Source organism: Podospora pseudocomata, assembly GCF_035222375.1.
Source record: "Podospora pseudocomata strain CBS 415.72m chromosome 2 map unlocalized CBS415.72m_2, whole genome shotgun sequence".
Classification (NCBI taxonomy): Eukaryota; Fungi; Ascomycota; class Sordariomycetes; order Sordariales; family Podosporaceae; genus Podospora; species Podospora pseudocomata.
In genome coordinates, this window is record NW_026946365.1 from 1,537,691 (window position 1) to 1,650,236 (window position 112,546).

Sequence of the window (112,546 nt, forward strand, 5' to 3'; positions counted from 1 at the left end):
GCAGATTCCACTCGTTTTAGTTCATCGGTTTCAGCGCTTGGCTAACAGGACCATCGGAAAATTCTCCCCGTTTTGGATCTCCTTGCATCATACCTCGAGTGTCGTCTTCGCGTGCGGCTCAAGGAAGCTTGTCGATGCGTATCGGGTCGGAAGCGTCGATGCCTTCACCATATCAGCAAGCGTGCTCTTGGCAAGTTCTGGTCACGGGGAGTAGCAACTCTCCTGTCTAGAAACCTCAGACCGTGCTCCGATGCGCTGCGAGTTGATTCAACGTCCAAATCAAAGGGTCCAGTGCCATCCCGGCAACCATGGTGCCCCGGGTGCTCGTGGTGGTACGTCTTGAGATATGTTGAGGCGCACGTCATGCATCTCGGTCGCAAGCAGCTGACGCTTATCGACTTCCCGCCAGTATCCGGTCATCTTTACGGAGCTGCAAGACCATCGCCTGCAGCTACCCGTCTTCAGACAGGGGCTATCCCAGATCTCGGGACACGATCAAGAACAAGCTCACCCGCGGCCTGGGATCGTTAGCCGTTGACAGGCTCGCCCTGCCGTGCTGGTTCGCATTAGTGGCCCCCCCTTGAAGAGCTCTTCACCTCTCCCCAGGACCCCTAAACCCACGGTCCCACCCGAAGAAGAAGTACCCAGCTCTTTCTTAGCGACCGTTTCTGGAGTTGAGACAAGCAGTCCCGTGGACGTCATTCCGCTGTGGCTTCCCGGTGTGATTGGTTTCACTGGTACCTCGACATGCTGCAGCTGTTTCTTCCGAACACATGAGTGCCTTCTCTCTGGGTCGGCCATCCCTCCCTCTCCTCGCTTGAATGACGAGGCTCTGTTTCGTTTCGCAGGGCTCATCAGCCAAGACAGACCCCTGGTTGGGATCTTTCGTTTTTCAGGGTCCAAGGACAATTTCTTCACTTTCCCAAGGCTGTGTCACCGCACACTTGTTCGGTAATTTTTTCCCAGTTCTTGGTTTTGGACACCGAACCCCCGGCTTGCTCGCCCAGGGCCAAACGCAGCTGGGGACCCTTCAGCCCAATCATTTCAATCGATAGGCAGCACACGGGGGAGAAGCTAAAAAGCTAGGTTTGCGCGCATTCGATGCTGTCACCTCTTGATCCTGGCCTTCTAGTCGAAAAGTTCGATCACGATGAACCCCTATCTTCTCTCGATCGTGACCCCCGGGAGATTTATCCTCTGCTGTGGCCCCCAACATTCAGCCGTATGGCTTTGATGCCCGTTCCAAGTTGATGTCATCTCCGCCTGCTGCACGTTTCCCGAGTCCGCAGTCATCGGGGTCTCCAGTCTGGCATCGATCGATAAGCATGGGGAGGTTCAGATACTTTGCAGATCGATCATTCATAGGAAAGCTGTGTTGTTCAGATCAGATATGACCGAATGATTCTGGAGACCAGTTATCGTCATGAGATGGACATTGCAACAGCCGGTTACGTCACGACGCGGCGGGGGTTTGTGTCCGACTGTGCTGCTGTAACAAAAACAACAACAGAAACACCGAACAGTCATAATGGTCATATCTTGGATGCAATTCCAATTCGCTATCTTTCCAGCGTTTATTTCTTTCTTGCTGCAACAACATCTCCATGATCTTCCAACCTCCCTCAGCACATCGTCTACTCTCATGTTTTTGCTCAACCAAGTTGGGGGAGCCTTTAACTGCAATCCTGCTTGGTTCCGTAAGCTCCCTTTACGCTCTGGTCGCGGGCGGTGTACAGAGTCCAGTTGAAGCCCCCTTGGTCCAGATATCATACTTTTTAATTTTTTTTATTTATTAATTTATTTATATATATATCTTCTCATGGCCATGATTGATTGGAAATGCTAGACTAATTCCTATACAAGCGATCACTTACCTATGTGCCTGCTCAAACAAGGCATGCTGCGAAAAGAAGGGTCTGTTCGAGTCAAAGGGTGCTTGATTAATGTGCTTGTTGGAGACATCACTTTGGACGCCATGTTAGCGGATGAATCTACCTAGACTGAATCATATGTATTAATGAAAGACCTTCTCAGGGTGAACAATACAGCTCGTCTCTTTGGAATCAGTTAAGGGGTGGATGTCTGGGCAGGGTTAGGCCACTGCAACTCAGGGTTGAACATGGAGAAAGACTGCTTGAGGCCCTTTGATGTAAGCTCATGAGCTGAAAGTCAGTCTCTCTGGATGGATAGAGCACAACACAGATAAGATTTCCTCACACTTTGTAGCCAAGCTTACGCCAACAGATACAGAGCTGCCAGCAGCAAAGTGAATTCCGCCAAGTGAATTATCGTGGCTGGCCTCGATAGGTGCATCTTGGGAGCCACCCCCCTGTTGATAGCGCTCGGACCAGCATTTGGGAGCTGTGACGCTAGGGGGGGTGCCACTCCAAGGCCAGATTGCACACATCACTTTTTTACGTGATCGACTGTCACACTCTCTGCTCTGCTTGCTTCCAAGCTTCCTCTTGGTACTTGGATTTTCTTCTTCATTCTTCTCTTTCTCAACCTCGTCAACCCCCCGTCTGGAGCTCGGCACACAATGGTCAACTTCAAGTGGTCTTCTCTTGCTCTGCTCGCTCTGCGCGCCGCCACCGTCTTTGCTCAGGACGATGTAAGTCCCAATGGTTCCGTCATCGCGCCACCTCACCTCGACAGCTCGAGCTCCCCGTCTAGCTTCACCGTCGCGCAAAACTATCAATTGGCATCGCAGCTTCGATATTTGCAAAGGCTAACGTAGCATCAACCTCCAGGCCGACGCCGAGCCCAATGTTTCGACTGCCGCCGAGACCCCAGAGCTCAAGGCCGATATCGAAACCACCTTCCCCGACTCTGATATCTTTGGTGTGAAGCTCGTCAACAACCGCATCAACAAGGCCCTCATTCAGATCACCAACAATGAGGCGACTCCAATTGACGTTGTCTACATCGGCGGTGCTTTCAAGACCACCCAGCCCCTCCCCGAGGATGCTCCTGCCTGGGGCGCCATTATCCGCAACTTGACCGCTGTCAAGGTTGAGGCCTCGATTCCTCCTGGTGGCAAGCACCAGATCCCTTTCCAGTTCACTCAGGATATGAACCCCCAGGATGTCATTCTTGACCTCATGGCGGTCATTACCCACGCCGAGTCCGGTCACGTCTACCAGGTTCTCGCCCACTCCGGTCCCGCCACCATTGTTGAGCCCCCTACCAGCATCTTCGACCCTCAGATGTATGTGTTTCCGACATGAGCCTGACCGATGATGGTTACTAACTCTTCTCCAGCATCTTCCTCTACCTCTTCCTCACCGGTCTCTTCGGCGCCACCCTCTACTTCGTCTACAAGACCTGGATCGAGGCTCTCTTCCCCCAAACCCGCCGCGTTCCCGCCGTCAAGGGCAAGAAGGTTAAGAAGGTTGAGGTTGAGCCCCTCTCTGGCTCCGAGTCGGCCGGTGCCACCAGCACTGGTGCTGACAAGGACTACGATGAGGCCTGGATCCCCACCCACCACATCAACCGCCCCGTCGCCAAGCGTGTCAAGAGCAGTGCCAGCGGCAAGGCCAAATAAATTTGGACCAGTCACGATAAATAGATGGGAGGAACGAGCGTTGGGACAGGTTGACTCCTTGTCCTTTCGGGTGTAAGATGGGTTTTGCGGTTATAGCGGGGTTGGTTTGGCAAGGGTAGGTAGGGTGCATTTTACAAATCTGGCGGGCATTATTTATACAAATTTTACTTGCCTGGAAACTGGACTGGGATATTGGGCAGGTCTGTATGATGAAGTAAGAAAAAAGTTGGGTGCGTGCTTTTTTGTATGTACTATATGCTTCGTATGTTGGTCTGGAATCTATGAATTAATGTCTGATGTTGAGCGGTAGGGTATGACACGTGGACGCGTTTGGGATGGAGGGGACGTGTTTGAGGTTGGAGATCTCGTGTATCTTGCAATGGGTGAACGGGCATGCTTCTGAATGGGACTATATGGCATGGTATACGTTGGAGATGTTGAACTGGAGCGCGTTCTGCAACATGTGGTTCTGTAGGATACCAGTCAGACAGTTGAGCCCATCAATGGGTGGCATTCAACGCGTTAAAGATTGCGAAAAACATCATGCGACGTACAATTCAACAGCGATCAATTGATCCACATACAAAAATCGCAAAAAATCGCAACAAAAAAAAAGAAAAGAAAAAAAGACCAAAAGATAACGGACTTCCCAAACGCCCGCGGAATTGTTTTGATGTTTGGGTTAAAAACTGGACAGGTTGTACGCGGTAGTGGGAGTTTCCAGATGGGGCGGGCACTGATCTGATTTCTGGGTAGGGAAGGGAGGATGGGTAAGGAAGGGGGGGATGGGTGGGGGGGGGCGCCAGGGCAAGTGCTGTGTGATTTTACCGGCTGATTTAATTCCCCAATTTAATCCTCATTTTCTTTTTTTTTTTTTTTTTTTTTTTTTTTTCTTTATTTTTTTTTTTTTTTTTCTTCTGCATCTGTCCTTTCTTTCTCCCATTTACAAACAAAAACCAACCTGCAAAGAAAGAACATTTTTCTCTCTTGAGGAATTTTACTTGCTCAATTTATTGCGCAATTGTTTGAAAAACGCGCGCCGATTTGAACTAGACAGGACAGCAAAAAACAACCAAGCAGCAGCTACCACCCCACCAGAACAACAAAATGGCATCCACCGCCCCAGACAGCGGCGCCACCCCCGTCAAGCGCGGCCGCGGCCGCCCCCCCAAGCCGGAGCACGAGAAGAAGCCGAAGCCGGTGCCTAGCGGGCGTGGGAGGGGAAGGCCCAAGGGGAGTGGTGGTGGTGTGAAGAAGAGTGCTGCGGCGACGCCGAAGAAGACGGAGACGACGGCTAGGGCGAAGGCTATGAAGGCGAATGCTGATAAGGTGGAGGCTGAGGCTGAGGCGGCGAAGGTTAAGGCTGGTAATGCTGGGGTTACAGGGAAGAAGAGAGGGCGGCCATCGGGGGGAGCGGCTACGGTTAAGAAGACGGAGAGTGTTAAGAGGGGGGGACCGAAGGGTAGGGGGAAGAAGAAGGAGGTTAGTGAGGAGGCGGAGGAGGAGGAGGCGGGGGGGGATGAGGGAGGGGAGGGGGAGGGCGAGGAGAGTTCTTAGGAGGACTGGAAGGGACTGGAGAGTGGTGAGGATGGGGAGGGGGAAGAAAGTGATGAGGAGGAGGAGGACGAGAAGGAGGAGGAGATGGAGGATTAGGGAGGGGGGTTCGTCTCTTTTGTATGGTGTGGGTTATTGGGTGGGGTTAGGCGTGTGAAAGTGCGTTATGGAGTTTACTTATCTGCTAGGGAAGTGTCGTGTTTTTTTGTGGGAGATCAAAGGCTTTTTGTTAATTGATATTTATTTTACCCAGCGATTGTCACGTCGATGTCTACCGCAATCTGTGCTGGAGGGGATGCTTGATGGTGCTTCTCGATACGCAAAATATATATGCAGCTACCCCGAATGCTACTATCCGTCGTGATCCCGTGCAAAAGGCCCAAGCGCTTCTCTTGAACCTCTGCCAAGCAATACTCTGCTCAACCCTGTTAAGCCTCAGGGGAGGGGCATCCAATCACTCCCTCGCCGTCGAACCTTTTGCTTTGCTCATTTCTTCGATAATCCTTTGCGCCCTTTCAGGAGAATTTCCCTCTTACTTTCTAGGGAGCTCTCATACGACTATGGAGAGCTGCGCACGACGACTGGTTTCATTCCGGGGGTCTTTATTCGACACGACGTGAGAAAAAACAAAATTCACACCCTTTCTTTGCACTGATTCATTCAGCCTGTTTTTTTTTTCTTTCTTTTTTATAAACAAACAACCAACAACAACTCTCTCCATCAACAATCCACATCAACAATCCACATCACCATCAGTTTTTATTTATCAACAACAGCATCAAAATGGCCAAACACAAGAAAACACCCGCCCCAGCCCCACCACCACCGGCAGCATCATCCGCTGGGAAGAGCTCGTCATCGAGCGGGAAAAAAGACACCAAGAAGAAACCCCCAGCAGCCGAAGACGACAGTTTCATCGTCTTCACCAACTCAGACAAGGACCCCAAGCGCCGCACAGGCGGTGGTCCCAGCAAAGGCGGTCCTTCCTCCGCTGGTCAGCAACAAGAAAGTATTGACTCTGGCCCCCCAAAACCAACAGTCAAGCAAATCATCGGCGGCGCTTCCTGGACAGGAAAACTACCAGTCAATCTCCTCTCTGAGCACTGCCAACGCCAGAAATGGGATCGTCCAGAGTACAACACCATGAAGACCAAGGATGGGTTTTCGGTTATCGTCTCTTTATCTGCTCGCAACCCGAAAACGCAAGAAGTGACGAAATTGCCGCCTTTTAAACTGCCGCCTAGTCATGTCCATTTGGCGATTAAACCGACTGCGTTGGAGGCGAAGCATTTCGCGGCGACGTATGCGCTTTTTAGGGTTTGTAGTATGAAGAATATTCATATGACGCTGCCGCCGGATCATAGGGGGTATTGGAAGGAGTTGGAGCAGTTGAAGAGGGAGGATGTGAAGGAGGGGAGGGGGTGGATGTATGAGGCTGATCCGTTCCAGGCCTTGAGGGAGAGGGAGGAGGCGAAGAGGGAGGCGGAGAAGAAGAGGGCGCAGGTTCAGGCTGCGAGGGAGAAGCAGCTGCAGGAGCAGGCGAGCTTTGGGGGGGTACCGATGAGGGGACCGGGTGGGGGGTCGGGAGCGGGAGGAGGAGGTGGTGGGGGGGCGAGTAACTTGATGAGGGGTTGGGCTACGGTGCCCAAGATTGAGATGGGTGGGAAGACTAGGACGCAGCTGGAGGAGATTTTGAGGAGGGAGACGGTGTGGAATCCGCATGGGGTGGTGATGACGGAGAGGCAGAAGGGGGAGATTGTGAGGGAGTTGAAGGGGCTGGGGTTTAGGCAGAGCCATGTGGAGGAGGCGGTGGAGGAGTGTAAGGATCGGGAGGAGACGTTGGAGTGGTTGTTGGTGCATATTCCGGAGGATGATTTGCCTAGGTGGGCGCTGCCGGAGAAGTATAGCGCGGGAGTTACGGTTGCTGCGACGGATTTGAGGAGGGAGGGGGCGATCAAGCGGTTGGCGGAGTCGGGGTATTCGGTTGATTTGGTGAGGAAGATATATGATGCCAATGGGGGTGATGAGGGGAAAGCTGCTTGCGCTCTGCAGGAGTTGCTCTTGGCGAGCGGGAGTGGTGAGCAGGAAAAGGCGCAGGAGGAAGAGCTTGATACCTGGAGGGACTCGGATGAGTGCTGGGAGGAGGAGATGGCTACTCTCGAGGCGAGCTTTGGTGATCTCTACTCGAGCAGCTCGCCTGAGGTGTGCAAGATTCGGCTGGAGGGGGTTGTCAACGGGACTCACAAGGATGTGGAGACATACTTGCAGTTCCGAAAGTCGCCCGAGTATCCTGCGCAGGTCATCTTGGCCATCGAGGCCCAGCTTCCGGCGTACATCAAGTTGAGCATCATCAAGAAGGCGTTGGCGTATGCGAGGGAATCACTGCAGGGCGAGGAGACCAAGATTTATTTTATCGTGGATTGGATCCAGCAGAATATCAACGAGATTATCGAGAAGCCAGGCGCTTTGAGAGATGTTGCGGCAGTGGCATCGGCTGCCTCAGAAGTACCAAGACCGGTGGTCAAGTCATCACGGAAGCGGCAACGGTACCCGAAGCCCATCAATTGGACACCAAACCCGCAGAGCAAGCAGGAGTGGTTGGCCCGGACAGAGGCTCCCAACTACAAGAAGATGGCGGCGCAGAGAGAAAGACTGCCGGCTTGGCAAGTCAGGCAGAGAGTTGTCCAGACTGTTCAGCAGAACCAAGTCACCATCATTTCTGGAGAGACGGGTTCCGGAAAGTCTACGCAGTCTGTTCAGTTCGTTCTGGATGACCTGTACGATCGGGGTCTTGGCGGGAGTGCCAACATTATCGTCACCCAGCCCCGTCGTATCTCTGCTCTCGGTCTTGCCGACCGTGTGGCTGAGGAGAGATGTACTCAGGTTGGGCAGGAGGTCGGTTTCTCGATTCGTGGCGAGCACAAGACAAGCCCGAGCACCAAGATCACTTTTGTGACCACTGGTGTGTTGCTCAGAAGATTGCAAACTTCTGGCGGCAGGGTTGAAGATGTGGTGGCATCTCTAGCTGACGTCAGTCACATCGTTATCGATGAAGTCCACGAGCGTAGCTTGGACACGGACTTCCTGTTGAGCATTGTTCGCGATGTTCTTTACAAACGGAGAGATCTCAAGCTTATCCTCATGAGCGCCACTCTTGACGCGTCTTCGTTTAGGGATTACTTCATGGTAGACAAGCAGAACGTCACGGTCGGTCTGGTCGAGATCGCGGGCCGCACATATCCTGTCAATGACTTCTACCTAGACGACATCATCCGTATCACTGGCTTCAGTGGTGGAAATCTCGGTGGTAGGAACGACTACTACGACGACAGCGCAAACCAAGCGTCTGGCAGAGATGTCGACCCCGTCAACAAGATTATCCAGAGACTGGGACACCGGATCAACTATGACCTGCTTGCTGATGTCGTCAAGGCAATCGATGAGGAGCTGTCAAGCTTGCAGAAGGCCGGTGGTATCTTGATCTTCTTGCCCGGCGTGGCAGAGATCAACAGAGCGTGCAACGTCCTGCGATCAGTCAGCTCTCTTTACGTCTTGCCGCTTCATGCCTCGTTGGAGACCAAGGAGCAAAAGAAGGTGTTCTTGTCACCGCCACCTGGCAAGAGAAAGATTGTCGTCGCCACCAACGTTGCTGAGACGTCCATCACCATCGACGACATCGTTGCCGTTATCGACAGTGGTCGTGTCAAGGAGACGTCGTTCGACCCCCAGAACAACATGCGGAAGCTGGAAGAAACTTGGGCTTCTCGGGCAGCTTGCAAGCAGCGCCGTGGCCGTGCCGGTCGTGTGCAAGAGGGCAACTGCTACAAGCTCTACACACGAAACCTTGAGCAGCAGATGGCTGAGCGGCCTGAGCCTGAGATCAGGAGAGTTCCTCTTGAGCAACTGTGCCTGGCTGTGAGAGCGATGGGTATCCGTGATGTCAGCCATTTCTTGTCTCGGGCGCCGACGCCCCCTGAGGTGACAGCGGTCGAGGCGGCTATCAATATGCTTCGTCGGATGGGCGCTCTGGATGGCGATGAGCTGACGGCTCTTGGTCAACAACTGTCCTTGATCCCAGCTGATCTGAGGTGCGGTAAGCTCATGGTTTATGGTTCGATCTTCGGCTGCCTGGACGACTGTGTCAGCATTGCCGCCATCCTCAGCACCAAAAGTCCCTTCTTGTCGCCGCCAGACAAGCGTGAGGAGGCCAAACAGGCCAAAATGCGCTTCGCTAGAGGCGACGGTGACCTGCTCACTGACCTCCGCGCCTACCAAGAATTCGACGCCATGATGTCGGATCGCGTGCCTCAGCACCGCATCCGCCAATTCTGCTCCGAGAACTTCTTATCCTATCCCACCATGTCAGACATCTCTTCCACCCGCACCCAGTTTTACTCCAGCTTGACCGAGATGGGGATCATTCCCCGTTGGTATAACCCTCAAGCCTCACAGCAACAACAGCAGCAGTCGATGGTCCTCCTTCGTGCGTTGACAGCCTCTGCATTCTCCCCACAAATCTGCCGCATTCAGTTCCCCGACAAGAAGTTTGCTGCTTCCATGGCTGGTGCGGTGGAGTTGGATCCCGAAGCAAAGACGATCAGGTACTTTGCTCAGGAGAGCGGGAGGGTGTTTATCCACCCCAGCAGCACGCTGTTTGACTCGCAGGGGTTTTCGGGGCACGCGAGCTTTGTGTCGTATTTCAGCATGATTTCGACGAGCAAGATTTTTGTCAGGGATTTGACGCGTAAGTTTGTCCTGTTCTTTTTGAAGTGGTTGACATGGTGGGCTAACAAAAAAAAATAAAAAATTAGCATTCAACGCTTACACCCTCCTCCTCTTTTCTGGCGCCATTGAACTCGACACGCAGGGTCGTGGCCTGGTGGTGGACGGTTGGTTGAGACTGAGAGGCTGGGCGAGAATCGGTGTCTTGGTGTCGAGGCTGAGGGGCGTGATCGATAAGCTGATCGAGACAAAGGTCGAGAACCCGGGTGTGGACTTTGACAAGCAGAAGCAGGATGTGATCAGGTTGGTGGTGAAGATGATTGAATTGGACGGGATGGATGCTTAGATGGGATTAGATAAAATGGGGTAGAATAGAGAATGGATGGATGATTTACGAACACTGTTGGGCTGTCCCAGGTGGTCGTGGTGGTAGATGCAGCTTGGTTATTATCGACAGCAAGAGGGGTGACACTGGAAGGAGCAAAGAAACCATGGTTCGTATATTGGGTCAACCTCACAGCTTCCAGCACCAGCTTCAATATTCTTCTACCAGGGCGTCCTTGTGGTCAGCACAAATGGTTAAGGATGTGGGAGCTTGCTGTTACTGCCACCCCCCCCCCCCCCAAGCGCGAGCTTGCAACCGATAGCTCCCGAGTTCGATTCCGGAGTAAAACCCACCCTAATAGGTTTTCGTAGCCAGCCACCTCTTTCAGACACTAGTCTAGGCAGGTTAGCCAGTAAGCTTTTTGGGGTGTCTAACATGAGTTAACCTATATTATATTGTGAGTTATGCCTTTGGGAGTAAAGTACTAGGCCTACCAACTACATTTTAAGGCATAATGCATAATATAATATAGGTTAACCTCTTTGTGCCTATCAATCATTTTGTCGTGAGGGTAGCTGGTTAGGTGGTTGGTGATGTGATGTGGAAGGGTCGTTTTTGTTGTCGAGGTGGGGTGTCATGCCTTCCTCTGTAGGAGGATGGGGATGGGGATGATGACATGTTTGAGAGGTCTGGCTGGTGAGTTCCCTTCGACTCTGCGGCCTGTTTCCCGGAGTGGTTCTCTCGTCGTGGACAAGTTCTGGGAGACTTTTTCGCCTGACCACACACTTTTCTTCTTGGATGAATGCTCTAACTGTCTACATCGCGCAGATCACCTTTTGCCCCAGCATTCTTCGCTCAGGACGATCATCGGTGTGCTGATCAAGGTATGCCTCTTGCTTTTTTGTTCAGGTGAATTCAACGAGGGGACAAGGCTGACACACTGCCTAGGGCGTCCGCCGGTGTACGAGCAACATCACGACGGGCATCGTTTCATCCCAACACTCCACCGACAAAATGTGCCAGATCACGCTCATCCACACCACCCCTGCGGTCACCTCATGCCCCTGGTGGCCTGTTGCCGGGGTGCCACTCTTGTTCCGCTTGACAACCACACCTTCGCGTACAGTTACTGTCCCTACTTCACTTACGATGAAGATTTCGAGAACTTCAAGTGTCCTTCAAGTTGTTATTGCCGGGTTGAGGGATGGGATAGTGCGCGGTGGGGGGTTAATTTGGAGAGGTTCAAGGCAGCCTCGAGGCCGGACCGGAGGAGACTCGAGTCCCCATCCTTGAGCGGTTATGCGAGGGCTGGGAGAGGGCATGAGGATATGGTTTTGCAATTTTTGAGCGAGAAATGAGTATAGCGTAGCGGCATTGGTTTCTGTTTCCGTCCAACCTCTGAGATTCACCCCGAGCTTTTGCTCTTGACGACCAGACCAAATGGAAGTGAATCGTTGCGCCCTGCCTCAAGTGAAAGACCATGGTCCTCTTGAGGTGAATCGATGACGAGTGGTTCTTCTCGTCACAGAGGAAGTTATACAAGCAGCTTCCTTTCAGTCTTCAAACTCTTTCCTTTTCCTCTCTCGATATCCATCAGATACATCAACGGGATCCATCAGTCAGGTACATCTTCTCACTACATTTAGCTTCATCACTCAACCAGTTCCACGTCTCACCCACCACACACCAATCATCCACCTCGAGACAAGATGTGCGAGAACAGAATCTGCAACTACGTCTGCGGCCATACCGACATGGACGTGGTCTACTGCAGTGCTGCCAAGGCTATCGCGCCTGGTTCGGCCCTTCGCGTTTGCTGCGTGAACGTCACTTGATAGGTGCCTCAAAAGAGAATGTAAACCGTGCTGCTGTCAACCTCTGTGTTGCTTGCAATTCAGCTACTTATCGAACGTAAAGAAATAGTTAATAAGCATTAGAAGATAGTTAAGAGACATTAAAACATGGTTCAAAGGCTCTTGAAATAATTTGATGGCCTTGCAAAATAATTTAAAGGCTTATTAATTATCTTTCATGCCCTTTTACCACTTAGGTACTCAAGCCCTGGAGGTTATTTTGATCTGTTGGTGTACAACCTCTCAAGCATGTGCTCTGTTGACTTTGTCAAGACACACGAGCTGGCAACCCGTGGAGCATTTTGGGGATCTCACTCGGCCTCGGAGCAACGTCGTCGACCACTCCACCCCGGTGTCAACACCATGTGCCTATTCACCACGATCTCTCACACTCTCCCTCATCATCGCCAGACAATCAGCAGAGTCGGCACAAACGCTTCTTTCTTTCCGCATTTCCGACAGAGACTCTCATCAGCCCTTCCTCACCATCACATCTATCAATCTTCAGAAAAGACGTGTGAGACTCGAGATACCAACTACGGCTGCGGTCACACGCACGCTACCACCATCTACTGCGAGAAATTCCGAACCCATTCCCGGAAGCTCACTTCGCCACTTCTGCGATGAGGTCAACCACAGGGAGAGAGATTTCCACGGATCAGAAGTGTTTGTTGAAAGATTGCCAGTGGGAGGGTCTCGATGGTCTGGTGTCTTTCCCTGCTTTTGAGCGACCCCAGACGATACGCTCATAGCAAGGAAGAGCAGCATTTCTTCCAACAAATGAGCTGCCGACGACGGAGCTTCACACAAGAGATACGACATAAAATGGAAGCTAGTTTACGACCAAGGAGAGAGAACGCAAAAAATGCTGGATCATCAGCAGCAGAAGGACAGGAAGAAGGACTCAGAGACATCGTCCCCCTACCACACCACCTGGCACTACAACAGTACTTTTCCATCACATATTACCTTGGGCCCTAATCACGCCATTTCCCTCAAGCGATACCCCAATCCCCTTTCACTTAATAGCACCATTTCTCTCACCTATCCCCCAAAAGATCCGAGCAATGCTCCAATAAAGAACCAATTTTCTTCACACATTTTTGTCTCTTCTCTGTGAGTGAACGTTGCCTGCTGACTAAGCACATCATCCCACCTCTCAAAAAAGGGGGTCACAGCACCATTTCGTCTCTCATCTCCACTTCACCAAACAAAGGAGTTCACCACTCACCCGTTCACTTACCAGCAGCCGCCACCAAAAATGACAACCCCCCTCCCTCCCCTCCCAGGCAATTACGCCACAGCCCTTAACCTCATCGATGCAGCCCACGCCCAAGACCCCCGGCCCGGCCCCAACGACGTCCCCTACGAGCTGCACTACGCCCAAAAAATGACTCGCTGGCTGGCCAGGCGGAAAAAGGATGCGTCGCCCGCCCTGCAGCTGGCCTGTCGAGCGCAGCATTTTCGACGGTATATCCCCCCCCTTTCCCCCTCATAAACACTAAACTGATGATGTGAAATAAAGCTGGGAAATCCCCCGCTCAACCTACCCCATGACCCGGCCGGGCTACCTCACCTGGCGGGCAAAACAAAAGTCTGTCGCTGCCACCCAGCTCACCGAGCTCCTGTCCTCAGACGAGATCCAGCCTGGGCTGGACAAAGAAGAGATTGAGCGTGTAGCTGCGCTGGTGAGGAAAGAAGACCTCAAAAATAACGAGGAGACGCAGGTGCTGGAGGACGTGGCCTGCTTGGTGTTTTTGGACGACCAGTTTGATGATTTCGAGAGCAAGCCTGAGATTGACGAGGACAAGATAATCAGCATTCTGCAAAAGACGTGGGGGAAGATGAGCGAGGAGGGGAGGGGGTTGGCGTTGGGGATGGAGTTGAGTGAGAGGGCCAAGATGTTGGTCGGGAGGGCGCTTGCTTAGAACTGATAATGATAAAGCATGAGAGAATCGGCGTGTGTGATGTGTGTTTTGGTGGTGTCGGGTGTCGGACCCGCGGTGCTCGGGGGTCTTTGTCCCGAAGATCGGTAACTTCGGCCGAGAAAAGTGACGTCGCTTCGGTCGGCGGTGGATGATATCCCCGGTGTAAGCCCGGACTCTTCACCTCCTCGCTCAACAACCAACATCGGTCCCATCTTCATCACAAAGTAAACACCAAAAAAAAAAAAAAAAAAAAAAAAAATGTCCCGCAAGATATCCCCAGCAGAACTATCCCAACATGATTCCCCCAGTTCCCTCTGGCTAGCAATCAACGGCCTAGTCTACAACCTCACCGCCTTCGCCCCCTCCCACCCGGGCGGTCTCCAAATCCTCCTTCAACATGCCGGCCAAGACGCCTCAGTCCCCTACAACAAAGTGCACTCGCCCTCCCTAATCCGGACTTCCCTTTCTCCAACAGCACAAATCGGATCATCTGACTCGATCCAAACCCCCGTTCCCCAGATATTCTCATCTGTGCCCACCAAGCCCCCATTATCAACCTTGATCTCCCCCCACGACTTCCCCCTCGCCGCCATCCCCTCCCTCACCCCAAAGGCAACCGCATTCATCTCCTCCGCCGCAACCGACTGCCTCACCCACCGCGCCAACTCCTCCCTCTACTCTCACCTCACCCTCCGCCCCCGCATCCTGATCAACGTCTCCACCCCGACCACCCGCCTCGTCACCACCATCCTCAACTGCCCTGTCTCATCACCCATATTCATCTCCCCCACCTCCCTGGGGAAAATAATCCACCCGTCTGGTGAAAAGGCCATAGCACTGGCTTGTTCCAACCTCGACATGGCCCAAACAATCAGCACGTCTGCATCCTTCACCCTGTCGGAGATTTTATCTGGGCAAAATACCTCTCACCCGGCGTTTCTGCAGTTGTATGTTGATAAAAACAGGGTTAATTCTGAGAGGGTGATTGAAGAGGCGGTGAGGAATGGGGTCAGGGCGGTGATGGTCACGGTTGATGCGCCGGTGCCTGGGAAGCGGGAGGCTGATGAACGGATTCCCACTGCTGCTGGGGGGGAGACACTGGCTCCGATGGCGGGGACGGCAGCTGCTGTTGGGGACGGGAAAGGGGCGGCGCTGGGGAGGGTGATGGGGGGGTATATTGATGATTCGTTTTCGTGGGAGGATTTGGGGTGGGTGAAGGGCTTGTTGCCGGAGGGGGTTAAGCTTGTGTTGAAGGGGGTGCAGACTGCGGCTGATGCGGTTAGGGCGATGGAGACGGGGTTGGTGGATGGGATTGTCATTTCCAACCATGGAGGAAGGAGTCTTGACACTGCTACCGGGACGATTTTGGTGCTGTTGGAGCTGCAGAGGTGTTGTCCGGGGGTGTTTGACAGGATGGAGGTGTTGATTGATGGGGGGGTGAGGAGGGGGACGGATGTATTCAAGGCGTTGTGTTTGGGGGCGAGGGGGGTGGGCGTTGGGAGGGGGGTGCTGTGGGCGTTGGGGGGGTATGGGAGGGAGGGGGTGGAGAGGTATTTGGAGATTTTGAACGATGAGCTGGTGACGACGATGAAGATGTGTGGGGTGACGAGTTTGGAGGAGTTGCACCCGGGGTTGGTGAACACGAGGGCGGTCGATCATTTGGTGCCGGAGAGGGTGGGTGAGGAGCATCCTTATGCGAAGTGGAGGAGGAAGAGTAAGTTGTGAGGCGCGAGGTGGATTGTGTGAGTGGCGGTGGGCGGTGACGACGGGAGGTCGAGCTGATGCTATGGGCCGACTGAGCGAACATGAGGAGAAGAGGCGGGACACCAAGAGACAGAACCACGGTATATTTACCACCTTCCTCACCCACCTTCCAACAGCAGCCCTGTAATCTTGACCAGGGCGCCACATTTCGTGGTCAGGACAAATGGTCAAGGTGGAGGGGCTGCTGTTACCTTCCCCCGCCGGGAGCTTGCAACCGATAGCTCCCGAGTTCGATTCGAAGTAAAACCACCGGGGTTTTCGTAGCCGGCCACCTCTCCCAGACACGTGTCTGGGTGGGTTGGCCCGGTAAGCTTTTGCCCTTTTTTTTTTCATTCTTTTTTTTTCATTTTTTTTCATTCTTTTTTTTTCATTATCTTAATATCTGGTATTTTTGCTATTACCCAGTTGAAGACCTCTGTTGTTTTATTTTTGACTTTTTTGAGGTGCAGGAGTTGTGGGAGTCTCGAGTGTTTGGTTTACCATGACTTGCGACTCGACCTTGAGCTTCTCAACTCAACGCGTCTTGCTCGCACTGTTACATGTCCACCAAACAAACCTACAAAACCCACATCAAGTCAGGCAAACATCGTCTGAAAGCATTATTCTACATACCACTTGAAAGCACAAGCACAAACAAGCAATGAGAACAACTCACAGGAATCATATCCTAGGCATTACCCTAACCCTATTCCCATCCTCCGCCACCCCTGACAACAGCAAAACAAAAGTCAACAAAACAAACCCCCTATTCCCACAACCATCACAACTCCTCCTCCCCATCCTCAACAGTAGCCTGATAACAACCCTTATCACCCCCACCTCCTTCCACCTCAGCCTCATCAACATCCATCCCCCCATCCAACCCTCCAAAACCCCAAGTCTGCCCACCTTGCACCGTCTCAGTAAAATAATCCTGCCCCTTCTCCCTCCCCTTCCCTTTATCCCTCTTCCCCCTCGTCCCCTCCCCCACCTGTTCCCTCTCCCTCTCTTTCCCCTTACCCTTAACCTTCCTACTCCGTTCCCCAACCTCCTCCCCCGTCCTCTTCTTCCGTCTCGAAATCTGCTGCAACCGAGCATAATCCCCCTCATCCAACTCCATCTTCACCTCCTCCCCTTGATCCTCCACGTTATACCCTCCCTCCCCAAACTCCCCCTCCGGATCCCTCACCCTAACAGCATCACAATGCCGCCTCCACACCCGTTCGGCAAATCCAAAAGAGGCCTTTTCCTCCCGTCTCATCATCTCTTCTCTCTTCTTCCGATCTTTTTCCTTTTCCTTGTGGTGGTGGGAAGAGTTTGCTGTGAGGATAGCGTAGTCGGCTAGGTACCCTACTGCGGGTGTGTATGCTGGGGCGCTGGACATCATTTTGTCGTATTCGCCTATTGTCATGACGCAGGGTTTGGTGGATTGGGATTTTAGGCGGGAGGTGAGGTAGGTTTGGAGGGGGGAGGTGGTGGTGGTGGTTGTTTCGTGGGTTGGTGGTGGTGGTGGTGGTGGTGGCGGGTTAGGGTGAGGAAGAGGGGTAGATTGATTAGGTTGCGGGAATGGGCCTGACACGTTGTGGTCTGGATTTGTCCATGGATCACACGCCGGTTCAGGGGGCGGTCGAATCCCCTGTGTGAACCAATTATCCCAATACTCTTCGTCCCCTTCCGTGTCCCGCGCGCCGGCAGGTCGAAACTCAGACGACGGCATCGTCAATCCGATGGATCCGGTCTTCCAAAACCAGGAGCTCAGGGCTGGAGGCTGCTGATCTGACATCAGAGGCTGAAGAGTCGCGGTTTGACGAACCTCCTCCTGCTGTGGATAATATTGCCGGTAACCACCCTGATACTGCCCCTGTGCCTCCAACAACGACTGCGGTCCTGCCAACAGTTAACACCACCCCAGAACCCATATCAGCATTCCCGAAACTCACCTCTACCCCCCTCCCTACACCCCTCACACCTCCCATGCCCACAAGCAACCTCATAAACAATCTGCCCTCCCCCCACAATATGCCCCCCACAGTACCGCCCATCCCGATTCCCAAAGTCGCACTGACAGCACATCCACGCTATTACCATGATGGTCGGTAACACCACAGCAGCAAGCTGACAACAGCTTGCCAGCAGCCAAAAAAAAAAAAATCTAATCAGAAACAAAAAGGGGTAAAGAGTTAACCAAAAAAAAGAAATGATCAGGTCAAAAGAGAAGAAGAAAACGGCCGAGAGCCCTTTTATACACACACACACACACAACACTCGCACTGCACTGGCTACCAGCAGCATCATGCTGTGTCTTCCCGAGTCACCTGTGCGCCCCCATGGTCCCCTGTGTCACCCTTGACACAAACACCAACAACACGGGAGGCTGCACATAGGGGCGCCTGTCACGTACAACCAACCGGCCGCAGGACCATGGCACGTTTGAGGTTTAGAGCTATCCATTGAGAAAATGATTTGGTCTTGGAAATACTCGACAGGCTTAAGATAACTGCTTAATGACGCTGATCAACCGTGGTGAGGCCTTGAAAAGAAATACCCACGCTTCCAGAAATGTACCAAGCCCTCCAATCCAGTGTATGAAAACGGCCTCAAAAAACATAGGCAGTGCCTTGAAACATAAAGACGAGACGTCTAGAAAGCCATCGAGTAAGCCTTGGAAGAGAGTGAACGATGCTCCAATAGGCAGTTGATTGACCGCCAGTGTTGTTGGATTCGTCATTGCCGTCAGATCCTTGCTTGTCGTTGGATCCGCCATTGCCATCATTCTTGACAGCAGCTGGAGACGCAGCCGGGGCTGGAGACGAGCCGTAGGAGCACGCAGGAGACGGGCCCCGATTGCGATCGGTAGGTGCACCGCTACCGCCGTTGATACCGCTGTTGGTGCCGCCGGGAGGTGCAGTGGCATCCACAACCGCAGCCATGGGTGTCTCTTGGGCGGGAGGCTGCGGGGGCACCAAGATGGGTTGAACAAGAGGCACAGACACAGGGCCATGTTGTTCCAGACCAAGTGCAGGATCGGTTATCGAAAAATCGGCAATGCCATCAGGGAGGCCGTCGGGGTAGTGGAACGGAGGGCTTCTGGGGAAGAACCCCGGTTCCTCATAGGGAAATTCGACGTTGTGGTAACCTCCCATTGCTATTGTCTGTCAGCTCCCGAAAGGTGAGAGCAACGAAAGAGAAACATGCGCAGCTCAGGATCTTGCGTGCAATCCTTGCAGCATCTGTGGCGACCTCGGGTTCCTCTCCCACTGCAGGTATCATTCGTGCATCTACCGCCCTCTTCGATTTCTGTCCCGCATTTGCAACAAAGACCATGGCCTGCCCTGGCAGTAACAATCCCGGTATACGCATGGCTGGGAGGAATAGAGTGTTGGTGCAGAGCTGGCGGCGGTCCAGGGATCGGTCGCCTTTGCCTCGCTGCAGAGTTTGGTTCAGGACCGGCCCTGGGATGGACAGGCTGAGCAGAGGCTGCGTGCGGAGCTGAAGCAGTGGCAGGGGTGGACGATGGAGTGTCTGAAGCACATGTTGAGGGGGTCTACAAGAAGCTGGAACGTAAGTGGTTGTGGTAGATGGATGGCTTGGTGTTTAGAATGGGTGAAAAGTCCATCCTCGAACTGAGTCGTCCTCAAAAAGTGCATTTGGGATTCAATGTGTGCTAGAGAAAGGTACAGTTGAGTTGAGGAGGAAAGATCAAGGCAGCGTCCACTTGGACGACAGGCGGAGTGGACCTAGCCCTGGGAGGCTCTATCTTTGCTTGAGATCTCAAGGTTTCTTAAGACATTTAGTCAGTGTTGGAACGAGATCAGCGGCATTGGCCAGTCATCGCGGTCCATTCAGTGCATCTGCAGCACATCCACGGTCTTCCCTGATAACGGCAAAAATTGCCGCATATAATCTGAGTGGCATCTTCTGCTGGCTGGGCGTTGCCGAAGGACAAGCATTGGGTCTGACGTAGGGACATTCACAGGGGTGAATTTCTAAGTGACAACTGCGCATCTTCGCAGAGCTGCGGAAAGTATGAAGGTTCTTGATAGAGTGGCGAAAAACGGGCCAACTTGAAGAGTTGCGAGATAGGTAAGGTGGTTGGATGGGTGTTGTTGCTGATGGGAAGCTGGCAAGAGTTCATGCTAAGCTGGGGAAATCACTGGCAGTCCTTAACTATCTACACTGAAGAACATACTGGCAGCAATTGGTTCTGTCACATGGAGACTGATGTCAAAGTCTGGATCTCGCGGCTGTAGTTTCCTTGCGTATTCAGTTTCATGCTTCATATTCTTGCCCTTTTTCCTGTTTGCTTCCACGTCACAAAAGTATCAAGAGTTCTCTGCTGCAGCCAGAGAGTTTCTTCGTCATACCTCAATGTACCAGTATAAACTGCCTTGTCATGGCCATCATCAACTCCTCCACTTGCTCTCCATCACCATCACCGTCTTCATCTTCTTTCCATGGCACCAGCATCTGCAAGCGAGCAACACTCAAGCAGCCCATCCTCCACAGCCTTCACCAGTTCTCATCGACTCCAGAGTCTTATCGCAGATCACGATGTCCGGAGCTAAAGGAGGATGGTACTGCCCTACTTGCAACTTCCTTTGGGATTCGAGCATACAAAGATGCCACGACGAGGGATGTCGCGGCCAGCCACCGCTTCAACATTCTCCGCAGGCTGTGCATTATCCTGCGCCTGCACAAGCCCAGAACCCAGCTGGCTACAATGCTGTTGCTCAGCAGCAGCAGGCATACCAAGAGTCGCAGACGCAGGCGTATGCACCCCAGCAACAGCAGGGACAGCAGCTTCAACGCGCGCACCAGTGCTATGCCCCACAGCCCGGTCAACAATACTACGCCCCAGGATATTCACAAGCCCAGTCGAGCCAGCAGGCTTGGGTGCGGGCGGAGGTTTACTACTATCAGCAGCAGAATCCCGCTGCGCAGTCGGGAGCTCAAGCGTATGTCGCTGGACAAGGTTATCCTGGGCAGCAACAACCGCAACAGCCACAGCAGCAGCAGCAAAATCAAGTGCTTCCGCCCCCTCAAAGTGACTGGGTCTTGGATCCCGTTAGTCGACGCTGGCGTCCGCCGAATAGCTTTGGCGGACAGGGCGGCCAAGGGGGACAGAGCCAGTGGTGGGTTTTATTTCCATTGTTAGTTTGCTTGTGTCTGTGATCTTTATTGTTTAGAGTCTTTTAATATCTAGTATATGCTGCCTGGTTGTACTTTTGTTGGTTTGTTTTACATTCCCATAGCCCCTTTTTTTTTGTGGCTCCCTCTCTCTACTCAGGGGGTGATGTTGGGGAGTTGTTGCTGGGCAGTGCGAGCTGTACAATAGAAAGCTGTTCAAGGTACTTTCCAAACGGAGGTTGAATGAAGGGTAGTAAACAGTAGTGTAGAATAACTGATCGTGATCCTTCGGGTCTGTTTGCTTTTTGGCCGCTTGGACAGGTCAAAGCTTGCCAGCAGAGATATATTCGAAGAAAATACTACAGCGTGTCCCTTTTATTGATTTGATGACCCCGGCGTGTTCTTGTCCACATGGCGAGGTGAAAAATTCGAATCCTGATACCATGTTTGCCACTAGTGCTCATCTGAAGCCTTGCCGTGAGGCTTGTTTGCAGACATAAGAGAGGCGCTATCAGATGACATTCTCAAGCTTCCTCGGTCTCTTTCTCATCCGATTTTTCTGAGCTTTTACGGCTAAGTTGGAGGATTTAGTTGGGCTGGAGAGGGTGTTTTCTTTCGGCGGGGGGCGATAGATTTCTTTTGTCTGGCGGGATTGGGATGCACCTTTTTTTGGTAGGACTTGTTTTGACTGGCCGGCCGGTTTTGTTTACATCACCCCTTTTTCTGCTGAGCGGAATTTCAGGGGTGATTTCGGTGAGTTGTCGGCAGGGTGATGGTGATTTGTGCAGGCTGCTGGACAGATGAGAAGGCAATAAAGAGTATAGGGATAAGAGCATTGAGTGCACAGCGTCTTATGATTATAGACCTATCAGTACTTATTGCTTTGTGTTGTGTGACGACGGCGATGTCAGCTCTAATGACCTGGCTCCCAAATGCTTAATTTTGTCAGCCGCTTTCTCTTATCTCTAAATTTTAAGGGCTCATAAGGTTATAGTTATGCGTTAATGTACATCAAGGTTATGTCGTGGTTGTGAAAGCACCGAGTGTTATCTTCTTTAATTATGAGTTCTACACCTTCCCATGAGACAAAGACATCTTTCTGGCCAGTCGGTCCTCCCTCATAGAGATTAGATCTATTCAGGCTTACTTTCATCACAAGGTTATAGGCAAGCTTGAAGTTGACAGAGTTTCCCTTCCAACTTAACAACCCTACAAGACTCCACTTGTTGATCCCTTGTCTCTCGTGCTACCCTCGTGACTTGCGGTATTTCTGGTGGTTCAAGGTCATTCTGTCGCCGATGTTCAGATGCTAAGTCATTCCAAGCCATCTGACTGGATTGCTATGTCATGCTATTACACCAAATGGTCCGATTACCAATTTCACTCGTTTGCTTTGTTTCAGGAGGTGAAGGTGAGGTGGTTATTGTCTTCAGACGGTGTAGCCTCAGTGGCTCACTCTTCCAACATCCGATATTCTTCTTACATTTGTGGCTATAAGAGGCCCATTCGGTAGCCTCTCTGTAATCTACATCATTGGTCTTCAGAACCACCGAACTTTCCGGATCCCGTCATCTTCGCATGTTCGTCAAGGTCTTGGTCGTTGTTGGTTCGAGTACACCCCTAAAAGTCTTTCTACGACGGCTGTTAGCCATGCCCAACTGAACTTGTGTTTCTTTCTGGACTGATAGAGGTTTTGTTGATGAAGATGTCGTGGACTGGCTGTTGGGTAATCCCTTGGTCCAGTGAACTTCAAAAGCAAAGAACCGCCAACAACAATCAGAAGAACCACCAACAACAACAACCAGTGATCATTTCAGAAACAGGGAGGACTGGCACATGGGTTGATACATGGAGCAAACATCCTTGTCCCTTGACACCATTCTTCATGTGGGTGTTGTTGCTGTTAGTGGCTTGATGTTTGTGGTGGACGCCACTGATGCTTGGCTTCAGGTGGGTGGAAGAGGATAGGGTGACTATACCGAGTTGTCAGCGGGTGTGGTGTGTCGAATTCAAGTTCAGCAGGGTCGTTTAGGCCTTTGGTGGATGTTTCATGAGGTGTAGTGGTTACTGGGGAGTAATTCCAAAGCCTCCCATGACAAATCTCGATCACAAAATCAACACATCCAAAAACACAAACAAATCCACTCGAATCAACATCAATATGTCAAATCTACCATAAATACACCCTCCCCCTTCCCTCCTCCCATCCCCTCCTTCAACACCAACACACAAATTTCCCCCATAAATACCAAAAATCCCAAATTACAACCGACAAGACAACAAAACTCCAAACACACACACAAACACACACACACACACACCACCATCCGACAGACAGAATAGTATCAACACCAAAAGACAACCGTCGCCTGAGTTCGACGTATCGGGTATCATCGACCAACAGTAGAAAGACAAGAGGAGTATAAAAATAATGCCAGAAAAAAATACAATAAACATTAAAAGCAGAAAAAAGATTCCACTGCAAAACTCCTTTTTGACCCGTCCACCCTTCCTTCCCTCTTAACCCCCCACCCTTCCCGGAAAACGTATGTACAGTATATGCATACAAAGATGATTGTGAGAAACGAGAAGCATGTCCCAGTTTGATGCCGGAAATTTGCGCGGAAAATCACCGAGTATATAAGGGTTGTATTATTTTCGAACTGGGGGTGTAGTAGTCGAACAAGTAGAAAACCGTGATCGTCTTTCGAAGTCTCCGTTATATCATCCCTGGTGGCGCACTTGGCTCGCCCTGCTCTGTCCTCGCTGGCGGCTGCGAGCCCGTGCTTGATGCTGGGTTCTTGTTGTTCGAATTAAGCCCTCGTTTCATCATCTTCCCCAAAACGGTCACTAGTTCACAGGCATCGTTGAACATGTCGTTGTCGATTCCTTCCGTGGCGTCATAGACCTGGGCGACTGTCTCCTTGGCCAATTTTCGACTTCCTTCGAAATCGTGGACACATTCGTATAAAAAGGCAGCATACTCTGTCTTGACGGACAGGCGTAATGAATGTGAGCCCCACAAGATCTTGTCGGCAAGTTCGGCAGCCTCCTTGAAGTACTGATGGGCTATTGGTAAATAATCGCCGGGCTTGAGAAGGAACGCTGATGGTGACTCAGGACCAAAGCCTGGTGGTGGCCCAACCGGTCCTCCTTCAAAATTTCGGCTTGGTTTTGCGCTTGATGGAGCACCGCCGTCATCCGTCGCGACTCCCTTGCCCTTGTCCAGTCGTGATTGTGGTGTATTCTGGGGGTCCGGTGTGTTGACGCCCATCGAAGATACCGGGGGCGTGTTGTGGAATAGGACGAAAATGTGGTAGAAGGAAGCACGCAGCTTGTATGCGAGCACCTTGAGTTCGGTATAGGCTCCCACCATGGGCACCACATACTGCTCCAGCAACACCAATCCTTCTCGAGAGAGCCATATTATGTGAAATGACAGATCCAGTTGGGCTGATGTGGGGGTTCCATCCGGTCGTCGTTGTTTCTTGGCCTTGACAAGCTGATGTGAAAGGTTGATGGAGAGTCCCAGGATCTTGTACAGGACGGAAGCAAGCAGGGGGTTTTCGTGCTCGACGGCCTTGGCGGCCTTGCCGAGAAACTTTTGATCAACTTCGGAGGACGCCATGAAGCCAGACGGAGGAGAATGGGTCTGTGACCTCTTGCCCTGTTAGGAGAACGCAAAGCAGAGGAAGGGCCCAGCTACGGTGAAGCTATGCAATGGGTTGGTGCAACCGAGGTGTAAAGAACAAGTAATGCAGGGCCGGTCCTATAAGAAAACCGAGAGTGCGGGTGACTGGTGGTTGCTTGGGGCTGATCGTATTCTGCATCAAAAGTCGAAAAGCATCCGAAACGGGAGGGGCTACCTGGTCTGTGTTTAGTATAGTCAAAGAGGCTCTTGATCCGGCCTCGCCGTGGAGCCACAATCAAGCGTCACGAGCCGCAGTCCGAGGAATGGCTCCGTTTTAATTACAGAAAGGACTGTAAAGTTGCATGAGAATCTGGTGTCGGATGTTGAGCATGACGATTGGAGGAGTACTGACCAATATGATACAGCGAAAGCGGGCAGCCTCCCAAAGCGCAATTTGTACAAGTTGAACAGCGAATCGGCAGCCTCGTGAAACAGGCAAGACAATCCGTCGTTAGGAGCGAGAGGACAGGAGGAAGAGTCGAGGCTGGGAGTCAGAGGCGGTGGTGGTGAGTGTGCGGTTTGCGAGACTGGGCATGGCGACGACGTCCGGGTCTCGATGGCATGTGTCGTTTACCCGCAATGGCAGATGTCAAATCCTCCCCAGGTTCTGCAGCTGCGGCAGCAGGAGCGGGAGAGACCGCAGCAGTTCCAGCAGCAACGAGCGGCAGCAGCACAAACGCAGACGCCGTTGGACGTTGAGGGGATCCCCGTATCGGTGGACCAGGGGCAGAGCGGTCAAACCGGCGACCCAGAACTGGCGATGACGGCCCCGTAAAATCAAGGCGAAAGCACACTTGGGGCTGGGGAGGTCGAGGTGCCAGATGTGGAGTGTCTTTGAAACCCCTGGAGCCGTGACAAGTGGTAGCGTCGCTTCAGATGGCCAGCTCCGGGAGCCAAGTCGAGAACGGGAGCCGCGGTGGAGTCAAGGGCCGGGCGCGGCGGAAGTCGAAGTGAGGTCAAGAAGCTGAAGTTCACGATGGGATTTGAGGTCGCAGACGGGGTGAAAGGTGAAAATACCAGGTCGGCTGCGGGCTCATGCAGGGTGAGGTCGGGGAAAGTAAACAAGGGGGGTTTTGAGCCCCGCGTAAGCAGGATTTCGAATGTGAGTGTGGGCGGCGGCAATCTAGCCAAGAGTGGACGAGGGCAAAAGCGCAAGATGCATAACCGGGGGTTGGGATCTTGTCTTGTTTCTTGTGCCTTGTGTTTTGTCTCTTGTCTCCTCTTGTTCTCGAAGCGCTGGAGCAAAAGAGAGGAAGGTAGGAGCAGCAGCAGCAGCAGCAAGGAACAACGAGGGTCCAGTCTCCTGCATGAACGAGTGGACCTGCCTTGGACGCGATGCGATGCGATGGCGGCTTGCTTCGATGGGATGACGCAGATGCAGACGCACCGACAGCTGCAACGTCAGGGCAGGGAAGAAAAAAGAGCGACTTGGGACGAAGGGGGGCCCTTCAAATGAGCGACTGATGAACGAGAGAGAGGAAAAGGAGGGAAAGGGAGAGAAGGCAGAGAGAGCAGCAGGCCCAAATGAGTGACGGACAAGGCGTGGTTCGAGATGCAGGATGTTTCTGCAAGGTGAGTTGTCCACCGCCTCCTCTCTGATGATACGCTGATACGATGACCAAAAGACGCGCTGCTGCTGGGCCCTGGGTCCTTAGACGCGGTTCTGTGGGGGGGAGGAATACGGTCGGAGAGCCGCAGGCGCCGGCAATCAAGCGCCGGTCGTGTATCAGGAGCCTTCAATGGCAAAAAGAACGGACGACACACGGACGAGATCCGAAGTCGAAAAAAAGACGGCGGTGATTTGACTGGTACCGAACATATCAAACAGCAAGATCGAAGGCGGGGGCAGGGCGGCAGGGCTGGGGCAAGGGGTTATGAGGGTTGGTGTCCCTTGGGGTAGTTTCTGTTAGTATCACCTGCATATCTCCTGCCATTCACTAACATATCTGCATTGTTTCATAATTCCCACCACCCAAAAGCGGCTGAGTGAGACAGAGCGACGTCCCGATTTTCATTGTGTCTCGGGAACCACGTTCTCGTCGAATATTTTTATTCTCAAGTAACATGGGCCTCACACGATTGGTCTTCGGTTGCACATACACCTCGTGCTCGTCTTCGTTTTACACTACAACCAGGATTCAACATCTCGAATTGGACTGGTGATGTAATCACAGGATCCCTTCCCCGCAATCATGGCAGCATCGATGGCATACTCGTCTCTGCTCAATTGAGCACAAGACAGATATCAAATCAATCAATTGGACTCCCAGCCACCTCCATTTTCTCTGACGACAACAACAACAATAACACACAAAATCAACGCGGTCCAGCAACCAGCATCGAAAAAAGAAGAGCCAAGACCTGGCCTGGGCATCTGCGGCCACCCCTCACTGCTCACCACCTACCACTCAATGGCCAGCATCGCCATCTTTACACAACAGCATGGTACTCCTGACAGCTCAGCGCTGGCTCCCGCTGGCCTCGAAATCGCCCGTCTCCGCACCACTTTCGTTTGCCTCATCAGAAGAAACTGGCGGTGAAGATGGATCAGGCCCCTCGCTCAACCTCCATGGACCACGGCCCGACTGGAATTGGTATCCAAAACAGCATCTTTAATCAGCTCCAGCTCCAACAGTAGCTGATAACCGGTCGTCCATCAGGGACACCCTCGGTTTATCGACCGTCGTTCGGCCCCCAACCACACCCAACACGAGCCGCACCCGTTTTGGGACGCTCAGCAGTACGTATAACGCTCCGATCGACCTCGATTGCTTCACTGCTCCGTTACACTGCGTCGTACTGGTTGGGCCCTGCAGCCCTATAAAAGCCCGCCGTGGGAAAGAGCCGTCTCTTGTGTTTCGAGTCCCAATATTCCCGGCCGACGTTCGGGTAACAAAACCAGGTTGACGAGAAGAGCCTCCTTTTTGGCTACTAATCATCTATCACTGATTCCCCATACTTTGGGGTCTCGAAGGCGGGAGGCGGTCAGACGTGTGAGTGAGTGTTGCACAGCTGCAACCTCAGGTTCTAGGAGCATTCCTATCTCGGAAGCCGCACAAGATCAAGTGATCGAGTCCGAGACTAAGGAGCCTGCGACTCGGGGGCAGAGCCATCTACTGCTACCGGGGGCCGCTCGCCGTTCGGTCGGGTTCCGTGTTTCCATTGGACCGTACGGCACGGCCCAAAGACGGGGAATAACCACTTGCTTATGCCGGCCATGTTGCGGTGTGGAGTCGACGTTGGTGAGATAACCCTTCCCCCCGAGTTCCCCTTTCCGGCAGCTTCCATGGCCTCATCATGCCTTTCAGCCTCTGAGGCGCCGGTTAGAACTTTCAGACTGGCTGTGTTGGGAGGGAGGTAATGGGGTTGCCGTCGTCCTATGAAAGACTCGAGGTGCCCAGCCTGCAAGGCAGCTGAGGCTGCACCTATCCTCCCGGATGCATACCACCTCGTGCTGCATGGATGAAAAGGTTCCAGCGAGTCAGCGTCGGGGCCCGGTTAGATTGCGGCATAGAAAGAGAGGCATACGCAACACGATCTGCCATCTGCAGAACACACACCACATTTTTCCCACCGCCGAGCTGAGAGCCGAAGCTGCAAGCAAGCAAAACGTGGTAGTAGTAGTCAGCCCTCTCCGAAGCCAGGAACAAAAGCTGGATGGGGCCTGTCCTTTGAGGCGATCTGCACGACTTGTCTTGCTGCGCATATGAGGCGGGAACCATCTCGCCACTGGCTCTTCAGCTGGTTTATCCCCATTTTGTCTGTCCCATCCCACCGCAACACTGCCAGTCCCGATATTCCGGTTTGTGGTTGCCTGGGCTTTGGACTCGATGTGGGATGTTATACGAAGAAGGTGAGTTGGAAAGTTGCCAAAAGGTCAGGTCTCATTTATATCATCTCACTTTTATTCCTGCATACCCTACATTCCATTTTGTGATAGTTGTTTAAAATAGAAACAAGGCGTTCTTTCTTTCTTTCTCTCTCTTACTTTAAGTTTATGTGTCCCCTGTTCCTTCCTATCCCATCCAAAGACTTCACCTCTCTCATCACCAGACACGGAGTACGCACAGTATATTCTCTCTCTCTCTCTCTCCATCTCTCTCCACCTCGGGCCAACCTTAACTTGACTTTGCCTCAACCCTCATCCCGCGGACATCCCACGGCCACAACTACCATACATCATATCTGCATCATACCACATACAGAGACACAAGATGTGTAAATACTACGCCCACGCCTTCCTCTGCAAGCACATCACCTTCTCGTTTGCCACCTTTTGCGACCCGGCCAGCATGATCCAGACCCGCTGCGGGGAGAGGTCGATATGGCAGACGATCCGCATGGAGGAGTACTGTGACGACTGCAAGGCTTATTACCCAGCACCGTCGTCGTCGGCTCACTCGTCAAGGCGGCGGTAAATCACTACCACAAAAAGGAAACTAGGGGTCACTGCACCGCATGAATGATAATTTGAAACTACCTTATGAACAACACAAAAGCAACGCCAGTACGAGACGGCATGAGCATGGTATGAGGACAAGACAAAGATATATAACTATGACGGGTACGAATTAGACGACAACGATGACAACGACCGGCAGATATTCTTTTATTATGGGCGGTGGGCATTAGCGACAGGGTATTGCCTAGACTTTTTTTTTCTTTTTTTTTTCTTTTACCGACACCGGGAACATATACGAACTTTATGATTGGGGTGTTATGATGCGAGTTTCTTCATGAGATGGGTTATGACAGAACGGGAAATTTGCTGTATGATAAGACACTGGGACTCCTCTCCAACCCTGGTGGTTGAAGGGGGGGAGTATGATGATCACCATTATAAAGTTTACACAACAAATATTTTTTCATATATCCCTTTGCCTAAGGTTCTTTTTTTTTTTTTTTTTTTTTTTTTTTGGTTGGTATGTTTACAGTGGGCAGGGCCATTGTTGAGCGTATCTTGCGTGCCCGGGGTTTTCCTGTGGTTTTCTCTTCTTCTTCATTGACATCATATCCCTTTGTCATCACGTCTGATTCCCGTGGAGACCCAACACGAATATACCTCCCGCAGAAACCTCACACGCTCAGCATCAACAAAAACAATTGACGACTCATCCCTCCCCCCACAATCACTAATCCCACACGCCACTCACCTTACCCGACAGCCCGGATACCACCCCTTCCCGAAACTCGGCCATAACACGTCGTGCTTACTACGCAGATTGTACTGACCTCGCATTTCTTCTCCAACACGAGCAGGTGCTACAGTAATCACCATTCCCAGCAGCTCAAACCCTAACCCACAAAATATCACGTCAGAACTTAGACATCGCAGTGTGGTGTGATGTCCCCGATGTTCTTCTGCACGACATAACCGACCACATCACAAAGAAAAAGAAAAGAAATCGCTTAGTCTATCTACCAAACGACAAACCTCCTTTACCCTCCCATCTCTACCCCTCTCTCCCTCACCTCCTCCTGTCATCCCCTCATCCCACCCCAGACCAGTCCTTATGGCACACACACACAGACACATACACACACACACACACACACACACACACACACATATACACATACACATATACATCCATCCTCTCACAAATCCAAGGGGGTATATATAAAAAATAAAATTACATCTCCTTCTTTCCTCCCCCAAAACACACCCAAAAACAACACATAAAAAAAAACCAACGCCTATACAGAGGTAACCACCCAAACCAAACCCTCCAACCCCCCCCCCTCGAATAAAAAAAAACCAAAAAAAAACAAACCCTACCCTACCCTACCACCCTCACCCCCCCATTCCCCATCGACCCAACCCCCCTCCCACCCCCCACCTTCCTCCTCCTACTCGCCAAACCCATCTTCGACTCCATCATCATCATCATCCCACCCCCCAACCCCCCCCCAAACCCGTCCCCCAACCCCACATCAAAATGCTCATGCCCCACGCTGACAACCTTGACCACATTCCCCAGCGCAACAGCAACGCTCATGTTGCCAAACTTGACCATCGGCCCAACCTCCGAAATCATGAGCTGCTGCTGATCCTTCAGCAGCCCGTCTTCCTCATCCAACAGCCTCGTCTCAAATCCGCATGTACTTTCCGGATGATTCATCACCCACGCCTCCCACCTCGTCGTTTCTGGCGGATTATGATGGTGGCCGCCATTGGCAGCTTGCTGCTGCTGCTGCTGCTGCTGACTTCCCACCACCCCTCGTCTCTTCCGCATCATCATCCCACCCGTGTTATTGTTGGAGAGCGACCGTGGTCGGTTTGTCGTCGGCGGGCTTTGTTTCCTTCTAACCCCAAGAATATTCCCACCCGGAAGAGCCTCCCACACGCCCGGGTTGGGAATCCTTCTCTTCCTCTCCGTGAGCTCCCCCAGCCGTCTGTGGCCGCTGCTTCTCGGATCTGAAGGGCAGTATGATACAAGATTATCGTCTTCCTTTTCCGGGAGATAAGTTTGGATGACTAGATCCCCCGTTTTTGTGCTGACGTATGATAAAGTAAGTGACGTGAGATTTGGCTGATGAGCCCTCATCTGCGGTATGTGCTTCAACGTCCGCGGTTGCATGACCTCGGTCGAAAAGGTGCGAAGGATGGTGGACGACTCGAGATCCACGAGGTCGACTGATCGAGACCGCCCGATCAAATACGCAGACAAGGCCGGGATGGGAAGGACGCAGTGGACGTCCCTGGCTTCTCGCTCGCCAAAGTTGACTTCGGTCGAGACCCATTCGTTCCCCTGCTGCCTAACCAGGTGAACGCAGCTCTTGCGGGAGGCTGTGAGGATGGCTATTGGTGGGTGGTGGTTATTATTGAATGAGTGAGCTGTGTTGGTCAGCAAAAAAAAAAAAAAAAAAAGCCAAAAAAAAAAAGGGTTCACGAGAGAGGTGTTGGTAAAACTCACATTTATCTGGAAATTGTACCGCCCAGACGAGTGGTGTTTTGCAGATGGTGAAATCTCTCGACTCGTCGACTTCCAGTTCCATCTCCAGTCCCATTCCGTTCCTCCTCACCAGCACCAACGTCGGCGTTGTACCCGCCCCTTTGTGGCAGAAAAACAACGCTTCTGACTTATGTCCGCCCAAGTCAATGTCTCTCGTCCCGGCCCACTGCTGTTCCTCCAGATTCCACAAAAACACCCTTTGCCACGACACCAAAGCCAACCATTTGGACCCATAGTCGATAGCCATGCTCAGCACCGGGAAAGGATTCTCCAAAGGGCATTCGTGATCCGAGGCGACCCTGTGCCCGGACCCTATTGGCACGTCCCAAACCTGAATAGCGCGATCAAGACCAACCGACACCAACGAACCACCCGGTGACGCAGCCATCATGACAACATCCAGCTTGTGGCCCTTGGTCAAAGACTTGACAGAAATCAACGGCTCATCGTCCGGATGCTCCGACCCCAAATCTTCATACTCGTCCCGGAGAAGATACTTTGTACCCAACAGTATAGCCGCAAACACTAGCATTAATAACACGACGAAATTGGGCACTTCGTGATGCAAAAAGTCGTACACGGCAGGTAGAAACATGGGCTCTCGGGTGCGAGGGACGCGGTCGGAGCCCTTCAAGACGAAAATGATGGGATCGTACACGCGAGCCACGTAGCTGTGAGCCCATGGCTTGACGACGTTGATGACTTCCCGAGCCGTCTCGTGGTCTTGAAGGCGGAGCCATGAGGTCGGGCTTCTGGCCTGGTGAATATCAATCAGCAACGACGGCTTCGGAGCGTTTCTAACGGTCCTGTTCCATGGCAAGCTGAAGAGTTGGCTCAGCCACTGCCGGTTGCCTTCTGTCGCATAGTGAGACTGTGCCGTGAGCACAAAGCAGATGACGACAATGGTTCCGGCAATCCTCGTCGACACTGCAGTTTCGCCAACACGGAGTTGGCTGACCAGTTCCGTCCAGGCTGACTTGTTTTTGTCTTTTTCGGAAGACTTGGTGCGCGACAAGAAGGCCTTCTCCAATTCGAGCAGTTCCCTTTGCCTGACATCGACGCTGAGGACAGAGAGCAAAAATGTTGACAGGTAGATGAAGTCAAACACGGTCGCAATCGCAACAAAGGTGCAAAAGGCGGCGACACCCGGGTTCGAATACCGTGATAAACCCAACAATATCAGCAGGTTTTGCACTCGGTTGGCGATGGCGATGTGTGCTGTCTCTCCGAAGGCCTCCCCTATCCTGTCACTGTTGCTGATGGTGGAGGACGTCATAATGACAGCGTTGATCAGCCGCAACGAGTTCTCCAGACTGATGGCAAGAACCACCAGCGGGTAGGCGTACGAAGGCACCCGAGAAAGATCAATCTTGAATATGGCGCAAACCGTGAAGCTCGACACGATGGACGCGGTGATCTGAACGAGTATCGAGACCATGAGCCCTAGCTTGGATTTGAGGGCGCGAAGCTTCCTGAGATGAAGCAACAGGTAGAACAGCGAGATGGAATAGGCCACCGTCAAAAGTCCCACATCAGGCCACGACAAGGGTCGAAACTGAAACTCGTACAGCTGATCCGAAAGGCTCCTGCCGTCCGAAGGGATAATTTTCCACGTATCGCTGCGCTCATTTGCCAGCTCCTCAGCTTTTCTCACCCATCGTCGGCCAACCGGCGAGTCCCGGAGGTGAATCAGAGTGATGACCAGGGCGTCGGCAGCGACGAGACGGCGCTCTTCGAACCGCTTGCCGCTGAACACAATCGAGTGTCGCAGGGTGACATTGACAGACGTCGACTGAGTTTTCCTGGCATTGACCGTCTCGAGAATGTCCTGGTCGTTTTGGATATTACCTGCTGAGCCGGCCCAATACTGGAGTGGCGAGTGAAAGAACCACGACTGGTTGGTGAGGCCGTTGATGATATGATAGGCATCTCGCTGGCGGGGAGTCAGGTCACCATCGGCGACTTCGGGCTCGGATATCTCGGGCCTGTTTGCTGGTTGGCGGGGGTTGAAGTTGGTGGTCGGTCCCAAAAGCTCATCCTGAAGTTCGAGTGCGCCCAGTAAGACATCTTTCTCGAGAGCCTTCATATAGCTCCCGTGAACCCAAATTGAGCGCATTATCACATCAGGCTCAACGTCCAACTCAAGAGGCTGAGCGTCCGTCCACACATGGTGTGGGAGGTTGGACACGCCGCTGGTGATGTTGGTGACATCGGTGGTGTAGAGGAAGGGGAAAATATACAAAAACATGAAAATCAAGGCCGTCGAAGACGGCAGGACAATTTTGACATGGCTTGCAGCCCATTTTGCATAAAGTTGGAAGGCAACCCGCAGTGGATGTTCTGGTGCGAGCTTAGGGGCATCCGTCGTCCTACGGCTTGTCAACATACTGCCCGAACGTCTCAGCAATAACATGTAAAGAAACTAGCACATACCCTCGGAGGGGGTAGAGAAAATACCACAGCATAGTCGCAGATCGTTAGGGGGTGGGGGGTGGCGGCCAGTGATGAAGATGGAACCCGTCTGCGGTCCTCCCAGTCCCTGCCAGCAGGAGACCCTGGATCCTTGGGAGTGCGGGGAGTTGAAGTGAGCCGGCCCGTGAGAGTAGGGGAGTTGAAGGCTATGGGCGACCGGTCATTATTGACTGAAACTCTGGGAACAGGAAGTGACGTGTCGAGGGTGAGGTGAGCTGTGTTGTGTTGTTGGCCCCGTCCCCTTCCACTCACTACCAGGCACGAATGAGCGGGCCGAGGGCTCTTGATCGGTTACAGTACGCAATAGCAATGCACAACGGTGGATTGAACGCTGCGGGACAACGGACAGGTAGCTTTCTGACCGGGCCGAGAGGTTAATGATGAGGGTTTGCTAGTGAGAGGGGGAGCCGTAGATCTGCAAGCTTCTGTGACGAACTGGAGCTGGAGCTGGAGCTGGAGCTGGAGCTGGTGGTGTCGTGGTGTTTCTTTTAAGTAGGTGATCCGTGCTCCTCAGCGGATGCAGCTCCGGCAGGCAATCTTTGCCTCGAGCGCGGCGAGTTGTTGAGATCGGGGCACTTGAGGGCAGTTGTTGAATGAAATGAATGGACTCGGGATGGAATGAGGTGTCTGCTGTGCTCTGCTGTGCGTGTTGCTTCTGCTGAGGTGTGGGGGCGGCTCGTTGCTGGGATGAGTGAGTGGATGTTCTGTTCTGCGGTGATGGGCTCCCGACCCCGTGCAATGGGGAATTCCAAGAATTCGATTTTGAGGCACACCGGTCTCTCAGCTGCTTGGCGTCCTCCCTCGCTCCAATTAATAAAGATATCCCCATCAAGTACACACTGTGTTCGGCACTGGACGGGAAGCTACACTAAGTACCTTTCAGGGAACGTGATACCCTATCCTTAGATAGCCCTTAGATAGGACCCCTAATAATTATTGCCTTCAAAAAGATACCAAGCTTTCAATAGAGGGAGGGGGTGAGAGATGTCTGTCTTCTGAGAAAAAAGGCTTGGAAGACGTAATGCCGATGCCACATCGGGAAAGGGCCGAAGGGTCCCCACAGCGCCCGATACCCGTCCTTGATTTTCACCGTCGACCGACAGCTTCTGTGGGTCGAAATCGTCGATTCGGTCCCAAAAAAGCGAAAGCTGAAGACGCTTTTGGGAGGTTGGAGTTGACCATTATCCCGCTAACGATTGGCCTGTGGGTTTTACCTCTTTTGTGTCCCCATCGCCGCCGCCGGCAGGTTCTTGAAGACGTTTTTCGTTGAGAGGCGTGACAGGTAATTATTGATGCAAGGGCAATTGTATCAAGTAGAATAATTCCAAGAATAAAAAAAGGAAAATAAAAACAGAAAGAAAAAACTGAAAAACAATTTGAAAAAAAAAAAAAAAACCGAAAAAAAAAAATTGAAAAAAATAAAAAAAAATTAAAAAAAAAAATTAAAAAAAAATAATAAATTTAAAAAGGTAAAAAGACATCAAGGTGCTCGTGTGTCTGTCTGTGTCTGTAACTTTGTGTCCCCTCCCCTCCCTCGCTTGCAACCCCACCGCCGCACTGTGCTGCCCGCAAACCAACCATTTTTCAAGGTAACTTTATGCATGTGAGATCCAATTGGGCCTCACTGGCGTCATGTCACATATTCACTCACCACTCATAATTACCCTCGTTAGCTTAAACATCCCTAACTGCCACTTACAAGATGGATGGTGGCCTTATCGAGGATATATCTCACAACCCAGACCCCATAGCAGAACTCATCGAAAACTACAATGAGCTCAACAGCTCCGTCATCGAAGAGCTCACCGAGGAGCCAAGTCCCCTCGAGTTTATGAGATATGTCGCCACAAACACCCCCTTCGTCGTACGAGGCGCCGCCAAGGACTGGAAAGCCACCAAAGAGTGGAATGTCGACTTTTTGAAAGACTTTCTCAAACACGAGACGGTGAATGTAGCCGTGACGCCTCACGGGTATGCTCACCTTGTTGCTTCGCATAAATCTCATACTAACCTCCCTCAAGCAACGCAGACGCCCCAACACCACACCCTACCCCATCCTCCCCCCTCGTCTTCGCCCAACCCCACGAAGAAGACCAGCCCTTCCCCGTCTTCCTCGATTACCTCACCACCCAGTCCTCCCTCCCAGCCGGCGGTGAGCCCATCGGCGAAGTGAGATACGCCCAGACCCAAAACGACAACCTCCGGCATGAATACCTCCGCCTATTCTCCCACTGCCTCCCCTCCATCCCCTTCGCCCGGATAGCCCTCGACCGGGACGCCGACGCGATCAACCTCTGGATAGGAAACCAGCACTCCACCACCGCCCTCCACAAAGACAACTACGAAAACATCTACGTCCAGATCCGCGGCCGGAAACATTTCGTCCTCCTCCCGCCCATCTGCCACCCCTGCGTGAATGAGCGGTTGCTTCCCTCGGCAGTCTACTCACGCAAGACCACTTCCCCAACCGAAGCAGCCAATAAGGAGGAGCTGGCATCATCACCAGAAGCAGATGGGTCTACATCTTCACCCTCATACCTAGAGCTCAAAGTCTCGGAGCAAAAAGTCCCCTTCCCAACCTGGGATCCCGACCACCCTTTTCAAAACGAAACAGAATACTCCTGCCTCGCCTGCCCTGTGCGAGCCAGTTTAAATCCAGGGGACATGTTATATCTTCCCGCGTTATGGTACCACAAGGTAGCCCAGAGCGTCGACAACGAAGGGGTTTGTGTAGCAGTCAATTACTGGTACGACATGGACTTTACCGGGCCCCTCTACCCCCTAAGCACATTTGTTCGTTCAGTCTACAAAAAAGAGTTGAGGGGAGAAGAGGAGGAAAAGGAGGAGGAAAAGGAGGAGGAAGAGGGGGAGGAGAAAGAGGCAGTGAATGAGCAAGACCTGGTTGATAATGCTGAGCAGCACCAACGCTTGACATAAATCACAAAAAAATTGTAAAAGATCCCATGCAAATGACTTCAACATATGCCTGATATATCCCAGGTATAAACATTTTCCCAACCATTAAACCCCCTATTTCTTCTTCTTCGCCACCCTCTTCAGCGCCCTCATCTCCTTCTTCATCCTAGGATCAACCATCTTATACCTCCCCTTCACCCCCTTCGGCCTCCCCTGCAACCCTCTATTTGCCCCCGCAGCCTTCACCACCTTAACCGGCGCCTTCCTCTTCTTCTTGTTCGCCTGCGCAATCAGCTTCGAGATGCTGCTCGCCTTCTCCTTCTCATTCAACCCCTCATCGCCCATCAGCATATCCGCCTTCTTCTTCAGCTTCTCCAGCTTCTGCGCCTGCTTAAACTTCTTCCTCGCCCTAGCCTCAGCCACCTTCTTGATCGGTCTGGCATTGTACGCCCTCAGCTTCTCCTTGATCGCCTGCGCGGCTTCCTTGGTGATGGGCTTGTGCGGCTTGTCATGCTTCTTCTCGTCGTCGAGGAACCAGTCTGGGAGGCCGTCGCGGTCTTTGAGGGCGTATTTGTTGTAGCCGTCGTCGATGACGTCGTGGACCGTCTTTTCGCCGCGGGCGAGCTGGTGGGCGAGCGTCATGGCTTCTGCTGTGACGATGTCGATGTCTGTAATTCTCATCAGTATATTGTCATGACGGGAGCGAAAAGAAAACATACCAGGCTTGGCATCCTTCTTCTTCTTCTTCTCCACCGCCTCCCAGTCAGAATCCGAATCCTGCTCCTCCGCCTTTGGCCGCTTGACAATCTCAAACGTATTATCCTTCTCCTTCTTCGCAGCAGCAGCCGCCTCCTTGCGCATCTTCTTTTGCTGCTCGATGCTTGGAATATCGTCATCCGATGACTCAGCGGCCTCCTCATCTTGCAGCACTTGCACCTCCTCCTCTTCTCCCTCCTCTTCCTCCTCTATCTCACCCAAAATGTCCGCAAAAACCTCATTTTCGAAGAACCGGTTCGCACGTTTCGAAAGCCCTTCCTTCCCCTTGCCCTTCCCATCAAGATCGCTTATCAGCGGCTTCTCATCAACATCCATCTCATCCTCATCCTCCGAATCCGACCCGCTCTCCATCTCCAAATCGCTCTCATCATCACTGTTCCCCTTCTCGTCAGCCGAGACGCCCTCCCACTCCTCATCGTCGTGCTCTTTCCTCGCCTTCTTGGCCCGGTATTTCGCATCAGCCGCCGACTTGCGCTCTTGATACTGATCATAAAGACCGTCCAGTTCCCTCTCCAACCTATCACCATCCTCGTCGCTCTCATCGTCCGTATCCCCCGAGGAGCCGATTCCAGAGTCGAATCCTCTCCTCTTCTGCTCGGCCTCCTTGATAACCACCATCTTGCCCTTGGCAATCTTGCGCAGCGCACCGTTTTCGTCAACGGCCTTGAGCTTAAAGATTTCGCCCTCACCTCTTGGACCCTCCTGCTCCATGCCGATATCCATAGGCGCCGTCATGTGCATTTGCATGCGCATAATCTCCTTGGTCTTAGCCTCATTGGCGTTTCTCCTTTCCCTCTTCTTCTTGCCCTTCTCCTTGTCGGCGATTCTCTGGAGCTCCTCCTGGATTCTCATCTCCTCATCCATCGGTTCCACCTCGGCCACTTCGTCGGCCAAGCTGGCCTTTGCTGATTTCTTGGTGGGGAAACCAAAGATCTCCCGGACCTTCAAACGCCATTTCAAGAGGAGCTTGAATTCTTTTCTCCCGAGAACTTTCAAATCGGCGCAGCATGTGCGGATTTCTTCGGTGGTCTCGGGGAGTTTGTCCAAAGCCGCCAGGGCCACATCGCCGTTTGTCGCTTGCTTGAAGGTCAAGGCGTTGTATTGACCAAGAATGGCGATCGGATCGGTAGTCTGGATGAACTCGCTCGCGGCAATCTCCTTGTACTGGGTGTAATCACCCTCCTCGTAACCATCTCTCTTCCTCTTTTTGATTTCGGGGTTGTAGACCTTGGCCTCGTTGTTGGGAGCCGTATCGGCGACATCTTCGAAGACGGTGCGGGGGTCGAGCAAGCGGGGATCGAGCTTCTTGGGCGCCTTGTAACCCAAGCAAACAACGAAAATTTCGGCCGAGACGTTACGCGAGGAAGGGGGCTTGGTGGCTTCGACCTTGGTGAACAGCTGCTTGAGAACCCAGAGGAGAGAGTTGTAATCTTTCGATCGGAAAACTTTGGTGACAAAGGCGCCGCCCTCGATCAGGAATTCGGTGGCGAGCTTCAGAGAGTGAAGCGCAAGCTCGGCTTGGTTGAACGAATCCTGCACCCAGGCGGTACCGACGTTGGGCGCACCGTCGTGGAGGACACAGTCGGCTTTCCAGGTCTTCAAGTGGGTTCGGATCGTGGCGCGGCACTTTTCGGTGGTGATGTCGCTCTGGAAGGTGATGACCTTGGGGATGGGCTTGATGGGAGAAAGATCGACACCGATGATGATGCTGTCTTTGGGCATAGTCTCTGCAGCTACTTGACACCACGACTATCTCATCGTCAGCGCATACCAAAGAGGGCCTGACGTCAAAAAAAAAACATACACCGGGCGCGGCGCAAAGATCGAGCACGACCTTGCTCTTCTCGAGGAAGCCATATTTCTTGTTGAGCTGGATGAGCTTGAAAGCAGCACGAGCTCTGTAGCCCTTCTCCTTGGCGAGCTTGTACCACTTGTCCAAGCGGCCTTTGCCGTGCTTCTTCTGGATCGCCATGACTTCGTGATGATTCCCGGGTTGGCGACAGCGACGACGAGGGGACCCACGGGGATTTGGAGTCGTGGTTGTGTCGCTGCAAGGCTTGGGAAATTTTTTGGAGGAGACTGCGGTCCGATAAGCGATAAGCGAAAGCCACTTGTTTCCTTGACGTTGGGACCCCGCTCTGCTGCACAGCTGCAGGCACTTCAGTGGCTGGGTGGGGCTCTCTTTACGCGCAATTGGCACGCGTGATTGGCCTGTCGCGATGGCTGGAGGTCGCTGGAGCTCAGCACTGACGTCTGATAGGACTCTTTTATACGCACGACCGGCGCGTCCAGCCTCAGAGCACATGGAAGCGTGTACCGCGTCTTGCAGGCAAGTGCCCGCCAGAAAGAAGACGCCAAATGTTGGCAGCCCCCGCTCGCCTACTCTTCTGACATCAGCAAACCTCGGATGAACTCTCTTCGACACAATGGTTCCATTTTCTGCTTTATGAAAGATTGTCTCCTGTCTCCTGTCTCTTGTCTCTTGTCTCTTGTCTCTTGTCTCTTGTCTCTTGAGACTGTGCCATTACCGTCCCGGTCCTCCCTTCGAGCCACGTTCCCAGACATATCTCTCTGTATATCAGTTCAGTTCAGCCGCCTCCACCTATTACCGCCATTTTGTCGACGACAGGCCATCGACCAGCCCACAATGACAGACTCAACCCCTTCTACTCGAGCAGCAAAGGCTTCGGGGTCCACAGAGAACAATGACCCCTTGTTGTCTTCACCACCGAGATCCACCATTGGCAAGGAGCGAAGAGTGCCATCAATTACCCCGAGAAAGTTTCAAAGATTCTTCACCCCCCGATCACGGGTCTCTTCGAAACCCAGTGCCGTTCGAAAGGCCCTCCATGATCTCACTGCTCCCGCCCTTAACCGCGACCAGGCCCCTGCTTCAAGCCCGCTCAAACCCATCTCGGAGGAACAACTCGGGGCTCCCATTGAGGATGAATTGCCTGACTATAGGACCGCCAAGCGAAGGAAAACTCAACACACCCCGAGCAGGTCGCATCTTCCCTCACCCCTGCCAACATCTCCAGGTCTTCTTGCAACTCCTGATATCAGGCCAGGTCTGAGCAGCCCGATTCGCCATGTCAAGTTCCGACCGAATCGACGGATGGATGTTGATCAACATGATGGAGTATCAGAGGATGAGGACGATGAGCCCCCATTGCCATCGCCAAAGTTGAAGAGGATTGTACCATTACATACCCGGGGGTTGGGTGGTCAATTGGTCCAAAGAATGTCAGGCGATGCCTGTTTGGGTCGTCCGGTTCCTGGTAGGCATAACCTCATGATACCACCTGGTATATTCCTGCTAACATGTATCCTAGATTGGAGGACTGATACTGCCAAATTTTATAGCAAACCAGAGGACGTTCACCTTTCGTCAAGTCACGAAGGGGCACCTCGTGCCATTCCTTTTTGTACCACTAGCTCTCACAGTATGTTGATATCCTGGCACAACACATCAGTCCAATAGCTAACGCCTCGCAGAAAGTGATCTTGTAGCAGTCGGTGATGAAGAAGGCTATATACGCCTCCTTGATGCAAGCAAGGAGTTCTCCAAGATTCACCTATCTTTCCAAGCTCACGGAAATGCTGTGATCGATTTGGCTTTCTCCGGGGACGACAAACTGCTTGCTACTGCCTCGGGTGACCAGACTGGAAGAGTCATTGACGTGGAAACACAGACCCCTCTCAACGTTTTAGGCCATCACACTGCCTCGTTGAAGCAGGTCCGCTTTCAACCAGGCCGGGGACAGGACTGTGTCCTTGCCACCTCTGGCCGTGATGGAAGTATCCAAATCTGGGACTTGCGGTGCAAAGGTGGACCGGTTCAGGACATGTCGATCATTAACGAAGACCGCCTGCGTCATGGTGCTCCCAAGCCCGTCAACCCTGGCTGCGTGGTAAACAGCATCTATTACGCCCACGCCCGCACCCAGCGGCAAACCAAGTCGGCCAAGAACTCCTCCACCACCGACGTAGCCCGCACGGGTGAGGTGCCCGGCCGTATGGGCGAAGTCTCGGTAACCTCGTTACAATTCCTCCCCCCTGGCCGCGAGCACCTGCTGCTCTCTGCCTGCGAGGCCGATGCCTCGATCAAGCTGTGGGATATCCGCGCCGTCCACACCCATCGCCACCACAAGACTTCCACCCCGATCTCGTTCACCCCCCCCCCACCAAGCCACGCAGCCTGGAGACCATTCGGCATCGCCAGCATGACGATGAACACGTCCGGCTCGAGAATCTATGCCCTCTGCAAAGACAACACTGTTTACACCTACGCCACGTCCCACCTCATTCTCGGCATCGCAAACGAACTCAAGGCCACCCTCCCCGGGCAGGAACCCGAAAGACGGAGACACTACCCCCATGTAGCACACGAGGGCCTGGGTCCGCTGTATGGTTTCCGCCATCCCTTGTTCCACGCCACGTCGTTTTATGTCAAGGCTGCTCTCCGGCCTGCCGCGAACGGAAACAGTGAGATGCTTGCTGTGGGCAGTAGTGATGGTTGCGCGGTTTTGTTTCCTACTGATGAGAGGTACCTCTCCTTTTCCACCCCGGGCAGCGAGGAGGAATCCTACTTTGTCGGGGAAAGCACCGCTCTTTTACCGACTGCGACGCCTTCTAGGCCGGGGTTGAGGTCGGGCGGCCCGCCTGGTTTGGTGAGAACGAACAGCAGCTCTTTGTTTGGTCGTCAGCAGCACGACATGGGTGTTTCTGTCACCAAGAGGGGAACTCCGTTGGTGAGGGGTCATGATAAGGAGGTTGGGGCGCTGACTTGGACGGCTGATGGGAGGAAGCTGGTGACGGTGGGGGATGATTACCTTGTGAGGTGCTGGAGGGATGGCGACGAGGTGGCGAAGGATTTGAGGAGGGGGGGTGAGGGGGAAGGGAGGAGATGGGGGTGTGGGTGGGGGGATTTGGGGGATGGGTGGGAGGGGGATGGGGGCGAGGAGGAGGATTGGTGATTATTTGTCGAGGGTTTCAAAAAGAGTGGGGGAAGGGGAGGGTGAAAATTAATTTGGAGGAAATCGAGAAGGGCGACATGACAAAATAACGGAGGAGGTAAACAAAAGGATGGAGGGAATACTAAAGGGGGAGCGAGGTAAACAAAGAGGAGTCATCGGCATGGGGTAGAGCGTTTTGTTTACAATCAACCCCGGCATATTTTTTTTGTCGCAAGAGGAGGAAATACCACCGGGGAAAAAGAGAAGAGATTGTTTTGGGTCTTTGTAAAAAAAAGGGCATAGCACAGCACAGCACTGCATTCATTTCATCATAGGACAGCACAGCACAATACCGCCCCCCCCCCCCTATGGAGTTTAGTTGGGCGGCTGTTATTAGGTAGTTTAGGTAAGGTAGCATTTTGAAAGCATTAGGAATAGTATTTTGTTTTTCGGAGTAGGATTAGTTGCTGTTGTTGAAGTAGTCCAATGAGGTCATCAGGGACTTGGTCATTGCTAGATTCTGCTCAAGTTAATTGATCCGATGGAATAAATGGTGTTTACACTGTGCCAACAACACTCATCAGGGTTTCTTCCTACAGCTACTCAAGAAGACAATGCCTCCGAACCAAGAAAGGACTATCACCCTACCTAGGAAAAGTCATCTCGGCACTTCATTCCCAACTCCCGTCACATCTGGCACGACACATCTAGCATAACACATCCACACATGCGGCCCAAGAATATACACAACTCATGTGTATTTATCTCTCTCTCTCTCTCTCTCTCTCTCTCTCACTCCCACCGCCAGCTGTACTAGCGATAAACAAATCAGCAGCAGTTTCCTATACTTGTACAAACCAGAAAAAAAAACTAAAAATAAACAGTCATAAGGCATTGGGGGTATATACTCGTGGCCCCCTTTCCCCTCACACCTCCCTCCCCTCCTTGCTTTACCATCTATTTTCACGCTTTGCCCAACTTCCCATAAACTCCTTGCTTGTTCTGTGTGTGTGCTGAAAAAAAAAAAAAGCCAAACGATAAAGCCTTGAAAAGAAACAAAAAAGCCAAACAACAACAGTAAACAACTGAAAAGTCATGGCCGTTTCGTCACCACAGTCCACCCGGTCATCCAGCAGATCGAGTAACAACAACGACAATCAAGCCTTAACCAAATACCCCAACCCCGTCTCCCTCAACACCCCCTCCACCCGCTCCTTCACCTCCCGACTCGCCCTCCCCTCAGGCCAAACCTCCCCCCTCCCCACCCCAAACCTCTCCCGATCATCCTCCAACTTTCTCCTCAACCCCCTCACCCCCTCCAAAACCCCATACCCCATATCCAACAACCCCTCCAGCTCCTCAATCTCCCTCCTCTCCCTTTCCTGCTCCTCCTCATCAACCCACACCCCCTCATCCTCATCCTCCTCACTAGTAGCAGGCTGCTCAATGACCGTAACCTCCGGCCCACCACCAACACCCTTCCCCTCCCTCTCCTTATACCCCCTCACCTCCCCCTTCAACAGCTCCAAGTGCCTCTTCAGCGCCTCATTCTCCACCTCCACAGCCCTAACCCTCACCTCAGCAACCATCTGCTTCTCCTCCATCATCTGATTCAACCTCCTCACCTGAGCCTGATACTCCTCCAACCTCCCCTCCTGCTCCACCATCCTCTTTTTGTATTCCGCCTCCCCACCGCTCCTCTCCGCCACCGTCACACTCTTCTTCTCATCCAACCTCATCTGCAACAACCTCACCTCCTCCTCCAACCCCGCAATTCTCTCGTCCCTCTCCTTCATGCTCATCATGTCCTGATTCACCACCGCCCTCGTCCTGATCCTCTTCGCTTGGTCCGCATACCGCAGCGTCGAGAGCGTCTCCTCGTAATCACCAGGACTCACACACGCAATCATGGCCGTCTTGCTGTTTCCCCCCAGACTATCCTTGAGCAACCACGTCAGGATCGAGTCCCGGTACGGCACCACGCTCGTCCCCCCCCGGTTGTTCTTCTTCGGATCCGCCAACGCAGCGATAACCCTCCCCAACGTGGTCAACGACTTGTTGATATTGTTCCCCTCCCTCAACCTCACCCCCGTAGCCTCCGTGCTCTTTGCCCTCTCCGACCCAGCCAAATCCACCAATCTGATCCGGGAAGACCTCTCCGTCGTCTGGTCCGTCTCAAAGTCGTGATACACCTGCTTGAGCATGATCGTGAAAACGGCGTGGCTTCTGGAGGAAGTATCATTCATCCTCGTCGACGCCACCGTCCTGTTCCCATCCCCTGCTCTCATCAACCTGAGTATCTCGTCCAGACCGCCCACCCCGACCTCTGTCAAATCTTTCACGTACGGCCCCTCGGTCGGGGACTCCCTGATCTTCAGATAATACGGCCCCGTCGCCGCCGCGTCAACTTTGGGAGCCACGAGCAAGTCCCGGACGTGCTCGTTGTACACCTCAAAGTACGAAACCTTGACCTTGTAGGAAATGTTGGGCATCTCCCGTTGCGCCTCGTGGATGCGCTCAAACAAATCCTCGCACGTCCGTGGGATCAGGCCCGGCTGGGAGGGGGTGCCCATCATGGTGTAGGATTTTCCCGAGCCGGTCTGGCCGTAGGCAAAGATGCAGGTGTGGTAGCCTTCAAAGTTGTGGTCGAGGAATTCTTCGCCGAGGGTGTCGTAGATGTGGGCTTGGGTCGCGTAGTGGGGGGAGGAGGGGTTGTGGGAGTAGTAGCTGTGGTCAAAAGTAAAAGATTTGGATTCGAGGATCTTGCGGGATTTGCGCTCGGAGGAGGAGGAGGAGGAAGAAGGGGGGTGGAGGGTGGTGGTTTGGGATTCGGGGTCCATTTCGATGAGGCATTCGGCGTTGCGTTTGATTTCTGTTTCTCATCTGTCAGTTTTGATCGAATTCAAGATGGAGAGAGGAAAAAACGAACCTCGAGGCAGAAACGCCCGAACTCTCACGACGACCTTGACATTGGCCCCGGCGTTCTTCTTTGCGAGCAGAGGCAGCACGTTTGGGTCTCTACTCCGAAGTGAAGGTGTGCTCGCGAAGGAGCGGGAGCCACCACCACCACCCTGTTGATGTTGATTCATCCTGGACGACAATGACGACGACGACGACGACGACGACGACGGACAGTAATAGCCGGCAGAGTCGGGCATCAGTTCGGGGTGGATTGCGATGCCGATTAGGGTGTCTTTGATGTCAGCGATGGCGTCGCGGGAACGGCGGTCTAGGCTGTTGTACATTTAGAGATTGGGTCGATTCATTCAGTTAAACGTGACGGGGATCCGCTTGCCAGACGCCAGGGCCCTGCAAGTTGAGTGGGTTGGACCTGTTCGTTGGACTGTTTACTTTTTGGTGGGGTTGTTGCTCAGTTGCCTGGGGTGAAGAGTTGGTGCCAAGGCGGGTTGGTGTGGCGCCTGCAAGGGGGGGGGGGGGATTTTGACGTGTTTTGGTTGGGTGCAACGGTGGAAGAGACGTTGGGAGCGTTTTTTGGCGGTTGGTAGCGGGGTTGTTGTTGGTGTACTGGCACCGTTGTAAAGTCTTGTCGATAACTTCAATATCGCTGACATGTGCTCATGTAAATGTATCAAATGAATTACTACGTCCAAGTTACCAACCGGCTGATAAAGGTCTGTATCTCCTCCCGAGAACTCCAAGCTCCCAATATAATAATACAACAGCACAAAACCCCATCTCTTAACCCTCAGGCCTTCCTCAACCCCTTCCCAAGCAGCTCCCCAACCTCACCAACCAACCTCTTCAACCCCCCAAACCCTTCCACCATCCCCTTCCCCTTCACCACATCCCCCGCCTCCATAATCACCAACAACTGCTCCATCTCCCCCATCTCCTCCCCCTCCTGCGGCAACAAATAAACCAACAGCCCCAGCGCATTCAACATCCCCTCCAACGCCTCCGCACTCTCCCTCTCCCTCCCAATCGCCTCCAACACCGACCCGGCCAAAGCAGCCTGCTCCTCTCCCGGGAGGGCATCCCCCGGTCCAGCCCTCCGTTTCTTACTATTCGCCAGCGCGAGATTATACAACAATCCCGCCGAGGAAACCCTCAACGTGGCCGTCTCGCTCTCCCGGAAGCAAGCTGTCGTCAGTTCCGTTATCGCATGCCGAAGTGCTTGATGAGAGAGGATAGCATCCTCGTGGAGATGTGACGAAAATAAGTTGCAGCTCATCTGAACAGTAACCAGACGCAGCGGGTAAGGGCAGCTACAGCTTTCAACAGCATTGTTGACCAGCCGGAGGATAGACAGCACAGTTTTGCAATCTTGTTCCTCCGCCAGCACCGAGCTCACCCTCGGATCAACAAGTGCGCACCGCAAGAGATCGATAAGGGGAAAGAGCTTATCAGCTTCGATCTTGGCGAGGGAGTCATTGACAAAGGAAAGAAACCCCGGGATGTTGGGTAGGGTGGCCTCCGCCGGGCCTTCCGCAGCACGAGTCTCGAGGAAGCGCTTCATATCTGGAACTGATGGGTTGGACGAGGTTTCTGCTGGCAGTTTGGCGAGGAGTTTGGCCAGAGGTGGGAGACGGGTGTACAGCACCGGCTTGGCGTTCCGGTTGGAGATTGTTGGTAGGTCAAGAGACTCGTGACGGTGCCGTGGCCAGGCCATCTGGACGAGGAGCTGAACGTTGCCTCGGAGGGTCGCGGGATCGGCGCCGGTCCATTGGTTTTCTTGCTTGCCTTTGAGGAAGGTGATGAAGGTGGGTGTTGCCCTGACGGAGTACCTGCTTCCGATATCAAACGCTTGCGAGATGTCTGCTTTGATGAGAACGCCCTTGTCCCCCACCTCGGCGGCGAGTTCGTCGTACAGGGGGTAGACGAGCTTGCATGGCGGGCAGGTTGCTGATGTAAAGAAGACAGCGGCGCAAGAGTGTTGGTGCCTTGCCAGTAGCTGGTCCAGCTCTGCCAGGGTGGCAACATTGTGAACCTTGCCTGTGTGCTGATGAAGCTGGGATTTTGGCTTGACTGAACTGCCGGGGGTGCTTTGCTGGATACCAAGAATGCCTCCTTGTCGCCTGTTGGAGTTGATTTGCTGGTTGAGCATGGGCATCAACATCTGGCCGAATGGAGAGTCCCTGCGTGTTTGTTAGCTACATCGGAGCAGAGCAGATAGCAGCTCGGAACGGCCCGCTTTGACCGGGGGCCGTCTGGGATGGGATTGCTTACAGGACGGTCTGTGGGAGATTCACAATGTGCTCAGGGATCCCCTTGCCGAGGAGGAACATGGCAAAGTCGTTTGAGAAGTTGTTGCAGTTATGTTTCCAAAGGTCATAGGCCTGGGATGTCTTAGCGATGGGTTGTTTACCTCCTTTCATTGGCAAGTCATGTTCGCACCTGCACGGTATAGATTTCTCGTAATGAGTCCAGATACTCCTCGATCACCTCCATGGGTACTACGGATTGTTAGTAGGGTTCTGGACTCTTGGACGTTAGAGATTTCTTACAGTCAGTTGTCCCCAGATGTAGCTGTTGCTCCGGCTGGCCAAGATGTGAAGAACCAGGCCTGATTGCCACGACATTCCCGTCGTAGACATATTCCAGCCCGTTGAGTTTGATCGAGGTGTGGTAGATGGCATCTATCTGAAAACCAAGCAGACCAGCTGACATCTGTCTGGCCAGCCCCCGAGAGAGGTCGTAGACAAAAAGGGTCACGTCCATGTCGTTGCGAGAGGCTCTAGGGTATGAACTCTATAGGGAGAAGAGCGGGTTGAGGGGTAATGATTAGATTTTTAAATAGATGTCTTTTTACAATGCGATATATTCGCCTCCTCCCCTAGGCAGACGAGATGATGTAGGTAGTGAAGGTGCTGGTTCTGGAAAGCTTAGGAATCACTTTTGGTGCCTGGTACCGGTACCTTGCGCCGCTGCGAGCCCGGCCTGGTTTCTCCCCGATACCAACCCTCCAAACACACATTCTGGGACACGTAGAAGGTGAAAACACAGTCAAATCAAGCTCATTCCAATGTTGCAGTACTTGCATTATCCATTACCTAAGGCCCCTGTCGTGCCCTATCAACGCCTGCAACAGCGGGACCCAGGGAGTCCTTGGCACGCTGCGGCGTCATCCCGCCCAGGGGGTTTGTTCAAATCCAGGCCCCCCAAAAAAAGGGAAACACATTTCAAGCAGCGTCGCCCCTTTTTTTTTCTTTTTTTTTTTATCCATCGCCCATCGCCATCCAGCGGCCGTTGAAGTTGCAGTTGCAGTTGCAGTCGCACACAATTCTCAATCCATGTCCTTCGTTTAACACCGATGTGCCACACGGTCTACACAGTCTAGACCTCTCTCTCTCACCTCTCACCCCTCCCTCCCTATGAGACGCACGTCGGTATCGCTGCCCACCAAGCACGTTGCTCGCGATCCCCACGAGAAGCCCGACCGCTACGGATTCGACCACCGAGAACCCGGCCTCGTCGCGAAGATGCAGTCCGCCTGGGCCCAGCAGTCCCAGCGGGCACGCTACATCAAGACCGGTGCCATCGTCTTCACCGTCCTCTTGCTCTTTTACTTCTTCACCTCCTCCGGCGACAGCTACGTCGGCGGCCAGGGACAAGTTCCATCAGACTCCTCCTACGGAACCGACAGATGCTCCCGATCCTACTCCAAAGACAAGCCCATCGTCCAATACGTCTCCATGATCGACGCCGGCAGCACAGGCTCCCGCATCCACGTCTACAAGTTCAACAACTGCGGCGCCGCCCCCGAGCTCGAGGATGAAGTCCTCTTCAAAATGACGGCCAAGATCGAAGGCCAATCCTCCGGTCTCTCCGCGTACAAGGACGACCCCCTCAAGGCGGCCGAAAGCCTCGACACCCTCCTCGACGCCGCCCTCGAGAAAATTCCCGACAAGCTCAAGTCCTGCTCCCCCATCGCCGTCAAGGCCACCGCCGGTCTTCGTCTGATCGGAAAGGAAAAGTCGGACAAGATCCTCGAGGCGGTCCGCCACAGAATCGAAACAAAGTACCCCTTCCCCCTCGTCTCCCGCGAGGAAAACGGCGTCGCGATCATGGACGGCTCCGACGAGGGGGTGTATGCCTGGATCACGACCAACTACCTCCTCGGCAAGATTGGCGGACCAGACCACTCCCCCACCGCGGCTGTTTTTGACCTCGGGGGTGGATCCACTCAGATTGTCTTTGAGCCCTCGTTTGAGGGCCTTACAGACGGCGGCATGCCCGCCAAGCTCGCCGAGGGGGACCACAAGTACGCTCTTGACTTTGGGGGCCGCAAGTTCAACTTGTACCAGCACTCCCATCTCGGGTACGGCCTCATGTCTGCTCGTGAAGCCATCCTCGCCGAGCTCGTGACTGATCTGTACGAGGAGCACAAGGGTGACAAGTCCTGGATGGAGAAACCGATTGTCAACCCTTGCTACTCGGCGGGCATGTCCAAGATGGCAAAGATCGTCTTGCCGGGTGACCACCCCCTCGGCTCCAAGCTGGAGCTGAACATGACTGGCCCTCACTGGGCCGCGCCGGCGCAGTGCCGGGCGTTGGCGGAGAGGATTTTGAAGAAGGAGTCTGCGTGCAACCTGGCGCCGTGCTCGTTCAACGGTGTGCATCAGCCGTCTATGGCCAAGACGTTTGCGAGGGAGGATATTTACTTCTTGTCTTACTTTTACGATCGGACGCAGCCGTTGGGGATGCCGGAGAGTTTTACTCTTAGGGAGATGTCGGATCTGGCGAACAGGGTTTGTGGCGGGGAGAGGGAGTGGGATGTTTTTGAGAGTGTGCCGGGCGCGATGGAGGAGCTGAAGGATAGGCCGGAGCATTGTTTGGATTTGAACTTTATGTTGGCGCTGACGCATACGGGGTATGAGATGCCTATTGATCGGGAGGTGAGGATTGCGAAGCAGATCAAGGGGAATGAGTTGGGGTGGTGTTTGGGTGCTAGGTATGTCTTCTTTGGTCCCCCGATCATGACGAGAAATGATTTGATGCTAATGATTTGTGATGATGAACAGCTTGCCGTTGTTGAGCAAGAGTTCGGGGTGGCAGTGCAAGATTAAGGAGGTTCATAAATAGACGAACCTTTTTGGAGCACAGCATGATACCGAGGAGAAATGGAAGGAAAAGGAAGGGGTCATGGAAAAAAACAAAAAAAACCACGCAACTTTTTTGATGTCTTCGCGTACATACATACATATACAACCTTTTAGTTATCATCATTTCTGCTTCTTTTTCGGTTGGTTGGTCGGTTGGTCTAGGGTATGGGAGATACTGTTGTACTCTGGTAGAAAAGAGACGGCGTTAATAGGGAGGGTTGAGCGGGTAGGGGGGCGGTGGTTGTTTTTCGCCTGGTAGGATAGAACAACATCATGAATCAGGGGGCCGGAAATGCAAAAAAGTGTATGAACGTTGACTGTTCTCATCACATCACGCTGTCGATACCTGTCTGGCTCTTATGATGTTTCAATGTTTTGAATGTTGAATTAATTGTTATCATTACCCCCCTTTTTTGGCCTTGGGGTACATACAACAACCATAAAAACTCCAAAAAAAAACTCCAAAAAAAAAAGGCCTTTGCCTTCCCATCTTCCCTTGAAAACTCATTCACTCCCCTTGAATATCACAACAAACTCCCCCCTTCTAAGCAGGAACCCCAACCATCCCCAAAACATCCTCCACCACCTCCTCAACCCCCCACCCCCCCATCACCACACCCACCGCCTCCCCCTCACTCCCCCACTGCACACTCCTCTCCCTTTCCATCGTTCCCCCCTCCCCAACCATCACAATCCGATGCCCATAAACCTTCCTAACCGCCAACCCGACCAAACTCGCCGTCACAAACCCCAACCCATGCAGCGCCGCCAAACTCTTGCACAAATACCCCAAACACCTCGTCGCCTGAGGCGTCACCCCCCCCACCACCGCCCTGTGAATCCTCAAATGGCTCACCACATTCATCTGATACCTCAGCACATCCACATCCACAGACGCCAGCGTCGTCAGCTGAGACAGCAGCGAGATGTCGTCTTCCGTCATGTGCGGTTGCGGAGCAGGTTCGTGGTCAGGCAAAGGCCCGAGACCGGATGACGACCGTTTGATGATGCTATCGCTCGACGCGACGGAAATGTTGTCGTCAGGACGAGAAAGCTCCGCGTTGAGGTGGTCAAGCCCGTCTTTTTCCGCGTCGTGCCAATGACTCAAGTAGAAAAAGTCGTTTAGATGGGGTGTCACCCTTGCTTGGGTCGGGGAGGGGGCGCCGATTATGGCGATGAACAAGAATTGCTTCGGGGCGGTCTGGACAGAGGTTCGTGTAAAGATTCTTCGGGTTCGTAGTAGTTCGAGGGCTTGGATCTGGACGGCGCGGGGGGCCAGGTGGAGGTTTTTGGCGAGGATGAAGTTGGCTATTTGGGGTTGTTGGGCTGGTTGATGGGTTGTTGTTGATGGGGAGGAGGGGACGATGGCTGCTGGGCCGATTCGGGGGGAGAATGCGCCTGGTCGAGAGGGAGGGGCGGGGCTGGGGAAGTAGGATCCCCCTGCTGAGGAGGGACCGCCGGTGGTAGAGGAGGGTTCATGGCGGAGATGGTAGGGGGAGGCAGAGCGGGTGTGGGTTGGTGATGGGGGACCACCGCGGGCTGGCTGGGGGACCAGGAGTCCAGTTGCGAACTCGTCGAGGGTGGCGTGGGAATGGCAGTTAATGATGGCGGGCGTGAGGTTGAAGGTTTTGGATGCGACGAGGCAGAGCTCTTCGGCTAGTTCGTCGACATAGTCTGGGAGGGTGCCTATTAGGCAGTGTTCGCGGGCGACAAGACACAAGAGAGTGGCTAGTTCGAGGTCGCTGAGAGACCGGATCTTGTAGAGGAGTTGTTCATCGGCCATTGGCTTGGTGGGTGGTGGTGGTGATGTTTGCTAGAGCACGGATGTGTACCTTGATAGGTAGCATGTCGAGCGCCAGGATGCGACGTCGTGACGGGGGCAGGCAGATGCACCACCAAGCCAGGCCAGGGATCCAGCTTGGCCGAGTGGTTGTCGGTGCTTCGTTTGCTGCCGGTGGCTCGTGCTCTTTGTGTGTTTCGACAGGTTATGATGGTCTTCATCGTGGGCGCATGCAAGAAGAGTAAACCGACGCGTGGCTGGCCTGGCGCCCTGCCATTTCTTTCTCTTTCCCAAATGTCGCGGGCGCACAGTGATCAACTGGTGGAACAGGCGTTGGAACTTGGAAGGCAGATGCTGTCACAAGGTTTCAAGAGTGGGGTGGGGAACGCCCAAAAGGCACTGGTCTCATAGGTGGGCCAACTGAGGCTGCAGGGCTGTGATTGGCCCAGCCCTCAGCATCTGGTGCCTGCCCGCCCGCTCTTGATAGCTCTCTATCGCTGCTGGCTCCAGCCTTCGTCACTCCTCCAACAGCCGATTCCCTACCAACCCATCAGCCCCGTTCATTTTATCGGAGCCGCAAACCTGGAAACCTCGAACCACTGCCCGTGTGCTACTGAGCGTAGACCTCAACCTACTTTTTGGGACCTCGCCCACCGCAAAACTTCCCAGAGCAGAAACCAACGTCGGTCACCTGCGCATCAACTCTTCCACCCGCCTTCCCCGCGTCACTGAGCCTCCAAACAGAACGATTTCCCGCCATGGCTTCCAGAAAGAAGGTCCTCCTCAAGGTCATCATCCTGGGCGACAGCGGTGTTGGCAAGACGAGTTTGATGAACCAATATGTATGACACTTGCCCACACTCACGTGCGCCGCCCCATGCTGACTCCTCACGCAATCGACAGGTCAACAAGAAGTTCAGCGCAAGCTACAAGGCCACTATCGGAGCCGATTTCCTGACACGAGAGGTGTTGGTGGACGACCGCCAAGTGACCATGCAGCTGTGGGACACGGCCGGGCAAGAACGGTTCCAGTCGCTGGGTGTGGCCTTTTACAGAGGAGCCGACTGCTGTGTGCTGGTGTACGATGTCAACAACTCCAAGAGCTTTGATGCGCTCGACAGCTGGAGGGACGAGTTTTTGATCCAAGCCTCGCCACGAGACCCGGATAACTTCCCGTTTGTGGTGTTGGGCAACAAGATCGATGTGGAGGAGAGCAAGAGAGTGGTATGTTGACTTGTGAAGGGGGGTTTCAGGATAGGTGCTGACAGATGAAAGATCTCGACGAAGCGAGCCATGACCTTTTGCCAGTCCAAGGGTGGTATCCCATACTTTGAGACCTCTGCCAAGGAGGCCATCAACGTTGAGCAGGCTTTTGAGGGTGAGTTGAGCCTATCTCTTGTCAAATCTGACCACATGCTGACCTGACCTGCCCAGTTATCGCGAGGAATGCGCTCCTCCAGGAAGAGTCGGAAGAGTTCAGCGGCGATTTCCAGGACCCCATCAACATCCATATTGAGAACGACCGGGACGGGTGCGCGTGCTAGGCAGGATACATGACGGCATGAGATGTAGTGAGGATGATCCAGTTTGCTCTTTCAGGTTTTGGGTTTTTGGCTTTGTATGATATCATGCTGGGAGTATCTGGCGAGTTGTTTCTAATTCATAACCTGGGCTTGGCGCTTTTTTATCTGCTTTTGAGAAGGCCTCGATAGACCTGCATTGGTATCAAGGTGGAAAGGCATATATATATATATATATATGCATATATATATATATATCTATGGCGAAGCTCAACAAGATACCTCTGTGCTGGGTTACAAGAGCTTACTGTGATTTATACATGTTTCACCACATATCGCGGCATAACCCCAACCCTGCTGGCTGAGCCACCGTTATGGCGCCCGGTGGGCTTGGCGCCAACCTGGAACGAACGAACAAACGGTGAGCTCCAGTGATCAGCGAAATCGACAAGATCCAAACTCCACACAACCCGGTTACTTTTTCAGGGGCCGACCTTTCCGCAGTCCGCACCAACTCCGCCGAACAACAAGTGTCGAGTGTCCCACAACCGAACGACCTCGAGATCCACGATAATTCGGCCCAACGAACGAGTCCACCAGGCTTTCCCATGGTTTTGATCGAGCACTTGTCGCGAAGACGGGGACAGGGTCTTTTTGCGACTACTACCTCGGACTCCAACAACAGCAACAACAATAACAACAACAACAACAACAAGGCTCTTTTGAAGCTAAGGCGATAAGTTTGGAACCAGTCCATCTTGCACAAAGCGAAGAACGCGAATACAGAAAACAATGGCACCCCCAGAACCACTCCTCCCAGCAGCGCTGGCGCCGCAAGATCACCACCACCACACCCACCACCGACCATCCGGTGATTTCGGCAGATCCAACAAACACGATACTACAGACGACGAAGAAGATGATATCTCCCCCCGATCCTCCTCCTCGGACAGGCGCAGGTCGCAACACTACGGAGCGAGGGTAATGCTAGGTGGAATGTCGGCCGACCACTCCCCTGCCTCGGCAGGCCGATTATCACCACACACTGAACAACCACAAAAATCAAGACTCCTTGGCGGGGTGGCGAGGAAAACACTAGGGATATGTCTCCTGCTGGTGGTCGTCTTTTTCTGGACAGTCTCCAACTTTCTCGCGTCGTACATCTTCTCGGACGGGACATATTCGAAGCCTTTTTTTTTGGTTTACGTCAATACTTCGATGTTTGCGATCAGTCTTGTTCCCATGACGGGGAAGTACATCATACAAAACGGGTGGCGCACGACGCTTAGTCAAGCAAGAGAGTTATGGAAGGGGCGGTCAGCGCCGCTGTTGAGAAACGACCGAGATGAAGAAGACGAGGAACGGCTGCTGGTGGTGGAAGACGAGGGGAGCTTGGAAGCAAACGACCTCCCCCCAAGAGAGGAAAAGCTCTCCCTCGCGGAGACGGCCTGGTTGAGCCTGGAGTTCTGCATGCTTTGGTTTTTTGCGAATTATTTCGCCTCGGCGTGTCTGGAGTACACGTCTGTCGGGAGCGTCACTATTCTCACGTCGACGAGCAGTATATGGACTTTGATCTTGGGAGCTCTTAAGGGGGTGGAGGGTTTCACGGTCCGGAAGCTGGTTGGGGTGTTGGCGAGCTTGGTGGGGGTGATCTTGATCAGTTCGGTGGATTTGTCGGGGGCGAATGATGATGGCAGGGGGAGTTTTCCGCACAAGTCAACGTGGGAGATTGCGGTGGGGGATTCGATGGCGCTGTTCAGTGCGGTGGTGTATGGAATTTATGTCACGGTTATGAAGCTGAGGGTGGGGAATGAGGAGAGGGTGAATATGGGCTTGTTTTTTGGCTTGGTGGGCTTGTTTAATGTTGTTTTGTTGTGGCCGGGGTTTTTGATACTGCATTTCACCGGGTTGGAGCCGGTGAGTACTTCTTCTATTCTGTTTGGTGAAGTTGTGGTTGGTGAGGGAGGGGATGCTGACCATGTGAAACAAACAGTTTGAATGGCCGCCTACGGGGACGGTGTGGGCGATTATTATGCTGAATTCGGTGGCGAGCTTTTTTAGTGATATTATCTGGGCGTATGCCATGTTGTTGACGACGCCGTTGATTGTGACGGTGGGGTTGTCGTTGAACATCCCCGTGTCACTTGTCGGGGAGATGATTCAGTACTCGCAGTACTCGAGTTGGTTGTATTGGGTCGGGGCGGGGATTGTGGTGCTGTCGTTTGTGTTTGTTACGCACGAGAGCCAGGAGGGAAGGGAGGGGAATAAGGAACAGGAGCGGATGGGAGTATAGGGTGTTTGATGTAGGGATATGTGTTACATATTTTGGGGGTTATCATTAGTCGTGTATTTTCTTCGAGCATCACCAGGGCGTTTTGCATCACATAGGGCGAGCGAAGAAGTGGTGGACAATGATGTGTATAATTCACAATCACCAACAGTAAACAGTTCCGGGATGGTGCAAGTAGATGAGGCTTCAGTTCGTTCCCCAACGGCGCGCCCAACGGTCTGGAACCGACCGATCAGCGGGTATTTGCATGGTGCACGGATCGCTTACCGGCAGTGGAATGTCTCAAGTCCGTGATCCGATTGGGGCCACTCAGCGGGACTTGTGCATTTTCTCCTCAGCAAATTGAAGACTTGCATTTGATGTCGAGGGTTCCTATTGCGGAAGGGGGAAAAAAAAAAGAAAACAATAACTCGATGGCGGTGTCCCCGAGGGAAAATCAACAATCACCTGCCAGGTTCACGCCGGTCAATATTGGATGCGGGGTTGCGGTTAGAGGCTTGGGACGAGGCAAGGCGTCATGGTTGCCACCTGCTTCCATGCATGGCATAATCAGGGAGACCCTGGTGGGTTATTGTCTCGATGATCGAGTGGTGAGTGTTGGAGAGTGACATTGCAGCAGCTTATGTGGTGTTTTCATCCTTGTCTGTCTGTCTGTCTGTCTGTCTGTCTGTCTGTTGATAGAGTTTTCATTTCCACCTTCCACATCCTTCTTTTTCTCCCCACATCTTCCTCCGTGCAAGGCAGCCTCGAGTTGTTGCTTGTGTGTGTGTGTGTGTGTGTGTGTGTGTGTGTGTGTGTGTGTGTGTGTGTGTGTGTCTGTTGTTGGTGAGGCGGTCATCCGGGCGTTGCTTCTGTGTGTGAGTGTGTGATCAGGCTTGCTTGCTTCTTTCCTCATTTTGTCAACAACCACCACGTCTGGGCGGAGGGAGGTCACCGGCTTGCAGGGGTCAGACGGACAGCCTTCTTTCTTATCTGTAAGACTACCTGCCTTCTCTTGTTTCTTGCGGCCGTTAACATTCTACAGTTTTGCAAAGTACGGATATTGCTCTCTCTTTTTTGTTTCGGCCGGTATTTGGCGGTATTATCATTCCTCGACGCAACCGGCGGATCCAACAGTTTGGTCAAGGGCTTCAAACGGTCAAAGACTCTTACCCACCTTACCTACGACAGCGACGCCGCCACTTGGAGCATACCTACGTGGTATATTAACCTTCAATCGTTGGCATCATCTTTCCCTAAGACCTACCTAGCCCCTGTCTTGCCTTCAACATCAGAGACATCTTTTCCAACGGCCTCGGGCGTTCGCATCACCGCTTCAACATCTCTCAACTTACACCTCTGAATAATCGTCAACATGGCACCAGACACATCCCCCACCACCAGCACCTCTCCCCTCCCCCACCTAGGCAACAGCATCAACGCCGCCACCCGAACCCAGCACACCAAACTCAACAAGTCCATCCTCCTCCGCCTGCCCCTTTCTGTCCCGCCCGTAGCATACAACCCAACAGCTTACCTCACCGGCCTCCTCCACATGGCCCCAATCTACATCGCCTTCGAGTCAGCATGGGACAAGATCCTCGCTTCCCACGGCGCCGCCCTTGACCACCCTTCTAGCTCCCTCCTCGTCCTCCCGGAAAACCAAACCCTTCCCCCTTTTCCGTTTGGCACCACGGCAGACCCGATCGGAGATAAAAAGTGCGAGAGGGTTCATGCAGTATTGCATCACTTGAAGATTTCGGGGATGGCACGGAGCGGGAGTCTAAAGAGGGATATCAGAGCCATGTCGGGGTGGGATGAGACAGAAGTGGAGGAGATGCTGGAACAAGTCAAAAACACGGGGAGACTGGGAGAATTTGTCCGCCACATCCACGCCAACATAGCCAGACAGCCCGAGGTGGTGATCGCCTATGCTTGGGTGCTCTACATGGCGCTTTTTAGCGGAGGGAGGTTTTTGGGTTCTTGTCTTGAGGCTGCGGGGGAGGGTTTCTGGATGAGGAAGTCTGATGCGGTGTTGGGCAAGATATGCAAGGATCCGATTAGCATACGGGAGCTGCTCGCTTCTGAGGAGGAAGAGGGTGATGGTGGTGGTGGTGGTGATGATGATGATGATGATGGGTTGGCGAGGATCAAGGACGATGGGTTGCCGCTCAACTTTTTTAGGTTTGCCACTCCGCTTGATGGGGAGGAGATCAAGACTAAGTTTAAGAGCCGACTTGTCGAGCTGGAGGGGTTGCTGACTGCGGGGGAGAGGGAGCATGTGGTTAGGGAGGGGGTTTGTATTTTTGATGTGATGAATGGGATTGTGGGGCAGCTGGATGGGCTGTTTGATAGGCACCCTGGGGATGATGATAAAATGGAAGAAGAGAATGGGGCGGTGGATACTTGGGCTAGTATGCTTGTGCCTAGGGCTGCGATGGTGGCGGGGGGGAGGTTGAGGGATAGTGTTGCTGTAGCGAAGGAAAGGGGGATGAGGGCGCTGAGGAAGGCGACGTTTTCGGGCGGGGAGAGGAGCACGCTGGTTGAGGAGGGGAGGTCGCGTTCGCACACACATAGGAGGAAGAGTGAGGGGAACTTGGAGGGGTTGAACACGAGTTCTTCGCCTGCTACGGCTGAGACGAGTACCAGTGGGCTGCATGCTCATGGGACTATTACGTCCGTGACGGAATTGGTGGAGAAGACGAGTGTGGGCAAGGGGAAGGCGACGGCGGTGGAAGGGGGTGAGGCGGTCAAGGTGGTGAGATTTGGGGAGGAGATTGCGCTTTTACAGCAGCGGAGAAACGGGGCGAAGAGTGTGACGGCGAAGGCGGAGGCGGTACAACAGGATATGTGGACGTCACCTAAGGGACAGTGTCCGCTTGCTAGGATTAGACGACAGGACCGCGGGTCAGTCACAAAGGTTAGGGATGCGAGAGTAGAGGGGATCAAGAATCCGTTTACGTTTTGGAGCTTGGTCTTGCTGGTTGCCCTGGTCGGCTTTGGCTGGGGTTATGCGTACGGATATATCACTGGGCGGTAGGCTTCGTCTTATCAGTTTGGGGGTTCTTTGTGGTGGGGGGTTTAATGGTGTTCATGCTGCAATGATATCACGGGTATGGTTTTGTTCGGGAGGGTGTTCTGGGAGGGAGGGGTAACCTGGTGTTTTCTTTTCGTTTCGTTCGATACCTAGGACCTGTAGCGTTTACGACTTTCTTCTTCCTTTCCAGAGGTTGTTAGATGGGGGCATGAGGTCAGATCCTCTGATAGAGTGGAGTAGTGCATGAATACACTTATCAAACCTCAACGAAGTCGACATTGCTGGTATTAATGTCACTTTGAGACTCGGAGCAAGAATCTTATGCTCGCGTAGGGTTGTTGCTCTTTAGTCGAACGGCCTGGCACCCTCGCCACAAAACAACTGGTACACAGACGTAAGTTAAGCTACATCATGTGCGGTTGCTCCGGGGCCGCTTGGTCCCACCTTGTGTCAGGCCCATGCTTTGGCTGCTCTGGATTAGGGCTTTGTTGATTATATTTCACACGCTTGATAGCACTTCAGTTCATTGAAAACGAGGTCTGCGCAATCAGGGTCGGATAGGCGTGGTCTCGATATGCCTCAACGGCCTGTTGGACTTTAGAAGCGTCTACTGACGACGGGAGAGTGCTGCTCCTCTGGGCTGTGGTGAAAATCCGATTGATCGACACCGATAGCTGGGAATGAGAGGTTGGCGGAGTTGTGCGAAATTAATAAGGGCTCGATCTTGCGTAAATTATGGTGTGAAGCGTTAGCTGGCTGATCAGTGTCATGGAGCGATCTCCAGGAAGGAGGTCAAGGTGCTCCGTAACGCTCGCTCGGCGTCATCGAGTGGTAAGGAAGAGGGGATAAAAATGATATAAAAGACGGGATAGGGTTTCTGCAACAGCGTTGAACGTCTGGGGGAATTGCCACAAGTCTGGGGTTTTTCTGCGACTTCTGAGCTCGCTCTTGGTGCCACTGGCTTGTCGCGAACCATGAGTTGGATCATTGGAAATAGATGAACAAACCAAAGCTTCTTGACTGACTAGACAAAATCAAGAACCGGATCGGTTTTCCCTATATATCGCCATCGAACTCATAGGCATCAAATCGGGACCTGTCTGCCACATACGACCATACCCAGCTGGAATTACGGCATCCCGTCCGATCTGCCCGAGTCAAACAGCTGAGGGGCTGAGCCAGTACTCAGGTGGGTGACCGCTGGGGAATCCTCGGTGTTGTATGTTTTTGCGCTTTTTATCTGGATCGCGTGTGGCCTCTTCATATGTCGGCATAAGCTGGGTATTTCCAGTTATGTCACTGGTTTCCTTCCATCTCGCTTCAGACATCCCTGGGGCAAGTATATTCGGCCGCCCGGGGTTTGGTGTTTGCTGTTTTGTCCTGGACTTCGACCGAGCGTGAATCTTGGTGGTGGTTCCTTCCTTGTTTTGGCTCTTTGCGGTTCTCTTGTTCTGAAGATTCCTCCTCGATTGGGAGGACTTTGTGAAGTATGGTTCACGGCTGGTGGAAAGAGGGCGCCCGTTCCTAGGCTGTTGGATTTGTGGAGGTGGTGAGGTGGCCGGGGTGCTTCCTTCTGGTTGCTGGATCTCATGCCACTTTCCACAATGTTGGGTCATCTTCGTGCGTAGGTTTCCCCGGTCCATCTATGGTCAGTGGATGAGGAGGAGCCAGCCTCCGGACAGCATACATATGGGGGAGGGGGGGGGGGGCGGAAGGCCAACGGACTGAAAGCTCGAGGCTTGGTGGACGTTAAAGGTGAGAATGTTGTCTTTAATCTTATGGTATTGTCTATCTCAAGATTGTCTACGAGCAGCCCGAAAACGAAGAGTAGTAGTGCCTCGGGGGCAAGAAAATCTACCCATAACTATACTACAAAAGAAAGATATAAAACACAAAACCTCTTCCCAAAAAGAAAAACCGAATTTATTTCTCAATCCCGTCATTAATTCCCAACTCGTCAGCAACGAGTCAATAGTGCAAAAGCTATCGCATGGGGTGTCACCCCAAAGCCAGTTCATCCTCCCACATCCATCGCAATGTTGCGCGCCGAATAACATATCTCCCATATCTAGACACCATTCCCAACCAATAACGCCTTCCATAAATGCACCTTTATATCGCTGTCTCCTCGCGTGTCTATCTTTCTATTCCCGACCTGTGTATCAAGGGAAAACGAAAGACTCTTCCAGTGTCTAATCAGAAAGAAACGCTCAGTCCAACGCCAAACGAAAGGGGTATCTCTGAATCGTGAAATGTCATCCCATAACGCCCTATATGTGATGCTGTTGCTGTATTCGGGTATCGTTCATGCTGGGTCGTTGTTGTGCTGTGTTTTTTTTTCTTTTTATTTTTTTTTTTTAAAAAAAGAAAAACCAAGAAGAGAATGCCGGGGAGATAGTGTTGATCTCAATGGTTGGAGTAGTCCGCTTGATGACGACGTTTCTTGTTGAACGGATCGGTGATGTCCTATAGTGAAGAAAAGAGATCCATCTGTGTATATGATGCCGGCTGTACGTTTCAACTGACAAATGTAGACGCTTGTATGCCTGATGTAATGTATGGGTTTTATACAGCGTGGTGCTCTATTGTACACACCGGCGAGGTCGTGTTTAAAGATGGACTTTAGAGGTCATGAAGGGCCATGTCGAGCTCATCAACCAGAAACACCCTACTTGACCGCAGCTTGCTCGCTCGCACATCAGCCTCCCCAACGCTCTTGACGCGGGGCCGCTTGGCGATCTTGAAGGTCATAGGCCTAGCAGACCTCTCCGAGCTTGACGAAGCCGGCAGGTCGGGAGCACTCTGGTAGGGAGCAGGGGAACTCCTCTTGTTGGCCCACTTGATCCGCGTGGTCTTCTTCGAAGTGGCAGACCAGGTCGAGTCGAGCGAAGTATTGGAGCAAGACGAGGACGAGCGAGCAATCTCGAGGTTGCTGCTGGAAGTGCTTCCCGAGGGCGAAGGCACCCCGCTGCTCTCGGGACTGACCGACCTCTCCTGCGCTACCTCGAAGGCCTTCTCTAGGGCTTCGGGGGAGAGCTTCCGGTTGATGACCTTGATACGCGGCACCCGGTTTGGTGTCGTTGAGCGACTGGCAGAGTCGACAGGGGTGGTCGGGCGAACATTGGTCACCTTAATTGTGGTGATCTTGGTGGGTGAGGCTGAACGTTTGACAGAGCCAGTTGGAGGGTTGCCACGTGAGTTGACAACCTTGATCTTGGTGATTCGGGAAGGCGTCGCAGAAACGACAGCCGGAGGAGATGGTGAACGCGAGCGAGGGTTCACGAGAACAATGACCTTTGGCGGCGAAGGTTCAGTGGGAGTCCCTGACCGGGAGCTCCCCGGGGTCGACCAACCCTCGGGAATCTTGATCTTGATGACCCGGATGCTTGTCAAACTCGCCACACTCGGCGACCGCTCCGGAGTTGGCATCTTAAACTCAAGGTCCGCTAGGGCGTCGCTAGAAGAGCCATCGGGATTCTGGCGAGCATGCTCCGCCAACATATCCTTGTACTGGCGAGCGAGGTTGGTGGGCGGCGCGGTGTATTGAATGCGGATCTTGTTGGGCTGGAAATCCTCGTCCGAAACGGTGTCCATTCTGCGCTTACGCTTAACACGGAGGCTCGCCGTGGTGGAGGTCGAGGCATCCGTCTCGTCACCGCTGCCGTAGGGGTCCTGGGAGTCGGAAACAACAGTGCAGCTCTCAGCACCGCCAGCCTTGCCGGCACTGCGGCCGTCTTCGATCTCTTCTCCGGGAAGCTTGAACGGGCGACCACCGGGCAAAATAACACGCCGACCATGACGGCGGGCTTGTGTCTCTGTGAGCTCAGTGGGGACTTCCAGCTCCGAAGTCGGCTTCTCAGTGATCTCTACATTGTCACCAACTGGATCAGACTCTGGGTTGCTGGCAAGTCTAGTCTCGAGATCAAGATCGACGCGAGCAAGCTGGCCCAGGAACTCAGGAAGCTTCTCCAAAAGGCCGGATTGGCAAAGCATGGCGGCGTCGACTCGCTTGCTGGCTTCAGCATCACCACCAGACGATCGACAAGAGCGCATCTCCAGAGCTTCGTTGATCAGCTCGTCGGAAGCCAGTAGGGGCTCGGTGAATTCTGGGAACGGCTCAGAGGGGATGGCCTGCCTCTCCCAACGGCGAAACTCGCGAGGATCTCCCGACTCTGGCTCGGGCGTGGCGGTCTGGGCTGGTGTTTGTTGTTCCAGCCGGGCGTGTGCTAAGGTTGCGAGTTAGTCAATAGGTTTCGGCCACAAGCTGGGGGGAGAGGGTGGTAACGAACCTTGGGTGTTCATGTTGAACAGGTTGGGGTACTGCTTGAGAAGAGCAGTTGGTCTCTTGAAGGCGTAGTTGTAGCCTTTGTAGTATCTATCCGCCCAGTTCTTTGCCTTGGAAGTCAACAACTTGATCTCGGCACGATCGGTTGTGTTGAAGTATTTGAGGGCGACATTGACGCCCTCACGCAGGTGAACCTGCTCGCCTCGACGCGAACGGGGAAGTTGTCCAGCAGCGCCAGCAGGCCCACGAGGTAACTCGCCCGCACGCGAAGATACTGCGGTCGCCATTTCAAGCAAGCCGCGTGGAAACGAAAAGAAAATCGTGAGCGAAGGAAGAGATGGTGGGTGGGTGGTCGTGAGTGAACCAAGGAAGACTGATGAATCCGAAAAGTTGCTCGATATGGTCTTGCTTGGTTCCAAAACGAAAGATGGTTGGGAAGAAAAGAAACTCGACAAAGCAGAGAAAAGGCTTCTGATTCATACCTGGTCGGGACTTGTATGTTCTGAAGCCTGCTGTTGTTCTGACCCTTGAGTGGTGTTCCAAAGCAGATGGGGCTGATTGCAATGAAAACAGCCAATTGGTACCCGATGCCAGCTGTCAGGGTGGGAGTGAGATGGGATTGGAGCTTCTCTCATGAATGGCTGTGTGGAAGCAAGTGGGAAGTATTGTGGAGGAGTGGGAGCAAGTCGTCCAAGTGGGAACTGTGGGAGCAAAATGTCGTGCAGGTGATGGCTGTCGTGGCTGTCTGGGATGGATCTCATCGACCCAGCTATCAGCACAAGGCGGGCGAGATCAGCCAATGGCCTTGGACGTCCGAGGGAACAATTGGACAATGACCAGTCTGAATAAAGCAACAAACTAAGAGTGGCCTTCAGATGACAGAACTAGCACGAGAAGGGCCCGTTGAGTACAGCGGTTCGGCCCAGGAGTTTCCACTGTTTGAAAGAAAAGAGGCTTGGAGAAAAAAGGACACCGGCTGAACCCTAAAACGCCAACCACTTTGACACTGCTTCTGATATCGGAAAAGGAATTGAATGGGCAGATGATCTCTTCCATTGCATGAAGTGAGTGAGCGTGTAAGTGTGTAGTTCCCGTCGTGATGCCCCACACGTCAAATGACAGTGACAATGACACACCCTGCCCTGCCCTGCCCTGACCTGCCATGGGACGGATCCGGTGTGTGAGTTTGCTCAGAATGGCAATGTCTTTCTGTTCGATGTCGAATCGAGGCCCAACCGATGCCCCGTGTTGGTGGGAACTGACACGGAATACCAGGCCGTTGGGTAGCTCGAAAACTCGGAAAATGCAGGTTGCGGGCTGCCTGACCCGGACCAGATCAGCCCAAGATCTTTTTGCTTTGTCTCTCGGTATATACAGAGACAAGCAGTACGTTATGAGATGGCCAACCACGTAGCAGGCCTCGCTGCTGACCATGAATGGCCGTCGAATTCGACCCGACCCAGCGAGACGCAGAGGACCTGCCAAGACCACCATGCCGCTGCCCCGCTACGATGCGAGCAGCCTCATCTCTGCCCCGCCATTCGCACATGTCTCTGCTCACTTTTTTTTATATGCGTCTGTTGTCCACAGGCTGCAGACCATTGTTCTTACGTGGACGCGCAGATGGCTTCTTATTCTTCTTCTTGTTTAGTCCGCCCGTTGCGGCAGTCACTGGCCTACTCACTACTCACTTACAGCAAGATCAGCAACGGCTCAGCCTCCGAAGCGCCCAAGACAGCGGAACAGCAGACAGCGGGTGGAGCGGGCACCAAAACCGCCCAGAACCAGCCCCACTGTCAGATGTTCCCGCCCCTGTTGAAACAAACAGCGTGTTGTTTCAGCTTGTGGGAACCGCTGACATATTTCGTCATTGCGCTTCTCTCGACTATAATCATCACCAGTGACTCAGTTGATGACTTTGTCTCCTGGATTGTCTGCAGAAGTTTAGTCTGATGATGACTGGAGATACCCACAGGTCCGGTAGGCACTCATCGATGAGATGAACGGCGCTCAGAGCTACTTAGCGTGATACTTGCCTTAAAACGCTGAGATCCGCTCACACAAAGGCCTGGGCATCTCGACGACCACCTAACCACACCATCATGGCCGTCTTTCGGTGAGGTTCGGGAGATCCTCCCTTCTTACCGCCCAGCCAAGAAGCCATCAATAATTCCCCGACTCTTGCATGGAAACAGTTGACCAGACCTTCAGCCATCGACAATGCCATATCACACGTTCGAAGACGTCCGGTCCCATACAGGATATATCCCGTATATCCCGTATCAAGCTGGCCTGGCTCTCGTGATTGGTCTGCCCATTGATCTCCAGATCCACTTGGATGTTTCGAGCCGCTCAACAAGGGACCCTCGTGCTTCGGGACCGTCTTCCACATGGCTCCTTTGAAGGTCGATTCCGAACATCGCTCATTGTTTTCTGTCTCCAGAACTCTCTTCTCTTGATGCCTCAGTGATATCCGTTCTTTGCCTACAACTCGTCTCTTTGTTAACGGCTATCGCCACTGGAAACTGGCAGCAGCGGGTAAGCACCTCTAGCTGCATCCCCACATCTGCCACAACCACTTCAGCTGAGTGGGTGGTGGTCTATTGTCGCACACACCTCTTTGATTCTCCTTGGCCGGCCCCAACCCCTCGTTTCGACCCTTCACCCCGACCGACAAGGACTCAACGTTCCATCGGGGTCGTCAACCGTTACCCCTGACCAGCGACCCGGCTCCCGAATCTGATCTTGGTGATCTTTCTTGGACGGGGAAAGCAAAACTGCCATCCCATCTTACCGCCTCTTGAATCCCCAAGCTTTTACCAGGCGGGGTGGTGATCTTTCTTGAAACGACAGACCCGGTCCCCTTGACCTCTGCCCCTTTCGCCGCAGCCTCGCAGGAAGATCCGGCCAGCTGTCGAAGCTTTCTTTATTTACATACCCTTCTCCTGCTTCTTTCTTCGTTTCTGCTTTCCCTTCTCGCTACCACCCGCAGCAGCAAGCAATCCCCAACGCTACCCGCCAAAGGAGACAGCTTCGCCTCTTGCGAGTCCACTTGCTGAGCCGCACAGTATCGGTCTACAGCTCGACCAGCACTGAGCCTCACGGTGCCAGTCCCAACTCGACCTCCAACCTCACCTTACCATACCTACCAACTCCCCCATCTCAACCATCACAATGTCCCAACCCCCCAACCCCCGCCCAGGCCTAGGCCTCTTCACCCGAGGCCTCTCCTCCCTCTCCCAATCAACCACAGACCCCAACTCGCCCTCCGTCACCACCCCCGCCGAGCAACGCGACGACGCGAAACGAAACTTCCTCAAAGCAATGCGTCCCCTCCCCACCCAACACTACTGGAACGTCTGGTTCGACCGCCCCCCCACCTCCACCAACCCAGGGGAGGAGTACCACTCCAACCTGGAACAACTCGGCACAACCATCGAGTCGGTCCAGGACTTTTGGCGCTACGCAAACAACACCCCCGTCGACCAGATCCGGATGAAAGAGTCCATTTACCTGTTCAAGGTGGGGTTCAAGCCGATCTGGGAAGACAGGAGAAACATCCTGGGAGGGTCGTGGACGTTCAGAGTGCCAAAGGGGAACGGGCCGGATGTTTGGACGAGGGTGCAGTTGTTGGCTGTAGGGGAGAAGTTGCAGAGTGTGCTTGAGGAGGGTAAGCTCCCCTTTCCTTCCCAACAATTCCATACAAAATGTGCTGACGTGGATGAAACAAAATATAGGTGACCAAATCTGCGGTGTCGGCCTCTCGGTCAGATTCAACTCCCATCTCATCTCCATCTGGCACAGAGACTCCTCCAAGAAAAAGTCCATCGACGCCATGCTGGAGTGTGTGCTCGAGGAGCTCCCTCCTGAGCTCACCCCCAAGCCGGACAACTACTTTTACAAGAAGCACTCTGATCATGCCGGGTTCAAAGTGCCGCCCGAGTTGCAGGCCGTGATTGATTCCCAGAAGGCGAGGGAGAAGGCCGCTGCTGAGAAGGCTGCTCAGGGGGTCCAGGCTGTGGCTGGGGAGGCGCCCGAGATTAGGGAGGTGCCGCCTTCTTCTTGAGGAATGGAATGGGTGACAAAGATGTTTAGTTTGGTCTAGTTTCGTGCATCTAGTGCGGCGTTTGGCATGATTTCGATTACGTGAAGAAATAAAAAAACCCCGTGAAGGGTCGGTATTTTCCTCGCTTGAGAGGTGAATATGTACAGTTAAAGCATTTGAAGTTATCTTCCGGTTCATCTCGCCAAATTGGCTCTCCCCGGTATCAGCTTGTAGCTATGTGTAAGCTAGGTGTGTGACCCTCCCCAATCCCAATCCTCGGCACGGCTTTCATCAGCAACGTTCTTCAAGCTGTTGAGGTTTCTCGTTTTGCTCAGAGCCAACAGATGTCCCCAAGGTGCTGCCCCCTCCCCTCCTCGTATCTTCTTGGCTCGACCTTCCTTGCTTGCTTCCTGAAGAGCAGTTGCGTCTTCGTGGTCGGTCTCGCTTTTCATCAACATGCCCTCCAAAGCCTCTCTACTCCCAAGCCTCTCTCTCGGCCATCTCTGTCTTGAGCCTTTTTTCGCCTAATCTCCCATAACCAACCCTCCCCCAATCATCACCTCCAAACCCCCGCCCTCCTCATAACCCCCTCAAACTCCTCCTTCCTAACCCCCCTCCCCACCCCCGCACCCCCATTCGCCTCAAGTATCATATCCCTCAACACCTCCTCGCTCACCTCCTCCTCCATCTTCAACAACTTGGCCACCTTCTTCAAACTCGCCAACGTAATCGCATTCGACCCTTTGCTTGCAAAAAGCCCAAACGCCTCGTCCACCTCGGCCATGTGTTCCTCTGAAGAGTGCGACTTGTTGTGTATCTTGAGCGCGCAGACGGCGAAGAAGTTGGGGAAAGTGGCGTAGCCGAGTTCTTCGTCTGGGTCGAGGATAGAGAGAAGGTCCGCTAGTTCCGAGGGGGAGGTCGGGGGGAGGCCGAGGGCACTATGCACGTCAGCGAGAAGGGATGGGATATGGAAAAAGGAAACATACATCAACGCCCTCCTAACATCATGAGTAGGAATAACCCCCTCCCTCCCCTCCCCCTCCATCGGCTCCGCAAACAGGCTGAACGCCTCTCTTATCTCTGCCTCTTCCTGAGGCGTGACGTTGTGCTCTTTTGCGAGGCGGGATTGTTTGGGTGGCTGTTCACACACCATCATCAGCACCGTTTCCAACAAAGAACAGGAGATATCCATACCATTTTGACTTTTACTCCCCCCTTTCCCACTGTTGTAACGATATTAAAGGCAGTAACAATCTCGGAAATCGCTTGCGACAAACTCGCGCCTTGTCGCGATCACTCGAGCTCGCTGGCAGCGATAGCTTAGAGCGGAGAGCCACAATCGACAGTGGAGCGAACAAAGTGGGGCCAAAAATCGCGGCTTCCTCGCCTGATCACGTGAAGCATCCACTAAACCAAAAAAAAACCAAAAAAAAGAAAAGCGAACCATAAAAATCCGAGTTTCTTTGCAGGCAGAATTCTCTCCTCGACATCGACAGACTTCCCCGGCCAGCAGAATTCCAAACTCAATGCTGGCTTCTCTCGAATCCTCTCATGTCGTTTACTTCATACCGATATTCAATCACAGGATCGTCGAGAAAACGGTAGGTCTCTCATTTTCTTTTTTTTATTACTACTCAACAAAACGCTTCAAAATTTGCTAGAGCTTGTCGTCTCCAACATATCCCAGGACGAATCAAGTGTGGACAGTGAAGCAATATTAAAACACAAAACATGCCATTCCCGTTGGAATCGTATGTCCTGGGGCTCCTGCGTCTCGTCTCTTGAAAGGCGGGGTGATTGGGGTCAAAGGAGACATTTATTTGCCTAGAAATCAATAATTTTGATTGCAACTAGAGTTTATGTGCTTGAGGCTCCCTACAAGCTATCAACTCCTGCTTGCCTGCTCGTGACTCGACTCTTGCCCACTCACTTGAAGTTATTCTTCATCTCCCTGAGCTTCGTCATGATAGCAATCGGGTCCGTCTCCCCAGTTGCCTTTTGGATGGCGGGGTCTTGTGGTCTCATGAAGACGTTGTGTTGCTGGGCATGTTAGCATCCTGATTCATGTCTGGGAAGAGAAAACACACCTTCTCATCCCCAATCGTAAACTTCCCCTGCGTCTCCTTGCAATCATCCGCAAACGCCTCCAGCGCCCTCACAGCCTCGCTCTGGAGAACCGACACCCCGAATTTAACATTCGACTTGGTATACTCATGTCCGGGCTGTCCCATCATTAGCACCCACCCCCAACACCACCCAGGAAGAGGCACTCACATAAACCCTAACATCATCCCCCACCCCCGCCAAAACCACATTCAACGCCTTATGCATCTCCTCCCCCGTCCCCTCAAAAAACCTCCCGCAACCCCCGATGAAGAGCGTGTCCCCCGTGAAAATCACCTTGTCCCCCGTCTCCTTGTCCTCCATCAAGTAACAGATGCTATCCTGGGTGTGGCACGGCGTGTGCAAGGCCTTGACTTTGATGTTCTCCCCAATGGTAAAAGTCTCGTTATGGGCCGGGGTCTTGGTGACGTGGGCGCAGTCCCGGCCGCCGATAATAGGGAGTTTGGAGGGGAGCTTCGAGAGGAGGGCTTCGTTGCCTCCGGCGTGGTCACGGTGGCTATATGCTGGGGGTTAGTAGATGCCGGTGGAGTGTAAACAGGGAGATATGTACTGACTGGTGGGTATTGACGATAGAGGTGAGGTTGATCTCTTTGTTCGCGATAGCTTCTTCGAGGACGGGGAGGACTCTGCCTCTGTTGGTGGCTGTTCATGATAAAAAAGGGAGGGAAGGGTAAAAACGTACTCGGGGGGATTGGCCGGGTCGATAATGACTGCGTCTTTGGACTTATCGTCTACCACCAAATAGGCGTAGTTGTCACTCCCTTTATAACCACACTCATCATCAGTAATTGCCCCTCCCCTTCCACCGTCCTCGCACCCCCCCACCCCCAAAAAAAAAAAAAAAACTAAAAAAAACTCAACAAAGTTGAGGAGACATACACATAGGAATAGACCGGATATGCATCTTGCGGTATGTTGGCTATTCTCAACTCATCAGTAACCTCCTTCCCATCCCATCTCTCACCCGCTCGAGAAACTCACAGTGTTCACCACCGGGAAAAAGCTCTTCTTATGGCTCTGAAAAATAACACGCCTTGCTGCGTTGAAAGCGTTCATGAGTGTGATACACAAACCAAAAACACCGCTGAATTTGCAGTGAACATATAGCAGTGAAAGTTGAGAGACTCAGAGTAAGAGGGGTACTTGACACTTCATGACGTTATCACCAATTCCCGCCCCTCTAATTGGACCGATTACCAATCCATTGAGAAACACTGTCTATTTAGCAGCTTGCACGTGACCACCCTCTTCGTACTCATTTTTCCGGGGGGTATCAGTATCTATTTACACAACCCCGATGGGCTTGGGAACCCATTCCTTTTCGTCATACAACACCCAGCTTGGCGAAGACTGTTGCCGTTGTTGTTCTCTGGGCGGCTGCTGGATAGTTGTTGGCTCCGGTACAGCTTCCACCTCTGCCTCTGCCATCTTGACGTCCTCGTTGGTCCCGGGTACTGTTTCCCGCATCTGAGGTATGCTGTCTGATCCCTTAACCACCAACCCCTCCCCTTGTTCCTCCAACAACCTCGAAAGCGCCATCCCCCGCCTAACAACCTTCCCATCCGACGTCCCCCCAGCAACCTTTTCCACCACCATCTTCACCACCCCCCTCTCACACCCCCTGATCTGCTCCCAAAGTATATCCCGTCTAATCTTCTCCCCCACCGTGTCCCCCAGCTCCAAATACCTCTTCACCAGCCCCTCGACCTTTTCTTTCCCCCCTATACCCCCCTCCCCTTCCACCCCCTCCATCTTCATCTCCATCTCCATCTCCATCTCCATCTCCATCTCCATCTCCATCTCCATCTCCTCCCCATCCCCCCCTTCCAACCTCCCCCAATAGTACTGATAAATCCACCCCAACCCCTCCTCCACCCCCCTCCTCAACCTCCCCAACCCAGGCATACCCTCATGAACACCCGCATGCCTCAGCTCCACAAACTTCGCCGGCAACCCCACCACCCTCGCAAGATCAAACATACTCTGCTTCCTAACCTTATCCTGACACCCATCCAGCAACCCAGTCACAAACCTCCCAAAAGCAGCCACATACGCCGCCCTCAACGTGCTAGTGTTCGTGTCCCCCGCCTGATCAGACAATATCACCGCCGTCAGAAGCGCAGTCGACTCGACCAAATGCGGGCACGAGCCGCGGTGCGTATAAAGCGCCACTCTGTCAACCGCTTCCTGCTTTTGCTGGGTGGCGATCTCGAGGGGGAGGGAAGGGGGGGGGTAGAATTGGGAGCGGAGGGAGAGGAGGGAGGAGTGGGAGGGGTAGGGGGTGTGGATGTATTGCACCATTTTTTTTTTCCCCTTCCCCTTTTGGTTGCTGGAAATTCGGTGTGTGAAATTATACGAGCGATGTAAGCAAAGAAGGATGTAAATGTTGGTTGAGAGATGGGTGATGATGAAGAGTGGTAGAGGTGGTGGTGGTGAGACGTGAGATGTAAAGTCAAAATTTGCTGGCATGGCGGAAAATTGTGAATAAAAGCGACGACCCCAATGGGAAAATGAGGTCTAAATCGCTGCACGACACCAATACTCTCGACGCATGAAATTCAACTGAGTGAAAACAAAAAGTTTCACTTCTTGTTGAACAGGTCATGTACTTCTCATTGCAGCAAATGCTCTCACTTACACCACTCATCTCATCTCATTACTCACCTACTTAGCTCAGCTCAGCTTAGCTCATGCATCATCGAATGAAATCATCATTCATCGTCCGTCTATAAACATTGCTACCACTTTTTTTCTGTTCCCTTTCTACCTGTATCTCATTTTCGGTTTTCACTTCTTTTTTCAACCTCATGTCTAAGAAATAGTCTTCTCAACCATAGTAATCCCATACTTCACCTCCAACTCCCTCATCAACGGCTCGCAAATCTCCCAGCTCATCGGCGCCAACACCCCCTTCTGGCTAATCTTCCCCTCCAACACCTGCTTCACCGCCACCGCGCAGGGCACACCCACCGTCTTCGCCATCGCGGAGTACCCCCCAACAACACCATACTCGCACAGCGTGCTCGTCCTCGTCTCCCTGCTCCCATCCGCATGCTCAATCTCAAACTTGTGCTGCAGCATCACCAGATCCCTCTCCTTCTCCTCATACTGCATCTTCTTCTCCAACGTCGCGCAAAGCGTATCCAACGGGTTGCCCTTGGGAGTGATAGCCTCATCAGAAAACAGCCCGATCCACTTCAACCCGCTCACAATCCTCTTCTTGTCCTCCTCACTCTCAAAGCTCGCCTTGGCAAGAATGGTCTTCTCCAAATCCTCAGCAGACGTAGACGGCGCCCCAATGACAGCCTGCGTGGCCTCCTTCCAAGAAACAGGCCTGCTCAGGATATCAAGCGGGGTCTCCTCCAAAAACCCAATGTCCACCAACACCTTGATGAACTGAGGGAAACCCTGGTACCTCAACGTCCCTCTCACCACCGTCTGCGCCTCGGGAATGTTGTACCTCTCCTTATAAATAGTGCTGTCCCTGTTGGGATAAGCCACAAACGCGAAACCCGGATAGATAAAATACGGCTTGGCCGTCTTCATCAAATCCTTCCCCTGCACCTCCACCACCTCCCCGTCCTGCCACCACTTGCCCGTGTTCCTCAGCGCCAGCAGCACACCCCTCGACGACCAAGAGAACTTGTACCCCAACGGGTTATCACTGTCCTCCGGCGCAGGGAGACCACCGCAGTAGCTCAAGAAGCTCAAAATCTTGCCGCCGGCCTTGTGAACTTCATCAATAGTCTTGATGGCGTACAAATGATCAATGCCGGGATCGAGACCAATCTCGTTCATGACAGTGATACCCGCCGCCTTGGCCTCGGCGTCGAGCTCCATCATGGCGGGGGAGACATACGAGGTGGTGACGACATTCTTCTTGTTGCGGATGGCCGACTTGATGACGGTGGCGTGGAAGGTGTAAGGAATCAGGGAGATGACGAGGTCGTGCTTGGCGACTTCGGCGTCGAGGGCCGTGGGGTCCGAGACGTCGAGGGAGATGGGGGTGGCGTTGGGGACGCCCGAGGAGAGGGATTGAGCTGTGGCCAGAGTGCGGCAGGCTAAGGGGAGACGGAAAAGTTAGAGGTTTGGTTTGGTGGGGAAGTTGGATACGAGAGGAGACAGAAATAACATACCGACGGTCACGGGGATGCCGGCCTGGCTGAGGACGTCAAGAGTCGGGCGGGTGACGAACCCGGCGCCGAGCATGAGAACCTTGCTACATTGAGATTTAGTATTATGGCTTCAAATGATTGGGTTTATCACATCGTGATGTTTTGGTCGGTTGGAAGGCTGGGTAGGGATCACGAGGTGGTTCACGGTGGGGCAAACACAAGATATCAATGGTGTTGAACTTACTGTTGAGAAGCCATCTTGATCTTTTCCGTGGTAACTCTTGTGAAGTGTTCAGAGTTCTCCCCCAGTTGCTAAAACAAGACAAAAAGTTGAAGCTTGAGAAAACAAATCAGTTGACTCACTTGCCGTGTGTTACAACCTGCAGCTCTACCTTATCCACGGCGACTTGTTCCGATAACGGCCGCCCAAGGTTTTGTCAATTCAACTGAGGGGTTGAGGGGCAAACTTTCTGGGGACAGCTTCTGGGGTTGTGGGGTAGCAAAAATGGGGTGGCTTGCCATTGGTTGCCGACTTGTGTTTTTTCGCTGTTCGTGTTTCCCCTTACCCCCTGAATTTTAGCCCCGCAATAGCCAAAAGTTTGTAAGCAGCCATCATCATCACTTCTGGGGATCACATACGCATTATTTGGGACAATGGCTATTGCCGAATCAAACCTCTTAGTCCTGTCTTGAATTTGTCGGCAAAAAAAAGCCAAAAAAAAAAAAAAGCCTAATGATACAAAGTCGTGTACACTAGGTACCTTTTACACATCTTGTGTATGCCCCTTCCTGTTCTTGTCTTGCCTTCCTCCCAGGAGTCGTGAGACTCAATCCCGATATCTCCTCTTCATTGAGTGTGGATGTTCCTCCCATTGCCTTCCCTTGCTATGCAGTTATACATTCCCGTTAAAGCCAAAACGCCGTGTAAATGCTACTCATATATGCTGTCCCAAAACCTTGCTTCGCTATGCAGTGATGAAATGTGAAAGGGAAGAAAGAAAAAAAGTACAACAATATCACTCGTCATCACCCTCGCCATCCTCCTCTTCCTCTTCGTCGTCGCTGGCAGGAGGCTCCCAGCTCTCCTCAAGCTTGAGACCTAGGCCCTTGTTCTCATCGGCAGTGGGAGCAGGCCCACCAAGCAGAGAGAAGATGGTAGACCGGTGCACGTCCGGCTGAGCGTGGCTGGGAGGGTCATAAAGACCCATGCCGTAAAGAATCTCGCCTTCCTCTTCATCCTCGTCCTCCTGAACCTGCACCGCCTGGGCAGAAACAAAGCTCTCCACCTTGGATGGTGTCGTCTCGAGACTCCCATAGTTGTTGAGGTTGAGCGGTGGAGGGCAGGCAAAGTCCTCTGGTGTGGGAGGAGCAGTGTGCCGTTGTACAGGCATCATCATGGTGTTGTTGTGAGTGGGACCGGCAGTAGGGTAAGCGTTCCAGCCCATGGCTCCGGTCGTGACTGGTGGTGCGGGCTGGTACATGGGGGCCGGTTGCTGGGCCTGAATTTGAGGCGAGTAGACGGGCTGCTGGGAGCTGAAACTCGAGTACGGAAGAGACAACGGCGAGAATCCTTCCGCGGGAGATGCGTAGCCCGAGTAGACCGCCGGTGTTGGTGGCAACTGGTGCATGGTCGCCAGCATCTCGGCCTCGCTGTAGGCCGGGTAGGGCGAGCAGAGCACCGAACTGGTTTGTGGTGGGTAAAACTGAGTCTGAGCCGAGTACTGGGGAGAAGGATGCCAGCTGACCGGCCTGGCCCGTCTGACCTCTTGTCCGTAGAAAGACTCGTTTGAAGCTTCGGGAACTGGGGTGGGAAGATAGGTCGGGTCGACGGCCTGTGGTTGTTGCTGAGGTGGGAATCGTCCGTGGAAACCTTCACCAATCAATGTCCTCCTCCTGGACTGCATCGATGATCGGGGGCTGTTGTTGGCACTCCCAGGCTTCGATACCCTCATCGCGTTGTTTGGCCGTTGAGCATATTGTGGTACGTGCTGAGAGTACCGTTTCGTGCTGCCGAGTTGCCTCGAGAGCTCGTTGAGCAGGGCCGAGTCAACTGGATAGTCGAGAGGTTGGGGCGCCTGAGGCACCTGGTGTTGAGAGAGCTGGTGAGGGAGAACACCTCCCATGTGGGCGTTGAGCATAGCGGGCACCATGTTGACTGGCTACCGGTAAGACATCAAGTGGTTGTGTTGTTTGTGTGTGGGTGTTGAGAGAGAAAACAAATTATATCAGGCTGGTATGGTCTCGATATAAAAAGAGATCTGGTCTGGAAAAGGGAGGAAGAAGAGAGATTGTGATGGGTGTCAAGTTCCTTTTGCAGAGTCAAAGTCTGACAAGGGAATCAACAAGAACAGGGAAGGGCACAAATAGCCCAGGTGTAAATCAAACCTAGTTTGGGAAAGACGAAGCTCCATGTTGGCGTGGAGAGGGAGATGAGAATAAGAATGAGAAGCCAAACCGGTGCCGCTTTGGCACGCTGTGTGTGCGAGACTGCGTGTCAACCGAGCTTGTCCATGACTTTGGCTCCGGTTGTCCCTCTCGCAGGCCTGCGTCATATGTACGCGCAGGGATTGTTTAGCCTACCCGACCCTTGGAGAGGGTCTGATGAAAGGGTTTCGGCCTCTTGTCTAGCTGCAAGCCGGAGGTGGTATGGAGACTCATGGGGGAGATGGGCAGATGGCCAGATGCAGATGTGGGCAGGAGCAGCCTTGGTTTGACTGAAAGTGAAGAGAGGTCCCGAGACAGGGTTGCAGGGGCAAAAGCCAAAACCTCATTCCTCGCCGTGGGCCGTGGGACGTGGGACATGGGGCCGTGGGTCGGGCTGGTGGTAATGGTAATGATGGTGGTGGTGGTGGTGGTGGTGGTGGTGGTGGCATCCTTCGCGATCACCCTCATCCATAGCACATGGTGGTATTGCGTGTCTGTATTACGGTATCAAACTCCGTACCAAGTATCATTTGGGTTAGGATGGGCGGTCAAGCGGAGTAGCAAATAGCGTAACCTCTGGGCGGGAGGTACTTGGTAACAGGGCACAAGGGGTGACCCAGGAGTTGACGAGTGAAATGACGGCCCAGCGTCCCCGACAAGAGGAGAAGCGTGTGCGCCGCAGGTGGTCCAACAGGACGCCAGTGGACGCCTGTCCCTTCCCAGCGGCACCCACACCAGGGAGAAGGGGAGAAGTGAGCCAAGCAAAACACCCCGGCACCTGTGGGAAGGTAAACCGAACCCCGGCCTCCCCCCGTTCCTTTCAACAAAAGGCGGCTGAGCGAAAACAGGAACTGCAGAAACTGGCACACAACCGCCATCAAAGGCACGGCCTTGGCTTGGTGCTAGACCAGGGTGTATCCTCAAGTAAGAAAGTACACACCTTGACAAATTCGTGGTGGCCCCTTCAAAGAGAGAAGGAAAAAGGTTTGGCTCGTCCGTGACCGAGCAAGCTTTGACGCGAGCAGCGGCCAAGATACGACAGTAGCGTCATTATCTGCTCTCTTCTCTTTTTTTTTTTCTCTTTTTTTCCCACTCCGTAGAGAGGGGTTCCATTCTCATGCCTGCAGTGGTGGACAGCAGGATCGAAAAAAATAAAAAGGGGATGGAAGGCCAGGCCATTCGGTACCTTTTACCACATAAGTCTTGATATCATGCCCACCATACCTTTTTCGGCTTAAAAGCAACGAGTTCCTCAGACGCTGTGGAGTGTGGAGACACACACGGCGGCTTGACCCATGCACATGCCCGCCATCTGGCAACCAGGGGGCCATCCCTGCACCGCAAGAGAAGCGTGAGAAGAAGGCGGCTTGGAGGGAGCGCCAGGGCGGATTGCAGTGAGTGTTCCGAGACTCGGGCGGGCGCGGCGCTCTATAGAGGAGGGGTGAGAGACCTCATCACAGATCAGCCAGGATCAGTTTGAGGTGTACGGTAGCGGGAGCGGTAGGGGGAGGGTGTACGCTGTGGTGAACTGTTTGGATGTAGGGGCGTGAGACTCTATGGCGGCGCGGCTCACTCGTCGAAACACTTTGCAGGCGCACGAGAAGGTGACCTTCTCTGATCAGCCTGGCCAGTGACCATCAGAGAGACACAACACGGCGAAAAGAAACCTGTCTTCCGGTAGAGACTGTGATGATACAGATCAAGTCAGCTATTGGGTGCCACAGACGCCCACTTCGAACAATGTACCCTGTACCCCGAATTGTGAGTCTTTTTACGGCTTGCTGCTGGGCTGTTTCTCGAATCGAAATCGGGTCGTTCGTGATGTTTCTTTGCTGACCAGTTTGCCCCACCGACGATGATAGCCTGGCATGGCTTCTGGACCACCGGAACGCCAGGGCTCGGGCTCGGGCTCTCGGCCAAAATGGAACATTCCCAAGGTTGGCCTGGCGCTGAGGCGCGTGGGCGCTGACCGGAAAGCTGTGGCTGGGGGGTTATCGTGCTGCTCCTGGTGGTGCTGGTTCGCGCTCTGTACTTGTCCGGCTGGCTGCTGACCTATGGATGCGGCGTTTTCAGCAGCACTCTCCTCGAGCACTAGGGGGCCTTGGTACAGAGCGAGCATGACCATCGATCGTCGTGGTCATTTTCTCACCATGTCCCAGTGACGCGAGTATCAGTGATGAGTACGGATACACCACACACTCGGCAGTGTGCATTCCGTTTCGTCGGCTGCGCAGGAGAAGAAAGTCAGCAAGCCAAAAGCAACGAGCAGAAAAAAGAAAGACCTTGACAAGAATGGCCGGTCCGACCGCCGCGCTCCACAGAACCTCCACAGAACCATGCGACTGGGCGCCAGATTGCAGGCAAAATGCCTGTTGAAACGGGGCCATGGAGAACAGTTCCATGTGACGTTTGACGGACAGATGAGTGAAATTCATTGAAATTACCGTTTCAGTGAGGACAACATCATCCCACACCCTTCCGCGGATGCTGGCGAGTCCTTCCCACCTCAGGGTATTGGAAGCATTGGAGGGCAACGGAATTGGAACGCAAACTGCCGACCACCGGTTGGCCAGGGAGACTTTCGCAAAGAGGCGGGGGGGGGGTGCAAAAATGAATCTTGGCGTTGCGTGGGTGGGCGTTAGGATGCAAATTTTGCTAAACGAGAGAGGTCAAGACCCCGATTTTCCACTTAATCCCATGCTCGGCCCAGCCTGGGAGGGGCTTGGCGTCTCGATATTGGCTTGATGGAGACACTCCTTTTCACACACCCTGTTGCCCAGTGCACACGACGTTGAAGTTTCCTCGACCAATCAGAGAACACAGTGTCAAGGCCCATCCGTGCCATCTCAGATCCATCTTTTTGTGAGATCGCTTCCCCACAAGGTTCAACCTGAGAAAGTGAACTTTGCCCAGAGCCAGCACCACCGAGCAGATAGTGCAATGTCACGACACAACCCCGAAAAGCTGAGGTGGTCAGCAGATGGAGATGCAATTTTCTGCCTACTTCCGGCTTCCACACTCGTGTCTGGCTGACAGTCACAGTCACAGTCACAGTCTCAGTCTCAGTCCCAGTCCCAGTCCCAATCCCAATCCCAATCCCAATCCCAGTCCCTCAATCTCTCCTCTTGGTTTCTTTTTCTCTCAAACAAAAAGTGTCATGCCGTCCACGTCTTCTCGAATCTCCAAGTACCTACCACCCCTTGATCCCCCGGTACGTACTTTGGTTACCCAAAACTTGATTCGCCGAATCGACAGCCGAGCGACGGAGCTAGGAGCGGCCCCAAGATCGAACGGGCAAGACACTATTTCCGTCTTCCTGGTCGTCTTATTGGCCGCCCGACTATTCGACATGGAACAACGCTGTAAGCGCAGAACTATACGGAGGTACCTCCTGCACACGTCTCTGCCTCCTCCTCTCTGCAGTTGGAAGAGGCCATTCCATCATTTCTGAAGTCTCCGCATCGACACGCAACAACATTTCGAGTCAGCATCAACCATACTCCGTACCATCCACTCACTAGGACAGTGGCCGAAAGAGAAAGGGAAAATAAGTCCCTCGGTCAGCCGATGGATCCTACCTACAGAGTACTACCTGCGGGAATCGCGGAGCCCTTCCTCAGCACTATTGTCTCTCCTGCGTAAGAGCAATATCCACCCTGCTGTTGCATTCACGATACCGAAATACACTACACTTGTATAGTGTGCCGATCTGCTGAACACCCTGACGAAGTTTGCACTCGCTCACTCGCTTGCTGACATGGAAAGTTACTCCGTACCACTGCCACCACCCAAAACAGGGAGCCCCAGCCTCGTACCCGGTACGCAAGATTTGCACACTAGCACGCCCTAGCCACCAGTTCTCGGTACTTTCTGTCACCATTCACCGCTCAGGCCCGGATATTACGATAAATCTGGAAAGCAGCACCACATTTGCAGTCAAACACCGCACCGGCCCTGGCCCCGGCCGGCAGAAACCTCGATACAACAAGTTACACACTTCCACTTTGCAGCAGGCTGATGCAAGGCAGCAAGCCCAACTGGCAACCTGGTTTTGGATTTCTCCTTCCTATCAACACCAATATGACTATCGGCCCCAAATCAGGAACGCTACCTACATGATCCGACCAGCCCCTTGTTGTGCCCCTCGTCTCGCCAGTCTTTTCTCAGAACGGAGTTTCCATTCCCATGGCTACAACGTACATAGGGCGGTCGACCAGGGCCTTGTGGTGAAGCACGGGCCGCGCTGCAAGTCTCGCGCTGTCACCATCCGCATCCTCTCCAAAAAGCAAGGACCATCAGACGTTGGGGTGGCGTCTGCGAGAGCCCATCTTGATCCCTGCACCGGAGACAACATGGTTTGACGTCCTGCGATTGGGCCGTGGCCGATGGTCAAGAGCCATTTTGTGTGTGCATGCCGCCATCACAATGAAATCCCACAAGCCAGCCCCACGCTCCCTCACCGTCAACAGGAGCCTGTTTCGAGCCGCGAGTTTCCGTACAGGGTCGTTCAAATATTAATCAGACAAGCATCATCAGACCTGATCAGAGCACCGAACACAACGCCGAACAAACTCTCATATCGATGCAGCCCATATCACCCTCACCCGGGAGGTGCCCTACATGACTCGCCCAAGCAGCAGTGTTGTTTATCCCCTCTATGCTAAATTATTAGTGACCGAAAGCCACTCATCAGGCTGGCTGGCTTGTTTCAAGCCAGGTCAGCTTCTTCTTGCGGTATAGACATGCTCAGCAGCAGACTCGTGGCCCTCATATAAACGACGATCCCCTGAGTGGGACATGCTCGCCCTTGGGGTCCCTCGGGTGCGAATGCGGCAAAACCAATCAAGGCCGATGGCCGTGGAGCCGTGGAAGCCATCGTTGCCAGACCATGGATGGCTCACCGTGGCTCGGGGAGCTTACGCAGTACCAGATAGGAAACCAAACCCAGGCTTCGGCATGCCCATCGGGGGATCGATGGAACACAGTCGAAAAAGGGCCAAACGAGAACATGCATTGACAAAGAGTACAGCTCTAGACATTTCTGTTTGAACCTCGCACCCTCGATACATGAGCCAACCCGCTTGTGGCCACCGATACAACTCCGGCTAAGACGAGACAGGAGAAGCTCTGCCAGGTATTAATTGCTACGGAAGGCCTTCTGGTGCCACCGACTGTGCATGCAATGCCGCTCGCAAATCTGTTTTTGCCGCCGCGCAACATCGTCTTGGGCTCGCATAATGCATCCCCGGCCCCATGTTATGACTGATGAGCAACTGTTCGGAGCAGTCTCCAGCTCCAACGGTGGAGGGTGGTGTCAGAGAGCACGGAGTACTGCGTCGTCGTCGTACACCCGTTATTAACTTCTTCCACGCCCTACATAGTTTGCGGTATCACTGATACATGCATACATGGCCCTGGCTCTTCCCGCATGACGCATCTCTAGGTATGCGTGTACCGTTCCAACCCAGGCCTTCCTAACAATGGATCCAACAAGTACGAATTGTTGGCCGACAGGGATGGTACAGGCTGGACTATCCAACTAAACCGAGCCTTGGGGGGAGGGGGGCTCCATGGCTGTGTTTTTGTCACTTCCACCTCCCACGGCTGCAACAAGCCCTAGGTTGCAAGAGGACTTTCCCCCCCGTCCAGCATCTCATCGGCTTCGAAACAAGGGACAGCTCATTCAAACCTGCCGCCGCCTGTTGATCCTGCACGCTTGTCTCCCAAGACATCCAGACGAGTGGACGTCAGCCATCAGTCACAAGAATGCGCACGCACAAAGCGTACCACGGCAAAACGCCCAGGACGGCGGCGGAGGCGCGTGTTGGGCTTGACTTGACCAAAAGCCTGCGAGCTTGTCCATGCGTCGTGTTGGTCTAGTCGGGGATGCAGCAAACGTCTCTCCATTCACCGAGGTTCGAAAATCGAAAAAGGGCGATCCGATAAAAGCGTCCCTCACAAGCCTGCAGCCGATATTTCTCCATTTGATCGCCTTGTCATCCACTCATCCACCCTCTCTCTTCGCCGCCGCAGACGGAAACGCTTTGCCGGTTTGGATGGCTTTTGATGAACCGCTCACTTCTTGCTTTCGTTCGCTGGCAAGATCCTCCAGGGGGTGACTTTTCCCACTTTGCTCGCACACTGCACTGTGCTGGCTGGCTGGTTCATTACTCCTGTCCTGCTCTGCTGGGGTGCGTGCATACAAGCTCCTACGGCACACGGAATTCGAGGGCAACGAGGGGCTGTTCTTGTATCGTTTCGAAATGTGCTCCCGCTGTGAAATGGTGTATCTCATTAATCTGGCCGTGGCTGATCTGGGCAACAGTTGATTCACGTTGTTTTGACCTCCACAGGCTAAAGCTCGCGCCCGCTTGGGGCAACACGAAGAGGCAAGTGGTTGGCGGTCGGCGGATTGGAGGGCCAGCGGGAGTCTCTTGTCGCATTCATTTGCCCTCTTTGGTGTGAGTGTGTGCGTGCGCGTGTTGTGTGTGTGGTACCTATCCTGCTCACAATTCTGGAGACGGGAAAGGGAGGTGTGGGGGTGTGGATGGCCATGTCATTGGCATGCAGCTGTTACTGTCTCCGAGACCGCGCTGGCTGTGTGATTGCAGCAGGGCTTGTTGGAATGTGAATGTGAGCCATCAGCCCATCCGGACCGCCTATGAAGTGGTGAGGTGCACGACTATCGCCCCCGTCCGCTAGCACTCGTTAGTAGGCAACGCAGGCCAGCAGCCCCCCTTCTTTGGCTTTCCGCCAGGTACTGAGGTACGTATTCACCGCTCCTTTTTTGGACCCGAACCGCACCACCACCGCAACGCCATGGTAGGAAGGACGGACGGCTCATCTGGACGGGTTACTTCCGGCCATTATCTCATCACCTCGGCGCTTGTGGCCGAGCCTTTTCAACATGCATTACTTATACGGATGCTCTTTTCGTCGTTTCAACAACCCCGCCGCGGGGAGTGCTTCCCGTCCAATAGGTGGTGGTGGTCACGAGGGGGTTGCCATGTCCTTTCTTGTTCCATCATGGCTAACCACCTACCTATCTAACCGCTCACACCTTACAGCTCACATCAGGCCGCGAACCAGGCAGTAGGGATTTTGTCTCTCTCTTTTTTTTTTTTTTTTTAGACTCGTCAACCTTGGGGGAAAAGAAGGAAAAGCAACACGACGTTTGTTTGATATTCCCCAGCTGCCGCATATGACTGGGCGTATGCATCCACGTCATCCACACACACCACACCCATCCACTTCTCATCCTCCTCCTCCGCCTCCTCCTCCACTCATCCATCATCCACTCACTCCATACGCAGTGGTCAGCCACCCCAGATTGGGAGACGAGGAGACGCCGCAGGCGGGGGGGGGAAACCAGCATGTGCGCTAAAGCTGTTGTTGCTGAGCTGCTAGATGAGCAAAGCCCTCGTCTTGAACCTTTTTGGTGGCCAGTTCCACAGCAAATGCGAGCTTTGCCTTTTGGGACGACGAGGAGGAGGCATCCACCATGTGTAACGACGACGACGACAAGGAGGCGTACAGCACCCCAGCGATGAATGTATCACCCGCCCCGATGGTGCTGAATATCGACGGGGGGCACAGCAAAAAGCACCCCAGCTGTTAGCCAAAAGAACCACAGCCTTTTTTTTTGTTATTGTGTTGTGTTGTGTTGATCCCATATCCGGACCGAATTAAGAGTTTATGTACTCTTTTTCTCGGCAGGAACGCAACGCGATAAAGTGCAATAATATGCACGCCGCAGTGCTTCCCTCTCTTTTTTTTCTGTCTGTCTGTACCCACGATGATTGCCTCTCTTACGCGTACCAATCTTTTACATACACAACCGGGGGGAGTGGTGGGTTGGCTCTCTCTTGTTCTCGGCGGCAATTATCACACTCGTGTTTCTTTTCCCCGGAGATGCAAGAGGTGTTTGAATCGCGGCAAGGGAATTCGAAGGGAGAGTGAGAGAGAGGAGACTTACTCAACTACTTTTATAGGTTTCCCGTCTTTTGGAGTTGCAGGAGAGTGGTGGATGTATTCATCCTCCTCCTGCAGTTCTTTGGCACCGCTGCCGCCGCCGAGCTTCCTCCGTGTGAGCATACCTGCACCGCTTGCCCCCCAAGTGCATAGCATGAGGGAACTTATAGGTGGTTGGGAGCAGGGTTAGTGTGTTAGGCTTACCACCGCGTTCTCATAGAGAGGGGGGACATACGCTCTTGTTGAGGGTGCTTCTCCTCTTAGACAGGCTTCCGGGTTGTGATATCCCCGGCTCTAATATTTGTTATACAGTGTCAGTTTAGGGGGTTGGGAGAAGGCAGGCAGGCAGACGTACTTCGGCCCAACTTGCCGAGTAAAAGACCACGTCTGCCTCGGCTGCGAGGGAGGTTAGGCCTTCCCGGTTGGGCTTTTCGCATTCGACGCTGATTGTGGTGGTGTTGGGTGGGAGGTGGGTGCGGATGTAGTAGATGCATTGGAGGGTTGTGGATGGGATTCGGCCCTGACAGAGAGAAACAGTCAACGACCTTCCATGGCTGGTGTCCCTTTTTTTCTTTTTGGAGGTATGTATCTACCTCGAAGTGAAACCACCAGCTGTCCTCCTCCTCCTTGGAGTTGGACAGTAGTAGCGTATCCAGGATACGCTCGAACTCGTCGGGTGTCATCTCGGGCAGGTCGTTGTAGTTGACGACGGTTCTGCTGCCGGTCTCGAGGCTGCGGATGATGTAGCTGCTTACGGACTCGGTGTGCCCCTCGCGGTGGATGCATGGTGAGAAGTCGATCTTGGTGGAGCCGGGGCCGAAGGAGGAGTGTATCTTCGTGATAGCGGGCGAGTTTTGGGCTGGGAGGGTGGATATCAGGTGAGTTTTGATGTTGGCTTGGTCTGATGGGGAGAATAGATGGTGGAGGACCTCGAGGGTGTTGGGGCAGTTGCCTCCTCGGCGGACTTGGAGGGAGGAGGCTCGTTGTTTGGCGTCTTCGGGTGGGTAGGCTGGGACGCTGGGGGGGAGGGTGTTAGCGGGTGTTATTCAGAGACATCATCATGGAGTGTTGAAGATGAGAACCAAGTCTTTGCATCTCATCCCAGGACTCCTCAGAGAAGATATCTTCTTCTTGAAAGATGTAGAGAGCTCACAACCGCCCCCGTTCATCATTCATTCACCACTTGTAATCCCACACAAAGCAAGTTCATGAGTAAGGTAAGTAAACATGCACTCACGTAAGAATCGTATCCAAGGCGCAAGCCCCAGTGAGCACGAGATGTTTCATTTTTTTGTGTCAAAATAACACGCTGCTTTTCCTTCAGAAATCAATTGCATTATTAGACGGATGCAAAAAACAAAACTCGATATAAATATATACTTTCATCTGTTCCATGGTTTCAGTTCTGTCCTCAATTATACCCAAACCATCATCTTTACTCCACAAGTGAGGGGGTTGCTTCCTCACCGAACCACACTATCACCATGTAGGCGTAAATGTTTGCTTTTAGCTTTGGCTTTTTTTCTTGTTCTCGAGTGAATTTGGAGTCTTGGTGCCAATGAGATAATGGCAGAGTGGTCCAGACCGGTCGGTGGCTTGGACAAAGGTGGTCAAGTATGGGGTAGGTAGGTATCTACCCCACCATGACGCAAGGCGGGGAGCAACCCGCAAGGTACATTGCTGTTTGGGGACGGGTGTCTTGTCGTCACCATCAGATTTCAGATCGGGGATGTAGTAGCTGATGCGCTGACTGACTGACTGCCCGATAAAACATAATAACGAGTTTCTTATTTTTTGCGCCAAAAGGGTTGAGGATATCGTCAACATTACACACGATTGACTGGCTGAGAGAAGATGGCGGAACGGGACCTGATACTACCCAAACGGGTTTCGTTTGATGATACGCGGCAACATGAGAGCTCGAGTGATGATGGGGATGCTGTTGAGGTTTGTTTCTTTTTTTTTTCCCTCCCCCCCCCGGTTCTCAAGTTGACAACAACAACAACAACAACAACAACAACAAGAAGCTGATTGTTATATTTGTGAGAAAAAGGTCTCCTTCGACCCATCAAACCCCTACCGTCGAAAATCCTCCCTCGTCACCTCCTCCCGCTCTCACATCTCCCCGGGTGTTATCCAGCGCATCCACCAACAGCAACAGTCTAATCCTAACCATAGATGCCCCCGCCGACAACAATCAAAGCCGGAATGCCTAGTTCATCAATTTCTCGAATCCCACAAACTCAACCTTGATGACACGGCACCACAGCCAGCAGCGGACGAGGATGTAGAGGTGGAGGATGTCTCCTCTTCGTCTGGGCTGAATGAAGTGGTCGACTCCAAAACCGCAATCCCAGTTAATAAACCCCCCAAGCGACGCCCACAACCACAACCCTCCCCCGAGGCAAAGTGCCAACTCCTATCCGCCACCGAAGACGACGAGCCCGCCACTGACGAAGGGCAGCCAGACCAGACGATATGGCAGAGGGAGATGTTGGCTATGCCGAGGACTACTTCCTCTTTATCACTTTCCCTCTCCTCCCCTAATCCTGAGGACAATCACGAGTTCCTCAACTCGAGGCTGCTGACGAAAAAGCAATTGTCGGATATGGCCTGGGGGGTGAGGCAGCTGTCTAGGAGACTGGGGTCTGTCCGCCTGAAGTTCAAAGTCAAGAATGTTTTTCTCTTGACAAAGATTTATGACAAGGATCTGGTGGATAAGACGAGGGAGTTGGTGAAGTGGCTGCTTGATGAGGAGCACAGGGGGGAGAGGTATGTCGTGTTTGTGGATTCTGCGTTGGAACAGAATAAGAGGTTTGACAAGGAGGGTTTGCTGAGGGAGATTGCTGGGGACAGAAAAGAGGATGGGGACGTGAGGGGGCGGTTGAGGTTTTGGAATGAGGACATGTGCAGACGGAGGGCGAATATGTTTGATTTTGTGGTTACGCTGGGGGGGGATGGGACGGTGTTGTATGCTAGTTGGTTGTTTCAGAGGATTGTTCCGCCGGTGCTGTCTTTTGCGTTGGGGAGTCTGGGGTTCCTGACAAAGTTTGACTTTGAGGATCATGAGGAGATATTGGGGGGCGCGTTTGAGGAGGGGGTGACGGTTAGTTTGAGGTTGAGGTTCGAGGGGACGGTGATGAGGAGTATTCCGCGGAGGCAGATAACCGAGGGGGAGGATGGGGAGGAGGACGGGGAGAGGGATTTGGTGGAGGAGCTGGTTGGGGAGGAGAAGGATGATGAGAGGACGCATAGGCCAGATGGGACGTGGGAGGTGCTGAACGAGCTGGTGGTGGATCGGGGGCCGAATCCTAGTATGTATCTTCTCTTTGGGGCTCAGGACATGTTGTGTATGCTAACGGGAGAAAAGCAATGTCCAACATTGAAATATTTGGCGACGACGAGCACTTCACCTCTGTCTCTGCGGACGGGGTGTGTGTTTCCACACCTACGGGTTCGACAGCGTATAACCTCGCGGCAGGGGGGTCGCTTTGCCACCCTGAGAATCCCGTCATGTTGGTCACGCCCATTTGTGCTCATACACTGTCTTTTAGGCCGATTATCCTGCCTGATACGATTGTGCTCAGGATAGGGGTGCCGTTTAATGCCCGGACGAGCTCCTGGGCGAGCTTTGATGGGCGGGAGAGGGTGGAACTGAGGCCGGGGGATTACGTGACGATTAGTGCGAGCAGGTTCCCCTTTGCGTGCGTGCAGCCTCATAGACCGCATGGGAGGCGGTCGGGGGATTGGATCAACAGCATCAGTGCCAAGTTGGGGTGGAATACGAGGCAGGCGAGGCAGAAGCCGATGAAGGGGTGGGAGGGTTCTTAGATGCTCTTGGAGAAACCTAGAGAGGGCTTTTTAGAGAGATATTGGACTGGCGTTTGCGTGGTAGGTGCTCTTTGACATATCTCAAGACACTGATTCCAAGACGGTGTAAGGAGATGGGAAATGTGGATTCTAGCGAGGCGTTAGGGTGATCAGCGAGCCTAGCGGGGATATATCAATGATGTAACAAGTAATGAGAATGTCTTAAAGAACAAACGCAGTTGATGATAGAGATGGAAGGTGTAATGTTGGAGATGATGTCAATGTGTGAGAGCGCACGGGCCATGTGGTGTTTATCACTCGTTGCCTACACTGGTAACCTTCTTTCTTCAGCAACACAATCTACAATTTAGCTTTGATACGGACCTCTTCGAAATCTGTCCCTCTCAGGAAACCCATATCTCCATTTCTCAGTCGAAAACGGGTTTGCCTGAATAGAACTGGTGACAGTGACAATGGAGTCAGCAGCAACCAGCAAAACAGCCTCCTTCTCCCTGCCCCTCCCACACTCCCTCGACAACAGAATCTATGTCAGACTGTCACTCAAGTCCAAAGCCCTGGTGGTGTTTTTGACGACGGCTACGTCTGAGGAGGCGGGCCAGGCTACACCGTTGGGGTCGTTTGTTTATGCTTTGCCTGATGTATTTTTTTCTTTTTTTCTTTTCCGTTACTCTACAACATACACTTACTAACTTGGAGACAGCGATACAACCCCTCACAACCCCTCTCAACAGCACTCTGCACGGTGGAACCGACGCTAGAGTTCACGACGAGGATGGCGAGGCTGCTGGTGAGGAAGATGGGGAATGAGAGGCCGGTGTATGTGGGGAATTCGATCAGCTTTGCGAGCACGGGGTTGGGAGGGGTGATGGAGGAGGAGATGGAGGGGTTTAAGGCTGTTGTGGTGGGGATTATGGGGGTGTTGAAGAGGTGGGAGGAGGAGGAGGGTGGGCAGAATGGGGTTCGGGAGGGGGTGGAGGGGTTGAGTGTTTCTTCTTGATGGGATGGTCTTTGGGGGTGAGAGGATATTAGGAGTGAGAGGCTATCAGGGGTGAGAGGCTATCAGAGGTGAGAGGCTATCGGGAGTAAGAGGCTAGTGGGAATGGGCTTGGAACAGTGGCAGCTGATCTTATCATTTCATACAACTCTCTCATAAACCATTCGGACATGTGTCCCACGAACACAGATGGAAGGTCATTTGGTCTGGTCTTGACGCTGGCTGATACTACGACGGCACGGAAGGGTGGTAGCTACCAGAGATGTGATAGCTCCGGGAGCGGCAGTGAAATCTGGGGTATGAGCACCTCTTGAAACAAGGGCATTATAATTTTTGAGGGGAAAAACAAAACAAGTGAAATCATAACAGCTCTCATAGCTTGAAATATTTCCAGTGTCTCTGTCTATGAGTAGATGTCTAGGTTTGAGAGCTTGATATGTGAACGTTGGTGAGATAAACCCTCTGATTTCGAGATTAACACAGTACTATATTCCAAGATCAGTAAACAATTCCCTTATCCGTCGAAAATAAATATCCATCTTCAACAAGAACGGTCGCAGAGCTCTTGTGAAGAACAGGATAATAAAGAAAGTCGAGAAAAGCAGGCACGCTGCAGCACGGAAGGTGGCTTGGCGTGGAAGGGTTGCCCTCTCTGGTGGGGCACGGGCACTCAAAAAGTGGCAGAGGAGGAGCAAAAGGCCAGAGGGGCAGGAGCAGCAGGGCACCGGCGGCGCAAACCTACCGCCCGTATGCAAACGGGCGAGCCACCAACTCGAAGCAGCAGCATCGCATTTTGAAACAAGGAAACTTGGGAAAAGAACACTCACCCGACACCCAGGCAGCATACAGTGTGCTGCTGACCAACAATAATAGCCCACACCTCAACCCGAGGTATGTCAGTCAAAACTCCATATCAGATCGAGCTTGAAGATCCCACAGGCCTGGTAGAGGCCGGGAGGCGGCATACGCCTCGTTTCGATTCTTTCTTTAGATAGCTCTAGTGCCACTCCCTCAGTGTCTTATCCGCACATGGAAACTTTGCGAAGAGCAATGCGGAGGCTAACAATAACGAGCTTCACACCCCACTAGCCCGGCATCAAAAAGAATAACCACAATAATAACACACACTACTTACTCTACACCTCTGCTCTCTCTTCTTCTCTCTACTACTATTCCTCCACCGTACTTTCAACCCCCCCAATTCAACCCCCGCCCTCGCGATACACACGGTCGTCGCTTTTTTCAACCAGCGCATCGTCACCACTGACCACAGCAACCCATACCCCGCAGCCCAGGCGCAACACCAGCGATCTTACCTCCATCCTCATCATAAACACCACCACCACCATTGCCCCCCAGAAAAACACTCAGCAGGACAGAGTCGCCGCCCGCCATGAGCTGGCAACCAAACCAGGAGTCCCTCGGGACACTCGCGACATGTCTCCGGGACTCGCTGAGCGGCTTCAACAAGACCGCCCAGAAGCAGGCCGAAATTGTGAGTTGCGATGGTCGCTGTGGGAAAAAAAAAAAAAAAAATATTGCTGGCGCGCCCAACTGACTGGAGATTGCCGGCGCAGATGCTCACGCAAGCGAAAGCGAGTCCCGATATCAACAATTACCTGGCATTCATCTTTTCGAGTGCCACTCCAGCGCCGGGCACACCGGTGCAGCAGCCCACCGAATGGCATGTGGTCCGATCTGCTGCCGCCATCATGCTCAAGAACAACATCAAGAGCAACCTCAAGGGAATCCCCGAAAGCAGTCTCCAGTTGATCAAACTGGCCATTCCTCTCGGTATCCAGGACACCAACTCTCAGATCCGCAGCTTTGCTGGCAACCTTGCGACCGAAATCGTCCGTTGTGGAGGACTTTACAGCTGGCCTGAGCTCCTCGAGGTTCTGCTCAAGATGATTGGCAACGAAGGAAACCAGTACTCGAACGAGGCCCAAGAAGGTGCCATGGCCGCCATGTCCAAGATCTGCGAAGACAACACCAAGGTTTTGGAACGGGAGCAAAATGGCCAGCGGCCGCTCAACATCCTTCTCCCCAAATTCATCGAGGCTACCAAGAGCCCCCTGCCAAAAGTCCGCGCTCTGGCCCTCAAGGCCATCAACGAGTTCACCCCAAGGAAAAGCCAGGCCATGCTCAACGTTATCGATACCCTTCTCCAGCATTTGTTTTATCTCTCCGAAGACAAGTACCCCGATGTGAGGCGAGAGGTGTGCCGCGCCTTTGTCCGGCTAGTTGAGACCCGGCCCGACAAGCTGCTGCCTCATATCGGAGGTTTGGTCGACTACATCCTTACCCAGCAAAAGAGCGACGACGAGGAGCTCGCCACAGAGGCGGCTGAGTTCTGGTTGGCTGTGGGCGAGCACGACAATCTCTGGCAGGCCCTTGATCCCTACCTCGGCAAGATCATCCCCGTGCTTCTGGAATGCATGGTGTACAGTCCCGAGGATATTGCTCTCTTGGGAGGCGCGTCCGACGACGAAGACGAGGAGGATCGAGAAGAGGATATCAAGCCAAAGTTTGCCAAGAAGAACTTGAAGCGCGGCGCTGCTGGTGCTGAGGAGGGTGAAAGCCAGGAGGACAACGGCTACGAGAAGATGGCCGAGGAGGGTCTGGAGGAGGGCGAGATCGACGACGAAGATGAGGACGACGACGGCGATGAGAACCCTGATGAGAAGTGGACCCTCCGCAAGTGCTCTGCGGCAGCGCTCGACGTTTTTGCTGGCGATTTCGGCGGCAAAGTCTTCCACTCTATTCTCCCCTATCTGCAAACAAACCTGAAGCACGAGGACTGGCCACGCCGCGAAGCTGCCGTGCTTGCCCTCGGCGCCGTTGCCGATGGCTGCATGGGTGTTGTTGTGCCCCATCTGCCGGAGCTTGTCCCCTACCTCATCAGCCTCCTTGAGGACCCGGAGCCGGTGGTCCGTATCATCACATGCTGGACCCTGAGCCGGTATTCATCATGGGCTGCGAGCCTCACAGACGGGGCCCAGAAACAAAGTTACTTTGAGCCCCTCATGGAGGGCATCCTTCGCAGGATGTTGGACAAGAACAAGAAGGTGCAAGAAGCGGGTGCCTCAGCCATGGCCACCCTTGAGGAAAAGGCCGGCAAACAGTTGGAACCGTACTGCGGGCCGATCATCCAGCAGTTTGTTCTATGCTTCAGCAAATACAAGGACAAGAACAGATGGGTTCTCTATGACTGCGTCCAGACGCTGGCCGAGCATATTGGACCGGTTCTGGCTCGCCCCGAGCTTGCTGGCCAGCTCATGCCCACCATCATCGACAGATGGCAAAGAGTACCAGATCAGTCGCGGGAAATGTTCCCCTTGCTAGAGTGCCTATCCTACATCGCCATGGCGCTCGGGGATGCCTTTACTCCTTATGCCGAGCCGATCTTCAACAGATGTGTCAACATCATTCACCAAAACCTCGAGCAGTCCATGCACGCCAAAACAAATGCCAACTTTGATCAGCCTGACAAGGACTTTTTGGTCACCAGTCTTGATCTTTTGAGCGCTATCATCCAGGCCCTGGACAACGCCAAGGCGGCAGAGCTTGTTACAAGAAGCCAACCGGCCTTCTTTGAGCTCTTGAGCTTCTGCATGGAGGATCCTTCCGACGAGGTGCAGCAGTCGGCCTACGCCCTGGTTGGTGACTGCTCAAAGTATGTCCCCGAGCAGCTGAGGCCGTTCATCCACAAGATCTTCACCATTCTGGTCAAGAAGCTCGACCTGGACGACATCTTGGACGAGGAGATTGACAGCAGCTTTAGCGTTGTTAACAACGCCTGCTGGAGCGCCGGCGAGGTGGCGATGCAGTTCAAGGAGGAGATGGCGCCGTTCGTACCAGAGTTGCTGCGGAGGTTCGTCGAGATCATCTCCAATCCTGGTGTGCCTGGCGGCGTGGTCGAGAACGCCGCGATCGCGTTGGGCAGACTGGGTCTCTTCCATGCCGCCATCATCGCGCCTCACCTTCCCAAGTTTGCGCACGAGTTCCTCACCGTCATGGACGAGGTCGACACATCGGAGGAGAAGGCGACTGCTTTTAGGGGATTCTGCAACGTCGTCGCTCAGAACCCACAGTCGATTGAGAATGTGCTGCTGGCTTTCTTTTCGTCGATTGCGAGGTACCAGGACTTGAAGCTGCGCAACCCCATCAAGCAGGAGTTGCATGAGGCTTTCTTGAGTGTAAGCTTTCTTCCTTGCATTGGTTGTTGTGTTAGATGCTAATAAACACGACAGGTCCTCAAGATCTACCAGCAATTGATTCCGGGGTTCGTCGATTTCCTCAACAAGCTCCCGCCACAAGACCAGCAAGCACTCAAGACGACATATGGTCTCTAGGATCAAGGTTATTGCCGTGGCAGAGTCTAAGCGCTAGCTGCATTGTGGGCTTGGATTCACCAACGGACGGTGAATGTCATCGGGGTTCGCGAAGGGTAGATTCTCACCATCATTGCTACTGCTGTTGCTACTGCTCTGATCGTGTATTCTTTCATGACGAGAGAGAGATGAGTGGGGATTTAATAGAAACACAATGTGTCCCTGGCAGCAGCTCATAGGTACCCCCATTCTTGTTTCCCGAATCATCAACCCAACAACACATGGCACGTTTCACGAATGAAAATCATGTCCCCCATCCTCTTAGCGGAAGAAACATCATTACATAAGTAGATAGTCCGGTTTTTACTCTTTTCTTTCTTTCTTTTTATTTTTTTCCAGCTTTGCGGACTTTTCAAAAGGAAAGAAGACAGAGAAAGTGTATACCATACCCTTGCGCTCTTTTTTTGATGGTGGTTAATTTGGAGTGATTGATGGTTTTGGTAGTAGGTAGGTTTCTTTGAGATTGTTGATATCTTGATGGATTTGTTGCGTGTCTTTCTTAGGTAAATGGTGTGTGACTTTTGTGATTTTTTTTTTTTTGCTTGTGAGCTGGAGTGGGGAGATGATGATGAGTTGGTTACACAGTGAGGGTGTTGAGTTGTGTTCAGCGGAGGCAGAGTCGGGGTTTGTTTATTTCTACCAAGTGGAGAGCAGGTGAGGGAACGATAAAGAAGAGGAAGCATTTGTGAAAGTAGCGAAGAGGGTTGGCAGTGTCATTAACGAGAGGGTGTGGACTTTTGAAGGTGGAATAGGAGAGGAGGGAGGACACTACAAAGGGAGTTGGGCTTGTGTGGAAATAGGCCTCATGAAAGGATGGGCAGAGGAGGTGGATAAAACATTGAAGGAAATGTAATCAAAAGAGGAGGAACATTGACAAGGCAAAAGCATTTGTCATGGGTGGTGGACCTGATTGGAAGGGTCAAAAAATGGTAGATGGTATTTTTCTTTCCTCGAGTCTTTAGATAGGAAACAACTTTAGCATAGCACGACAACAGTAGATAGGTATATAGCGTTAGGTAGATAAAAACTTTACTCGGTGTTTTGTAAATAGTACATGTAGTTCATCTACTCCAGATAATGTCCCTTTTCCCCTTGCGCTACTTTCCTTTTAGGAATCCAACCCCTTTCTTGTTGCACATACCTGAGTAAATAACCACCTACCCATTCTTCTTGCCCTGGAGCTAGGACACCTTCTCCACAGATGCCCCCGAGTGATGTTGGTACCAGAACACACCTTGGAAAGGTATTCGGTGTCCTACCGACCTCTGTCAGATAATGACTTTGGAGGTGTCTCTACAAGTTCCACAAACCATCTACCAACCTTGTTCTGAGGATGGTCAGCCGACATGCCGTCCAACGATCTGCTTAATACCAAGGGAAGCACGACAATCGCATATCAAGTGGTGCAACAATATACAATAGAGAACTACAATTTCCTATATTCCTTTCCCCTTAGTATTCCCCTTACCTGAAACCAAAACCAAGTATTATACAAAGGTCAACAGTACCCTATCAAACAAATTCTATCATCCGGCATCCGGCATCCCTCGAGTCCATCACCTCAAACCCTGCCGTTGCTTATCCCGCTTCCCAGAACCTCATCATTCGCCTCATCCCCCACCTTCCACGTATGCAACAACATCTTCTCGACAATCTTCACACAAGTCCAGGCGCAGCCAACGGCGAGAGTCCAGGCCGAATCCTCATGGACATAGTTGTGAACGACTCAGATACCTGTGCAAGTGTCGGGACAAACTTTGTGGCTCTCCTCCTCCACTTCTACCTCAGGGGAGTCAAGTATGAGGCTGAAACACCAGTTTTCACGCCGAAAGATGGATTCTATGATGGCGGTTCCGCTGTCTTGAGGAAGCACAGATCCCCGAGCAGGAAATAACTACTTGTCGCCGGCGGGTGTTCGTGCTCCGAGACCACCAGCATTGACGATGATGTCAGCTCGGAACTCACGCATGAGTTTTTCCCCCTGTAGATGAAGAATCTCCCTTGATCTCACGGGTCGCGGAGATTGCTTCCTTGAACCTGACGGTCTTCATCAAGAATTCCATAGCGGTATGAGTGTCTATAGCCGGCGCCTCGTGTCTGTAGCCTCATTTCAGCCTAACTGGGCCAAGATAGTTTGTTGCACTCGGGGCGTCCTCCCATTTTCGAAACTCGAATGTATTCCAGTCTTCAAATGGAAGGCTTCGATAACCAGCCTTAAACTTGCCGCGGAAGTCTCCATACCCGGTGTCCAGGCGCGCAATAGCTTGCAACTTTCTGTGGTGTTCGCGCGCATTCTCCTGAGTTTGGCTGTCAGCCCCCTGCCTGCTATCCTTATGACTGTGATGGGAAGACTGATACAGTGCGATCATTCTGGCTCCGAACTCTTCCAGCTGACTTTTCTTGGCTAAGTGCTCATAGAACAGAAAGCTGTGCATCGCCCACAACCGAGCCTGCGCGGGCTCGGGGAACGCGACCGCAGGAGCCCGGTTCTCTGACAAGCGACGACCACTTGGGGGGTACTCCCACAGAGCTCCAGCAGTCTGAGAACACATAGAACCATCCTTGTTTGCATCCTCCCCGTACCATTCTTTGGCAGCAACCGAGACACGATAACCCCTATCCAGAAGAATCCAGGCTGTCATCAATCCACTGACACCACCTCCGATGATGAGGACCATCTTGTTGTTGTTTTTGTTGTTTTCGGTGAACTCTTGAGCGAGTCGATTGGTAGCACCAATGATAGAATCTGCATCAATCTATGAGTTTCATCCCTCTGGTACAAACATCCTCGGCATTCTCGAGGATACTTTGCTTCCGTCGGTTTGAAGCCTCAAGCAAGCATCACAAGCCCCTTGGGTGGCACGCGTAATCCTGTGGGAGGAACTAGCGGCGGTGCCCAGCAGCTCCGCGTACTCCCGAAACTTGCAGAAACCGTAGGAGCATAGTCATTGTAGTCTTGTAGTCACCAAATATAACATCATTGGCCCTGGCGACGATCGACTTGGAAATGTTGATGGCGGAGTGGTGATAGTAGGTGGCGGGCTTGATCAGACGGTCAGTGCTGGCTCCCTGGAAATCATCCGGCTTGGACAGGAGTGTTTCTTGTTCAAACTCTTTAATGAATGTGTTGAGATAATCCATAGCCATACAAGCCTTACTGTAGACGATCTGGGTGTCCTGCCACAATCCATGGGAATCACGGTCTTCTCTGGCGAGCTCGGCATACGAAGTCGAGCGTCTGGAGAGCGAGAGGGCACCTGTCCCGTCCTTAGATGGGAGTGGGACTTGGATGATCGGCATGGTTGCTAGGTTGGACTAAGTGGATGAAAGCCGTAGAGTGCAAATGTGGGGAGGCATGAGTTGTGATGTTGAACGGTGGGTGGTTGTCGAGTATGCTTTTTCTGACCAATCCAGATGATCATCAGATACGACCAAAATAGAAAAAAGAGGTTGGTTCGAAGTTTGGGAGGAAGTCGTGAAAGTTTGTTTGAGGGAGAATTAATGAGGGTGCGTGGTGAGGTTGCAGGAGTGACTCGGCTCGACTCTTGCAAACCGTTAGTGGTTTTGACAATGTGAGAGCCAGTTTTCGAGAGAAGAAAAATAAAAAGGTTCTCCAGGAATAATCAGGCATCAGTGCGAAATTGTTCCTCAAGCCAACAGTATTGCGCAATTGCTCTAGGGCTTGTGGGCATGTTTGTTCCTTCCCGGGTTGGAAACCAGTCAGTCGCTCTTTCCCTGTGGGAGCAAAGGGCATGAAAACATGATCCGTCAAGTGGAACTGTGACCACACGGCTACCTGGACCGCTGCAGTGATACAGTTGATCTCACAGTGAGAGGTTACAGGTATTTTAAGATGGCCTTTCAGCTAAGGCCAGTGATGCGTATGGTGAAGGACATGAAAGCAGACATGCGTTAACAACACCGTAGTAAGACTTCGAACCCAGGGATTCACGCCATGGGTTCTTTCATATATCAACACGAGCCCAAATTCAAGGTTATTCTTATTCACCGCAAGATTTGCGTACTCAGGGGCGGGCAAGCAAGTCAGTAAACAAAGGAAGACGTACATAGCCCAGTACTTGCCGATTCTGTTCAAGGTGCCATTAAGCGACTCGATAACCCAGTTCTTACCAATAAAAACGCATCTACGGCAAGAAATATTTCCGGATGTATGATAAGAATAGGAGATCAATAAAGGAAGAGATTTCAATGTTCAAGACCTCATCAAGCTTCTCTACAACCCAACTCTTGACAACAGAACACACCTCCAGGGCAAGAACATCTACATAGCGAGCATTGGAGGTCAAGATTTCTGAGGAAGAGGTTCTCAACTGTACAGCTTAGAGCACTATCAAGCACCTCAATATCCCAGCACTTACATATACACGGCAGGGCATAATCTCCAATGTATGCCGCATTGGATGTTCAATGAGGAATATTTATATCTCAAGGGTTTATCCATCTTACGCTCCCAACTATCGAAAAAGAGGGGGTGGATGCTTTCGCTGAGCAAACCCCACATATACCTAACTTCCAACCCCTGTTTACAACAGTCATCCAGTGAAGAAGCTGCGTGGCGCAGCGGAAGCGCGCCGGGCTCATAACCCGGAGGTCACTCGATCGAAACGAGTCGCAGCTAAATCTTTTGGTAATATTTTTTTCCATCCCTTATTTTTTTCACCCTGATCTCCTACATACAATCCGTCTCTCTCATTTGTGCTCATTTTTTTAGCATCACGAAATTGCAAAGGAACTCATGTTTTGTCCAGAGTTTATTTCTTTATATTATTAATAATTAGAGATCCTCAGGCATCCGCCCCTTTCCGCTGTCAATGTCTACGCTATATCAACCATGCTAGTCGTCATTCCGTGAAAGGGCAGAACAACAAAACATGATCAGCAACATGATAGCAGGGCAAGATGGCCTCTCTCCACACCCAAGCTAACTACAACATTAATCAATACAGCTCATCGACCACACGCTATAATAGTGATCGCTGTACCCCACCCTTCCCAAGTCCACCACCCAATCCCTCAAGAGTATACGCCCGGTACTTTTCTTCCCTTTTGCTCCCCGCTGAAAAAACCAAGCAGAGAAGCCAAATCAAAACAAAAAATCCAACAAGACGCCATTCCAATGCAGATCCTGAACACCGCAAAACCAAAAAGGCCGTGTACAGAAATGTTCCCTTATGGTTCCCTCCCAAAAGGAAATACAAGATTAATAGCCAGAGACCACACATACACACACAGAGAGAGAGAGAGAGATTAAAACCCTTCCCAAAACGATAAACAGAGTCCAAAAAAAAAAAAGCCAAAACAACAGATGCTATGCAGTTGGGTATCAGGATCCAAAACCAAAAATGCCGAAAAAGGAGTGTGTGCCTATGCCGATTATATGCAGGGTTCGTAAAAGGAGTGTCTAAAAGTTGGGTATCAAATCCGTTCGATCCGGTAAAAGTAAAGGAATGTCTATAGTTCGTTGTTGCTGGACCAGCCGGGACAAAGGAGCGTCGGTAGATATGTGTATCGTAAGGAGCGTCGTGCATGAAAAATGCAAGTATTAGGTAAGTGTCGTTGCAGTCGTAAAGGAGCGTCGTGTGCATTGAGAAAAATGCCGTGGGATAAGCTGCGTTGTGAAGATCAAGGTTGTGATCGCCAAAGGAGTGTCGTGTACATTTGCGTCTGTGTTGAAGCGTGGAAAAACAAGCGAGAGTGCGCTCCGGAAAAAAGAAAACGAGAAACGGAAAAGCGAAAGTGGGGATAAGGATGGGAGGTTGGGGGCAGATCATGGGCTACATCATCTTTCCCTTTCCCTTGATGTCATCCTGAGGAGCCGTGAGGGCGGGAATCACGGTGTTGTCGAGACTTGGAAACCTAGAATGTGCTGACATCACTGGCGTGGCAAGCAGCGGCGTGAGGGGTGATTCTGGAAGCGGAGGGTATTGAGCGGGTCCGGGACTCAGATAGGGCGAGTGAGCAAAAGACGAAGACGGAGCTGACATCCATGGCTGCTGGTCCTCCTGTGGCGTGTGGTCTAATGTTGTGCTCGAGTAGGAAGGCCTGGTCGTCATCTTGTCAATCACCTTTGACTTGTGGATTTCCAGAGGCTCCTAGGCCCACGTGGACTGGATTGGAGAAGAAACGAACCCGACACTGTAGCGGTGGCTGGCAGGACCCATGACGGGAGAGGCGGCTGAGTAGGGGACCGTCCAGTTTCCAGAATCTTCGAAGTCGCTGTGGCCGGCGTCGCCAAAGTCGCCATAGACGCTCGAGACGGGACTGTAGGCGCCGTAGGGGCTAGGGATGTTAAGATACTGCTGGTTGCCAGAGTGAGGGAACGGGGATGACAGCTGCAGAGGGCTGACGGCGCTGTTGGGAACAGACAGGTCCTCGGTGCTGTAGCTGAATGACACGCTGTCTCCATAGAAGTACTCTGGAGAAGCAGCGGGAACCATGGCCGGTGAACCGTCGTTCATGTAGAAGGGCGGCGCCGTGTACTGATGGAATGCGGGCGTGTCGACAGGATGGGCCCAACCCATGCGGGAGCGGAACTCGTAGACTGTGCCGAGGGGGTGATCCATGAAACTGAGAGAGGTCTGGCCCCTCTCCGAGCTGCTGAGACGTTGATGGATTTCCTCGATAGGCTTGACGGTAAGGCTTCCAAAATAGGCAGCACCAATGTCGGGGAAAAGACGCTCCATCAGCAAAGCGGCCGTGTAGTAGTGAGCAATCACGACCAACGAGTTGGGGGAGCAACTGCTCTGCTGCAGCATATCGACAGGAAGCCAGAACAGCCAGGTGCGCAACGCCCTAAGGCGCTCAAACTGCTGGTGCAAAGGCTGGGTCAAGACGATCTTGCGAGAGCCCTTCATGAAGGCAATGAGCTGCGTGATGGGCTTGGGGCTCTCATGGCTCTGCTTCAGATGGTGTTCGAGCTTCTGCAGCTGCTTCAGAGTCCGCTGGTAACTGTCCATGTCGGCAGCGCATGGCTGGCTGGGCTGGTGGTCCGGGGTGGGCGACGGAGGGCCGGTAGGGAACGTGCTGCTCTCGGCGATGAAGTCGCCAAACAGGGACTCGTGTTTCCAGGATTCCATGGCATCGATAATCTATTTCGTCCGAATTAGTCGGGCGGTCGCGGGGGCTTGGCACAACCTTTTTACTCACCGTCGAGGTTCCTTGCATGAGTTCGGTCCAGCTCTTCCTGTATCGATGTCAGCCCTGGTCGGTGTAGCCCGGATAGCTGCAGCATATTGCTTACCAATCCGTGGCTTGCCACGACAGCACGAGCGAAGCCGCCAGGATGGCGTCGGAGTTCTCCCTCGAGAAGCAGCCGATGGCTTCCTGAAGGCGGTTCAGCGCAATGCCCCGGTGCTCGTAGGCCATGTTGCCCACCAATGGGCAGTCGGTCAGGTGCGCAAGGTGCGTGGCGGAAAACGCCAGCAGCGCATGCAAGACATAGTCGTAGGTAGCACCGATCTGGATGATTCTAGAAAAAAAAGAGAAAAGGGGCACTTGGTCAGCAAGGACGACATGGGATGGCATGTGTCAGGGGTCCAGCCTTACGTGGGAATCCGCCGCGTCCAAAGCGTGAAGCCATTGGCATTGAGGCTCTCCATCTGCTCGCTGATGGACGCAACATGGTGGATCAGCCTGAGCTGGTCCAGAGTCAAGTCACAGGGTGTCGGTGCAGGATAGATGTGCGGGAATGGGAACACCCCGGTAATCTTCCACTGGTTGATCTCCTCCTCAATCTGAGGGGTCCACATGAGGTCGGGCTTGTCAGGCGAGCAAGACCTCTCATCAGGCTGAGTGATGTCGTTGTACGGGCAGCGGACCTTGTGCTTGGTGCAGTTGCGGCTGAAGCTAGAGTTAGTCATTTGTCTCTGAATTTTGAGGGATAAGCTAAGCGTACCATTGAGGGAAGCTTTCATCACATCTGATGTGGCGGCGCTTGCTGTGAAGGTTGTTAGTGAAAACATGCCTGACTGCCAGGCTCTCGACTCAGCTTACCAAGATTCACATCCCTTCCGGGACTTGGTGTGGCTCCGACGAGGAGGACCACCACCGGGACCGGCCATTATGCGAGATACTTTGGAAGATTATGAAAATGAAAGAACTGAACTGGCTGTTAGCCTCCAAGCCAAGATGGAAAAACGAGAGACACCTGAAGCCAGGTGGAGGAGGTCAAGAAATGGGTTGGGGGTTACTGACATAAATCAGAACACACAGTCAGTGCAGTGCGTCCTGGATGGGATAGCGAACGTCGTGAGATGCGGTTGGGGAGAGGCGCACAAAGTAGTGTAAGGCTGACACTATATTGATGTTGAAGGACAGCACAAGGCTATGTCCCCGCTTGGCGCAGACCTGGAGGCGGAGCTTGGAGATGGGTAGCCGAATGAGTCAAAATGCCGTGCGAGAGAGAGAGAGCCTGGTTCCTGAGTGGAGATGCGTCGAGGAGGCAAAGGCTACTGCTGCTGCTGCTACTTGCTGCTACGTGTGATGATGGTACGGTAACTACTGGTGGCGGTGATAGAGTTTGGTTTGGTTTGGTTTTCGAATCTTGTGGAGATTCTCTTCCTTTCCGGGCCGTTTTCCTTCTTCCTCTTCTCTTGGTGTCCTTTTCTTCCTTCCTTTTCCTCAACAGCAGTCAGTAGCGATCGTGTGGTTGGCTGGTTGGTTGGTTGTATGCTTTCTAGAGTGTGTTTTTGAGAGAGATATGCTGGCTGGATGATGATGTTTCGGGATATTGCCTCAATCCTCCTCTTCTCTTCAACACAACAAAATAAAAACAAAAAAAGAAACAAGCGAATGACAGGAGTCGACGAGGACTTCCTTGGGGTGAGTGCAAAAAGCGAATGTGAGTGGTGGAGATGGGCAGCGACGAGGGCTGATTCAGCGATGGTGATTGTATCTGGAAGATCAAAGAGAGGCGGAGGATGGGGCCGTCGGGGGGACTGCAAAGTTAAATAGCACCCCAATGCACGTCCTGGCTGGGGACAGGACAGGCCGCCCTGTCTGCGGGCTGCGGGCCAGCACCTGCCCACCTCCTCACCCAAGAACACCCACAGCAAAGCGCACGCATTGCCCCATCGGGAAAGGAAGCCTGCCAAGCCAAGACATCAGGGCTACACCATGTGCTGGCACCCCACCATCTAGCTTCCCTTTCCAGCTAGACCGTCCATCCATTTAATCGCTTTATTCGTTAATGTCCCCCCCTCCGTCCCATCTCCATCACTGCTCTACCTTAGCTCCCCCAGAGCCCTCTCCCGAACGGCGTCCTTGTTGAAACCGACGACAGCACGCCCCGTTACCCGTCAACTGGACCTCCGACGGGAGCCAAGCCCCGTTGCTATCAACCACACCTCACCCACTGGACTAGACGCCGAGGCAGCGGACACTTGTGGCGGTTGTCTTTTGTTGAGCACCTTAATTCGTGCCAGCCAAAAGTAACTTTACTCTGTAAATCCTAACCATTTGCCATGCCTCGGATGGTGCTTAGAATTTTAGAATGGTGCTGAGAAACCCATTCGACCTGGGCCCGTGCAGCATCTCCTTGTGCCATCGAAGCGCTGTGGAAGCTGCCAGCGTCCAGCAGCAATGCCGGGCCCATGCGAGCGCCGTTAACCGGGTATGCTCTTGTGTATTGTTTCTCTCCCCTCTGTGCTATAAAATCCCCAAGAGGCAAAAGTGTGTGCAGTAGGTAGGGGCCATGCTCATGCCATGGCTCCCCCCGCCCAATCCATGCTACGTTAACTCAGAGGTCCAGTTGTGCGGGAGGATGGCCCAGCATGACGACAGGCCAGACGGCAGCCGGCCCCAATGTCAGAGCAGTGAGTGACAATGAGGGGAGCATTTTTTGTGGGATTATATTAGCGGCGGGCACTAAACAGACAGCTTACAAGACGGTTCCGCCGGGACAGGCCGGAGAGTCTGTTTGAAAGGAGGCGATGAGATGATGGAGAGATTGAGTTTGGTCACCTGCCAGGGCAAAGCTGCTGTGACAGATGGGATGCTCCTTTTGGGTCGAACTCCGCTTGGTGCTTGTTCACAAAACCACAAAATCGTCCCAGCACAAGTCCCAGTGAAGGAGATGGCGAGCCTGCGAATGGGAGATAGGCCGGGGAAATGGCCGTGCTGACTGCTGCTGTCGTCGGTTGACACTCCAAAGAGCGCTCTGACTAGCCGCCATGGGGTTAGCGCCCCTTTGCAACAGAACACGAATTGAGGCGGAGCAGCGGCAGGTCGGCTTGCCCTTCAATATTACTTTTGTACCCTTTCTTTCCACCATTGGTGATGCTCCTTTTTCAGGCCACTCCTATGTTCTCTTGACTGCTTGTTTGGGTGTGGTCTGCGCAGCAAATGGTGAAGCTTTTCGTCAGGTGTGGCCCACGTGGATGTCTGTGAATGTCCCTGGCCGACGCCTAGCTTAGGTATAGCCGCGGTATTCGCTCCAAAGAGCAACTTTGACGCCTCCTCCTCCAGCCAGTCGACCTGCAGCATTACGTACTTTTCACACCCCATCTCCGATATTTTGATCAGAGACAGCAGCGGCATCTTACCGTTCTCGTGGCCTCAGTCCTGTGGCGGGGTTTGATTGCTCTAAACACAATCAATCTTTTCCTTGCTTCTGTTTTCTATGAGATTATCAGATTGCAAGGAGGGGGCGGGAAGGGCGTTGTTGCAGCAGCCATCGTTAGCCATCACCATGGATGACCGACTGTCTTCCTCTGTCCTCGTCCGCGCTCCCCCCCCCGCACCCACTTACTCGATTTTGGTCTGTGGGATTCCTCCTGCATAGTTCCTAGCAGCAAGAGGTTGGGACTTGCAGTTACAGCCAGTCTCGTGCAGCGCGCATATTATGTAGCGCAGGGCCCTTTTTGCTTTCATCAGAAGAGAAGTCGTCTGGTGTGGTGGCATGCGTACTGCAGGACGTCGGCTTTTTCAATATTTCACCCGTTCTTTCAGTAGGAAAGAAGCATGTAGAGTCTTTGGGGAATAGGGAAAACACCACCATGACCACAATACCCGTACGAGGACTTTTGTAGACGAGCACCTGTCCACCACCCAACGTTCAACCCAACCTATCCTGGCGCCCAGCATCCGGCGAGGATCATATCATAGGCTAAGAGGCTCTTCCTTTTGGCATGCCCACCAGGGCAGCAACCATTCCCCATTTGACGCTGGACCGGATCGCGGTTGACATTGGTTCTGGCGGGGGCACTTGGGGAGGCTTGGGGTGCACGCCGTCACTGTCACTAGCATTCCTCGGCGCACTCCTCGCTCTGTCTGATGATACCTGATACAGTAGCATGCTGTTCCGATGTTGGGTGACCCCCATTGCCAATTGAGTTTCAGGTGCTTCGTAACTGGGCCTTTGGGACTCGTGCCCAGCCCATACTGGCTGCAACGTCAACTATCGGTTGATGCGCTGATCTGATTTTTGTGATGGAGAAAGAAGAAGGTGAGGAGAACACAGATGACGGCGGAGAGAACTGCCGGTTTCCCCTGAATCCCACGAAAGGCCGTGTTGCCGGACGACGACGGTGGGCGGACGACTGGGATGTGAAGAGGCAGGTGTGCTTCCGAACCCCCGTTTCCGTGCCTCGCCTCGGCGGTGTTCCCCTCATGAGCCATCAGTTTGCATTATGTCATTGCCCGATGCTGTGGAAAGCAAAACTCTCTCGCTAGTAACGGTGTCGAGCTTTCGAGCTTCCATGAACCTGGGAACAGCAAGAAGCCAAAGGAACTTTGATAGCTCCAGTTTCCACTTCGGTTTTCCCGGAGCGTCCGCCAGTCGGTGGAACTCCGGTTCAAAGGCACGTCTTGCGTCGGGTTAGCCAAAGAAGGAAGAAAAAATAAAAGGCAAACGCCTCGCTCCGAAAGCTTGCAGCCATCATGAGCAGATCAGAAGCCAGCGTTAGCAGCGATACCGCAGTAATACTAACGTCGATGACCCTCGTCTAAACACGTGGACCCAAGAACCTAGACGTTACCCAGGATGACGCAGCACATCGCTTGGAAAGGTGAGCGCAACGACGGTGAGGGTGGAGATGGGCACTCGGTGTCGTGCAGGACCCTGGTTCGATCGGGGGTTATCTTGTTGAATTGCTGCCCTCTGGTTGGATGAAACAACCGTTTTCTCGTGTCCATTTTTGGCTGCCCGTTCCTGCCGCTTCTTTTGGTCCCTGTCCATTTGAATGTTTTCCCCTCATCACACACCCCTTCCCTTCCTCTTGCTGATGACCCTTTCTCCATTCTCCAACTTTCTCAATCGTCAAAGTGGCTGTACACCTCGACGCTTACCGGTCACTTTCTTTGTTGTTCATGCTACTGCACTGCACTACTAAATGATCTAAGCAGCAATTGTCCCGGACATTGGCTCGGTAATGAATGGGGGGGCTAGGCAGCAAAGACTCCATTCTCTGGTTCTCTGGATGAACAGGCCAGGATCCGAACTTTGGGCTGCCTTTAGGTTGTTCCCCGCGCCAAGAAAACAAGGGACTTTTCTCGCCGGGTGCACCCATTCACCGCCTCATTTTTGGTGGTAGCAAAACAGCAACAATCACCAAAGTCATTCATTCATAAAACGCCTCGGTTTTCCCTTTTGCGCTTTCTCTCGGGCCCCTTGTCCGCTTCCACCGCGCCGTATGGGTAACATCACAGAACTGCGACCGCGTGGCCCCATGGGTTCTTGATTCGGTAGGTATCTGCTCTTTGCTTGCTTTGAAAGCTCATTTCATTGTCCGAGGGCAACAACAGCCTCGAAAACATGTTTGCTTCCTTCCCGATGCTCGAATCTCAATTCCCAACCTTTTTTGTGGTGGATGGCTTTTCTTGTTTGGGGATAGCGCTGTTTCTAAATAAAAAGTTAACCTTTTTTTCCTTCTTTCCCTCTTCCGGCAGACGTCTCCACACTGACGTTCTTTGCTTGCCACATTCGGCCGAGCTGTGGTCCGCTCGTCCAATGACATTGACGGCACGTAGATCCTCGCTACTAGCAGACGAAACGACACTGTAGAAGTAATAATTTTCTGGATAATACTTTATCAATCTGTACAACGTTCCATGCTTCTACAGTTATTCTTTTCTCTCTTGTTCTTTTATTTCCCAACGGAAAAGCCGAACATTTCGGTCTCCTTTTGCCTTGATGTAGCACACACGCACACCTAACTCAGCCAACAACTCACAACAGCTTCCACAATCGACGCCTTACCGCCGGCCTCCTCTAATTTTTTTCGGCTCCCGGCAGCACCGTGTGCCCAAACCCCCGGGGCACGCGTGGGGGGCTTGGCTAGGTACCTATTAGCTCACTCCGTCATCACGGGTAGTGTGTTGTCTTTTCTTATCAATCTATTTGTTTTTAGTTGACCAGATCAGAACCAAAACAAAATCAAGGAAAAGCTACTTCCCCAAACCCCCAACGGAGTGGGCGATTGGCATCGCGGAATTATGGCCGCCTCCTCCGATCCAGATTGCAACGGTTGGGGTGATCAGCCTGCATACATACTATAAGGACATTCCATGCGCGCTAATGACACTGGAGAGGTTGGAGAAAACCTCTGCTTTCACCAAGTGATGAGGAAGTACCTAGATGACCCCGCGTTGATAGCCGATTGTCCTCAGGCGGGACCGGCAATAACGTTTACGCGATGATCACCTACCTACCCTACCCTACCATGATATGATCTGATAATTTATGGAGACCCTTTTACCCTCAGCTGTATGTGATCGTATGGATCTAGATGCTGAGTGGCTGTCTTTTTGCTCTTAACGCATGGGCGGAGGAGGATGGATCCAGCGGTGAGTCGGGTCATAACTTGCAAGGCTTTGGCAGAGTAGGTAGGTAATTAATTCCCTTTTGTGTACCTTTCCTAACACAACTTGCAGCACCAATGAGAACAAGAGGCAGGATGTATGATCCCTGCTCCCTGTCGTCGGATCAAGGTTTCTGGTGAACGTTGAAGAAAAGGGTAGTAGAGGAGGGAGATAAGCGAGGATGGGGGTAGTTTACACTGGGTAAGTACCTAACCCACTACTCGATCCTCGGTTTCTTTTTTGCTGTTGGTTTTTTTCCCGCGGGTTGTTTAGCATTTTTTTCTTCCTTTTTTTCTTTTTACTTCCGTGGATTGTGATTTGACGGGTTTGTGGTTGGGGTGGTGGTGGGTTTGGTTCGCTGACTGGCTGGCTGCATGCTGTCACAGCCCATTTTTCCACACTCAGCTCCAGAAAAGCAGCAGATATGGTTTGCCCCGCGGAAAGGTCAGGTAGGTAGGCTGTCCACATTGCAGTGAGCGTGACTTCTGCAGAAGGGTCTGCTGCTTTTTCTTTTGCTAATTATAGCTCGGTGTGCGTGCCCGATCTTTGTGGGGGTGGTGGTGTACGGACCTTGAAGCAGCCACAGTGGATGGGGAGAGTGCCATGTGATGATTTATGGTTCTGGTTATGACCGGGTGGGTGGGTTTTGGTTCTCAACAAGTACACCACCCGGAGTCGTTTCCGAAACCAGTAACGGGCGGTACCAATGTTGAGGGAGAAGAGGGTGGGTGGGTGAGAAGCCTAACGACAACATGATGGAAGTGTGACTGGAGGGTATTGTCATTTCTCCGTGGTGGCCAACGGGTTTGTGTCACGTTGGGAGCCTAAGCTGTTGAGGGCATCACGTTATCTGCTGTCTGGCACTTTTGCTTTCAACGGTCGGGACATTTGCTTGATGTTGGGTTCTCCACAACCATACACTCAAAACACACGATCGATGACCAGTCCAAACTTGGTCAAAGGTTGGTAAAGGGTATCACCAGGCTGGATTTGCAAAGCATGGCATTGCGTAAGGTACCCTTCCGACATGCCCCAGAGTCCTCGGCACGGCCTTCATTCGCTCTCTCTCTGCCTTTGTCTATTGAACCTGATTAAGGTTTGGTCGATCTCATGCTGTCAGACTCCAAAATGCGGTGAGGATGGAGGCCACTGATTAAGAGGCTTGAGACGAGCCAGTTATCTTTCCAGAAGGAGGATCTTGTTCGGTGTCTTATGCTGTATCACCGGTGAAGCTCACCACCAGCACATTATTCGGGGGATCGGGGAGGGTAAAGAGGGATACAGAGTCAGGGGTAAGGTGGGATGCGGAAGGGGAGAGCCGATCTGTGTCGGGTGGGTGCTTTGATGGAAAGGGGGAGGCTTACTGCCAGCGTTGGGGGGCATATCGACCAAGTGCAAAAGACCGTCCGGTTTTGACGTTGTTATTGGTGGCTTCCGGTATGGCATCGGGCGTGATGCTCGACCACGATGGGGTCAAAGAGGGGCCTTGGCATGGCCACCACCGTGTTGGCGTTGAGGGTCAATCACATCATGGCGAGAATGATATCTGACGCAGGGTCAGAATATCCTCTTTCACTCCTTCCATATACACAGCAGATCGTGTCCGGCACGTGCCTTGCTTCTCATGCGCTCACCCAGCTGGCAAAGAAACACGACTATCGCCCCGTCTGGGGTGTCTCACATCTCAGGATATCATCTGAACATGGATCAACCACGTATCTCGAATTCCATAAACTTAAGCTTCACCGAAACATGCATTTGACACTCCCGAGCGGTGGACGTCTGGGCTTGCTTTTCTGGGGTTGGCTGACAACACCGTTGTGTTCAGGAGAATCATCGAGAAGCCAACATGGATGAGCCCTGGGGGTGAGACTCCAATGACTATTTTGGTTCTCTTCTAGAAATTAATTGGCTTCCATACCAGCTGGGACTCGGGCCTCAAACGGTTGACGATGTTGAAGATGTCTGAGATGAACGCCCTGGATTGGCCCGAGCAAAGACCTGGGGAAGACTCCCCAGGAACGCTTCGCTGGCACAACAAGCCTTTCAGGTTTTGTTCGTGGCAGGCAGGTTCAAGCTTCTTCCCCGGTGTTCTCGGCGGAATATTTTGATCTTCCTTGGTGATATCAGCTCGTGTTGCAGAGCTGAAGCCGAAATAGAGGATTGGGCTACCTCTCTTCTTCGTCATGTGCAACGTTGGCATGAAGCTCGAGAGCTGGAGAGCCAACGGATGGTTGTTACTATCCCCGGGGTTGTCAGCGGTGGAGTTCAGGATCGGACCCGGAAGCCACAGCCACGGCCTCGGTACGCTTTTTCTTCTTCGTATGTGCTACACGATGCTAGTCTGTGATCTCAAAAAAGAAAACAAAAAAGCACAGGGCACATCTCGTGAGATCTGCTCGGCAAGGGGATCAAGATGCTGATTGGGTGTTTGTTGATATTGGCATTGGCCCTTCATCAAGTTTCGTGAGGCTTTCTGCGTCTCGACTAGGTTGGTGATGCTCACAGGAACGCTTACGGCGGTCCAGGAAGGCGAAAGCGTCACTTACACCGCTCTCACGCATCAACTGTGGCAGTCTTGTGTTTACTTCTGCTCCAGCGGGCCGACTTCCCCTTTCGCCCTGCTTTGTGTCGTCCAACGGTGATGTTTGATCCAAGGGGGCAACGGGCAAGGGGGCATCACTCAGCTGCGGTCCACCGGATAGGGATCAGAATGTCAGGGGGCAACTTGCCAATCAGAGCCCAAAAAGCCCAAAGGTTCAATGCGTGAAAGGCTGACCAATGGCTGACGATGCCACAAGATCAAAAGATCCGCGAAATCGGCCGAATATGGAGGGATGTTACTCATCTTCACCTTGTTTGTCGATTTTTTCTTTGCCTCGGGATGCGCTGGCTCTGTAACATCGCCATCAATATCGAAGCCAACAACAGCTGATGGGAGAAAGGCAAGGAAGGAACATGACAGTGAAGATGACCGCATGCATTTGCCTTTGCATTTGCATAACTCAATCCAGTTCACAATAGGCAGGCGAGTTGCTCTTTCCTGGCCTTGCCCCCCCAACTTCAGATTTTTGTCAGTGGTGCTTTCCCAAAGTGTCATCCCGCTCGAGCACATGCCCCTTCCGTTTGTCTCCCTACCTGACCCCAACCTCGAAGCGAGGCGCAGTCGTCAAACAACCTACCACCAAATATGCACACAACATCGCATTTTATTGTAAATTCCGTAAGAACCACGGAGCAACAACTCTCAGTCCATTCGCTTCCCAATCCCGATTCAGGCACAGCGCATAATGTGCCCGCCGCCGCACGTCATCTCTGGTCGGTACCTGCCGAGCTTAACAGAGTCCTGGTAAATAATAATAAATCATCAAACACAGCCTCACTCACCCTCACCAACAGCCAAAACCGTTATCCCTCCACTCCTTTACCGAGTGACGCGTCTTAACTGTCGATGCCCCCGCAGGCGACAGGTCCCTACATGCTGACGTGCATCTGTCACGTTGCTTGTTGCTCCCCATCTCATCTCCCTCATCAGAGCTTTGTTGGTCTGTTGGTTGGCGGCTGTGAGATTAGCATGGGTAATATCTAAGTTACACAAGAATATGGCCGATGTAAACCCATCTTAGCACAGTCGTCTACATGATCAGATACTACAATCCTCAAACCTCATGTATAGAACTTGTGTTTCTTCCTCTCTACCATCTTGTTGTAACTCAGCCCTCTTTCTCGACCCCCCCCCTTATCATCCGATTTGACACTTTGCGAGCTTTGATACCTACCTCCATCTTATCTACCGGTCCACGACGAAACGGGGGTACTGGACGGGGGCTATCCCGGAGTCGGAAAAGGGAACCGAGGCATGACAAAGAGATATGTATCAAAGCTTGGTTTTTTTTTTTTTTGGGGGGGGGTGTACCGGAGACCCGCGAGACCCGGCGGATGCCGAATTGTTTGTTTTTTTGGGAAACCTCCTCCCACTTCCCGGACTACCTGGATGCTTGTCCACCCGCCCGCCCTACTGCCGGATCTCGGCATGGGACGGAGGGATGGTCCTTGAGGGTAAGGGGGTCCGGGGTGATGGTAGAGAAAGTGGGGATGGGTGAGGTAATATGAAATCATCGCCGGTAGGGAGAGATCCCCGGCATCAAAACAGCACATCGGGAGGGAGGCTGGCTGGCTGGCTGGCTGGCTTCGTTTCTCGGAAAGGGAACGTTAACTTGGGCCTTGAAAGCATGGTCAGCCTCCCTCGGTTTCTTTCCGGTTATTTCGATTACTGGTGTACCTAGGCTGGGTTCATGTAAAGGGAACCAACAGACTTTTGGGTTTGAATAGTGATCCGGGATTGATAGGCAGTTGGGGATGTTCTCAAGTGTGGGTCGGGGGCGGAAATACTAGGGATGAGAGGCCGGTTATCTGGTTCGACACTTTTGTGAACGTGGATATGGATGGGGTTGGGGGAGGTCGGCTATCTGGCTTGAAGAACAGGGAGAATAAAGTTATTGGCGAAGAATGGAACTCGGGGCGGGGATCTGTGCTAGGTGTTGTTGGTGGTCATGGACCATGGGCATGGATTTCATCTCGGCTCTACGGTTGTTCTACCTGCCATGTTCGCAGTCAAGGAAGAGGCTGAGCTGGCCGGGAGCGAGATCACGGCTATTACGGATCCTTTTTGGAACTTGGCGGTTCCAGTGTTGGGATAACCTCGTTCCTTGGATGTGTAATGAAGAGCACTTTCGCATTACATCTGATGATCTACGAAGATGAGATCCCTGGCAGCCTCCTCAACAGTCCGCATCGGTCTCCGTCTGGACTTTCTTGGTGGAGTATCAGAGTCTTTCGGGGGAGAGGGAGTGAGGTGGCCGATGTTGAGTACTCACTGGTGCTGAGAGATGGCCGGGGTTGAATTGAACAGAAGATTACATGGAAACCCAAATGGAAGAGCGTCATCCTGAGTAAGAGTGGTTTTGAAGGCCGCCTCAAGTTCTCGCAACCGAAATAATAGTGAATCCAAGGCCATGATATGCTAGACTGAGAACACTCTTAGGTATGCTAGAGTCAATTCTGGAAAATTAGTCTACGAGGAGATCTGTCGGAGATGGTTGTTTCTGAAAAAGATCCACAAAGGGGGGACATGAGCAGAAATGAGGATTGAACCACAAAGAGATCTATCTTGAGAAAGGTTCACATATGATTCCAGCTCTCCAAACAAGGCCGATCTGAAGATGAGGCCCATGTGGCATTGCCTCTTGAGCTGATACACATCGCAGGTGTTGACGATGTATTTCGCCCAAGCCCTCGTGTACTTATCATAAT

General features: G+C 52.8%; 34 protein-coding genes and 1 non-coding gene across 35 annotated transcripts; 17 read left to right on the forward strand and 18 right to left on the reverse strand.

Moving 5' to 3' along the window:
• The first annotated feature begins 2,377 nt into the window (after positions 1–2,377).
• On the forward strand, positions 2,378–3,976 carry IRC22 (Increased recombination centers protein 22). Its single transcript, XM_062887227.1, has 3 exons — positions 2,378–2,611; positions 2,751–3,208; positions 3,262–3,976. The coding sequence occupies exons 1-3, from the start codon at positions 2,540–2,542 to the stop codon at positions 3,542–3,544; spliced, it is 813 nt and encodes a 270-aa protein (XP_062747023.1). The 5' UTR covers positions 2,378–2,539; the 3' UTR covers positions 3,545–3,976.
• A 675-nt stretch (positions 3,977–4,651) lies between these two features.
• QC762_203355 (uncharacterized protein) lies at positions 4,652–5,101 on the forward strand (the record flags this gene model as incomplete). Its single annotated transcript, XM_062887228.1, has 1 exon — positions 4,652–5,101. The coding sequence occupies one exon, from the start codon at positions 4,652–4,654 to the stop codon at positions 5,099–5,101; it is 450 nt and encodes a 149-aa protein (XP_062747024.1).
• A 780-nt stretch (positions 5,102–5,881) lies between these two features.
• Positions 5,882–10,311, forward strand: ucp12 (putative ATP-dependent RNA helicase ucp12; the record flags this gene model as incomplete). Its single annotated transcript, XM_062887229.1, has 2 exons — positions 5,882–9,842; positions 9,910–10,311. The coding sequence occupies 2 exons, from the start codon at positions 5,882–5,884 to the stop codon at positions 10,164–10,166; spliced, it is 4,218 nt and encodes a 1,405-aa protein (XP_062747025.1). The 3' UTR covers positions 10,167–10,311.
• A 2,787-nt stretch (positions 10,312–13,098) lies between these two features.
• QC762_203380 (uncharacterized protein) lies at positions 13,099–13,926 on the forward strand (the record flags this gene model as incomplete). Its single annotated transcript, XM_062887230.1, has 2 exons — positions 13,099–13,468; positions 13,524–13,926. Exons 1-2 carry the CDS (start codon positions 13,260–13,262, stop codon positions 13,924–13,926), a joined length of 612 nt encoding a protein of 203 aa, XP_062747026.1. The 5' UTR covers positions 13,099–13,259.
• Positions 13,927–14,184: 258 nt separating this feature from the next.
• On the forward strand, positions 14,185–15,651 carry QC762_203390 (uncharacterized protein; the record flags this gene model as incomplete). The annotated part of the gene is made up of 1 exon (XM_062887231.1): positions 14,185–15,651. One exon carries the CDS (start codon positions 14,185–14,187, stop codon positions 15,649–15,651), a length of 1,467 nt encoding a protein of 488 aa, XP_062747027.1.
• Positions 15,652–16,002: 351 nt separating this feature from the next.
• Positions 16,003–17,850, reverse strand: QC762_0034400 (uncharacterized protein). The gene is made up of 3 exons (XM_062883268.1): positions 17,610–17,850; positions 16,889–17,556; positions 16,003–16,795 (listed from the first exon to the last, which is right to left on the reverse strand). The coding sequence occupies exons 1-3, from the start codon at positions 17,755–17,757 to the stop codon at positions 16,451–16,453; spliced, it is 1,161 nt and encodes a 386-aa protein (XP_062747028.1). The 5' UTR covers positions 17,758–17,850; the 3' UTR covers positions 16,003–16,450.
• Positions 17,851–18,266: 416 nt separating this feature from the next.
• On the reverse strand, positions 18,267–18,812 carry QC762_203395 (uncharacterized protein; the record flags this gene model as incomplete). The annotated part of the gene is made up of 1 exon (XM_062887232.1): positions 18,267–18,812. One exon carries the CDS (start codon positions 18,810–18,812, stop codon positions 18,267–18,269), a length of 546 nt encoding a protein of 181 aa, XP_062747029.1.
• Positions 18,813–23,515: 4,703 nt separating this feature from the next.
• QC762_203400 (uncharacterized protein) lies at positions 23,516–24,424 on the reverse strand (the record flags this gene model as incomplete). Its single annotated transcript, XM_062887233.1, has 1 exon — positions 23,516–24,424. One exon carries the CDS (start codon positions 24,422–24,424, stop codon positions 23,516–23,518), a length of 909 nt encoding a protein of 302 aa, XP_062747030.1.
• A 4,277-nt stretch (positions 24,425–28,701) lies between these two features.
• Positions 28,702–28,905, forward strand: QC762_203405 (uncharacterized protein; the record flags this gene model as incomplete). Its single annotated transcript, XM_062887234.1, has 1 exon — positions 28,702–28,905. One exon carries the CDS (start codon positions 28,702–28,704, stop codon positions 28,903–28,905), a length of 204 nt encoding a protein of 67 aa, XP_062747031.1.
• A 1,362-nt stretch (positions 28,906–30,267) lies between these two features.
• Positions 30,268–34,715, reverse strand: QC762_203410 (uncharacterized protein; the record flags this gene model as incomplete). Its single annotated transcript, XM_062887235.1, has 3 exons — positions 33,877–34,715; positions 31,405–33,812; positions 30,268–31,325 (listed from the first exon to the last, which is right to left on the reverse strand). The coding sequence occupies exons 1-3, from the start codon at positions 33,906–33,908 to the stop codon at positions 30,268–30,270; spliced, it is 3,498 nt and encodes a 1,165-aa protein (XP_062747032.1). The 5' UTR covers positions 33,909–34,715.
• A 723-nt stretch (positions 34,716–35,438) lies between these two features.
• On the forward strand, positions 35,439–36,876 carry QC762_203420 (uncharacterized protein). Its single transcript, XM_062887236.1, has 2 exons — positions 35,439–35,886; positions 35,937–36,876. The coding sequence occupies exons 1-2, from the start codon at positions 35,618–35,620 to the stop codon at positions 36,850–36,852; spliced, it is 1,185 nt and encodes a 394-aa protein (XP_062747033.1). The 5' UTR covers positions 35,439–35,617; the 3' UTR covers positions 36,853–36,876.
• A 12-nt stretch (positions 36,877–36,888) lies between these two features.
• SPB1 (AdoMet-dependent rRNA methyltransferase spb1) lies at positions 36,889–39,678 on the reverse strand. Its single transcript, XM_062887237.1, has 3 exons — positions 39,413–39,678; positions 37,551–39,357; positions 36,889–37,499 (listed from the first exon to the last, which is right to left on the reverse strand). Exons 1-3 carry the CDS (start codon positions 39,578–39,580, stop codon positions 36,946–36,948), a joined length of 2,529 nt encoding a protein of 842 aa, XP_062747034.1. The 5' UTR covers positions 39,581–39,678; the 3' UTR covers positions 36,889–36,945.
• Positions 39,679–39,773: 95 nt separating this feature from the next.
• Positions 39,774–42,584, forward strand: QC762_203440 (uncharacterized protein; the record flags this gene model as incomplete). Its single annotated transcript, XM_062887238.1, has 3 exons — positions 39,774–40,886; positions 40,941–41,051; positions 41,104–42,584. Exons 1-3 carry the CDS (start codon positions 40,016–40,018, stop codon positions 42,582–42,584), a joined length of 2,463 nt encoding a protein of 820 aa, XP_062747035.1. The 5' UTR covers positions 39,774–40,015.
• Positions 42,585–43,720: 1,136 nt separating this feature from the next.
• Positions 43,721–45,808, reverse strand: QC762_203445 (uncharacterized protein; the record flags this gene model as incomplete). The annotated part of the gene is made up of 2 exons (XM_062887239.1): positions 43,721–45,435; positions 45,493–45,808. 2 exons carry the CDS (start codon positions 45,806–45,808, stop codon positions 43,721–43,723), a joined length of 2,031 nt encoding a protein of 676 aa, XP_062747036.1.
• Positions 45,809–46,269: 461 nt separating this feature from the next.
• On the reverse strand, positions 46,270–50,797 carry QC762_203450 (uncharacterized protein; the record flags this gene model as incomplete). The annotated part of the gene is made up of 4 exons (XM_062887240.1): positions 48,029–50,797; positions 47,919–47,977; positions 47,751–47,860; positions 46,270–47,659 (listed from the first exon to the last, which is right to left on the reverse strand). Exons 1-4 carry the CDS (start codon positions 48,240–48,242, stop codon positions 46,270–46,272), a joined length of 1,773 nt encoding a protein of 590 aa, XP_062747037.1. The 5' UTR covers positions 48,243–50,797.
• Positions 48,194–50,820, forward strand: GDA1 (Guanosine-diphosphatase). Its single transcript, XM_062887241.1, has 2 exons — positions 48,194–50,475; positions 50,546–50,820. Exons 1-2 carry the CDS (start codon positions 48,896–48,898, stop codon positions 50,604–50,606), a joined length of 1,641 nt encoding a protein of 546 aa, XP_062747038.1. The 5' UTR covers positions 48,194–48,895; the 3' UTR covers positions 50,607–50,820.
• Positions 50,821–51,170: 350 nt separating this feature from the next.
• QC762_203470 (uncharacterized protein) lies at positions 51,171–52,409 on the reverse strand (the record flags this gene model as incomplete). Its single annotated transcript, XM_062887242.1, has 1 exon — positions 51,171–52,409. The coding sequence occupies one exon, from the start codon at positions 52,407–52,409 to the stop codon at positions 51,171–51,173; it is 1,239 nt and encodes a 412-aa protein (XP_062747039.1).
• Positions 52,410–52,910: 501 nt separating this feature from the next.
• On the forward strand, positions 52,911–53,950 carry GTP14 (Ypt/Rab-type GTPase Rab7; the record flags this gene model as incomplete). The annotated part of the gene is made up of 4 exons (XM_062887243.1): positions 52,911–53,248; positions 53,310–53,630; positions 53,682–53,784; positions 53,841–53,950. Exons 1-4 carry the CDS (start codon positions 53,165–53,167, stop codon positions 53,948–53,950), a joined length of 618 nt encoding a protein of 205 aa, XP_062747040.1. The 5' UTR covers positions 52,911–53,164.
• A 768-nt stretch (positions 53,951–54,718) lies between these two features.
• On the forward strand, positions 54,719–56,358 carry QC762_203490 (uncharacterized protein; the record flags this gene model as incomplete). Its single annotated transcript, XM_062887244.1, has 2 exons — positions 54,719–55,843; positions 55,920–56,358. The coding sequence occupies 2 exons, from the start codon at positions 54,719–54,721 to the stop codon at positions 56,217–56,219; spliced, it is 1,425 nt and encodes a 474-aa protein (XP_062747041.1). The 3' UTR covers positions 56,220–56,358.
• A 1,212-nt stretch (positions 56,359–57,570) lies between these two features.
• QC762_203500 (uncharacterized protein) lies at positions 57,571–59,235 on the forward strand (the record flags this gene model as incomplete). Its single annotated transcript, XM_062887245.1, has 1 exon — positions 57,571–59,235. The coding sequence occupies one exon, from the start codon at positions 57,571–57,573 to the stop codon at positions 59,233–59,235; it is 1,665 nt and encodes a 554-aa protein (XP_062747042.1).
• A 2,619-nt stretch (positions 59,236–61,854) lies between these two features.
• Positions 61,855–64,278, reverse strand: QC762_203510 (uncharacterized protein; the record flags this gene model as incomplete). The annotated part of the gene is made up of 3 exons (XM_062887246.1): positions 61,855–63,458; positions 63,522–63,621; positions 64,000–64,278. 3 exons carry the CDS (start codon positions 64,276–64,278, stop codon positions 61,855–61,857), a joined length of 1,983 nt encoding a protein of 660 aa, XP_062747043.1.
• Positions 64,279–64,806: 528 nt separating this feature from the next.
• On the forward strand, positions 64,807–67,665 carry QC762_203520 (uncharacterized protein). Its single transcript, XM_062887247.1, has 2 exons — positions 64,807–67,187; positions 67,255–67,665. Exons 1-2 carry the CDS (start codon positions 66,692–66,694, stop codon positions 67,581–67,583), a joined length of 825 nt encoding a protein of 274 aa, XP_062747044.1. The 5' UTR covers positions 64,807–66,691; the 3' UTR covers positions 67,584–67,665.
• A 25-nt stretch (positions 67,666–67,690) lies between these two features.
• Positions 67,691–68,939, reverse strand: QC762_203530 (uncharacterized protein). The gene is made up of 3 exons (XM_062887248.1): positions 68,757–68,939; positions 68,549–68,700; positions 67,691–68,500 (listed from the first exon to the last, which is right to left on the reverse strand). The coding sequence occupies exons 1-3, from the start codon at positions 68,757–68,759 to the stop codon at positions 68,119–68,121; spliced, it is 537 nt and encodes a 178-aa protein (XP_062747045.1). The 5' UTR covers positions 68,760–68,939; the 3' UTR covers positions 67,691–68,118.
• Positions 68,940–69,162: 223 nt separating this feature from the next.
• GLO2 (Cytoplasmic glyoxalase II) lies at positions 69,163–70,836 on the reverse strand. The gene is made up of 7 exons (XM_062887249.1): positions 70,668–70,836; positions 70,566–70,605; positions 70,369–70,447; positions 70,241–70,312; positions 69,837–70,182; positions 69,650–69,784; positions 69,163–69,602 (listed from the first exon to the last, which is right to left on the reverse strand). The coding sequence occupies exons 1-7, from the start codon at positions 70,740–70,742 to the stop codon at positions 69,489–69,491; spliced, it is 861 nt and encodes a 286-aa protein (XP_062747046.1). The 5' UTR covers positions 70,743–70,836; the 3' UTR covers positions 69,163–69,488.
• A 134-nt stretch (positions 70,837–70,970) lies between these two features.
• LAS1 (rRNA-processing protein las1) lies at positions 70,971–72,155 on the reverse strand (the record flags this gene model as incomplete). Its single annotated transcript, XM_062887250.1, has 1 exon — positions 70,971–72,155. One exon carries the CDS (start codon positions 72,153–72,155, stop codon positions 70,971–70,973), a length of 1,185 nt encoding a protein of 394 aa, XP_062747047.1.
• A 218-nt stretch (positions 72,156–72,373) lies between these two features.
• On the reverse strand, positions 72,374–74,358 carry LYS9 (saccharopine dehydrogenase (NADP+, L-glutamate-forming)). The gene is made up of 3 exons (XM_062887251.1): positions 74,046–74,358; positions 73,823–73,905; positions 72,374–73,747 (listed from the first exon to the last, which is right to left on the reverse strand). The coding sequence occupies exons 1-3, from the start codon at positions 74,057–74,059 to the stop codon at positions 72,498–72,500; spliced, it is 1,347 nt and encodes a 448-aa protein (XP_062747048.1). The 5' UTR covers positions 74,060–74,358; the 3' UTR covers positions 72,374–72,497.
• Positions 74,359–74,817: 459 nt separating this feature from the next.
• Positions 74,818–75,951, reverse strand: QC762_203560 (uncharacterized protein; the record flags this gene model as incomplete). Its single annotated transcript, XM_062887252.1, has 1 exon — positions 74,818–75,951. One exon carries the CDS (start codon positions 75,949–75,951, stop codon positions 74,818–74,820), a length of 1,134 nt encoding a protein of 377 aa, XP_062747049.1.
• Positions 75,952–76,372: 421 nt separating this feature from the next.
• Positions 76,373–77,276, reverse strand: QC762_0034620 (uncharacterized protein; the record flags this gene model as incomplete). The annotated part of the gene is made up of 2 exons (XM_062883269.1): positions 76,373–76,719; positions 77,243–77,276. The coding sequence occupies 2 exons, from the start codon at positions 77,274–77,276 to the stop codon at positions 76,373–76,375; spliced, it is 381 nt and encodes a 126-aa protein (XP_062747050.1).
• Positions 77,277–83,147: 5,871 nt separating this feature from the next.
• Positions 83,148–85,785, reverse strand: QC762_203570 (uncharacterized protein). The gene is made up of 6 exons (XM_062887253.1): positions 85,434–85,785; positions 84,790–85,213; positions 84,552–84,716; positions 84,432–84,490; positions 84,201–84,359; positions 83,148–83,798 (listed from the first exon to the last, which is right to left on the reverse strand). The coding sequence occupies exons 1-6, from the start codon at positions 85,481–85,483 to the stop codon at positions 83,606–83,608; spliced, it is 1,050 nt and encodes a 349-aa protein (XP_062747051.1). The 5' UTR covers positions 85,484–85,785; the 3' UTR covers positions 83,148–83,605.
• A 1-nt stretch (position 85,786) lies between these two features.
• On the forward strand, positions 85,787–88,027 carry QC762_203590 (uncharacterized protein; the record flags this gene model as incomplete). The annotated part of the gene is made up of 3 exons (XM_062887254.1): positions 85,787–86,143; positions 86,244–87,510; positions 87,567–88,027. The coding sequence occupies exons 1-3, from the start codon at positions 86,051–86,053 to the stop codon at positions 88,025–88,027; spliced, it is 1,821 nt and encodes a 606-aa protein (XP_062747052.1). The 5' UTR covers positions 85,787–86,050.
• A 452-nt stretch (positions 88,028–88,479) lies between these two features.
• On the forward strand, positions 88,480–89,024 carry QC762_203600 (uncharacterized protein; the record flags this gene model as incomplete). Its single annotated transcript, XM_062887255.1, has 2 exons — positions 88,480–88,665; positions 88,728–89,024. The coding sequence occupies 2 exons, from the start codon at positions 88,480–88,482 to the stop codon at positions 89,022–89,024; spliced, it is 483 nt and encodes a 160-aa protein (XP_062747053.1).
• A 1,390-nt stretch (positions 89,025–90,414) lies between these two features.
• Positions 90,415–94,489, forward strand: QC762_203610 (uncharacterized protein; the record flags this gene model as incomplete). The annotated part of the gene is made up of 3 exons (XM_062887256.1): positions 90,415–90,516; positions 90,599–93,220; positions 93,275–94,489. 3 exons carry the CDS (start codon positions 90,415–90,417, stop codon positions 93,374–93,376), a joined length of 2,826 nt encoding a protein of 941 aa, XP_062747054.1. The 3' UTR covers positions 93,377–94,489.
• Positions 94,490–95,520: 1,031 nt separating this feature from the next.
• On the reverse strand, positions 95,521–96,093 carry QC762_203620 (uncharacterized protein; the record flags this gene model as incomplete). The annotated part of the gene is made up of 1 exon (XM_062887257.1): positions 95,521–96,093. The coding sequence occupies one exon, from the start codon at positions 96,091–96,093 to the stop codon at positions 95,521–95,523; it is 573 nt and encodes a 190-aa protein (XP_062747055.1).
• A 1,889-nt stretch (positions 96,094–97,982) lies between these two features.
• On the forward strand, positions 97,983–98,054 carry QC762_0034680. Its single transcript has one exon. It is a non-coding gene; the product is annotated as a tRNA-Met (tRNA).
• Positions 98,055–98,172: 118 nt separating this feature from the next.
• QC762_203630 (uncharacterized protein) lies at positions 98,173–102,402 on the reverse strand. Its single transcript, XM_062887258.1, has 7 exons — positions 101,630–102,402; positions 101,429–101,534; positions 101,331–101,372; positions 100,982–101,275; positions 100,677–100,904; positions 100,583–100,619; positions 98,173–100,524 (listed from the first exon to the last, which is right to left on the reverse strand). Exons 2-7 carry the CDS (start codon positions 101,494–101,496, stop codon positions 99,529–99,531), a joined length of 1,665 nt encoding a protein of 554 aa, XP_062747056.1. The 5' UTR covers positions 101,497–101,534; positions 101,630–102,402; the 3' UTR covers positions 98,173–99,528.
• Between the last annotated feature and the right edge of the window lie 10,144 nt (positions 102,403–112,546).

Excerpts from the sequence above, each read along its gene's own strand:
- GDA1 (XM_062887241.1), top strand. The coding sequence starts at position 48,896 with ATGAGACGCACGTCGGTATCGCTGCCCACCAAGCACGTTGCTCGCGAT. Across the intron at positions 50,476-50,545 it reads GGGTGGTGTTTGGGTGCTAG|CTTGCCGTTGTTGAGCAAGA; the intron begins GTATGTCTTCTT and ends GATGATGAACAG.
- QC762_203530 (XM_062887248.1), bottom strand. Across the intron at positions 68,501-68,548 it reads GATGTTAGGAGGGCGTTGAT|TGCCCTCGGCCTCCCCCCGA; the intron begins GTATGTTTCCTT and ends TGACGTGCATAG.
- GLO2 (XM_062887249.1), bottom strand. The coding sequence starts at position 70,742 with ATGAACGCTTTCAACGCAGCAAGGCGTGTTATTTTTCAGAGCCATAAG. Across the intron at positions 70,448-70,565 it reads TATCCGGTCTATTCCTATGT|GGAGTGACAACTACGCCTAT; the intron begins GTATGTCTCCTC and ends GTGGTTATAAAG. Across the intron at positions 69,603-69,649 it reads TTACGATTGGGGATGAGAAG|CAACACAACGTCTTCATGAG; the intron begins GTGTGTTTTCTC and ends TAACATGCCCAG.
- IRC22 (XM_062887227.1), top strand. The coding sequence starts at position 2,540 with ATGGTCAACTTCAAGTGGTCTTCTCTTGCTCTGCTCGCTCTGCGCGCC. Across the intron at positions 2,612-2,750 it reads CCGTCTTTGCTCAGGACGAT|GCCGACGCCGAGCCCAATGT; the intron begins GTAAGTCCCAAT and ends ATCAACCTCCAG. Across the intron at positions 3,209-3,261 it reads AGCATCTTCGACCCTCAGAT|CATCTTCCTCTACCTCTTCC; the intron begins GTATGTGTTTCC and ends ACTCTTCTCCAG.
- QC762_203420 (XM_062887236.1), top strand. The coding sequence starts at position 35,618 with ATGGATGGTGGCCTTATCGAGGATATATCTCACAACCCAGACCCCATA. Across the intron at positions 35,887-35,936 it reads GTAGCCGTGACGCCTCACGG|CAACGCAGACGCCCCAACAC; the intron begins GTATGCTCACCT and ends ACCTCCCTCAAG.
- QC762_0034400 (XM_062883268.1), bottom strand. The coding sequence starts at position 17,757 with ATGGTAATAGCGTGGATGTGCTGTCAGTGCGACTTTGGGAATCGGGAT. Across the intron at positions 17,557-17,609 it reads GTGTAGGGAGGGGGGTAGAG|GACCGCAGTCGTTGTTGGAG; the intron begins GTGAGTTTCGGG and ends AACTGTTGGCAG. Across the intron at positions 16,796-16,888 it reads CTTTTGGATTTGCCGAACGG|GTGAAGATGGAGTTGGATGA; the intron begins GTGTGGAGGCGG and ends CAAGGGGAGGAG.
- SPB1 (XM_062887237.1), bottom strand. The coding sequence starts at position 39,580 with ATGGCGATCCAGAAGAAGCACGGCAAAGGCCGCTTGGACAAGTGGTAC. Across the intron at positions 39,358-39,412 it reads ATCTTTGCGCCGCGCCCGGT|TCGTGGTGTCAAGTAGCTGC; the intron begins GTATGTTTTTTT and ends ACGATGAGATAG. Across the intron at positions 37,500-37,550 it reads GAAGAAGGATGCCAAGCCTG|ACATCGACATCGTCACAGCA; the intron begins GTATGTTTTCTT and ends TGAGAATTACAG.
- LYS9 (XM_062887251.1), bottom strand. Across the intron at positions 73,748-73,822 it reads CGGCATCCCCGTGACCGTCG|CCTGCCGCACTCTGGCCACA; the intron begins GTATGTTATTTC and ends GTCTCCCCTTAG.
- QC762_203570 (XM_062887253.1), bottom strand. The coding sequence starts at position 85,483 with ATGAAACATCTCGTGCTCACTGGGGCTTGCGCCTTGGATACGATTCTT. Across the intron at positions 85,214-85,433 it reads GCCTTGGATACGATTCTTAC|CGTCCCAGCCTACCCACCCG; the intron begins GTGAGTGCATGT and ends CCTCCCCCCCAG. Across the intron at positions 84,717-84,789 it reads GCTGGTGGTTTCACTTCGAG|GGCCGAATCCCATCCACAAC; the intron begins GTAGATACATAC and ends TCTCTCTGTCAG.
- QC762_203520 (XM_062887247.1), top strand. The coding sequence starts at position 66,692 with ATGTCCCAACCCCCCAACCCCCGCCCAGGCCTAGGCCTCTTCACCCGA. Across the intron at positions 67,188-67,254 it reads GCAGAGTGTGCTTGAGGAGG|GTGACCAAATCTGCGGTGTC; the intron begins GTAAGCTCCCCT and ends AACAAAATATAG.
- QC762_203630 (XM_062887258.1), bottom strand. The coding sequence starts at position 101,496 with ATGGCCGGTCCCGGTGGTGGTCCTCCTCGTCGGAGCCACACCAAGTCC. Across the intron at positions 100,905-100,981 it reads TGGACGCGGCGGATTCCCAC|AATCATCCAGATCGGTGCTA; the intron begins GTAAGGCTGGAC and ends TTTTTTTTCTAG. Across the intron at positions 100,525-100,582 it reads TCATGCAAGGAACCTCGACG|ATTATCGATGCCATGGAATC; the intron begins GTGAGTAAAAAG and ends CGGACGAAATAG.